Source organism: Barbus barbus (genome assembly GCF_936440315.1).
Source record: "Barbus barbus genome assembly, chromosome: 5".
Classification (NCBI taxonomy): Eukaryota; Metazoa; Chordata; class Actinopteri; order Cypriniformes; family Cyprinidae; genus Barbus; species Barbus barbus.
This window is the reverse complement of record NC_136733.1, coordinates 36,936,474-37,080,652: the sequence shown is the minus strand read 5'-3', so window position 1 is coordinate 37,080,652 and position 144,179 is coordinate 36,936,474. Positions and strand designations below refer to the sequence as shown.

The 144,179-nt window shown below is 38.7% G+C and overlaps 1 protein-coding gene across 1 annotated transcript; it reads left to right on the top strand.

Moving 5' to 3' along the window:
* Positions 1–33,638: 33,638 nt before the first annotated feature.
* LOC306869706 (fibrinogen C domain-containing protein 1-like) lies at positions 33,639–112,994 on the top strand. The gene is made up of 8 exons (XM_079416583.1): positions 33,639–33,755; positions 35,594–35,671; positions 42,825–43,304; positions 48,576–48,735; positions 50,533–50,669; positions 65,630–65,726; positions 100,700–100,879; positions 112,696–112,994. Exons 1-8 carry the CDS (start codon positions 33,672–33,674, stop codon positions 112,962–112,964), a joined length of 1,485 nt encoding a protein of 494 aa, XP_079272709.1. The 5' UTR covers positions 33,639–33,671; the 3' UTR covers positions 112,965–112,994.
* The last annotated feature ends 31,185 nt before the right edge of the window (positions 112,995–144,179 follow it).

Sequence of the window (144,179 nt, the reverse complement as noted above, 5' to 3'; positions counted from 1 at the left end):
AATGGCTAAAAATACAATTAAAATAGGCATGTAACAACCACAAACGGAGGAAAATAGCAGAGTAAAAGTACCAATACATCACTTAAAATGTACTCAAGTAAAAGTAAAAGTACACAATTTTTAAACTACTCAAAAAAGTACAATTACTGATAAAACCTACTTAATTACTGTAACGTGAGTATTTGTAATTTGTTACTTCACACCCCTGAAATTTTCTCTCTCACACACACACACACACACACACACTTTTTATGTAAGATTTTCAGTTCTTTAAAATAAATGTGTTTTAAGGAAGAAAATATGTCATAGAGGTTTGGAATTGCATGAGGGAGAGTAAATGATGACAGAATTGTCACATTTGGGTGAACTATTCCTCTAACATACTCACATAAAAGACCTTAAAACAACTATAAATGTGGTTAGCAATTCCTTTTTATTATATTGCATATAATTGTCAGACGCATTTTGATATTGATACTACATCATACATATTGACAGTACTAGACAATATTGAAAATAGTAGATTATATAGGCTATAGATGCTGAGTGTGTTGATAACAGAACCTTAAAAAAAGAAAAGAAAAAATCTGTTGTCTGACATCATTGACTCACTGACAAAACTTATAAAATTACATAGTGCAACACATAAGTGTGTCCTTTACATTTGACTTATTACAGCAAAACACTGCTGAACTGCAGCGGTATTTTTCATCGTTTTGAGAAGGCCATGTTCAAGGTTATCATTTCAGTCGGGGTCAGGGTTAAGTAGGACAGGAAGCCCATTTTTCTGCACAAAGTTATGCAGTACACATGCCACCAGTGCACTTCCTCATGGGGTTGTACAGCTCTGTGCTATTTGCTCAGACCTCTCCAAACAGACCTACACTACTCTCTCACGTTGTACAGTTTATCTTGCTCGGCCATCTCGCACATTACTCAGAGTCAAGACACATGCAGGCATGAATACATTTTTCAGAATTGTTGAAACTGCCTTTCAAATGGTTATTTGTTTTGAAGAGAGTGAGATGATTGCAAGATTGAACGAGGGATGATATGCCTACTAATAACAGGATTGCATAGGGCTTGTCTGAAAAAAAAGTTTTATTGGCTGTATCGAAACTGCATTATATTATATTGAATTCAGTTGTTTTTGTTGGCAATGAACATAAACTGTTTGAATTGGTAGATCTACAGTACAGAGAGATGCTTTGACTATCGGTTCTTGTAGGCATTGCAATAGAAAGTTATGATCCAAAATGTGAAATGCTTCTGTAAGATGACAACACCAAAGGGGAACCATGAGTCGATACTCGAGTTGGACAGCATTGTTGTTGTTGTTTTTTGATGATTGTTATTTCAAAAAATTGTTGTAATGGTTATGTGGTGATGAAACACAGGTGGATGACTGATCATGAAATTATTGCCTTTAGCTATAGTTACTCGTTGGAACTGAAATGCATTTATTGTGGGTTCTTTTACAGTCTACATAATTGGTCTGATATAGAGAAAGCAATCAAGAGACTTCATATTTCAGAATTGTATTTGCTTTGGGGCCGCAGTTGCTTTGGGCCTATGTTTGCATTTAAATCTTTGAAATCATCTAATTCTAACGTAAATTTTATTATAATATTTCATACATTTAACAATTTAAATTTAATATTTAATAAAGTTTAATACTTAATCATTTTAATTTAAAACACTAAAACTTGAAGAACACTGATAAATGTCATTTTTAGCTAATCTCAAAATGAACATACATTTTTCATACTGTACTTTATAATACTGTGATGCCTAAATGCACTTATTGTCACCCGCTGGTTGCAAATGAAGTTGAAACAGGTTCTAATCATAGCAATTTTCTAAATTTCTTAAACAAAACTCTGGATACACAGAACAGAATAACCACGTAGAAAGCAACAATAGCAGACAACTGAACTAAACCGAACACAGGGTTTAAATACACTGAACTATAATCCAATGAGTAAACTAGGAGAATAGGAGTAGGAACAGGAACAGAAAACAGTGCAAAACCAAACTTAAGCAGACATGAGACGTAACCCTGACACTTATAGCATTTAGTGTTTTATTTATTTAGGCAAATTATGGAATTTTAATATTGGTTATCCATCAGTTATTGGCTGTAACATAAATGTAAAATAATTATTGTCTTATCAGTACTGGACAGAATTTTTTATATGGGTGGATCTTTATTTTTTATTTTAAGAATTTAGGATAGTTAATGTCCAATTGCCATGAAGATGAGCTGGAAATAAGTTGCTAAAAGATCTAACCCATTCCTTTACCCAAAATCCGATGTTTAATTTGTATGGTTACAACTTAAGTAATTGGTAGACATGGCCAATGTAGTTTCAAGGCAAGGCATAACACAGTAGGAGGGCATGGAAGAGGCATGGATTGGTAGTGTTTTTGAAAAACACCATACGGTATAATTGTACACTACACATTGGCAGGGCATCTTTTCAAAGTGCTCATGTCCTGGGGGAGCTGTTCCGTTAACCTCTTAAGACCCTGCAGCCTCATATGAGGACATTATATTTTAGTGAATTTCTCTGAGACTACATGCCACAGTTAAGTCTGGATGTCCTGTACAGAGCACATTCAGGGCTTTTCAGAGATACCAAATGATTGGATGTTTCACCATGACCACTCCCTTTCATTAGTGTTCAAAAATGTCTGAAATTAATTTAGTGACACTCTTATGGAAATATGATAATATTTTGTAATTATCAATTAAACTTGTCTCATTTTTAAATTGTGTGTCCCAAATCAACATCTCAGGAAAATGTTATGGGTTTCAAATCAAAATATGACTTTCTGTTATGAAGGAGGACGTTGATTTCATACATGTCCTCATATGAGGACACCGGGACTAAATGCATGTTTATTACGCATTTTGGGAGACATAACAAATTAATAGGGAAAGAAATTATATTTCAATATTCTATGAAATATTATATATTATTATGAAAATCTTGTAAATTATTACTCCCATTATTACACTTCTTTTTCATTACAAAAACACATTAATGTGCAAATGAGATTTAGTTTATAGATACATTTGTATATAATGAGAAAACCCATTTATGGCCATTTTACACACATTTTGCAGCAAGAAAAAAGGTATCTCGAATCATTCTGTTATGACATAGTTGAGAATCATCTTTATACAAAGTTTGGTAAAAAAATAATAATAAATAAATAAAACAAATCTTAAACTAAAAATGTATTGGTGATTTAAAAAATCAATTGTTTTTGCCTATGCATGTTTATTCATGTCTTTTAATTTTTTTTTTAAAGAAATTGAGTTTACCGAGGACATAGCATAACTTTTGAATGAAATATCTTTTTTTTTTACATTATTCTAAATGCTCTAAAAAATGTAAAGACATGAAAAAAAAAGTTTTTTTTTTGCTAAAACTTTTTTCTCGGGTCTTAAGAGGTTAAGAATAGCGTAATCACTATAACAATACCATGCTGTGCATAATGGACTTGTTCAACATTGACTGAGTATTAAGGAGTAGCATTTTTACAGGAGGATTTGCAGATCCACATCACAGGAGATTTCTGAACATGGCCTAGTTTGAAGAGAATGCTTGGGATGGTGGCACACGAATGGTTGATGATTCTATGGAGTTTTTACCAGACGCTTTTAAGATACTGATGGACTGAAGTTTTATTAAGGTTTTTAAAGATAAGGTGTGGAGTACACAAGGTCAGTAGTTCTGTGAGAATGACAATAATTAGGCTTAAGATGGAAACTTCTGAACTCTTAAAATATTTGGTGGAAGATAAGTAAAGAGGAAAAGCTTCAATTTGGAGAAGGTTTAAATAGCAGTAATTGTCAGAGACACGTGGCATCCAAGTACATCCTCTAAACAAGTGTGCCCTTGTATTTAATGTTGTGCAGCTGGAAAGCATGGCTCAGTTGGCCAACTGCAGTATATTGGAGGTGTAACATCAATCATCGGTGAATTTGAGATGTGCAAGCAATTTGCAGTAGCGTAATGACTTTCACTATCCTTCATTTCCATTTGCTGCACAATTAACAGTGAGTGAGGACTTAAAAGTACAGACATTTAAGTACCAACTCTATTACAAAAGTGAAATGTAACAATTCCAGTGTTTCTGCAGTAGTACCAATTTAGTTTAGAGATGGCAAAATTAACAGTCTTACAAAGGTGAAGGTTTAGCTCATTAAAATGTACTAAGTCATGATGACGTTGCTTCATAACTTTGGAGTATCCAGACATGTAATTAATATTCATGAGTCACGCCTTCATCATTGGCTACAATTGTTTACTCAGCAGATGTCTGGGGCTTTACTAAATCAGGGTGAATGATAGTTGATTACATAATCAAGAATTCACAAAAGTGTCCATGAACGCTCTCAGGAACAAGAGAGAAACATGAGAAGTGATTGTTGTTAAAGAAAAGAGTGCATTTTTTCACAAATGGTCAGATTTCACAGATACAGTACACAAATTTAGTAACAAACCGTTTTTTTTATTTACTACATGCATAAGCAATTTTGTAAAGAGAAATATTTTTAATATTTTCTTTCATCCTTATAGATGATGAACAGGCTTCTTAAAAAATAATTTGCTGTAGAGTTTTCTTCTGAGCATGAAAAGGACAACTAAGTAATTATATTTAGACAGTTCTAAGATTCCTCTGATTTTTCAACAAGAAAGCTTAATTGTCCATTTACAAAATGCTGTCATGGTCCTAAGCACAATAGATAAACCTTTCACATCACATCACTGTCACAACCATGCAAGCACAACTTCATAGTTATGTGTTTGATACCTTTTCAACTTATTTTCAATAAGGGTTTAAAATGTAAACCCACAAACAAATGCCAGACTACATTCTCTAATGCTAGAATAATTTACTGGCTTTCATTGTATATTTGTGTAGATGACACGACACACATCAAATCTTGACAGTAATTCTCTGCTGGTTTGGAACGCTAGCTGCTTGGTTACAACAACAATCGCTCATACACATTTTGACTATGAACTATTAATCTTTGCAAACAATGTCAGTTGTGATTTAAAGAGCCCAGACCGCTGGAGCTGACGAAAACGGCAGCAAGGGAGCATCCATCACTCATAGACAGACGAGAGGATCTTAGTGTCACGGCATGCTGCGAGGGTGCCGTGGAAAAGACGGAGTCTGGGTCCAAATGCAGGTGAGGGTATTTAATAGAAACAAAAAGGCCAACACGGCACAAAAAAAACAAAACAGAAAAGGACTGGGATACAAAAACGGCAACGAGGTGCGTGTATCCCAGCCCAGAGCAAACACTCGAAACAAACAGTACAACCACAATTTCAAAAAACACTTAATGGAACCAAGCAGAGTGGTGGGAGAGTGGTGTATAAATAGTCCATGACAATGGGGAACAGCTGGGGGTGTAATGAGTGGGACAGGTGTGTGTGATGTGACAGGTGTATGTAATGTGACAGGTGTATGTGTTTACGGGAGATGAGTCCGGGAGGAAGGGAGACGGTGACCTCTGGTGGAGAAGGGAAGAACTGCCGGGCCCGGACTCATGACATGACCCCTCCCTTAAGGAACGGCTTCCAGACGTTCCAGCAAAACTCCCAAAAATCCGGAAGGAGGTGGAACAGGGGGAGGGATGGCGGGCCAGGCCCGTGTAGCGGCAGAGGGCCCGGAGACACCTCTGTGCCAGGACACTGCCTCGGAAGCCTTGTGAGCGTGCACCGCCGCCTCGGAAGCCTTGTGAGCGTGCACCGCCGCCTCGGAAGCCTTGTGAGCGGGCACAGCCGCCTCAGAAGCCTTGTGAGCGTGCACCGCCGCCTCGGAAGCCTTGTGAGCGTGCACCGCCGCCTCGGAAGCCTTGTGAGCGGGCACAGCCGCCTCGGAAGCCTTGTGAGCGGGCACCGCCCCTTCGGGAGGATCGTGAGCGTGCACACGATGTAACTACAGAAGACTCAAGCTTTAAATAGGAAAAATATTGGTCATTTTTGAGCGGATGGTCAAATGGTCTAATCCGATTCAATGATCTATGCTAAGCTAAACTAAAAATGCTACCGTCAGACCTGGAGATCGGCTGAATGGATTCGAAAACGGTAAAACTCAACTCTTTGACTCTAGGGGAGTTGGAAAATGAGCCTATTTCCAAAAAAAGTGTTCCTTTAATACTTTTCAAAGCCTGCCATCTCTCTTTTTTGGCTTTGGTATTTTAATTATATTCTCTTTTGCTCCTTGCCATGCATCTTATGCTTCTGCTCTCCTCCTCCACTCAATTAACCATTCTACACCTCCATTTCTCATTTGACAATTTGTTAGAATAGCTTGAAATGAAAGTATATATTAATTCAATGGAATGGACTCATACACACACACCTTCATTTGGGTTCTTCACCCAGGTTCATTTTTTCTCCCTTCGTGTCGAGAGATACATTGTTAGGCATAGAAATCCATCTGGACATTCAGAAAATGTTAAAGTTTCTCAGTTTACTTTCATTATAGTTTCAGAGGAATAGTGCAGCAGAAACTTTTTGATTAAGGAATTTAACAGCCCAGACAGGACAATCTTTTCCAAAGTAGCCTATATATAAAAGGTAAGAGAACCTTATTAGCATAATTTGCTTTGCTGTGAGTCCATATTGTCACGTTTCACCGGAGCAAGGAGTGAGGAGACACAGAGATTTCCAAACACAGAGTTTTATTGAACTTCCAAACACACGGAACATGGAGCTTGGGGGACGGACGAACAATACAGGACATGGGAGACAGGGAGACACAGGGCTAAAGAACACTGGGAAATCGGAACCAGGTGCAGGGCAATTAAACACAGGGCTAGGGACTAATCAACTAATGAACTATGGAACGAGGACAGGAACAGGAAGGCCAAATATGGACACGAGAGACGGGGAAACGGGAGACACAGACTGACACATATTTCAAATCTCTCCTAAATTTTAGTAGAGATGCCAAACACTCTGGTTAGTCCTTTCCACAAAAACACTCATCCAGAGAGAGAGAGAGAGAGAGAGAGAGAGAGCGAGAGAGAGAGAGCGAGAGAGAGCGAAACTACTCAGACAGCGGTTTCCTAGCAATAAAGCATTTGTTTTCAAACAAAGCTCTTTCAAACTTGTTTTTCTGCTACATTTAATTTGATGGTAATGTGCCATGCATCATCAAATCAGATGGATTTGGAAAAGAGTAAGTAGGAAAGAGTAGTGGGAGCAAATGCTAAAGATATGCTATTTCAGTGAAATACAAAAAGCTCTAAATTAATGATAGTTGTATTTATTGTCAGATGAGCACAGAAGTGCATGAGGAATCTCATTCCATAGCTTGTTATCGAGATTATTGATTTGGAGGTTTTTGAGAAGCGTTTTGGTACATTACACTAATGCTGACACTATTATGAAAAGCTGCTATTAAATGATTTATATATGTATGTATGTAAATATATGTGTGTACATTTTTTTTAAGAATGTCTTTTAAAGTCTTATAATACTTGATTACTGTTTCTGTACATTTTTATTTTCATTAGCTGATTGTTTTTCTAAAGGTTATTCTTCCATGAACATTTAGGGGACTTGTTTTTATACATATATTTTTATACATTTATACATAACAGTGCAAAAAATATAATCGGAAGCTTCCAAATAAAGCCTCCTGGTCTGTGAATTCACCTGATGATAAGCTTTTGATTCTGTTCATAAGGAAAGCTATTCATAATCTGTAGGTTTACAGACAGCAGCCAGGCTTCTGAAGTCTTTTCAAATTACAGGAGAAAGGTTGGAATAGGTGGAGAACATCACCTTCTGAAGTACTGAGCCCTTGCTATAAGAGCATCGAGCGGAATATGATTTTAGCTGGTATTTACGAATTATCTTGTTTTTATTGTAGTAGAGGTATATTTGTTTACACAATTTTCCCTTATAACAATCTCCAGAAAAGAAATGCACACATCCATTTCCAAACCTGGGTAGTTTGGATCAGCCGTTTGGCTTAAAATGCGGCTTAAAGGGGAGCTATTATGCTCCTTTTTACAAGATGTAAAATAAGTCTCTTATGTCCCCAGAGTGTATATGTGAAGTTTTAGCTCAAAATACCCAACACATATTTTTTTATAGCTTGTTAAAATAGTCACTTTTAGGGTATGAGCCAAAACGCACAGTAATTGAGTATGTTGCTTTAATGCAAAGGAGTTGGTGCTCCTGGAGAAGAGGGCTTCAAGAGCTCAAGCTCTAGCCTTTGCAAATAAACATTCCACGATTAGTACAAGCCTGTTACTTTAATAGAAAATGTACTCCGTTTCAATCATCTGATTGTACTGTGCATAATAAATTTGCGTTTATGAATTACACAGATAGGGAGCACAGAGCGATAAAAATAACATAGCTGGTCTCATGCTATCACAAACTTTATAAGTCTCACTCGTGATTATGAGCTCAACAAACTCAAGCGATCGACTCACATTGCTTTCAAATGCAACTTTTAACTACCACATTCCAATTCACGATCATTCATGAAGACAGCACCAGTGAAAACAGACAGAGACAATGGTAGCTTTAGCATCATTAGCCTTACAGAGTGCCAAGAAGCTCTTTCAGAAGGGCAATTTGGAAAACAAAAGCATGATACTTACTTTGTCTGGGGCTGCCGTTCGCGCACGAAGTGTTGGTTATTTTTAATAATATATTTTTAAACTTTGAATATTTCTAAACCTCTGGGAATACTTAAAGTGGTGTAAACTAAGTTTAATCGGTCAAATATTTAGCAGTTTTTGAATTATAACTTAAGGTAAGTTCACATTTACTATTGTTGAGTGATTTTATGGGTGTAAAATCCAATCATTTCAATTGGAAGCCCCTTGATCATTAGTTTTGTTGATTTTGCATCAGGCTCAGTCAGTCAGGAAAATTTTCTGCATTGTCCGACAGAAAGCTGCTTGGTTTAAAAGTGATTTCTGTTTGAGCTGTGTTTCATCCATCACTACAAAACTGAGAATAGACAATTTTGCCTTTGTGAAATTTTGTGAAGTTTCTACAGCTAGGGTAAGTTGAAACTTAAGCACAGCTGATACAACTGGCCTCAGAACTTCTGCAGCCCGAATTAAAAGTGAAATTGGTATGAAGAACATTGAACTAGACTAAAATAAGACAAGCATCTTAACTGGGTCTTCTGAGAATCATCCTGGCAGTAGTTCCAACTACAGGTCTGGGATCAGAATTACCTCTTCCCACATTGTCAGGTTTTTTTTTTTTATTTATAATTTTTTTTAAGATCAAAACTGAGCTAGCAGAAGAGCTGCTGAGATATTTTGCTATTACAGTCTCGAGATAAGTAATAGCTTGTTCTGTTGAGAGTCAGTTGAGGACAGCATTTTAACTTTGTGTTTCAGAGCACATGACTTTCCGTTCGAGTAAGACTGAAGGAGCAGTTGATCAAATCCTAGATCATTATCCTGCTCTCAGGTGTGTTGGTGATTCAGTTGTCTTCATTCACACTGGAGTGAATGTGATGATCTGAATTTGTCCAGACTGCATCTGCTCTTTAAATATCAAATAGTGCTTTTCAACATCCTTAAATGCTGTTTCCCGGTATGTGGCATTTAAACAAGAAGATTGATGAGAATGATGACTCATAAGGGTCACTTCTGATGCAGTAAAGATCTGCGTAGAGTAGAACGAGGTCTCCTGCCAAATATTGTTATAAGAAAGAGTAAAGTGATTATTTTATTTTTTAAGCAGCGGGGTTGGGATTAATGCCATTTTAATTTCGCTCTACTGCTATTCCTGCGGCTCCTCGATGTGCACCGATGAATTTTCTGCCGAATTTTAACCACTGAATTTGTGGCAGCGAATTTGGAAAGTGAAATAAAATGACCAAAATTTGCCTGTCGAATATTATACATCGTATTTTTAAACAGATTTAATATTTTGGAAGTGAATTCTGTAAGGTGAATATGAATTACTGAATTTTTAATTATGAAAATGTGTGTGAAATATTTTGAATTGAAATATTCACTGCTTAAATAAACAACTATGTTAAATTTCAGGACCTAAAAATGCAAGCCCTGGAAATACAAGGCATTAAAATGCAAGCACTGTTAATTGCAATGCATCTTTTTTTTTCAATTTGTGGAATTCAGCATGCTTTATGTTTCAAAAACTATTGTCATTATTCTGCTTCCATATTTGGGGAATGAGAAAAATGCCATGAATTTAAAATATAGTTGTTATGCTTTCAAAAGGTCAGCTTGTTATGTGTTTGAGTTACGGCCAGAGACAGTTGAATGATGAAAAGTGGGCCGAGAGGGTGAAAGGCTGTCATGAGAATTCAAATGTTACGATTCATTATGGTCAAACGTGTCCCTCCAAACTGATGATGTCTTGACTGTGTGAACTGTACATCCTCGTGCAACTATGAGGCACTGCATGAGCGAGCAAAATTTATGAGATGGAAAAATGGAATAGGAAAAAAGTAAAATGGAGATTAATGGTGGACAACAGTAAAAACACAAGTATGAAAGCACACACAAAGCCACTTAAGATACTAGCAGAAAGTCATTCTCTCTCCCTTATGGTTTGAAGCTTGGTAACAAATCCTGATTCAGCCTGTGGGGACACGTTTGGCTGTTATTTACAGTGGCTTCCAGTGTGGTTCTATTCCCCTGTTCCCTCTGGACTTTTGTGAATGCCAGCCATAGAGAACCACAACACTGGGAAGTTCCAGTGCAGAGCTCAAGGGAGCGTCGCAGATAATTACAAACCTCTCACTGATGTCCCGCACTGACAGACAGACAAGAATGGCAGAATCATAGTAGCAGAAACCATGAAGCTGAGAGACCCATGTGAGTAGCTGGAATGATGTAGCCTGACGTGAGCTTATTTCAACCTGTCCAGTCTTTCCTGCTGATCACAATTAATTTTTAAAGAACTGTTTTGCTTTTCTAACAGAGCTACTTAAGACTAAAAGCACTGGTTGTTTCAGGAAAAACTTGCATCTTTATTTAAAGAACAACTCATGAAATTATGCATTTCTGATTCAGTTCTAATACAAAAGCTTAAGGTCTCTGAAAACGTACATGGACAGTTCACACAAAAATGACAAGAGTCATAATTTATTCACCCTCTTGTTGTTACAACTTGTTTTTTTAACAATGAAAAGTGTATATCACTTGTTTTTTGTTTTTTTCTCTCCATACAATGAAAATTAAAGGGGCCAAATGCTGTATTTGGACTCCAATGACTTAAAATATATAACAAATTAAATGAATTATAAATATAGTTTGTTCCCATGATAGCAAAGCTGAGTTATAAACAGCCATTACTTCAGACTTCAGTGTCTTGTGATCCTTCAGAAATCGTTCTGATTTGGTGATTTGCTCAAGAAACATTATTATTATCAATCACATTATTATCTACATTTACATTTACATTTATGCATTTAGCAGACGCTTTTATCCAAAGCGACTTACACTGCATTCAAGTTACAGTTTTTACATTACCAGCTCTTGCTTTCCCTGGGAAAACATTGAAAACAATTACAGTATTCTTTAAAGGGCATCTATTATGCCCCTTTTTACAATATGTAATATAAGTCTCAAGTGTCCCCAGAATGTGTCTGTGAAGTTTCAGCTCAAAATACCCCACAGATCATTTATTATATCATTCTGAAAATGCCTATTTTGAGTGGAAGCAGAAACACGCTGATTTAGAGCATATCTCTTTAAATGCAAATGATCGGCTGCTTCCCACCCCCTTTTCCAGAATCGAGAAGTGACTTTACAGCTTGTAACTGCTAAAAAACCCCCAAAAAACATCTGTTTGGTTTTGATTATCATGTCCATCGCACTGAAATCACACGTTTTAAAGGCATATTAATTTAAACTTCTGATTTACAGTTTTCTGAGCGCAAACATCTGTTGCACGCGTATAGAAAGTGGCTGCACAAGGCATGTGAGTACTAAGCTCTGTTTCACATACAAGTTTATGTTAAAAACATGCATAAGTTACAAAAACACAGTCTGTTATGTTTGTGAAGGTTAACATCTGGGAAATAAATCGCATATTTATATTAGATCTGTATATTAAGTGTCATCAGAATACAGTATCTATACTGCTGTCTATGCTATTAATATGACCCAAATTAGCAGAGAATCACTTATTGCTCTGGACTGAATAAAGTCTATAGCCTTAATAAGAAAATGTTTCTTACTTGAATGCTGCTTTTAAAGGCTTTAGAGTGAAGATAAACATGGCTGATTGTGTGTGGCTCACTCAGGGCAGTGTCTCGCTAGATTACAGCAGTGTCAATCAACAATCGTGGGGAAATTATGACGTCACACTTTATGGATTCTGTGATCGGCTTACTCTGAGACGCTGCTAATGATATATAGAGATTTAAAAAAAGGAGGACGTGGATTTTTATCATTATAGGGTGGTTATGTATACACACTTCCAACACACATTTATGCCCAAACAACAGGTGAAAGTGAATTTTGCATAATAGGTGCCCTTTAATGAATAGAAAGTTATGGAAAACAGCATTTATGTGAAAAATAACTGTTCATTAATTAATTATTTGATTTAAAACCATAGCCTACTATTTGATGTTCAGTGGACCTATTGGTCTATTCTGTTATTTGATGATTATCATCATCACTACATGACCAGCATCACTGATCGCATGTGATTCACTATTGCTACTAATTACTCCATCAGTGAATGTCACCTTTTATGTGCCAAGTTCTCCTGCCTGTGTGTTTGTGTGTGTGTGCATGATGAGAGAGAGAGATGCTGAATTGCAGAGAAAAGGGAGAGCATGTGATGTGAGAGCGAATCAATAAAAGGATCCCTTCCTTCACTTTTCACTTTGCTGCTTCTCTCTTTACTGCAGCAGTTATAGCTTCATTCCCAACCAATCCTGGGAAACAGTGGGGGGAAATCACTGCTCGTCTTTCCCTGCTCCACTCTCTTCAGTTCCACAATATATTGTTGTCATCAAGGTTTACAATATACAAAGCTCATCCTCCTCTTTCCTCGCCCTTTTCTCCCCTCTCTCTCGGTTTCTCCCTCACACTATCATTATATATTAATAGGACTGCTTCCTTTGTCCACCTGGACCTTTTATTGATTTTTGGGCCACACTGTTTGAAGGTGAGTGTGGCACAGTCTGGTTTAATTACATTTTCAGTTTTTTTACATTTATCTCTTTGTGTGTGTGCATGACTTATTTCGTGTGCAACATTACAAAACACATACTATAATTTGAAGCTTTATTTAACTGTTTCTTTCTGAATTGGATGAATTGTGCGAGGAGAAACCAACATGAATACAAAGAGTGCATTTCTAAGAACTAGATTTCTTAAAAAAATAAATAAAAATTGAGCTGGCTTTTAATATCAGCTGTCCCTCGCCTTCTCCCCAAAATGTTTTGCAAAGTTTGACTCTGGCATTTGAGGGAGAGCATGCAGGCCACTGCCTCTTCACAGATCTCTGCTTCTGTCGTCATGCTCCACCATCCGTGAAAACACACACTTCTGCAAGCACACACAAAGACAGAGCACCATTTTTATGTTAAAAACAGAACATACTGTATTTACAGACAACTCAGACAAACATGCAAAGAATAAGATGTAAATACAGCTGGTGTCCACATTTATCATAGGAAGGTGCACTTGCCTGCATTTCAGTTTAAGTCTTTCCAGCATCGCTTGCCTAAGGCTTCTGGCTGAGATGCAGGTGTTACTGGACGCTCCAACTAACACACACACCTACACCTGCATCCAAAAGCTTTTCTATGTCCACTATCAAGTAGTCTCATTATGGGGCTGCGGTTTCCTGAGGCCCTGTAGAGGGTTTAGAATAGATGCTGCCTCTCTTCAATCCTGTTACATCAAAGTTTGCACACTCTCTCTGTACTGATATGTGTGCATTCCTATGAGATTAGAGTAAAAGTTAAACTGCATTGAAAACTCTTCAGTATAGTTTTTAATGATTCATAACACATGTGTCTTTGTTTGCAATTAAAGTGAAAGTGAGGCCATAAATTTTAAACTGAGTGGTCCATGGTTACATAGAGTGAACTCAGTGCCTATTTCAAAAATCCTTTTACAATAGCCTACAAAAGATAAAAATAGGGATGCAAATTTCAACAATTTTGTAATCTATTAACTATGCATAAAACCCATCTTTTTTACTTAAGTACAATGTGTCATTTCAAAAAATATTTTAGTTTGTTGTGATCAGAACAACTTTAAAGTCTGGTAGTGTGTGATCATCAGTTGTTTAGTGTATGATGTGCAGTTTTCCTCTGTGACTAATAAGTGATGCCTAGTGTTTTAAAATCTGGTCAGATTTTAAAAATAGTGTAATGTATTCCAGCCTTTCACAGATTTTAAAATGCTAGACATCATACACTTACTGACTTTGTAAACATCACAAAGGATAAACTGGGCATCATACACTAAACGACTGAGGATCAAACACTACCAGACTGTGACTATCATACACTATGCGATTTTCTATGGAATCTGTCAACTCAAATCTGCAGACTGCCTCTGACGTTTGGCAACTAGCGTTAACTTCTCCAGGCTGTAAATCGGGGGAAAATCAGGACAAAAGTTGTATAGTGTATTCCAGCCTTTAGAGTGACATTATATACTGCTTGGAACATCCAGAATATTGTGTCGCTATGATGATGATGATGATGATGATGATGATGATGATGCGGTGTTTTCCAGTGTCATTTAAAATCGTCAGGAAGTTCAACCTTGAGAAACTTTATCTCAGGTGTGATGGGTGGGATGATGAGTAAAGACAAATCGAGGACTGTTTTACAGCCGGACCACACTTGGGTTGGATTGATTGCTTTTATTAACAGCTTTGCATTCACCACAGACTAGAAGCGCAAAACTGGAAGATCAGTGCTCATCCACCAGGATCTTATTACTACGAACTTGTATATATATATATATATATATATATATATATATATATATATACAGTATATATATATACTGTATATATATATATATATATATTTTTTTTTTTTTTTTTCGTATATTCATGCATGTGAGCAATTAATGTAAAGTGATTTGTCTTAAATCTTTACTCATTTGATTGGGTGAACCAGCCGTAAATCTGAGTGGGCCAGTGGCACGCTGGCCGTTATGTAGCCTTGCCACAGATCTGTAGTGGATTTTCCAAAATTTAAAAACTATTATCTGTAATGTTTAATTTATTTTTTGTTTAGCTCAATATGCAGAGTGCACTGCAGTTATGTCATCTCACACTCTTTAAAGCAGATTGGTTGTCATTTTGTGGAATTCACTATTCTCATTGAATTTGAATGATTATTAAAAATGCATTGTTATAGTTATCATCCTTGGTGTGCACGGGACTTAAGCTATCATAAAATGTGTTACAGGCAGCATCCAGCGAGGACCATCAGGCAATACAGCTTTTGTTATATTTTGTTGATTGCTGGCCTTCAGTCAGTAAATTTGTAAACAGTTTAAATACTAATATGTTGTTGTAATAATAAAGGTTGTTCTCTTCTGAAACCTTAAGTTGTTGATGTCTAATAAAATTTTGATGGGGGCACCACAATCAGGGCTGTAGATATGCAGGGCCTTTGTTGAAATCTCCGGTCCCCTCTGGGGCCCATAGAATCATATCTTTCTTCCTGCTAATGACTCCCCTGACTACAATATGTTTCCAAATGGGGCTCCTGGGCCTAATCATCCCATTATTACATTGGGTGCAACTGATCCTTTTATCACATGGAATGCACCTGTATGTTTTCAGTAATTGTGGGGAAAATGTAATTGTTGCTAAACTGACATACACTGAGAGGATCGCCTGATTTATCTCTGTGCTGTCAGTAATCACCAGCAACTGGTAAGGGTAGAATATCTAATGGATAACATGACAAAAACATCTGTGCGCCGAATCATGACAGTTTCGGTTGGCTCAAACTGCGCGCTTCAAGTATCATTCTGATGAAGCTTATGCAATAAAATGAACTGCTCATTTAAAAACAACCTCAGTTATTGAATTGCGTCCTCGAATTCAATTTGACTTCCATCGCTCACCCAGTCTTTCGTGACGGGTCCTGTTACTGCATGTTGAGCTACTGAGAGCGGGGTGGGAGTTTCTTAGACGAGGGGTGTGGAAAAGTCGTATCAGTGCCGGCGGTGTCTGGGAGCGAAACTGAGCGCGCCAGCTTCTGGAGGAGAGCGAGGAGCTTGGCTGCCCTGCCCCGCTAGTCTTGTCAAAACGAGACATCCCTCGCCCTCTGTCCGGTAAACTAGGACACCCTGGGAAACGGATTGAATTCCCTCCTCAAATCACAGCATCTTTACCGCCACAATCTGTCCATCCCGCTTACGGCTCAGGAATACAAAGTTGTACCACTTTTAAGCGACTCTTCGGGACTGAACGCCCATTATTCGTTTTTGGAGAGAAAAATCTGAATATTTTTTTTGCAGTGGCTTGGATATACACGCGTGCGTCGACTTGATTTACTTAGTGTGGAATATCTGAGGACTTTATTCAATGCTTCAGAAGGAAAGAAAAATACTTTGAAGAACTGCTTATGGAAATTGAGGACTTTTATTTATTTATTATTATTTTCATTACCACGTTCGTTACGATGTGTGTGGTGCCGGAGTCTTCGCCGCCCCTTTTAGACCAGAATTAGTCAGTGCGGTCCCGGAGTAGAGGCTAGATCGGTGTCTTCTCGATCTCACGCACTCTCCTCGCTCTCCTTTTCTTCTTTTTCCCCAAAGGTTATTTGTCTATTTCCATGGAATAACTTATCAGGAAAACGACTGAACGACAAAGTGTCTTGTCCCCCACCCCTCTCCCCCCACCGCCTGTAACAGACAGGCGGGTTAAGGTTTGTTCTTCTCCGGAGAATGCTCAATGATCGATGGGGAATCATGAACAGCTCACCGGAACTCGAAGACGGACAGCGGGGAAAAAATCAGGTGCGTCCCCCACTCGCTTTTACGCTTCGTAAAATATACTGACTGTAGTTTTAGGATGAGACATGATAGCTACTCATCTGTGTGTGTATGGGGGTACAGAGAGAGCAGCGAATAGCACATTGAGTTGAGCGCGGCTTGTTCCTGTCACTCCGCATAAGCGCGCCCGTAGATCATGATCGCGGCAGAAAGTGGGTATTTTGTTTCGCGTTTATGCGGTAGCCAAAGAAAAGGGCGCCAGTCATGCGAAATGGAGCTGGTATGTGGATTTGGCACTAAGTGCTGGTGTTGGCATAGTGGAAAAGGAAGGGGTATTTTAATATGTGATTAATGAATTGATTTTTTGGTTGTGCCATTGTATGTGTAAGTGTGGATAAGCCACAGAGGCATTTTAGTGGGTTTCCCAAATCACAGCCAAGGTTAGAGAGAATGAGGCAAACGCATGTATGTGTTAAAGTGTGTAAACTGGTTTATGGTGAATGCATGTTTTAATGGACAGTAATGATTTATAATCTGGGTTCAGTTTTGTCTGTATTTGTCAATGTCGTGGGTAGAGAACCCTTAAAACGGGCACACTCGTTCAAATACAGTGAAAAACAAAAAAGCATCAAACGCTATCAAAAGCAATATCAAAACCAACACATAGCTCCATAAATACTCAAGGCTTGAGTACACACCCACACCATCACACAATTTACTACACAGACTGTAGGGGAGAGAGAGTAGACAGTGCAGTAAGTATTGAACTGTTGTTGTTTTTTTGTTTGTTTGTTTGTTTTTTAAATCCTGTTAGGCTTTAATATTGTGCAGAAGTAACAGAAGACCTCTAACAGTTTACATCAACTTAAATGCCAACAAAATTGGGATCTATTTTAAGCTTTTGACATTTGAGTTTGGCAACGATAGTTTTATTCAATAAGAAAGGATTTTCTCAGCACACACACACAAATGCAGTGGTGGAGTGGAATTGATTGAGTCAATTTTTGCTGACAACAGTCCACACCGAACTCTATACATGCATTTTAAACTATAGAATGTAAGTGACTGGTTCCTCTCGAAATCAGTGTGTTTTGTTTTCTTAGCTGGTAAAGTTATTTAGAAGAATGGTGTTGCAGTGAGCATTTGATGATTAATGTTTCCACTGCACATTCTGTCTTAAATTGGCAAACTTGATTTTATTTTATTTTTTTCCAGTGTAGGGAGTTTGAGAGAAAATACAAATTCTGTAAAATCTCTAAACAATCTACTCAAACACACACTAACAGTATGCCTCTCTGTTTTAAAAATCAGGACCATGGACAGCAACATCCACATGCCATGTGTCACATTCACAACCATGGATAGAACCTGTTGAATCTGCATTTGGAGGACAGAATTTATGAACTAACTTTTTGTGTTTAAAACCAGCATAACCACAAAACTACAGTTTATCTCAGGATAATCATATTGCTAATGAAATTGTTAGACTGATAGATTTCTTGGTGTCTGTTGTGGATCTCCTAAAATACTAAAAAATGAAATACTGAAATGAACTAGAGCAAGGGTTTTTAAACCATTCCTGCTGGTGAGGCTCTAGGAATGGTTCAAAAACCCCTGAGCTAATGATCAGTGCAAGACAACTGCACCTTGCAGACTAGACTGACCAATAATAAACCTCAAATGAATTAGTCAGTGGCCATTAACAGCATGTGCAGATTTACAAACGTTATAGGATGTACTGTACAACTGTAATGAAGAAGGCAGTTTACAATGGTAAGCTAATAATTCAGAAATAAAATGAAGAGCAGCCATGAACCCATTCACAAATTGAGCTATGAATGACTAATGCTCTCTCCCTGTATGGGAAGAAGGGAGGAGACGGAGACATCAAGAGACAAGTTGAGAGGGATGCCAAGTTGGACCAGAAGGGCGTTCTGGGGATTCCTGTTAGCTTTAGGATATGCTGTAAGGCAAACACACATACATTTGATTGTGTTTTGTTTTACATGAAATTAGCATTCTACAGCATGGGTTACTGTTGAAACAAATTCCCTGTTTATGCATGAACTGAAACAGTAACATCTCTTGAATTTGCCTAACATCCTTTATCTGTGTGTGTGTGTGGCAGAGTATTTTCTCTATATGTGTCCTTGTGAATATTTTTGGGGTTTTTTTTCTCCCCTGGCCCTCCTCACTTTCTTATTCTCCTCTTGTCTATCATTTTCTCCTCTGCTCTCTTTCTCCCTCTCTCTCACCATCTGTCTCTTACCCTGCTTCACCCTGTCAGACAGTCTCCTACTTCTTTTCCCTCCATCAGGTCAAACACTGACGTTTTTGTCAATAGAGGCCTAGGGGGGCATGATCGTTTTCTTTCTTTTATTTTCCCTTTCCTACCTTTCCCTTGAACCTCGTCTCACTTTCTCATCTATCCTTTCCCATGTTAATGCATTCTCACGAATATTGTATATATAGGGATCGTGAGCTACACACACATCACCCAAGAGCACTTCAGTGAAGAATAGAGATTTGCCTTGGTCATTCTGTGCAGAGTTTTGTGCCTTTGCACCCTGATGGAACTCAGTTAGTGCTGAGTTAGTACTGGTTTTCTCTTCTGCCTCCCATCACTTCCTGTTACACATTCAGCACCACATCTGACAATAGCCTCAAGCCGTTAGCCATTGTTCACTCGCTGAAAAGATTATAAAATGGCATTCCACGCTGTGCTTATATTAATCATAAACATCTGTAGTGAAATTTTCATAAATTTAGGCTGAGTCATAAATCATGTTTATGGGTTAAGCATGCTGAAGTGCACTTATTACGCAGATGAGAAACTATGTAAGAGGCTTATTTTTTGCTGTTTTTTCGGTGGGTGCACTCATTGTGTGGATTTCAACATGACTCACTACATTCAGGACTAGCTATTCTATTGTAGATCAAAATGATGTTCTTAATTTTTACCTCACCATGTGGTGCCCTTCAAAGTTTGGAAACATCCAGGGGAAGTGGGATTTTGAAGAATGTCAGCATGAATTCTTCATAATTTTGTGATGACTTTGAGTTGACTAGGTACAACATAAACTGTGCAAACAGAAAAAATACTAGAGCTATGCTTAGAGAATCTCCAAGCTGTGTTCTGATAGGACTGTTGTGTCCAAATTTAATTGGCAATCAGACAGTAGAGGTGTGTTTCCTCAATAATGATCCCTCCCCCCAAAAAAACAAACTTGGGCCAAATTGAATGCTGTAATCAAGCACCACAGCTGCAAAAGAGGCAAGATTGTGTATTAACAAATATGCTGATACATTTCCAAACTTTTAGAGGCCACTGTACAGTGTATACTTAAACATATTTTATTTTCGGTATGTACCCATCTAATTTATCTGTTTTAAGACGGTCCTTACTGGTAGGCCTACAGCTTTCATGTACGATTTGAAATATGTGCTTTGATACATTTGCTTCTGTGTCATATATTAAACTCATCAAAGAGTTTGTTCTTGCTAATGCATTAAGAATCCTCATCAACTGATGATTTTGATGCTTTATGTTTCAATGAACACATAAGCACACACACATAGGCATTCACTCACCCAGAGTACACTTTGGTGGCTAAGAACAGTAATGATAGGAAACTAATTAATACAACACAGTGACTGAATCATTCATTAACAACAAAAGTGCTAATCTTCTTAAAAAGATAGAGAAAGAGAAAGCAAAAAAGGATTGGGGGTGTGGGATTGTGGTTAAACTTCAGAGCTGGTCACCGGAGCTATAAGCTGTCAACGCTGTCATTTAACAACAGTTTTCATTTTAAAATGCATAACTTTTGCTACAGTTGCACCTGTCATTTACACTACTCCGGCGTTTTTGGACCCTCGAAAACTGAGACTTTTGAAAACACTGCAGTCTCCGTTTTAGTTTAAAAACTCCGGGGTTGTGTTTCAGTGTAAACGGACCAAAACGGAGACTTTTGAAAATGATGGCGTGCAGTGTTGCCAAATTGGAAATGTCCAAGTATCTTACCAGAAGCTCAAAATTATTGTATTTGGAAGAAAATTATTGTACACGAGTCAAACTGTCATAATACAGATATTTATCCTTTTCAGCACTCATTTTCTATACTTTATTGCAATGCTAAACTAATTATCGTACACGAGTCAAATGTTCAGAATACAGCTATTTATAGATGTTACAGATATTTATCCTTTTCAGCACTCATTTTCTATACTTTATTGCAATGCTAAACTAATTATCGTACACGAGTCAAATGTTCAGAATACAGCTATGTATCTAGATGTTACAGATATTTATCCTTTTCAGCACTCATTTTCTATACTTTATTGCTAAACTATCGACCTCAGCTCTGAAACAACTGACCTAAGTGCGGTAGGAACGTGAGAGAGAGTCAGTCTCCACAATGATTGGTCGAGAAGACGTGAGATGAGATGAAAGACATGCGTAACACCACGTTCAAGTCTCCTCACAATCATGAAGGTAGACGTATGGATCCACACAGCTAGATCAAAGAGTACAGAAGACCTATGATTACAAAGACTATCATTTGGTGTCACAAAATTCAGAAATTTTCGTACATTATGGTAGTATTGATCGTACAGAGGTCAAAATTATGGTACAAATACGATAATTATCATACCTCTGGCAACATTGATGGCGTGGCTGCCCACATTCACTCTGTGTATCTTTGACGACCGTGTAAACAATAACATCATGCTCATAGTTGTACCAATAGATATGTATAGGTAGATTCACCATTTGACCGCTTAAAGCACGTAGAAGCGTCCGCCATCTAAATAATAGGGCATCTACCTATACATGGTTGTACATGCATGAATGGTCATGTCATATGCGTTTTCAGTTGTGTAGTGTGGAAAGAGATAGTTTCTGATATGCAGTGAAAACGCCAATGTAGACGAGTATTGTTTTCATTTTAAAACAAAAACACACTAGTGTAAACAGGGCCTTAGAAGTTAATAGTGAATAAATCTAAATGTTTTGAATAATGTTGTTTTATATAAATACAGCACTTGTTGGCCACCAACTCAAGTGTTCAGTATTGTGCTGTTGTAAATTGTTGTGTGCTGGTCATTTTGGCTTCCTGCACTTAAGCCTAATTTCCTAACGAACCTGATCCTGTCAATTGATTAGGTGTTTTTAAGTCAGACATTTGGAATCAAGTGAATGTCCAGAGGGCAGAGAACTTGAGAAAATCGCTTAATTATTCCTGCCTATTAAGGTTTTATTTTCCTAAAATAAGTGTGTGTGTGTGTGTGTGTGTGTGTATGGGGCAATCAAGGCATCAAGCACCAAGGCAAGAGTGTGACATTCCTAGGTCTTGGTAAATTTCTGAAGTCATACGCTAAACTGGCTTTTGTGCATTAGGTTGTTGATTAATGACATTATTTAGCAGCATTTTGCCCTTCTGCTCTGTGTTTGGATATGTTTATGCTTATGTGTGCAGTATATTGGGATGTGGATGTGTGAGTTGATTTAACACTGAGTGGTAATAGCATCATTAAGGCGGAATGATGTGATCAGGAATGTCAAGGTTAATCACTGAACTAATTACAGCCAAGAGATAGAGATTAAAGGAGGGGAAAAAGAGCAAGAGACAGTTCACCTTCTCAAGATTTACCAGTCTGTAACCACATCTCTCATCTTGAGGACTTCAGCACGCAGACACACACAAACAGTCTGTCAGATGATGACTGTACGGGGGCGGCAGCTATTAGGGTTGCTAATGGCAATAGTTTCACACACCGTTTTTGAAAAACCAATAAACTGACGGATTGAGTGAAAGATTCGAAAAGCGAAGGAGGGAGAAAGAGACACACATTGCAGGTTCCACACTAAATATCCAGGCCCATTGTAACAGTAATCCAGCGCATGAATTATTTACACTGCATCTAAACTCAATCTAGCGAACACAGATCAATTCCTCTGCACAACATACAAGGGAGGGGAAAGAAGGGATGGAACGAAGGAGGGAGGCAGCGAGGGAAGGAGAGAGGGGGGAGATTAATAAATGAATTTAAGAAGTTATTATTTACGTCAAATCAATCTGAAGAGCTGAGAATGGATCGCTGCAAGATTGCCTCATTTTAAGGCAGGGCAGAGGGAATGGAGTGAGGTGAGAGAACTGGATATGAGGCGTTGGGAGAGAGGCCAGAGGATTAGATAAATAAAACATGTGAATTTATGACCGGTAACTGCTTACTGTATATGCAAAGAAACAAGAATTAAGAAAGGTGACTCTACCAGAAACCATGAAGCACTGTGTGTTTTTGCCACACTGAACTCTAGAACTAATCCCTGAATTTTTTTTTTTTTTTACTGTTTAAAAGGCCATTTTATATACACTCCCTCTTGATCTCCAGCTTGTATAAATCAATGAAAGCAGGACCAACATTAGTGGTGTTGAAACTACTGAGGGCAAGTGAGATCAGTTTAAGTGTAGCTACTGTAAGTGGACTGTAGAGATGCAGGTCCATTTACACTCTAAAGTATTTCCCGCCTGTGTATGTGCATTATCTGTAGTTTTCAGGCAACCTGTATTTTCATTGCTTTCTTTATGTTAGTTTGGTTATGTTTTTTTAGTTTTTATTTCTATTTTTGATACCATAACTGTTAGCAGATTTGACAAACCACAGTTGCAAATGTCCCCTATAATACAGTCATTTTTACCCATGGAACCTGAAAAAGCCATTTTACTTTGCTAAACTTTTATTACAAGACACTTCAGCACCATATTGGTTATCGGAAGATACTAGAGCTTTTTAATTCATTCTTATTTTGCCCTATTTTTTACATTAAGATGACCTCAGTCATTTAATAGCACTGTTAAATGTAATCTTTTGCAAATCTCACAAGAATTTCTAAAGGATCATGTGACACTAAAAACCGGAGGAATGACTCCTAAAAATCCAGCTTTACCTTCACTGGAATAAATGACATTATAATATATATATTTGAATAGAAAACCCAGTTTTACTATATTTTTGATCAAATATGCAGTTTTGGTGAGCATAAGAGACTTCTTTCAAAAACATTACAAAAATCGTATTATTACAATCTTTTAACATCTAATGTAATTGTTTGTTTATTTGTATCATCCAGCATTTTACAACTGATGCCTACAGACACAAAATTGCATTTATTATCCAACTGACCACATCAGTGCTTTGAAAAAAGAGAGATAAAGAACCAAAATAAATGGCTTCTATGAGATATATTTTTCATAGCACAAGGAAACTTTTCTCAGCGTTTGGGTAGAATAACTATCTCTGTTCCCGTTCGTGCTTTCACTATGCATAATAAAACCAATGTCACATGATACAATGGGAATCATATTTTAAACAGTGAGCACAAATCCATTCGTCTGCAGTATTCTTGCGCTGACTGAGCAAAAGTTTGGTGCAGACCTGAAGCAGTATTGGAGGAACATAATGACTTTCTCCATCTGAATGACTCTGGGCCACATGTGTACTTTATAATGAGTCTATGTGTCTCAGATATGGCTGAGTGCTACTGTGACTGATAGGTTTGGAGATCTTTCACTCAAAATTTAAAGCTACGATGTATAGAAAAATACACAAACAGATGATCAAAACCCTTATAGAGAGAGAGAAAAGATTTGTATTTTAGCCTACCTGTCAAAAACTGTCATCAAAGTAATGATTTAAAATGATTACTTCATTAGTATTATACAATGTTTTGTGTTTTAAAGGTATTTTAAAACCAGTGGCGCAATAATGAATGTAAGGAAAATTGAAATGCACAAGGCCTCAGCAATAGCAGCAAATTAAGTTTGCTTTAAAGGTGCTCCACATTAAAGCCACTGTGGAGATACTGTCAGGCTTTTAAATGAGCCCAATTAGAGGCAAGGAAAGCCGAATGGCAATTTTATCATTAGCTCTTCTGAGTAATTCACTAAATTAGAGCAGCTCTTGTTAAAGTTTAATTTTGAAACATTCTGAATAGATGGTGATAATTGCCACAAGGTAATAATGGGTTTTGGGCTAACTCGCTTTAAACAGGCTCAAAATGAGGTTTGCATAAATTGTAGATGATTGTTGTTAGATTTGTAAGACATTTAAGCATTTGTTTGATTTTTGCAAAGAGGAGGTTTCAGTTCATTAGTGAAACAAACTATGCAATAACAGCAACTGAAAACACTGTTGTATTTTTATAAGATTCAAAGCTCATCATTATTGTGGCAATTATCGGGCCAATAATGAAGAGGTCAAAAGTTCACCAAGAAATGTACATTTTTCATCATTTACTAACTCATGTTGTTCCAAATCTAAATTACGTTCTTTCTTATGTAAAACACAAAAGAGCTAATGTTTTGTATATTTACAGTATATTTAATTGTTTCCATAGTAACAGGCGAATGGTACAGGTGGCTTGTCAGCACTAAGCAGGCAACATGACAGGGTCATAGTTTAACATGCCAAGCACATCGCTTGAAACTATGATTTTAACCTATTCTGACATTGTGAGAGGAATGTCACCCTGCCAAGTCATACCAGATTTGTGGGCTTAAATTTAGCTCTAGCCTAAAAGACTACTGGGGCTTGTTTAAGTGTCAACAGCAATTTAAATCTAGTCATGTTGTCTAAACGTTTTCTTATTTGTAAGTCACTTTGGATAAAAGCATCTGCTAAATGACTAAAAGTAAAAAGTAAAGAGTGTGAAGACCATCGTGCGACTCCACCGGGCTGGGACACCAGCAAAGGATTTAAGTATCGCTTTTTATTTTATTTTCATTTATATGTTTACTATTGAAATGTTGTTGTATGCATTTGTCAATTTTATTTAATTTCTGTATTTTCTTAAATGTGTGTGTAGATAGTATTTACCTTTTAGAGTTAAACTTTTAGTTTTAGTTACTTTTTCTTATTTGTAAGTCGCTTTGGATAAAAGCATCTGCTAAATGACTAAAAGTAAAGTAAGTAAAGTAAACAAATACAAACTGGGTCAACTCCCAGAACCACATTGAGTATTAATTACCAACAGTATCTTTATGTTGGACATTTATTAAATAGACAAATTTGTTTCCCTAGATAAAAATAATTGTTTTAGCAAATATGTATCGCTTTGTAATTTCCTTAGCACAATGTTGAGCATTTATCGCTTCACTTGAGTCACTCAGTGGGAAGATGTCCTTTCCCCTGCATGTTCACACTGGACCCATGGGTAACTGTGAATTGAAGGTGCAAAAAGGTTTGAGTCACTATAGACATAGACATAAAGACAGCTAGGTGTATCTATCTATCTATCTATCTATCTATCTATCTATCTATCTATCTATCTATCTATCTATCTATCTATCCATCTATCCATCTATCCATCTATCCGTCTATCCGTCTGTCTGTCTGTCTGTCTGTCTGTCTGTTTGTCTGTCTATCTATCTATCTATCTATCTATCTATCTATCTATCTATCTATCTGTCTGTCTGTCTGTCTGTCTGTCTGTCTGTCTGTTTGTCTGTCTATCTATCTATCTATCTATCTATCTATCTATCTATCTATCTATCTATCTGTCTGTCTGTCTGTCTGTCTGTCTGTCTGTTTGTCTGTCTATCTATCTATGTCTAGCTGTCTGCCTATAAATCTTCCCATTTCATGGCTTTCTAAACCGTATTTAAAATGCAAAAAATAAATGCAACAATTTAAAGATTATATTCTACATTTTCTACTGCATCTCATGCTCTTTTAGAGATGAAAAATGTCATGCCAACATTCAGTGTTTGTCTTGACAAACTTTGCTTTTTTAATTTTTTATTTCAATTTAATGCTAATTGATATTGAAAAACAGTTGCATCATGCTTGCAACCCCTATTCAAATTAATTGAACTGAAATTTCTTAGTTCGACTCTGAATGATGCACATACTGTTCTGAAAAAGACACAAATGTTCAGAATGCAAGCAGGTTGATGAATGCAGGGTTTGCTATTTTACATCAAATTATTATTGTAAATGTGAATCAAGCCACTTCTTGCATGAAGGCAAATAAGAGGATTTTAATGATAAAGCTTATATTGTGTATTCACAAATGATTTGTTTTTTGATAATAAATGTGAATTCCAACAATAGATGAAAGTTGCAAACACCTGTGGAAAGGCCTGAGAGCAAATTACAGCAAAGATCCTAATTAAGCTCAAATACTGCTCAAACATCATAGGTTGTGTGCCATATATATTTCTTGTTTTTTCAAAAGCTGTTAAAACGCCCATCTCATTACAGCATTGTGCAACAAAGTGTCACCTGTACAGTGATGACACTTGAAAGCAAGAGGCATTCTGCTTAAGTAATCACATTTTCACAGACACAATTACCAACGTACAACTGTTCATTTTGTTTTATTGTCACTGAATTGTAGTTGAGTCATTCTATATTTAGGGGTACATTTCAGGTCAGCCAAAACGTTTTAATAAAATCATATTGGTTTTCTGCCAATGTAACAGATTATTTTTCACCATATCAGTCGATATTGGATATTTGGATAATTGTTCATAATCATTTCTTCAGTTTTTTAAAAAATATATATTTAGATTACCTTCGTCACACAAAAGTTGTTTGCACCAACATTCCTTTTACCCATCTTTTTGTACAGCTGATGGGTAACACATTTGACAGATAACACAGTTGATATTTCGGCCAATTTAGGGTATTGTGGAAACTGCTGACCTTGGACTAGTTAGTACATGACCTTGATTAACTTATGTTTTTATATTCATTCTCTACATATTTATAAATATAACATGTGATGCAAGTTCACCAGAACATGCTGATAACACAGTTGACGGTCAATTAATCTACTCTACGTGCAGACAATAATATTGATAAAATATTGAAGAGGAGAAGTTATGACTTTCCACACTGTCTCCAAACTTCCCTCCAAAAAAGGAAATACATCAAGTGATTTTGGACATGTGACTTTGTAACAAATCATTGCTGATTTATAGGGGGTTTTTATAGTGAGTAACAGAGTTGACACTGATTTCTCAGACGTACACAAAATGGATGATTTAATGTAGATGCATGAGCAAAATATTTTTTAAAACACCTTTCTCATAATTTAATGATTATTTTGCACAAATAATTAGAAGACATATATACAGAAAAATTTATTTTTCTTTGCAGTATGTGGTATACTGAATTGATAAAAAACTATTTGTGTCATTGGGATAAGAGTCTGTTGCAGGGATGTTTGAAAACAAAGTGTGAGCATGCATTCAATTACAGTTTTTGTTATGCCACAAATTGTCAATTGCATTGTTAAACAACTGAGAGGCTGAATTACTCACTGTTGCCAAATATGACACCCTCTTGAGAGAGAGAGAGAAATTTTAGATTATTTAGAAGCTTTCACCACAATCTCCATAATCACTACCTTGCAGCTGTTGAAAAAACCATTAAGGTCTGTTGTCCTGGTCCAGCTATTTTTCTTCAAGAGGCCTACATTTAATGGATGACGCAATGAGGTTATATTATTTTTAGTGATGTGATACTGTAATGTACTCCAAAATCCCTGCCTTCAAATTGGCTCTGGAGAGGCCTAGCCACCCGCATTGCCCTGAAAAGAGTTTCTGATGGCATGTGAGTCAATGCACAGCTTTGGAGGTTAGTAGCTACTCCAAAACACACACACACACACACAGAGTTCTCTTATCCACCCACTGTTAGGTAGGCGTCCTCTCTGATGCTCAGTGTTGGAGAGAGAGAGAAAGTAAGATGTGATGGATGGGTGAGTGTTAGAGACAGAGAGAAGAATGACAGATCGGTGAGAAAAACATACGTGAAAGCTACAATATTAAAATTTAAGGTGACAATTAAGCTTTGTTGTTCACTTGAAAGTGTGAAAGCCTCTTTTCTCACTCCACTTGCATTCAGAGAGCATGGCTTTGAGTGTTTTCCCTTGACTGTATTTTCTGTACCAAAGACTATGTGCTTTTGTGCTGAAAGTTGAGGATTATGTATTTGGTGTCAAGGGTTTTGAGCCATTTATTCTAGCAATTGTCTCCTTGGAAGCATTTTGGGGCTTTCTAGGTTTATTGCTGGAGTAATTGCATGTTAAGTGTTTTGTGTGGGTTAAACTCTTGAACTCTGTATTCGTATGCATTAGTCATCATGACACCGGAGATACTCTTTACTTACCATTTTGGCCTGATATTTCTCCTACAATTGATTTTAAACATGAAACCTAATATGAAACCTAAACATGAAAAATAATTGAAAATCTATTTTAGGTTTTAATTTGTCCAGACATTTTTGCCAAACATATCCAATGTACTTTTATTATCCCTGCAAGTCTGAAAATTAAAGGAAAAGTTTGCCCAAAAATGAAATGGATGTAATCATTTACTCACCCTCATTTTAATCATAACATAAAAACATAAAGAAGATACACCACCGGTCAAAAGTTTTTGAACAGTAAGATTTTTAACGTTTTTTTAAAGAATTCTCTTCTGCTCACCAAGCCTGCATTTATTTGATCCAAAATACAGCAAAAACAGTAATATTGGGAAATATTTTTACTATTTAAATTAACTGCTTTCTATTTTAATATATTTTAAAATGTTCTTTATTCCTGTGATTTCAAAGCTGAATTATTTTAGTATCATTACTCCAGTCTTCAGTGTCACACGATCCTTCAGAAATCAGTTATTTTAAATAGTAAACATATTTCAAATTTTTACTGTTTTTGCTGTACTTTGGTTCAAATAAATCCAGGCTTGGTGAGCAGAAGACAATTCTTTAAAAAACATTAAAACATTTGACTGGAAGTGTATTTCAAAGAATGTTGGTGACCAAACCACTCTTGAGGACCATTGACTTCAGTTGTACAGGTATAAACAAAAAAGAAAAGAAATGAAAAAAAGGAAAGAAAATAAAGAAAATCATACATAAACATGAAGTTGAGTCATAAACAAGCTGACTGCTTAAAGCAAATTGTTCTTATCATTATTATCTTCAGCTCAATGTTTTAATTTTGAAACAACATAATTCAGTCAAGTAGCTCAATCAGAAATCGTTACCTACATTTTTTTATTATATTCGACTGTCTGTTACATTATGTCTACGAGGGGACCAGTAGTCAAAAGCCAGTAGTTTGTTGTGAGCTTCGATCCAAATTGGGTTACTTTGTCATTTCAAATATTATGTCTGACCTTGTGAAACTATCATTAGCATTAACTGTCTGCTTTATAACCTTAAAGATGTGATTATATGATGAGCAGGAAATCATTGGTATCTCAAGTGGGCTGGAATGCACCGCTGCGGTCTAGCGAGTACTTTGTGAGGTCTGAGTCTCTCAGTTCAGCTCGGGGCCAGCTGTCATTCAGCAATTTCCACAGAAAACTCAGGCCATAGCTGTTTAAAGATCACAAAGCTAACCGCAATTTTGAAACCACATCAAGCGATCATTATTTGAAACATAACTTTAGACAGAAAATACATCTCACACACACACACACCTATAATTCTTTTTTGTCCCACTGTGTTCATGGTGTTTACAGTTTGTCAATAATTTCTTACATATTTCCAATAACAACGTCTTGTATGGACAAAACTATGCCTTGCATTGATCCAAAATCCACAGGCTTTTTAATAGAGTCCCATCGAATATGTCCCTATAATGGAGTGAAGTTTTCTCTTTTTCTTCCAAAGTAAATAAATCGTATTGAGCGCAAGAGAAAACCAGGACAATCCAGTTTAGCCATTTGTGCTTCAGGACACCCCTAGTTCTACCCCCTCAGACTGCATCAGTTCACATGTGCCTGTGGCCTCGATTGGCCCCCAGCGTCTCACTAGTAGATCTTCTTATGTGTGTTTGTGTATGCTGTCCTTGGCTCGCCCTTCTATCTCATATTTGTAATGGGCATCACTTCACACCCGATAGCATTTGGGGTGGATTGGAGTTGAAGGAAAGCACCCAGCCGTGCACATACACACGTTTGTTTTCCTATCGTGGTGGACACTTTCCGTCGAATTCTGTTGTTTTTATACTAAGCTAATGATATTTTCAATCCCTTAACCTTAAAGCTAACCCTCACACAAGCTTATTTGCATGTTTAGGGTTTAATTAAAACATTATTTAGTATGTTTAATAAGTTTTTTTCCATGCAGTTTAGGTGATTTCAGGTTTTACTATCCCTTTGGGGTGCATGTTGGCAAAACATTACAAAGGTACAGAGAGAGCATAGAGGAAGGAAGGGTGAGCTGGGGCAAATGAAATTGAGAGAAGAGATAGAAAGAGAATGCGAGTGAAAGAGAGTTCATCTTCGTGGTCAGATGCTATTGATTCTTATGTTATTACATGCATTATTCACAGGAAACTCTCCTATGTATGAGCAGAGATATATACAAAAGGAGCACTGGTTGAAAAATCCATTCGTCTTCCTCACTGTGGGATATCTGTGCAATGTACAATTTTGTTTCTTTGTCATGGCCCTAGTTGAGATTGTTGAAAGCATCAAGGTGTGTCTATGACAAATAAAACAACAATGATATTGAAGTAGTGAGATGGGTTAGTGTACAGCAGCATTGAGTTTTTGTTTGTGTGTGTGTGTGTGTGTGTGTGTCTGTGTGACATATGCAAAAGATGGATATTGGAAAGGTATGAAGATGTCAGGAGCTTTAGGTGAGATATAACAGGCAGTTAAGAAAAATGCTGACGTTTTCCTTCTAGTGTTACATTTGTTAAGACTGTGTGAACAGCAGGGTTGGGAATTCTTCTTCTATTCAGTTTGTGATTGTGAATTTGAGTTGAATTGGCCACAAGTTGAATTTAATTAGAATGGCGGTAAAGAATGTATTAATTCTTCAGCCCAGTCATAAAAATGGAATACGATATGCACTAGTGTCTGTGAATATTATACAGCAAAAGACTGCTATTTAAACATGCATGCATGTTCTGTGGATCTCTGTGTAAATGAATGGCGCAGTTTTGTCTACTACACATACTCAAGCATGTATGAATCTCATGGTGATTTCAGTGTCTGTCATCTCACTATATGAGGACAGTCCAGATGAACTTCATCTCCAGAGCTGTTCTGAGAGTCACTTCACCAGCATGTCACCATTTTATGATAAAACTATCCACACAGGAGCTGAAAGGATTTCACTACAAACCACCAAAATTTGGTTTAACTTCAAGACATATTCCATATGTGTTTTTGTTGCTCAGTAAGATTTCTTAATGTTTTTGAAAGAAGTGTCTTTAATGTTTTGAAAGAAGATGTTCACCAAGACAAAATGGTAATATTGTTATATATACATACATATAGTTATATATACATACTGTAACGGGGTGGAAGAATCACACAACAAGGAGAGCTCAGATTAAATTCCCCGGAGGGTGGATTTATTAAATAAACAGGCTTAATTGCCATGATTCGTGCTCCGGTGCAGGGGTGCTCTTTGAAAGGGTGGTTCCAGGTGCGGTGGGTCCGTGCGTTGCTCGGGGTGGCTGTTCGGTCACACACTGCTCTCTGGAATGGAATGAGAATAAGAATTAGTTCTCAGCTTCTTGGAGAAAAGTCTCACATTCGTCGGTGCTCACGCGGCTTATCTAGACCGATCAGAGTGAGATGAGCGGGTGCAGGTGCTCCGTGTATGTTTCCAGGGCAACGCTGATGAGAACTCGGGACGCTCGTCACAATACCTACACACACTGTATATATATATATGTATGATCTCTCTTATTTTGGTAAAATTATCCACATTTTCACAGATTCTGCAAGGGGTTCCCAAACTTTCGATCCCCACTGTATATATATGTGTGTGTGTGTGTGTTCCTGTTAAGGCAAAGCTAAATTTTAACATTATTTCTGTAATTTTTAGTGTTACTCAATATTATTATTATGTCAATACGTTAAAATAAATTGGATTTGGCTTACCATGTGGAATTTAATATGAGCCTACAGTATATGGAAAATGGATAAGAATTTTAAAAGCTGATCAATGAGGCTGTTTTTTGTATACAGTGTCAAAGCACAAATCTAATTTCTGCAATACAGGTGTCGATGTGTAATCATGTGCTTTTAAATTGTAACACTATAACACAGTGTACATGTTGTTTTAGTATTAGTGAACAAAATCCAAGCATTTGGCCACCTGTTCTTGCCAGATAAACTTGTTTGGTCAACAGATGATGTTGTTCCTAGACACACTCAAAAAATTATGTCCTATAATTTTTTTTTCATGAAAAGCCTGCCAAGACTAAGATTTTACAGATTTTTACTTATCCACTGGGTAAAAACTGCAGCAATATGAGCACCACAAACTCATAGTGTTTTTTTTTTTTTTTCTGTTTCACTCTCATTGTTTTCTCTTTATTTGTCTCTCTTATTATTAATACTTCTGTAACAGCAACGTTTTGGCTGTCAGAATACTCTGAAGTTAGTATGGGTGGTCTGATCTCCTCAGGCTCTCTGTTGTCCAGCTGCACCCTCTGTTTCATCACTTCCTCTGTCTCTTCCTCTCTTCCTCTCACAGCTCACTGGTCTAATTCAAGCTTATGATTTATCTGAAACGGAGGACAGAATGTGTGCAAAGCTAAATTAGCTTAACAAGTAGTCAGCTTATGCGCACCTTACATGCAGATCTGGAACACTCTTGCTCTCTCTCTCTCACTCTCACTCTGTCTTCATAACCAACGGTATCCATGCATGTATCACGTGAAAGTTACAGGGTGTTTCTGTACATGGTCATGACAGCAGCAGAAAGATTGGAAAACTGTGCAGACAAGGTTAGTAAGTGTTTTTATCACATTAGTCTTATGATAACAGCTATAATGTCTTGTGACTATACTTTTGAAAGTGTAAACAACATTCAATGTTTTGTTTTCACAAACTGGAGAATGAGATATTTTGAAATTTTGCGAAACCACATTTGCAGGCCATTTTACTTCGATTTTACTTTGATAATGTGATGTATTGTGCATTTTAGAGCCTCAGCAACCCCTTTTTTAGGAATAACATGCACCATTGTGTTGTTCGGTTGAACACAACAGATCCGTAAGAGTGACTGGAACAGAACCATCTTCTGCTCCTGAAAGCAGCCATAAAGAGAGCACCGATAGGCCTTCTTAATGTTTCAATGGTCTGATTCTGTTACCATATAGAGAAAAGCTAATGTAATATTGTCCACTGTTATTGCTGGAGACATTAAAAAGAAAATCTGATGAGATGGTTATGAAAGTGTATATGTGACCTTATGTGTTTGCAAGATAAGAGGAGCTATATTACTAAAAGGCCATTATTAGAGCAAAGGGATGATTCTCATGCCAGCTGAGTTTATACAAGCGCATGTTGGGTTTCCATGGTTTATGGGGTCATTCAGTCGGTGTAATGGTTTTTTACTGTACAAACTATTTTCTATCCCCTTATCCTAAACCTAAATCCACCCTCACACAAATAGAGTTTAACCCTGCGATTTATAAGCTTTGGAAGGTCAAAATTTACTGGTATTACTATCATTGTAATACCAGTGATACTGGTATCACTTCATTTCCAGCGATATCGTCGACCTGATTGCAAAGACACTATTTAAACTGAACTGAGCCGGATGATGACATCATTGAATTCAATAACGAAATGCCTTTAACTGAAAATCCTTTTTTTTCTTTTTTTTTTTTAATCTTTTCATTTTACATTATTGACACACTATTTTCCTTTTTTGATATTGTGCAGTTGCTTTGACACAATTTACATTGTAAAAAGAGCTATATAAATAAAGGTGAATTGTGGGGACATTTGGTCCCCACGATGTAAGGAATACCAGCACACACACACTCTAAAATAAATGGTACTATATAGCAATAAAAGTTGTTCTTTAGCTTGTAATCATAGGGGAATCACTTTTACTGCTGTTTAGCACCAAATCTTGGTGCTTCAGTGGTTCTTCAGCGGTTCTTCACAGGTTCTTTGGCATCACTGAATGGCTATATAGCACCGATACCATATACAGAACCTGTTAAGCTCCTGTATGGTTCTTCAGCGGTTCTTCGGTGGTTCTTTGGGGTGATTAAGGTGCTATATAGCACCACTGCCGTACAAAGAACCTGTTAAGACCCTTTAAAGGTTCTTTACAAGCCAAAGAACCACTGTTGGTGCTGTTTAGTACTATTTTTGTGGAAGAAATACAATGCAATATGGCACCTCTTTTGGTTCTACATAGCACCATTTGACAAAGGTGCTGTGCAGCACCTTTAAAGATATGGTGCTATATAGCACCAAAAGTGGTTTCCCTATGATTACGAGCCAGGAACCACTTTTAGTGCTATAAAGCACCAATTGTTTTAGAGTGCACACATACACAAACACACACACACACACACACACACACACACAAAGGTTTGTGTGATAAATTATATAATATAATGCAATATAATATACTATGAGTACATCTCAAGTGATTACAGTACTTTCATTGTTTTTACTGTATATATGTTTTAATTTTCTGTGTCCTAAACCTAACCTTCACAAAAACCTGTGTGCAAAGTATAGGCAAACCTGATTATACACACACCAAATGGCAAAGAAAAACAACATTTCATTTAGTTTTGTGTGTGTTTGTTTGATGCAGACATTCTGTGAGCCCAACTCCTCTCAGCTCAAACATCGCTGGTCAGACTCAGACACAGTCAGACAAACACCGCCCAAGGTAAGGGCTTAAATCTCTCACACCATTAAACTTAAAGCTTGACATATCATTAGTTCCTGGAACTACTGAAGCATAAAAAGTGGGCTCAAACATTTGAGACCACACTCAAAGTCTGAATTTAAAAATTAATTGAAAATAAACAAAACATTTTAAAATTTTGAAACAATTAAAACAAAGAAACAACGTGACACTAATAGCAGTCAATATAATATTATATTTGGCACACAAAATGAGATGACAAAAGGACTTTTTCATAGAGTTAATTAAATGTGTAAATTAGAAAGTAACTGATGCATCAATCTGCCTAACATCTTTTGTAAGTCATATGGATATAGAACAAAATAAAGGTAAGTGTTAAGACTTCATTTATTTTTGGATAAATTATTTTAATCACAAAATTAGCTCTCTTAAAATACCTTATATTATTATAATAATCAAAACAGTTCTGTGCTAGATCAAGGGTAAATCTATTCAAACCAAACTATTGCTTCTTATTCTTATTCTTTGCATTCATTGCATTCACTAATAAAAAAGATTCTGTCACTAGCTAGCTCCACCTAGGTCCACTCTGGAGAGCTGCTTCATAGCAGAATATCAAGATTTAATTCTAACTGAAAGTGACCCTGGCACTGTTTTTTCATGTTAAATACTATAAAATTGTGTGCTTTAAATCAATCTATTGTATAAAGTGCTATATAAATAAATGTGACATGACTGAAGTGCCGTATTGCAGAGCTGGTTCAAACATATCCACATCGATATGATCAGATGCTTTCTTAACTGCTGTTTTCTCACTGCTGTCACTTTTGTTCTGTGTTTAGTTTGTTATTGAGAGGAAAGTGCGCAGCATGTACAGTATTTACATATTCATCTAAACGCCCCTCTCACACACACACTTTTGGCTTATATTCTGCATTTCATCATATTCTTCCCTGTATGTCAAGCCTCTTATGGATTCATCTATCTCATATCCACTGAAGTGTCGTTGCTTTCTGAATATTTTATGCAAAACTATTTTTTTGCAGAAACACCCGTCATCTGTTTGGGCGTTAAATTAAAATTCAAGTGAATGCAACAGTGCGTGGAAGAAAACAGACCTTGCACATAGAAATGCTCAGTGTAGCCTATTTATGGTGTCGTTTGTGTTTAGAAGATTGTGTGTATGTGTCTGTGTGTGATAGAGGTTTGGAAAATGGACAAAGAGAGAGAAAGACATTCTGAGAGATACTCAGTTCTGAAGTTGTTGCAGTCTTCACTCAATAAAATACAACAAGCAAAAATAGCTATCAATCTACTGAGGCTCAGCTGGAGAGAATCAGCAACAGAACATGGAAAAGAAAGCAGTCACAATGACGGTTGATCTGCAGGGAAAATGGCTCATACTGTATAGTTCAACTATCAATACTGCCTTCAACCTTTTGAGAGTTTGCCGTATGAATCTGTTTTAGCAGTTTTTTATGTAGATGAAACAGCTGTTCAAAAGGAAACTGTCCAAGGGGCATTACTGGATTGAGCTCAACTGGATTACATGTAGAATTTAAGCGCATCAGTCATACCTGTTAAATAAAATAACATTTGTCCTTTAGTATGAACAGTTGGCTTGAATAAATTTGAAGCATCAGATATCAATGAATTACGAAGGACCTGGAAATCTATTTTAAATAATGCCCAGTGTCTTTTATCTTGTCATTCATGCTGGCAACATAGTTTATTATAAACAATTGTTGGAAACTATATTTAAATGCATTTAAATAATAATTTAAATAATGTAAATCCAAATAAACATATCAATAAAAAAAAATAATGTTATACATGTAAATACATGTCAATAATGATATTATAGTATATTATGAATATTCTTAAAAATGAACATAATTTAACAGTTGTTGTTCATTGTCAGTTAGCTCGTGATAATACATTCACTTATTAATGTATTATTTTGTAAACCCTATTTCTGTCCTTGGAAGATTTGGAAAAAACATACTTGCTTGAGAGAATACCAAAACCATACACCTGTGTCAGAATTAATTCTGTGAAGGATAGACTAGTGTAAATAACAAAATGTATGCACCAAATTCTGTGTGGTTTGATCCTATTTAAATCATATCAGGAGCTTATCATATCTGGCGCCTCGAAATGTTACACCATCCCTCAGAGATGGAGGAGGGAAGATCTCTAGTCTCTCTGAGTAAACTGTTCACTGAAGTGCTTCCCCAAAATCTTTATATTTTCCTAGAGTTGATCGTAAAAGCTAACTCGTAAAGCAAGCCATTAACCAGAGATGGAGGAGGGAAGTATGGGCCAAAGCCAGCGTGGCTGTTTAGCATATTTATGAACAGAAAGGCTTGGGAAAAAGAGAACATATGTGTACACACTTATTCAGGGAATTGCATACTTTACACAGAGAGCACACCTCCACTGCCAGTGCATCCTTGCATGCACACACACATGTCCAGACTTCACACACACATTTGTTTGGATGGTAAACTAAACGTGGTTTAATTTTTTTCCCCCATTAAAGGGAGAACCAGAGATGGAGAGCTGAGTTTATTAACTGCACAAAATTGGTAATGGAGTGACTGGATAATGCACATTGACAGCACACACTCACAAACATGCCTGTGTCTGGTTCTGAGTTTCAGATTTGTGAGATGCACTTCTCTGATGAAGAACCCATGATTTCCAAATAAAGCTTCACACAACACTTTTTGATCCATTGACTTCCATTCCATTCATACCAGTGTGAATGTGAAAATACACACACACAAAAAAAGTTTAAATCTGCAAGATCACAGTGAAGTGGAGTAGACTGCATAATTTTACTTCCTGATGTATTATACGCTAGATTGCTTACAAAATGAGGTCCGTTACTGATTCCAAATTACATGACAGAAATTGTAGTTAGTAATGTAATCCATTACATTACACATTGATTTAAATAGGGTAATATTGACCATTTTGATATAAAAACACTAAGATTAAGAACATATATTCCATTTGTTGTAATTAACAACATGAAGTGCATTAAGCATTATGTCAAGGTTTCCCAAACTAGAGGAACTGCAGGGGGTTTGTGAGTATAATGAAAAGCTAATAATTTATTAAATCATGAAAAATGTTCAATTGAAATAAATGATTTTAAAATAACATCAATCAAAATAAAACACTTATTAAAAAAAAATAATATTTTATTTGTTTACCTGCATGTCATGTGACCATTAACCAACATCAGAGAAAATATTTTATTCACAATAGAACATAGAGAACATAACAAATGTTTAAATGGAGAAATTTTACACGTTTATCCACTAAATGAGCTCATTTCAAATTTGATGCCTGCTACAGATCTCAAAAAAGTTGGCACGGGGGCAACAAAGGGATGAAATGCAATACATTTTGAAAAGATTCAGATGGGAGAACATCTAGCAACTAATTCAGTTAATTGACATCAGGTATGTAACATGATTAGCTATAAAAGGTATGTCTTAGAGAGGCAGAGTTTCTCAGAAGTAAATATGGGCAGAGACTCTCCAATCTGTGAAAGAGTGCATATAAAGCTTGTTGAATACTTTAAAAAAACAATGTCCCTCAACGTCAAATTGCAAAGTCTTTGCAAATCTCATCATCTACAGTGCATAACATCATCAAAAGATTCAGAGAACCTGGAGAAGGCCGAAGATCTTTGTTGAATATCCGTGGTCTTCTGGCCCTCAGACGACACTGCATCACTCATCGGCATGATTCTGTCATTGACATTACTAAATGGGCCCAGGAATACTTCCAGAAACCACAGTTGGTAAACACAATCCGCCATGCCATCTGCAGATGCCAACTTAAGTTCTATCATGCAAAAAGGAAGCCATATGTGAACATGGTCCAGAAGCACCGTGGTGTTCTGTGGGCTAAGGCTCATTTAAAATGGACTGTTTCAAAGTGGAAAAGTGTTCTATGGTCAGATGAGTCTAAATTTGACATTCTTGTTGGAAATCACGGACACCGTGTCATCCGGGCTAAAGAGGAGGGAGACCTTCCAGTGTGTTATCATCGTTCAGTTCAAACGCCAGCATCTCTGATGGTATCGGGGTGCATAAATGCATACAGTATGGGCAGGTTGCATGTTTTGGAAAGCAATATGAATGCTGAAAGCTATATAAAAGTTTTACAGCAACATATGCTCCCCTCCAGACAACGTCCATTTCAGGAAAGGCCTTGTGTCTTTCAGGAGGACAATGCAAAACCACATACTGCAGCTATTATAACAGCATAGCTTCGTAGTAGAAGAGTTCGGGTGCTGAATTGGCCTGCCTGCAGTTCAGATCTTTCACCTATAGAAAACATTTGGCGCATCATTAAACGAAAAATACGTCAAAGACAACCAAAAACTCTTCAGCAGCTGGGACCAAATTCCAACACCAAAACTCCAGAAACTCATAACCTCGATGCCCAGACGTCTTAAAACTGTTTTGAAAAGAAGAGGAGATGCTACACCATGGTAAGCATGCCCCCATCCTAACTATTTTGAGACCTGTAGCAGGCATCAAATTTGAAATGAGCTCATTTTGTGCATAAAATTGTAAAATTTCTCAGTTTAAACATTTGCTATGTACACCCCTAAGTGAAAATGTCCAAATTGGGCCCAAAGTGTCAATATTTTGTGTGGCCACCATTATTTTGCAGCACTGCCTTAACCCTAGTTCACCAGAGCTTCACAGGTTGCCACTGGAGTCCTCTTCCACTCCTCCATGACGACATCACAGAGCTGGTGGATGTTAGAGACCTTGCGCTCCTCCACCTTCCGTTTGAGGATGCTCAAACAGAGGCTCAATAGAATTTAGGTCTGGAGACATGCTTGGCCAGTCCATCACATTTACCCTCAGCTTCTTTAGCAAGGCAGTGGTCGCCTTGGAGGTGTGTTGGGGGTCGTTATCATGTTGGAATACTGCCCTGCGGCCCAGTCTCTGCTTCAGTATGTCACATTACATGTTGGCATTCATGGTTCCCTCAATGAACTGTAGCTTCCCAATGCCGGCAGCACTCATGCAGCCCCAGACCATGACACTCCCACCACCATGCTTGACTGTAGGCAAGACACACTTGTCTTTGTACTCCTCACTTGGTTGCTGCCACACACGCTTGACACCATCTGAACCAAATAAGTTTATCTTGGTCTCATCAGACCACAGGATATGGTCCCAGTAATGCATGTCCTTAGTCTGCTTGTCTTCAGCAAACTATTTGCGGGCTTTCTTGTGCATCATCTTTAGAAGATGCTTCCTTTTGGCGACGACAGCCATGCAGATCAATTTGATGCGGTGTGCGGCGTATGGTCTGAGCACTGACAGGCTGACCCCCCACCCTTCAACCTCTGCAGCAATGCTGGCAGCACTCCCAATCACAACCTCTGGATATGACACTGAGCACGTGCACTCAACTTCTTTGGTCGACCATGGTGAGGCCTGTTCTGAGTGGAACCTGTCCTGTTAAATCGCTCAGTTTCAGGGTCTTGGCAATCTTCTTATAGCTTACGCCATCTTTATGTAGAGCAACAATGATTTTTTTCAGATCCTCAGAGAGTTCTTTGCCATGAAGTGCTATGTTGAACTTCCAGTGACCAGTATGAGAGAGTGAGAGCGATAACACCAAATTTAACACACCTGCTCCCCATTCACTCCTGAGACCTTGTAACACTAACGAGTCACATGACACCGGGGAGAGAAAATGGCTAATTGGGCCTAATTTGGACATTTTCACTTAGGGATGTAATCACTTTTGTGGCCAGCGGTTTAGATATTAATATCTGTGTGTTGAGTTATTTTGAGGGGACAGCAAATTTATACAAGCTGTACACTCACTACTTTGCATTGTAGCAAAGTGTCATTTCTTCAGTGTTGTCACATGAAAAGGTATAATAAAATATTTACAAAAATGTGAGGGGTGTACTCACTTCTGTGAGATACTGTATTTATATTTAGTTATTTCACTTTAATTGCATAGAAAATGACCTATCCACTGCCATTAGAATAAATTTACTGAACCTAAACACAGGAGCCTGATAAAAATACTCATTTTAGATAAAAATTTCAGATGGCAGTTAGAGGCTTTTGCATCTGAACTCTTCAAATAATAATACTTTCTTAAATTTTTGTAGTATTTTCTCACACTTTAAGGGATAGTTCACCCAAAAAATTTAAATATTGTCATGTAGTTCCAAACCAGTAAGACCTTCGTTCATCTTTGAATAAATAATAAATAACAGACATAAATAAATAAACAATAACAACATAACTTGTTCAACAATTCTTCTCCCCAAGTTACTTGCTTCCGCCATTTTGGAGAGCACCCCAGAACGGAAACAACATAATTAGCATTGTTTACGTTCAGTAGACAGTGCGCGCATGCTGAACGTAAACAATGCTGATTACGTTGATCACGTTCTAGGGTGCTCTCCAAAATGGTGGAAGACGGTTACTCGGGGTGAAGAATTGTTGAATAAGTTATGTTATTATTGTTTTCTTTGCACACAATAAATATTCTCATAGCTTCGTGAAATTACGATTGAACCCTTGATGTCACATGGACTATTTTACCGATGTCCTTGCTACGTTTCTGTGCGTTAATCGTGATAATATTCTTGCTGTCTATGGAGGGCTAGAGAGCTCTCAGATTCCATCAAACATCTTAATTTGCGTTCCGAAGATGAACGAAGGTCTTACAGGTTTGGAACAACATGAGGGTGAATAATTAATGACAGAATTTTCATTTTTGGGTGAACTAACCCTTTAAATTGCTTTGCAGAGATTCTTCATCATATAATCTGATTCAAATATACAGAGAAGAGCTGAGAGGGGAAGAGAGGGTTGTTTGTGTGTTTGCAAGAAAAGAGGAACTATGTCACTAAGAAATGAGCATTATTAGAGCAAACAGATGATTCTCATGCTAAGTTGTGAAAGGAGAGGAGAGCAGGGTATGAAACACCTCCATCTCTCTTTCCTTGTCTTTCCTGCAGTTGTGTCAGACTGCAGTGTTATCCCCAACGGGCTTTAAAAAGCACTTTCTGTTCTGCAGAAATGGTAATGATGATTATGATGTTATTATGGTTTTAACTCTCTTTGTCTCTCTGTGTATTTTTTCCTCTGTCTCTGTCTGTCTGCAGAGGATGAGTTGTAGCTATCTGCTATGTACCATTCTTCTCTTCGTGGCCGTTCTGCTCGCAGTCACAGTGACGGGAACCATTCTTCTTATGAACCACTACCAGGCCCCCCCCATGTCGGACGGCCCGCCTCATATTAGCACCAATCAGGATGAAGCCAATGCATTGGTGACAGTCGAAAGGGGTGATGGATCACGCATCAATATCTTCATCGACCCCAACTGCCCTGATTATAACAGTAATTTCCTGCGGCTGGAAGGCGTGCAGACGTCTTTGCTGCATTCACTCACAGACCACGATACGGATCTCAAGTCCGTCAAAGGTCAGGATCGAGCGCTATTGGTCAACTTGGCAGAGGAAGTTACTAAGCTGTCTGCCCACGCGGGACAGCTGAAGATGGACTATGAGTCTCTCAGAAGAGGACAAAGCAACCTGGGACAGGACCTGAATACACTGCAGACTGAACAGAGCAGACTTATACAGGTAATGGCGTACAGATGCACACATATGCAGAACAGCTGCATCTGCAGAGGTACATATATGTGGGTAGTTGACATAGCATGGCCATAATTCTTCCTTTTTTAAAAGATTTTTGGTTAAAATTTACAACAAAACGTATATCTTTGGTTCAGAGGAGTTTTTCACAATTTTTAATCACCCTTTTGTCTTCAATAACTAATTTTTGTCATCATGCAGTGTGATGGATTAACTTTTAAATCGAATCAATTAATGTGTGGCCATAAAAGCTGCATGCATAATAATTATAATAACTAATAATAACTGCTAAATGCTATTCAGAATAGTTTTTGCTATGGTATAGCATGTCATAACTTTATACAAAAGTAACTACACATTTAATTTTGACATGTTAATACTAATAGTTCTTTAAAGTGGTTATTTTTAACAGTTCTTCAAATTGTGTTATAGGTGCAATAACTTAGATGGAAACATAGGTGCACCAGAAAAAAATGAAATCACTGTTACAACACAGTCTCTACATGAGCAGAACTGAGCAGGTGTGACTTCAGCTCAGCAGTAGCTTATGTCAAACCATTGAACTTCTGGGAAATGGACATAATCCATAATAAATGATGTTTCGGGGAGAATAATGCTGCGTTAACACTTGCTATGTTTCCCTGAGCCTGAACCTCAGTTCAATTGCCAACCCGCTGGTCTGTTCTCACACTTTATGCTGTCTCAAACCGTGGCTCATTTGCAAAATGCCTTTGTCATCAATGTGAGACCCATTGGAAGCTGTTTATCACCATCGCCAGCCAGTTTGAAATCTGGAAGTTAGTAATGGAGATAAATGTTAATTCAAATAGTCCTTGTGCATCAGAAGCGAAAGTTTCAATCGAAGTTACAAGGCAAGATGAATCGCTTTTTGTATTCCCCAATTGTAAGTCGCTTTGGATAAAAGCATCTGCCAAATGACTAAATGTAAATGTGGCACAGAAGCTGCGTATGAATCATGTATACCACGGAAAGGTTCATTTACATTTAATGCTGTACAGAGGTGACATTATCAGCAGAAATCGTGTAATGAAATTAGTGTTTTAAATATGAAATTATTTTAGAGTCAAATTAAAATATATTAAATTAAATTAGAGTTATTAGACAACAACAGCCTGTTGATAAAAATTATTTATTTTCTTTATGAATATTTGATTGGTTGGTTTGTTTATCAAGATTGAATTTAACTGTTTATGATATAATATGAACACTACCATTCAAATGCTTGGGGTTGGTAAGATTATTATTTTTTAATTAATGTATTTATTTATTTTTGAAAAACATAGCCTATGCTCCCCAAGGCTGCATTTATTTGATCAAAAATATAGTAAAACAAAAAGTAATATTGTGAAATATATTTATAATTTAAAATAACAGTTATATTTTAATATATGTGAGCCTGTACCACAAAACCAGTCATAAGGGTCCATTTTTCAATTTTCTTTTCTTTTCTTTTTTATTTTTTTTATGTAGCACAGTTTATTTATATAGCACATTTCATACACAGTGGTAATTCAAAGTGCTTTACATAAAAGGAAGTGAAATAGTCATAATAATAATAATAATCACAACAATAAAAACAAGGAATTAAAAAAAAAAAAATAATAATAATAATAATAATCATCACAAAAATAAAAACAATTATATACAAATTTATTTAAAACGAATTTAAAACAGTTAGGAATAGAAGATGATTATACATAGCGCAATAGTACAATCAGTTTGGAGATTGTATCTGTATAAATTGAGATTTATACAGCTGAACGCTGAATAGATAAGCTCTCCTTTGATGTATGGTTTGTTAGGATAGGATAAAAGCATAAAAGAAAAATCAATAATTTTGACCCATACTGTGTATTTTTGGCTATTGCTACAAATAAATCTGCGCTACTTACTTATGGTCCAGGGTCACATATGTTACAATTCATTCCAGTGGTAGCAAATTCTTTTTTTTTTTCTCTTTGAAAAAATCTTACTGACCCCATAATTGTATAAAATAGTGTATGTGGAATGATATGAAATGTTTAAATGTATACTCCATCCTGACAATTCCACTGTGTAAGGCTTTTTGAATTAATGTTTTACATAGAATTTGCTCAGCAGTATTTATATGGCTGTATAAGACATGTCGGGTCAAAGTTCCACTGATTTTTTTATTTGCAATATATTGTAATTTTCCTGCATGATTCTTTATAAGTAGAATTTTTTTGCTGCTCCAGGGCATTTTACGAATGTGTTGGCTTTCACATTGGCATCCTGTAACATATTGTACTCAGACGGCATTATACAAGTTTCTAGTGTTATAGTCACATACACGGTGTTATTGCCAGTTGAGGATGGAGGAGGCTGATATGAGGACATTGATACACTAGATGGCAACTGCTGTACCACTTTTTCCTCTATAGACTACAGTTTCAGGGCTGGGGAACAGCAGATGCCACCTGTTTTCTGTTAAGTGAATTACCACCAAGTTAAAGCCTGATTTTAATCTGAATTACGAAGATTAAGGTTTAGGATTAAAACCATCTCTCTCTAACCACGAGGTACTGACAAGATCCTACAAACCAAATCTGTTAAACAAACACACATACACACGCACAGATGCACACACGCCGACAAACACACACAGCGGGCAGGAGTGAAAGAGAGTTGTTTATCACTACCAAACACCTGTGCAACAGAGAAAAGCGTTAGCGAAATCCCTGCTGAATAGAAAATAATCCTCCGTTTTCTGATGACTTTTAGCCAGCAATGGTGACCTGTGTTTGTGTGTGAGCACGTGTGTGTATGTGTGTCTAATTGCGAGGGGTCTTTCTGTTTCGTACTTTTTTTTTTTTTTGGTTGAGCTTTGATACAGTTTGAATGAATAGATGGATTTGTGGAATCTGGAAAGGAGCACAGAAAGAAACACTCAGCACAGGCTTCAACCGCAACTGAAGAGTGAAGAAAAAAAAGAGGCAGAAGAGGGTGTGTGGTTACCCTAGAAACCATGTTAAAATGTGGCATCCCTAAATTTATCAAATCTCATTAATTAAGGGCACTTATACATGTAATTATCTCCATTTGCATGAAAAATGAAACACAGACAGCTCCCTTGTCACAGATTGTATTAAATTGTAATGCCAGTTTAATTGTCAATTTGTGGGGAAACCAGCTCTGATAGTGCACTGAGGTAAGGTTGCAGGTTACACATGATAGCATTTTAGCACATAAGCTCCATGAAGCAGCAGGATATGTGCACACAGACAGAATGTAACTCCACCTCCCCATCAGAGAGTAAATGGCAAATATTGGTGAGGAATGAAAGCACTGAGCTCTGTATGAATCTATTTTAGCTCTAGTGGCATTTTAGCTTCAGCGAATATTCTGTTTACACTCTGCCATTAAAAGGAAGGAATTTTGCTCTGTCAATAAACTCCGTATTGTAACGGTAGTGGTTGTAGTAGATAGGTGCACGACAAGGAGTGGACGAAAAGGAGTTTTTAATAGGCATCAACACACTATAACCATTGTAAACATTAAACAAAGACAAAGACTAAAAGAGAACTTAGGACTTATAAAGGGACTGGAACGAAGGCACAAACGAGATGATTAATACAAGACAGGTGAACTGAATGATAATTAACTAAACTAGGACAGGAAATGCCAAATAAGGACAAAACAGAACTAAATGGAAACCGACACGTGACACGTATTACTACCACCTCACCGATGTAACCCTGAAAAAGGCCTTTGTCTAAGGTTACCTCCTATGGGCTTTACACTGTTAGTGCACTAGCATGTGTGTGCGTGTTTGCGTCATGTGCAAGTGTTTTTTAAGTGTCAAACCAACCATGATCTATAGGGTTCAGTGCACTAATAGTCAAGGGTTCCAGAGAACATCATTTGGTGTGGTGCAGTGTATTAGTAATGGTCCTGTTTGTTTTCCTGTCCCATGAGAGGAATTTGATTCACTGGATCCAAAAGACACAAGGCAGAAGTGCTTGTTTGGTTGACTCCTGAATTCATAGAAAACGACATCAGGTCAAAAAAATATATATATATTGTTCATTTAGCAAGGTTGCATTAAGTTAATCAAAAGTAATAGTAAAGACATTTATAATGTTATAAAACATTACACAAATACTGTTCTTCTGAACTTTCTATTCCTGGAAAAATTACCATAGTTTCCACAAAAACTATAAGCAGTACAACTGTTTAAAACTGTTATAATTTATATTATATTAAGAAATTATAATATATATATATATATATATTGTACAGGACACATTGTTGAGCTGCAGGCGAGGACGGGACACTCATTCATTAGGTTGAATGTGCCTCACAAACAATGAAACAAGCACAAGCTCATACTCACAGGAACACAGAGGGTTTTCCATCTAAAATGGGTCAGATCTTTTAAGTTTATGGGGAAAGGCACACATACGTATGCCAGTGTGTGTTTCTTTCAAAAGTCTTATTTCTAGGTAGACAAGCAATACCAGATTCAGCTCACTGCCTCAAGCAGAAAATCACACCATAAATCTGGCACAAAGACCTTTACAGCTCTATTGCATGTCAAGCATTTGAGCTGAAATGACAGCTAGCCTTATGGAACCTGTCTCCAGACTGATTTTGCCTTCTCGTGGGCTAAAAGGGATTTTTATTTTCAGTGGACAATAATGAACCTAAAGAGTTCCCATAAGTTAAAGCCATCAAAAAAAGATCCACACTTGGCTAAATATTTGTTTTCTGTAGTGCTGCAGAGCTATAATTCAACATTTTGCTGTTCAAGTGACTAAACTAAATCTCAGTATAGAAGAGATTGCATATTATAGACAATGGCTGGTATGCTTTTGGGTACTGGAACCTTGTAGATGTATCTTGAGATAGTAAACACTAAATATAGATGCGGTCCAAAACATGATCACTGTCATTCCAGACCTGTACCAGACTTTTTTTTTTTTTTTTGTAGAGCACAAAATAAGTTATTGTGAAATTCTTCAATTCAGTAGGGTTTTTATTTTCTATATTCTTCATGTTATCTTCTTTTGTGGTCTGTAGAATAAAAAATCATAGGGGATTGAGTAAATGATGACAGAAATTTTATTTGCTCTAAAGATTCAAGAATGTCATAAGCTGAGATCCACCGCACTAATCTGATTTACTGCACATAACTGTTGCCTGCAGTCTTTTTCTGGCTAGTTGCCTTATTAGCTCATGCTGTCAGTGTAATAGTTCTTGTTTGTGCATGTTTTGCAGCTGCTGTCCGAGAGCCAGATTAACATGGTGAAGGTTGTCAACTCTGTGAGCGATGCTCTAAACGCCATGCAGAAGGAAACTGGAGGTCTAAAGGACAGAGTGAAGGCTGACCTGCAGAGGGCGCCAGTCAGAGGAGTCCGCCTTAAAGGCTGTGCTAATGGTAGGGGATCCAGCCTGCCTGACCATCTCTTTTAATTAGCATTTTTAATTTTACCTCTCTGTCTGTTGTCCATTTGCGCCACTATACACTATTTTAAAGTTTGGGGTTGTTACAGTAAAATAGTAATTTTGTAAAATATTATTACAATATCAAAAATAATTTTAAAATGCAATGCATTCCTTTGATGACAAAGCTGAATTTTCAGCAGCCATTACTCCAGTCTTTAGTGTCACATGATCCTTCAGAAATCATTCAAATGTGCTGATTTGGTGCTCAAGAAACATTTCTTAATATTATAAATGTTGAAAACAGTTTACTGCTTAATATATTTGTGAGAACCATGATATTAATCAAATAATAAGAACATAATTTATTTGAAATGTAATTGTTTGGAACAATGTAAACATATTTGCTGCCACTTTTAAAGGGGTCATCGGATGCAGAATTCACTTTTACATGTCGTTTGAACATAAACAGTCCGTTTATTAGCATTTAAAGGAACATGCAACAAAACAGGTTGCTGGTTGCAGAGCTGTTTTTGACAAGGTAAAAAGGGTGATGTTTTACACTACCATTGAGAAATTTTAACCAAAGCATGTTATAGACTTTTCATTAAAACCCTAAAGAATCATATCAACTTGTGGAAAATGGGCATCTGATGACCCCTTTAAGGCATCCTTGCAGAATAAAAGTATTTATTTCTTAAAAAAAACAACTGACCCCAAACTTTTTAACGGTTGTGTATGTTTCATTGTTAATTCACATGTACCTCATCCTTCCAAGCATCCATCCATCCCTCTCTTCCTCCCAAGGAGTCCAGCTTTTTGTTGAAATCGTTCTCTTCCGAGAACCATTCAATTTAATTTGCATGCAACATATATATTGCTATTATTTCATTGCATTATGGTAACTAGTGACAAGTTCTTTTTTGAAGGCTCTTAAAAGCATGAAATTGACTTTTTCCCTATCATGCTTTTGACATCACAGCTAATATTATTTGCCAGTGAGGAGTCAAATTCAGAAAAGCATAGTAGCATACTCTCTACTATTTACTCTCTTAATATTTTCTGTGGCTCAAGAGTGATTAGTCACATGGCATTTTTTGCTCAGGTGATTGGATTGAAAGTTCTATTATCTGGTGAGCAGCGATTCAGATGCAGCTCATGTACTCTGAGATCAACTCAGAATCACAAGCACTTTGGTCCCCTGAGCAGAGGCACTCTGATCCTCCTCTCACTTTTGACTCATTGATTCTCAATCCAAAGAACATCAGACAATTTCACAGAAAACTGTGTTTAAAAAGCGCACATGACTATTGTCTTCTTTTTGTGCCCCTGCTGATCTGAATTCTCATTAGACAAGTCTCTGGAAGCCAAAGGAAAGTGTCTGTACTTAAATTGTGCTCTCGGGAGGCCTAATGTGTCTGAAAGCATTTTACCACTTACATTTAAGGCCTTGATGTGTCTGCTGGAGCCACAGGTGTGGCTTGTAATGAACCTCAGTATGGAGCAGACACTTGTATGCAAGAGTGTGCCAGTGAAGGAGAGAGTGTTTTGTATAATCAGGGAAAAGGATCGCTCTTTTGGGAACAGAGACCAGTAAACTGAGAAGCACCAGCTGCCTCGTAAAAAAAAAAAATAATGTGCAAAATTATGTTGGCTAACCTATAGCAATATTCCTTTGGTCATTAAATTAGCCTCAGCCTGGGTTAGCTATTTGCCATCTTGTAACCATCTGGTTATCTAGTCTGTGTTTTTTTGTGATTGACTCTCTCTCTTTCTCTCTCTGTCTTTCAAGGCTCCCGTCCACGGGACTGTAGTGATATATATGCTAGCGGTCAGAGAGAAGATGGAATCTACTCTGTTTTTCCCACTCATTATCCCGCCGGCTTTCAGGTCTACTGTGATATGAGCACAGACGGAGGTGGCTGGACGGTGAGTCACATTACCAAACATGCATATTTGCTTGTGTGTGTGTATTGTGCACCTTCTGAAGAGTGATTCATTGGTATTGGTGGTATCACACCAAAGTGAGTTTTTTTCATTTTATTTTAAATGTGAATGAAATAGGGGGAAAAGAGAGAAGAGGAATGTGGTTCAGGGGTATTGATACATGGATTTACAGACATGGGGAAGAACACAAAGTAAAAAAGTGATGTTGGATTGTCAACTCTGTTGATTGACAACTAATTTGAATATTGAGGTGTGCATGTCCTACAAATTGTTTAAGGTGGTTAGGACTAGCACAAATAATCCGTTGCCTCATGTACACTTTCCAACACAAACTTTAGGGATTTACCCCATCATGAAAATGCTCTTATCATTTACTTCCTTCATGTAGTTCCAGAATTGTATGGTTTTCTTTCTTCTGTGTATAACAAAAATGTATCAGTGTTTTTTCTCTATACAATGAAAGTCAATGGGGACCAGTGTTGTTTGGACCCCAGTGACCTTCATCAGTCAGAATATCTTCATTTGTGTTCCTCAAAAGAAAGAAATGCATACAGATTTGGAACAACATTGAATATGTAAATGATGACAGAAGAAAGAAAATCAGAGGCATGGAACAACATGTGTGTGACTAAATGACAAGAGTTTCTTTTTTACGTGAACTATGTTTAACAATGTGTGATTTTTCAAAAAGATCATTAATTATTAAATCAATCACATTTAAAGCTGTCTGCGGTGATTTTCCTTTTATTTTAAATCTAACTTTAAAACCCAGATTGGGGTAGGCTAACGGTGCTTTCACACCTGCCTCATTTAGTTCGGTTGAATCGCACTAGAGTTCGTTTTCCCTCTTGGTGCGGTTCGTTTGGGCAGGTGAGAATGCAGCAATCGCACTCGGGAGTGCACCAAAAGCGGACCAAACAAGCATACCGAGACCTCCTTGAATAGGTGGTCTCTGCATGCTTTCAAACGAACCCTGGAGCGGTTCGTTTGTGGTGAGAACGCGATCCGACCTCAAACAGACCCAACTGCAAAAAGAACTGCGCATTTTTGGACTAAACCAGCTGCCGTATTCAGCTGCGCTGTGTATTATGGGATGAGGAAGTGTTTGTTGACAGTTTGCAGTTTAGCATGGCAGGTTGCGGACAAACTTGGGGTTGTGAGGAGGTGCGGATAGAAATTTGTAATAATAATGTAATAGCAATGTGTTGTCTGCTGCATTTTACTCCCGTCTTTATTTACTTCTAGAAGTAAAATTTTGCCGCATGCTCTTTCTGACCAATCGAAAAGCAGTTTAGGGAATGCGCTCAAAGACACATCTAGCCAACAAGTGAAGCGGATGTTGTCACGTGACTGCATTTTGGTTCGTTTCAGTTGGTTCGGACCAGAGCAAAGTGTGGTGTGAAAAGGAACCAAAACGGCTAAAAATAGCTACAATGTATAATTTTTTGCTTTTGGTCCGGACCAAATGAACCGAACTACAGATGTGAAAGCACCCTAAAAGCAGAAAAAAGTCAAATGTACTTTTGATATCATATAAAATTGTATGCATCTAATCTCTCCAAACAACCATGTACTGTAGCACTTAATCACTGTCTGGTTCAGTAATGACACGTAGATGTACTGCTATCTTTATTGAGGTTCTTTACAGAATGAGGCTCAAAGTTGCTGTTATATTTAGCTGCTTAAAACAATGAAGCGTATTGTGAAAGCACTTAGTGAGATTGATATGATGTTGACGATATGATCCTGATGATGAGGGTTGTGTTATTCTGATTACTCTGGGTTTTGAGATTGTGTATGCACTGAGGTCTCCCTGCGTAGGATAGAATCCTGCTGATGTCACAGTTGCCTTGGGAGGCATGAGGAGACGTAGGGTAAACTCAAAGCAGACTGTCTTTAATAACTCAAAAGGTAGGGCGTGTAGGCAGGAACAGACACGTAGGGACACAGAATGACATATAACAGCAAACACAAGACACTGGAAACACTGGGCTAATAAACACAGGATAACGAGGGACTAAACAAGGGAACTAAGGAGACACACCTGGAAACTAATAAAGAACTAATCAAACACAGCTAGGACTAATAAAACTGAATGGGGACAGGAGCAGGAAACACCAAATAAGGGCACGAGGAAATAAGAGGGAGGAAAAACACAGGACACAGGGACACAAGTCTTACAGCTGAATACAGAGGCTGATTTTTCCTGAACTTTTCTTTAGGGATCAATGACATCTGCATGCACATCTATCTGTCTGTATGCAGCATCACATTCTGAAGTCATTGGTCTATATGTAAATATGCACAGCTCACAGAACTGCAGAATATTGACACATTATAAGTGTTTTGAGGACCTGAGAACATGAGAGAGAAACCATAGGAAACACCGTTTCTTCAGTGGTGGCACAGATGGTTTCTCTCTACCCTGTTCCAGCAATCATTGAGTGTGCATAGGCATATTGGAGCGCACTGTATATTGTGGCGGGAGGAGCCAACGACAGACACAGTGGGCGTGGCGTCAAGCCTCGGAGAGGTTTTTATTAAACAAAATATTAAAATAAAGTGTCCAAAGGGGGAAAAGTGTCCAAAATAAACAGGGATCTGGTGTCCTCGTTGTGCTGCGGGGCTCGTGAAGGAGGGCAGTGTTCAGGAGGGAAGGGTCCAGGTAAGGGGCGGAGTCCGGCGGCCGCACGCGCTCCCGTCTGGAGGTCCCGGGGCGCGGGTGACGGCGGCTTCTGTGGCGGCTTCGTCCAACTCCTTAATCCCCGGGTGCTCGACGGGATTCCACGGGTCGGCGTCCTACCGGGCTGCGGGTCCGGCCGCTCGCGTCTCTGGCGGCGGCGGGTAGTTCCCTCTACGCTCCCTTTCCTGGACCCACGAGGACACCAGCGTGCATGCATGGGGAAGAGACCGGTCTCCCGAGGAGAGGCGCGTTCGGCATTTAACGGCGGCGGTGATGAGGCTCTATTCACGTCAGGTGCGCCTCATCACACGTCGCTAGCCCTGGCTGTTTCAGCGCCCCTCCTCTCTCACACACCCACTCCTGTCGGGAGCCTGGTGAAGGGCGGCGAATATGGGACGGGGTGGTGATGATGGACAGGGGGGAGGCAGCCGACTCGTCACATTCCCCCCCCCAAGCGACATCCCTGTCCTAGGATCGCCGCCCACGCAGGAGTGCTACCTTCCTCAACCAGGCTCCAGCGGTCGGAGTGGGTGGGGCAGGGATTCCTCTCCGGGCAACTCTCCCTCTCGCACCGCGCCGGAACCGGGACAGAGAAACCGGGTATTAGTTGTCAGCCTCAACCAGCCACAGGGTAAATGACCAATAGAAAGAACGTCACTTACCCCTTTGGTGGCTGGGAGGCTGTCCCCGTCGTTCCTCTGTCCCCGTGCGGGTTCCACGGCTTTTTTGCGAGCGAGAGGGGATGACGTCATCAGATGTTGCCCAACTGCGCTGTCTAGGCTCCGCCTGCCCGCATTCTCCACCACTGTGGCAGGAGGAGCCAACGACAGACACAGTGGGCGTGGCGTCAAGCCTCGGAGAGGTTTTTATTAAACAAAATATTAAAATAAAGTGTCCAAAGGGGGAAAAGTGTCCAAAATAAACAGGGATCTGGTGTCCTCGTTGTGCTGCGGGGCTCGTGAAGGAGGGCAGTGTTCAGGAGGGAAGGGTCCAGGTAAGGGGCGGAGTCCGGCGGCCGCACGCGCTCCCGTCTGGAGGTCCCGGGGCGCGGGTGACGGCGGCTTCTGTGGCGGCTTCGTCCAACTCCTTAATCCCCGGGTGCTCGACGGGATTCCACGGGTCGGCGTCCTACCGGGCTGCGGGTCCGGCCGCTCGCGTCTCTGGCGGCGGAGGGTAGTTCCCTCTACGCTCCCTTTCCTGGACCCACGAGGACACCAGCGTGCATGCACGGGGAAGAGACCGGTCTCCCGAGGAGAGGCGCGTTCGGCATTTAACGGCGGCGGTGATGAAGCTCTATTCACGTCAGGTGCGCCTCATCACACGCCGCCAGCCCTGGCTGTTTCAGCGCCCCTCCTCTCTCACACACCCACTCCTGTCGGGAGCCTGGTGAAGGGCGGCGAATATGGGACGGGGTGGTGATGATGGACAGGGGGGAGGCAGCCGACTCGTCACAATATGGAAGAGAGTAGAATCAGTGATATCATAGAATGATAGAGATACAGAGATAGAAAGAGAAAGATTTCCTTGAGAGGAAATGGCTTGAGGGCGATAGAGGGTGCATGCAGTCTGTCAGGCTATTAGTTCTTCATAACTGTCCCACTTTCTGTTTCTCAAGAGACTGTTGCAACCTCAGTCATAGTGTGTGTGTGGGATGGGGGGGTTGCATTGGTGTATATTGAGGGGAGACTAATGAAATGTAAAAATGAAATGAGCCAAAGAGGCAAAGAACAAGAAGAGAGAATTAAGAGATGTAGATTCACAACCTTCCAAAATGTTTTTTTTTTCTTTTCTTTTTTTTTGGTGAAAGACATTAATACTTATATTTAGCAAGGACATATTAAATTGATCAAAAGCAACAGTGAAGGCTTTTATAATATTACAAAAGATTTCTATCTATAAACTTCTTACTTATTGAACTTTCGATCACCAAAGAATGCTGAACAAACAAATTGTGGGCATGTGAAACTGTTATTAACTTTGATAATAAGACATATTTCACCACCAGATCAGCATTAGAATGATTCCAGAAGGTTCATGTGACACTGAATACTGCACTAATTGGTCAATGAAAATTCAGCTTTGAAATAACAGGAATAAATTACTTTTTAAAATATATTCAAATATAAAACAGTTATTTTAAATTCTAATAATATTTCACAATATGTTTGTTTTTAATCAAATAAATGCAGCCTTAATCTTTCAACGGTATTGTTAATGCAGAATAGGAGTATTTTCACTCATGCTATAACATTTTTGGAGATCAATTTTGAAAGCCAATTTATATATATAAAAAAATGCTTGTTAGAAAGTAAGGCATTAGTTTTGATATTGAAGATGGCTTTAAAATAATGGTCCAACCCAACTTAATTAATTTATTCAAATTGTCAACAACAGAAAAATATGTATGCAACAATGTGACTTGTGAAAATAAATCTTAATGTGCTCTCACAAAAACCTAGAAATTGAAATTAAATGAATTTATTTATGAACTAATATGGCTGTTTTGTTCCCCTGGTATAAAAAAAGACTAAGCAAAAATATATTTAAAACACATTTATTTCATACTAAGTATACTTCAAATCTATTGACATATCACTTAAGACTTACTGATTTAAAAATTATAATTGAAGTAGGTCTATTTATTTATTGCACAATCCACATTTCTTAATACTCTGCCTAAAATGTGTTTTAATATCATTATTAATAAGGATTGTATGGTCTCTCTGCAAGGTATTTAAAGTGTACCTGAAGTATACTTGCAATTGTTCCACTTTAGCACAATCAAATATACTTCAGTATATCTTTAGTTGGATCTCAGCACTACTTCCACACAATTAAAGTACAAAATTATTTGTTCCAGTGTAGCAGACTTTAAGTTTACCAGTTTAGAATACCAACACAATTGCAGGGTATTTTTATTAAGCACATAAATATGTAAAATATATATGTAGCATACTTAACACAAAATAAATGTGCATTTACATCAAATACATTTTAGTAGCTATTTTTCTTTTTCACTAGGGTCTCACAACTCATAATGACCTTTATTTCCGTTCCCGGCTTTCGTTAACTAGTTAACTGCATGTGTATGTGGACATGACCCATAATTGCGGGCTTGATCTGCCGGTTTTGTTCCAGTACTATCATATGTGATGTTCAGTACAAAAATGTGTCATCCTTTTTCACCGCTTTAAGCTTAAACAGCCCTCCAAAACACACAGCGCTTTCCTATTACAGACTGCACATCCACAGTCACTACACAGGGAGTTTAGGATGAATTCCACCCACTCACATCCATTTTTTTTGGACATCTAGTAATTGATTGCATCTGTTCGCGAAGTCATACACTGTCCAGATGACGTAGTTTACAGTCAAGCGTACCAACGCTACAACAAATTGAAATGGAAGAATTTATAGACCGAGCCACTTTGAGCCTGTGCAGTGACCTACAGCTTTATTTTAATATCAAAATGAGACCTCTCAATCTTCTCGTTCTATACTATACATTTCCTGCCCTTGTCCTTTTGTTGCCTCTTGTTTTCATTTCGGCAGGGAGCATGGCAGAAAAGAGAGAACACTTCTTTCTGCCAGACACCGTGATATCCTATAAATAGGAATGACACTTTTTTCCTCAGCATTAATGATAAACAGAGAGAGAAAAGGAGGAGAGATGCTGGTAAAAATGGACCCATTTATTTGGGTAAATCCAAGCTGAGTTTGTTTTTTAATTGGTAAGTCCAATTACTTAGCCATACACACACACACACACACCTAAGGTTTTGGCAAAGGAAAGAATATAAGTGTCAGTCAAGAAAGATGTTTCACATCTTCTCTTTTGATTTGATCATGCATTACAGGATCATTATGTGTGGCTGTTTCGTTCTCTCTCTGTTACCCTTTCTCTCATACACACATGCAAGCACACATCTATGCATTCATGCACAAAAACCACACAAGCTCACGCACATTATCACCTGTGGTGGCGATATTCTGTATTCTGTTCCTGACCCGCGCTCTGCCCCGAGATAATGTATTCCACTATTATTATTTTATCTGCTAAAAGGAGAGGACTAAAAATGAGCACTCTATAAATCATTTATGGGAGCAGATCTATTAGAGTGCTACGTGATCTGGCATTATCAAATGGTGCTTTTATCAAAAGTACCCACAACTCCTCTCTGAAATATTAAAAAAGCACTAAGACCTGAAATGTAAAAGTTTTATATTGAAACTAAATTTGTGGACTCACTGGGTGGGGAGGGGACAACTTGTTTTTCTTCTCTTTCTGGAAAAAAATAGTTTCCAATATCTGACTGTTTCTTATTGCTCATTCATGTTTCATAGCTCGGTTGTACATTTCCAAATGTGTGTTTTTAAATAACTGCACAGGGCGAAGGCTGTGGCACAGGTGTGTAGCTGTGTTTGGATAAAGTAAGCCTCTATTTTTGCAACACGCCCTACGCGGTGTAGGATTTATGTTATGCGATTAGGTTTTGAGATGAAATGATAGGTTAGAATTCTAGACGCAGAGAAATTGAGACATATGGACATAGAAAATAAAGCATAACAGGAGGGAAATGTCAGACCATTGATTTATTGTATTATTTTTAACTGAAAAAGATTGTGCAGACCTTTTGGAAATGACCAATTTTAATGGTAGATAAGCGTGTATGTGTGGTGTAAGCTGTTAAATGAAGCATTTTGTCCTGTTTGGGAGTACATGCATAAAAACACCCCTCCAAGAAATAGAATCAAGCATAACATTTTACAATAAAGTTTTTTATGTAAATATTAGGGAATGTATTAAGCACCATGAACAAACAATGAATAGTAGTGTTCTTACTTTTTTTTTTTTTTTGATGTGCAGCAAGTTTAAATGTTGTTTACATTGGACCACAAAACCAGTCATGAGTAGCATGGGTATATTTGTAGCATTAGCCAACAATATATTGTATGGGTCAAAATATATATATTTTTTTAAAGCCAAAAATCATTAGGATATTCAGTAAAGATTATGTTCCATGAAGATATTTTGTAAATTTCCTACCGTAAATATATCAAAACTTAATTTTTGATTTGTAATGTGCATTGCTAATAACTTCATTTGGACAACTTTAAATAGGGTGACCATACGGGCCATTTTTTAGAGTGTACCTCTCTCTCACACACACATTCTCTGCCTTGCTGTAAGATATCCTTGGTAATGATGGCCAATGACAGTCTCTAAATCTTCAGATTAAGCATCAAACATGATTCTGTCTCTCCCAATTGATCACTCCATACTAATCCAGTAATTCCCCTGTCCAGAGCAGGAAAAGAAAGATGGTTAAGTAGAACAGAGGGAGAGAGATAAACACAAGAATTGACGACAGAGGAAAAAGAGGCACACTCAAAGAAAGGAGGAGAATAATAGCAAGGAAAAAGCAGTAAGCAGGCTGAGAACAAAAGAGTGGCTTTTAAGACCCAGCTTCATAAGTGTGCTGAAACAGCATATGTTCCCATTCTTGCTCGCTGCGTTCTCACACCTCCCTGAGAATGTGATCATGTCAGAGAAACATTAAGCTGTATCTCTACAGCCATCATTTCCTTGCCGCATTCATTTTTTCTCCTTTTGTATCCGTCTGGATCGCTCTCTCTCTCTCGTCTTCATAGCATGAGTCGTTAGAGGTGATGACTACTGCCGCCCTGATTAAAACCAGACATCTGTTTTAAGTGTCTTGTAAGCACGGGATCTTGCCCTCGTGATGCAATCAGCTTTACTGCCAAGCACAGATTAAACACTGATCATGGCATGGTGTAGAAAACCGTAAAGCTGGTTTAAGCTTATCCGCTCATATTTTGGAGTGTTGAGGTCTGACACTTACAGTCAGGTGTGATCATCTGGAAATAAACCCCAGCAGGGATCAGGGGATTATTTTGCAATAATGGCCAACTAATTACAAGCCAGGGGCATCATGTACTTTTGTTTTTGGTCCTGGCTCACTAGGTGCCAATTGAAACCTGTCTTTTCATTTTAATTCTACCTCTTCACATTCAAATTTAAAGGGGTCATTTGATGCGATTTCAAGCTTTCCTTTCTCTTTGGCGTGTTACAAGCTGTTCGTTTATAGATGAGATCCCTAACATTGCAAAGACTAAAGTCTCTAACCCAAAGATATATTCTTTATAAAAGTTAAGACTCGTCCACGCGCTCCTAAAACGCCTCATTCAAACACGCCCCCACATGTCTACGTCACGATGTGGAAATATTTGCATAATGCCACCCAAATGTTCATGCAAAAAAAGAAGGCATGGTTTCAGTAACCGCAGTAATGTCAGGGAGACGCTGTGTGTTTCTCTACGAAAGCAAAAGCACTTTATTTGGCCTTCCGAAAGTAGATGGAATTAGAAATCAAAATTTGTTAACAACACAACAGCACAACCCAAATGTTCGAATTTGTGCAACGCATTTTATGGATGACAGTTTCGTGAACCTAGTTGAGTACAAGTCTGTCTATGCACGAAGGCTATTTCTTAAAAAAAAAAAAAAAAGGGTCAATTCCGACTTTGCTATGACAATCTAACGCTTCTGAATCAGCGACTGTAAGTATGTTTTGTTATTAGTTAAAGTATTTGCTATTGACTGTTCAAATGCGGACCTTTTTTGGTCTGATTGAATTTTTCAGTGTGCGGACAAATTCAGCTACCTATTGGACTAAAAACGTCCTTCTTTTTGTTCTACGCACCTGAGAACTTTTTGTTCGTTTTGAGCACACACAATTCCTGCTTCATTCTCTTTTTAGGTTGATATTGGCCATGTTGTATTAATTTGTGGAGTTGTATATGATTTGACATCATTATAATAAGACAAGGGAATGAATAAGTACAACATAGCTACAGTTTAAAAAATTAGGGAACAAATCGTGGCCTGAAATTAATACGTTGTGGGAAGAAATTCTTAATTTGTGGCCATGTTATCTATTTTATTACTTGTTTTTATTTTTTTATTTTTTACGTTGCTTGTTTCTTGTTCTCATTTCATGTGTAGGGCTTTGAACTTGACAGATCACTGTGAATATTAAATTTTGATGGGCATGACACATTTGCCACAAGCATAAATTTAAAAAGTATAGCATACTTTTTTTCCACCCAAATGCCACTTGGTGTGATATGTCTTTCTAATGCAATAAAATAAGTGTAGCAATGTAGGTCAGTTCCATGGCCACTTCTGTTGTAGTCAGTGTAGGATTAAACCAATCAAATGCAGTGAGAGCTTGCGCAACTGTCTGTTAAGTTCCTCCGGCTGACATTATCATGGCAGTTAAATGCACACTGTGTTTGGAGACACATGCATTGACTGTCTCATTGACAGATTGACAGACATATTGATCTCTTAATGACCACTAGTCATCCAAGACCTTAGAGAGGGACACTGCCTGCACTATTATACCTCCCCCAAGTGCATGCATCTTGCTCATTGTGCAAGTGTATGGTAATAGAGACGTCTTGTGTTTCTCTGCTGCCACCCAAGGGTTCTTGTCACTTGTTTAAGTGCTCTGCAGTGAAGCTTTGTAAGACTCCAGTTCCTAGGGAGAGAAGCAGCAGTGCTGTAATCTGTTATCTGTAATCTTGCTGGCAGTAGGCTGATGAAGGCGAAAGTCTGTAGAAATCAGTTTGTAATCCAGTGTTAGAGACATCGGTAAATCAAAATGTCTTTTGATTAGCCATTTTCTTTTGAACTTGAGGTAAAATCTACACACACATTTTCAAGAGGGCATTATGAAAATATTCACATTAACTTTAAAATTAATACATTTTTCAAAAAAAACAAACAAAAAAAAATACAGTGGCTCAAAAATACTGAAAGTCTGAATGTCACAGCATTAGATTAAATATGAAATCAAGTGGCATCTGCTAAACAAATTATGTCAGAATAATGTTTTTCTGAGCCATTTTTAAACACTTTTATTTAAACCAAGGGATTAATTTGAGAACCCAAGTTTTACTAATTTCAAGTCTTAGTTATAAATAATGTTTTTTTTTTTTATTGATTTTGTTATTTTGTTTTGAAATCATGTTGTATTAGGAATAAAAAGGATTTACAAGTGAATGCAATATGTAAGCGGGATTCTCACAATTCTGGAGACTGATTACTGGTCTACAATAACTGTGACAATAAGTAGCATAGACAGTTGGAAGTGTGAGGAATTCAAGATGAACAAATAGTTCCAACTGATAAAAAAAATGACTCTATTTCCCTCCCTCTTACTGACAGCCCAATAAGAACAGAGCCCATATTTCAGTTATTTTTATTAAAGGCGGGTGAATCTCTAGGCTAAATGTAAGACCAGGAAAATTCTCTAAAGTTCAGTTTTATTGGACACAGCTATTAATGAAAACTAAATAATAATTCACCTTACACAAATTATAATTTTAACCGTGAAGTTATGACTTGGGTCTTCTGAATATTTAATGAATTGAATAAACTCAGAACTTTAATAATGCAGGCTTAATTTTTCATTTTTATTCTCAGAGGAATGTAAAAACCATAACCCAAGTGACACATCAAATGTCAAGTAGCACTTGAGGAACTGAACTGCGATAAGAAAGCACAACAGTGCCCGCCTTGAGCGAGGACAAATCATTTTCATATTTTTTTTTTTTCATATGCAAGAAAATGATATTGATTTTAGAAAGGCTCTGTACTGAAGAACCACACAGAGTAGACGCCACTACAGTGATGCCCTCAGCTGCTATAATCCTTTGGTGGGGACTTTAATTAAAAGAGAATTTTTAATTAGTCTAGTCGGCAGCGACTGACATTTTGGGTGCATTTTGTCAATTTCGGTGAAATGGCACGGTCATGACACAAAGACCACAGGGTGAGATTCACAGATCACTGCACTGTAAGAGTTTCGGATCAATTACTGTAAACACCAGGGTGTCAGGAGGCTAATATTATATGAGGTGACATCAAGTCTTTTAATTGTATGAATGACATGAAGCAGCTCATTGAGCCTTCCTGTTACTTTTCCCCCCGCCTGAATAATAGATAGAGACTACAAACTAACATTTTCTAGAGTGAATTATTATTAATAGCTTTGTGCGAAATTACATTCTTATTTATGCTCCTATACATTTACAGGATCCACTCTTCTCTAAAAACATCATTTTAAATCATTTTCAGCTGTTTTGTGCATATTACTGTTAATACAAATCGTTCAAGCTCCAAAAAGGATAAAAAGTCATTCATATAACACAAGTGGTGCATTCTTCATGATGAACAGAATGAAATTTACATAGACTACATCAAATATGACAACACAAACCGCAAAGTATTGGCAAACATCTTTTCTCACATGATCAAGCATGGTGACATTTGAGGTTTATGTGGCCATATTTGATAAAGTTTAATTGTTTAATTTTAAATTGAGAGTGAATTACATTTTGACCTGTTCATATTCTTAGTGATTGTGTCGCTGTAGAAGATTTTATACCAGTACCACTCAAGCCTTTTGGAATTCATTTGAACTTTATATCTTTTTTTGGAGCTTGAAAGTTTGGATTTGGAAAGTAACCATAAACATTTTAGGTAAAAGTGTTACATTACAAATAAAAGCTGTTGTTCTTTTACCTGCATTTGTTGGAGAGATATTACTTAATTCCTGAAAGCTGTTAGGTGACAGGGATAGTGAGAAAGGGTCGACCGATTCTGATTTCACCTTTAGTACTCATACTCCCTCTCTCTCTCTCTCTCTCTCTCTCTCTCTCTCTGTCTGATTCTCTGCCTCTGCTGACACTGTTGTTAGACAGTGATGGCCAATGCCCCTTTGACCTTCACTACTTGCCTGCCTTAAATCTGTGGAAAAAGGCAAGATAACACCCAGGCATGATTGTATATGTGTGTAGATGCATGTGTAATTTCAACCTTGACAGTGGTGTCTGCCTCAGTTCTGTGCAGGCAGGTTTGATCTCCCAGGACCCTCTAGGGCAGCTACAGAGTGGGAGTGATGCGGGAGAGAGCGAAACCTTTAAGATGACTGACAGCTGACATCCTGTACTGGATCGACCTCTTTCCCTCCCCGTCTCACTTCTCTTCCAAATTTCAACAGAAAACAAAATCCACCTGCTTATGAATTCGACCGATCATACATTTTACTCTGATAGGAGAAATGAAATGCGTTAGACGCAGTGTGTTTTACAGATATTCAGTGATGTGGTTGCCATATGCATCCATATTTGACATCACTCCACAGAATCTGTTTTTCAGACTTCTACAAAGTAATTAATGCAGAGTACACTGCAAATTAGTTGGTAAAAGGCTTCAAACTTCTTCACACATCAATCAAATTAAAGTAATTATCAGTTTTGCAAACATGCCATTTACCCAGAGGGATTAAAGATAACGCAGAAGAACAAACACAGACCCCTGAGTGTTGTTTCTGATTACCATATTGCACTGAATGCCCTTCTGTGCCATAACAAAACACACATAAAATCTCACACAGCCACAATCAAAGCCAGTGTCAGCGATTTTAACAGACTCATTATGGGCTGGCACATTTGAACTCTTTTATTCTGTGCACGTCCTCTATTGCTCTTTCTTAAGACACATTGTCTTTATAGTCATTCTTGCTTAAAGTTTAACTTTAATTCAACTGACCTACTTCTATGCTTGTTGTATACTGGCAAAATGAACTTCACCGTAAACATGTTTTTATCCTTCAACAACCTTTAAACCAGATTCGTGGGTTTGTGTTAATGATTTTAGGGGTTTATTAGGGGATAGAGTTGTAAACTAGGATTGTTTAGTGGATTGCTTTGTTCCAATATAAGATGTCGATTGTTCAAGTTGCTGTTTTTAGTTTACTTCGTGATTTTTACACAAATTTGTGAGTTCATGCTCAAGTGCTGCTGTCATAAGGCAAAAGGGAGACAGGCGAATTACTGAGAAATTCTGACATTCCTGTTCTTTTTTTAAATTCACTTTTTATTCAAAGTGACACAAACTGGTTATATAGTTTAAAAAATAAAATAATAAATGCAGAATAGAAGTGAACTCAAATTTGTGCATGGCTCTGTACAAATAGATTATGAGCTCTGTAAGTTATACACTTTTGAGTAAGTCTTGTCTAGCTCAAGATATCATACTTCAGGAAATCATACTCCATTAAATTATATTATCCTTAAGACAACAATTCTGAGCTCTTCCATCATTATGTTTGTTCAGGTTACATATCAGTCTCTGCTGATAGAGTTACTCTGAGGAAGAGCCCTAAAATCATACATACATTCACCCTACTTTATTGAAAAGCACATGAGCTCACACACATACATCATAAGTCCTATTCAGACGGTAATCATTTCTCATGTGGACAAATGCAATTGCATGGCACCTCACTGATAAAACTCATGGATTCGAATGGTGATTTATTCACATTGGAGAAGCAAGTTATGAGATTCTTCGAACCTTAGAATGCACTGCTCATGTGACCAGTCGCATGGTTGTCTGCTGTAAATGAATGTCATATGCTTGGAATAATAAGAATAGATTCATATTTAATAATATCAGATTTATTATTTGATTATTTAAATCTCCTGTTTAAAATAGGAAAATATATGCATTATAGTTGAAATGGTTTTCTGTCTTGCATTTTATCTCTCAAAATGATGAATGTCATAAAAAATGTGGAGACTAGTAGAAATAAGTTAATGCAACTTATTTACATAAGGCAAATGTAAAGCTGCTTGGTTTATATTTTTATGTATGTAATTGTAAGCCTATATAATACATATTTTAAAATTGTGGTGGAGCAGTTCTGAAATATTGCTCTTGTAAATACTTTCCAGCATTTCAGTTTTTTTTTTTTTTTTTCTCTAATAAATATGCATTCAAATTACAGCGAAGTGCAACAGTTACCCTATCGTGTTCATAAGTGGTCAAAAAGCATTTATACACTGAATTTTGGATCGATGTCTTCTTGTAAATTCAGAGATGTGGATTCGGACGTTAAATTACCACATGACCTTGGTGTAAAAAAAAACAGACATTTTAAATTCGGACGGCAATAAAATCACAGACTAACCCCTTTAAAAATCTCTTATGTCTCGGTGAATCAAGCTATACAGCAGAACAAAACAGAACATTGTCCTGTTTTCAGACGTTAATTCATTTAACAAGAAAACAACAACAACTTAATATCTACTAACATGCAATCCACTAACAAGGTGTTGACACAAATTTGTGGTTAATCAATATTCTGTTTCTGCTTTTTGTCAGGTAATCCAGCGGAGGGAGGATGGGTCTGTGAACTTCTTCAGGGAGTGGGACTCCTACAGGGAAGGATTTGGCAAAATCAATGGAGAGTACTGGCTTGGTAAGTTGTGTGTTTGTGTTTTTGACTGAGAGGAAGCCTGTGAGCATAAATGGTGATTTTTAAAATGATCTGTGTGAAAACCTGCCAACACCTGTGCACCCTCCCAATCCCAGACACCCAGACAATTACACCCTTTCCTAGGTGTTTCTACACATCTGTCTACATTCTTGTCTTGACAGACTTTGATTTTATATTTTTTAGAAGTCCAGTTATAGGAATTTCTTTGAATTTTAAATTATTTTATTTTGACTTTTTTTGCATATTGCTAAATATTTATTCTGTTTACTAACTCATTTCAAAGTAATTTCCGTATGGTGCATCCTGCAGACCTTTTCGACCTACAGTTAACAGTACACATCACAGATCTGTCAGGGTTCATTTTGCTAAAACAGCTGATTGTGCATAATCTCTTAAATGCATTTATTTGTTGGTCCAACCTTGAAACCGAAAGGCACTGAACTAGAGTGCTAAACATTCATCTCCACATGATCAGTGGATGTGCAGCAGCAACTCATTCCCTCTGCTTTTCTTCCACTCCATGTAGCAAGTGGGAATCAAATCAACAAGAAAGTCCAAATTACCGCGTTTACCAGTTTTGCGAGCCAAAATGGTTTTTGACAGCCAAAGCGCTATAATCAAGCTCTTACCTCAGAGAGGTTTAAACTAGAATCGTTATTGTGTGTGTTGGTCTATGTGAGTGTTTTTGTTCCTCTGTTTGCTTAATGAGATGAGCAGTGGCGATTGGCTTGTTGTTCTCTGCTAAGATCCAGAGAGAGAGAGAGCGGATGTACAGGGAATTTAAAGGACGTAACTCTCTCTCTCTCACACACACACACACACACAGTGTGTGAAGTCATAAATTGGCGCAACGGATGCAGGATGACAGATGGATGTGGCACCAGTCAGACCCATGGGAACGTGGATGAAGATACAGTTGTTTCTAATGCTGCCACCCCTCCTCTGCTGGTGTGGCCAAGTGAGGCACTTGCGCTCCAGGGCATACTTATAAATGGAAATAGATTCTCATTGTGTTAAGTAGATTATCATCAAAGAGACATACAGTTTGGTTTAGTCAAGTGTGAACTTACAGATCCTGTTTCTCTGCACAACATCTTTGTTAGTTGCATTGCAGATGGCAGTCAATGCAGTTTCTATAGTGTCCTGTTCTGCTTATTCCCCACAGGCCAAGAGAGGGACAAGAGTAGCAAGCCATATAATAGTGTCCATAGTGGTCGTGTAAAGCTTCTCGCACTCGTGGACATTGTTTACCTTTGAGATTTAGATAAAGCTTACATCATGTTTCTTTTAACCAGTCAAATTCCCTCATGACTCAATTTTTCTTCCTTATCCTTGACCCTCCATGTCATTACATCCACTGAAGGTGATGGCAGAGACTGTTCTTGTTGGGTGAAATAGGGCTAGTTTTATGATATACAGTGGTTGAATTTTGAAAAAATAGAGTTTCCCCTTCCATTTTCGTCTTGGAGCTGCAATCTGTGCCAAAGTAGAAAACTGCTTGAGCTCAAAAGTACAGGTCTATCAATATTTTAGAAGTTGACATTTACTGTGTTAAATGTCTACCGCTTGTTTCTTAGCAGTACCTCCATTGCACTGATTTTATGCACTGATTAGAAGTAGGGGTCATAGACCTCCTTTCTTGTACCTGCATTATGTTATCAGACCATCATTAATTAGATTTACTTTAAAAGTCAGAATTTGTTTAAACCTGCACGTTAAAGATCTTCAAACGATAAGCACAAAGCCAGACAGCATCGTACTCAACAAAGGACAGGCGGCAAGGATTGTGAAGTCATTCTTTTCTCTATCATTTTTGTAGTTCATCTGATATGGTCAATAGAAATGTGTGAGAAAAAGATGCCATGAAAGTGGTCGTCAAATCAAAGAAAAATATGAGTTTTTCTTTGTTTTTGTTTTTTGTGTACCCAGTGAGTCGTAGAAAGAGCATAGAAAAACAATTTGCACATTGAGGAAGTATTTACTGGTGTAATGTACACATGCACAGAGTTTCACATATTCGTTCAAACAATGTCTGCCAGTTAATACGTACAGTTAAATGGCCAGTAGGAAGGTCATTTGTTGAAAAATCCCTTGATGTGGGAGATCAAGGCGAGATCTTATCACGGTTAAAGATGTACATTCCATAAATCAAGAAATATTCTCCTCTTAATGTTTTTTCGCAGCCAGAATTCAGCTGTGATAAGTCAATTATTACAGAAATGTCAATGTGTGTGTGTGTGTGTGTGTGTTTAACAGCATAAAGAAACCAATAAATAAATACACACCCCATTTTCAGGATACTGTATTTTAAAGGTAATTTTGTAAAATCCATATAAGCTTTACAGATCTTTATTGGATTAAAAAATGCATCTGTTGAACAGTCCTTAAGACACTTATGGTTTACAGTTGGTAGGCGATTAAATTCACAGTTAAAATAACTTAGGAAATTAAAAATGTTTTTATTGACTCTGAAAAACACCAGAAAATAGATGCCTAGGCATCCTGCTCACCTGTGTGTACAGTGTATGCCATAGTCCTACTAGAAGGAGTCACAAGGACTGCAGATGTGGCTAGACCAATAAAGTGCAATGTACATTTTTTTTTTCAATGTCTAAAATATAAGAGGCCTAACGCCGGTTTCACACTGCAAGCGTAAGCAGGGCGTAAGCAGCGCGCATTTTTTTCGGCGCCCATGTTAACGGATGAGAGCGTTCACACAGCACGCAGGGGCGGCGCGGCAGCGCGTAGCAGGAGCAGAGCAGGAGCGGCAGTGCCGCGATCGTTTCGGCGCCGAGTCTATTTTTGCTGTGCTGCTTACGCTCAATTAAAGTGACAAAGCATTGATTATGGACAAAATACAAACGATAAAGTGAAATTGTTCCCCAGAATGTAAATTAATGACATCTACTATGTTGTAAATAGAGTATAAACTTCAGTAAAAAAAATAATAATAATAATAATACTATAGGCCTATATTACAAAAAACTAAATAAAATAAAGTTTTTGCTCTAATCACTAACATTAGTTTAAATAATTTATACTGTTATTTCTGCTTAAGTCACTGGTTAATTGTATTAATTATGTTAGCCTATATGTGTTATAACTATATAGTAAGTTGCCGTAAGAACAGGTGTCATGTTGACATCATGATGACGGTACTAGTGCTAATGCAAAGAAGACAATCATGGACGACACTCGTCTAATCGTGGAGGTTGAGAAGCATACAGTTATTTATGATCCTCATAATTTACTAAAGACTTGCAGGCGAAGGAAAAAGCATGGAAGGAAGTTGCATCAGCACTCGGTGCAGAAAGTAATAACCTTTCTTACTTTTTTGTTTTCAATTTTTAGCATGCCCACATACGAACAAATTAATAGCTAATTAACTAAATACAATAGACAGAATAAGGTCACACATGCTACATACATCTACGCTGTAGACTACTGTATGTCTATTTTAGACTTAATTCTCGATAAATTGATCATTAAAAAACGTGTCTATTAAGAAGTTTAAGGTTACTTATTACAGACATTTTTTGGATTTTCTATGTTTTTGATGGGTAATGTATGTAAATTTTCTGTTTATAAGATAGATAAAAACTACAAATGATTTTCTTAAATTTTTTTTTTTGTAATGAAATAGGTAATTTATACCATAATTCATATATCAAAATATTAGCATTTAAATTATTCTACACACATATAAAATATGTAAAAGCAATTACTGTGCAAAGTTAATGACAACCTCAAAAGCACTGTCAATACTACAATGTAATGTTCAGGATAAAGCATTGTGTTGGCCTCAGCCATGCAAATCCAATCAGTACAGTTTCTGAAGTATTACAATCAGTTAAGAAACAACACTGATGAAATAAAACATTTATTTAAAAATGGATACTTTTCACACAATAATCACACATATATAAGAAATAAGAAATATGAGATATACATATAAAATTAAGTGTTTCAACTTTCAAGTTGAGGAGGAAGGTAGGCTATTCTTCCTTCATCTTACATTGTGTGTAAACTGCATAGAGTGTACCCAAAGTCTGCGTCTCATCCTTTTTCGTAGTCTTCTTAACAACATATATAGCGCGATTGCCTTCCTTCTGTCAACAACTCTCACTACACGCAAACAAAGCATAAAAGAAAATTGAAAACAAACTTATATTTCGTAATTTATTAAAAAAATAAGCTTCTTGACACGTTTTCCCGCTGTAATGTATTTTAAATAGAAATAAAACAAAGCTAACTTATTACCCATTATTGAGAAATCTGTACAAAATCCGCGGTTCAGGTGCGCGCTGCAAACGCTGCCGGTGTGAATGCAAAAGGGATACGCGCTGCTTCTGCTCTGCTTCCGTCCTGCTTGCGCGCTGCGTACGCCCTGCTTACGCTTGCAGTGTGAAACCGGCGTAAGACTGTGCTACAGCGAGACTGGAACGACAGCTGATCGTCCTCGCGGTATTAAACCATGTATACCTGTGCCCCCCCCAGATGTGTCCGGGAAGTTGCAACAAGTGCCTTAGTGGGAGAGGAAAGTGGCATCTCACAGCAAGAACTGTCAAATCTGGTTCAGTCTATGAGGATGACATGCACTGTATGTAAAGCAGCTGGTGGACAATGTTTGATATTGACCCAAGAGAGAGTTAAACAGCTGATAAAAACATCACAATTATCCACACACTTGTTTTTTACAAACACACAGCTTTTCGCTTCACAGTTTTGTTAAAAACCAAAAGTGTTGATTGATGGAATGGAGACTGGAGTAGATTATTGTAATGTTTTTTTTTGTTTGGTTTTTTTTATCAGTTGTTGGACTCTCAATATAATACTTGCCAGTGATGGCAAACTGTAGTAATCTCTACTAAACTGCTGCAGCTCCAGCAGCTTTGTATTGCAGTGTGTAGGTGGTTCACAGTGTGTGTGAGTGAGAGGGAGTTTCAAACCTTCAGTTCAGGAAAAATCAGGAATCTAATATTGTCTAAACTACACAACATTATAGCAATCTGAATCAGGGAATTTACACCTTTAAATGATTTAAACCATTCCAGCACAAGAAGAAGCAAAAGAGAACATGTACACATATAAGATCTACACATAAAATTATGTCAGAATATCCATCTCGACAATCATTTGGTTGTGTCTTAGGTGAACAAAAACAGTTGAGAAAGAAATCTCATGTGTATTATTATATTAGATCCATGCATCAGGTCTTAAAAGGGACAGCAGTTTTATAAATAACTGCTGCTGTCTGTGTCATTAATGTTAATCAAACAACAAAACTCAGCTTTAACAAAGATTAATCTACATTTCATTTATACAGTGAACACTACACAGTGTTATTTTACACTTAATTATTACATTTCTATACCTTAATATTATGTACAGTTTGACATTATTTTATTTTGTAACTATTTAGGCTGTCTCTGCTTGTAATTTGTGTATTTGTTTTTTGCTTTTAATCATGTTTGAACTTTCTTAGTTAGGCTAGTAGTTTTTGCTGTGGTATTGAAGAAGTACTTAAAGTGTGCTTTAGGTAATAAATGGAAAGCAAAGTCACATTAATATGATTTTTTTCTTGCTGATCTGAAAAGGATCCAATCCGTAACTCAAAAACCACTTGAACCATTAATATTATATATACAGAATTGTGACGACAAACAGAGAGAGGGTGCGACATTGGCCATGACACAGGCCTAATTCAGACTTGCGTCCCTGCAAACACAAATGCTTTTATGTGTGGGGAATATGTGCTCTACCCACTGTGTCCTGGTGCTGACAAATAGATCCTATTGGTTACAAGAATCAGCTTGAAACACTGTTTTGTGCACAGTTAAGGTGAGCTCTGTCATTGATAACATTATCTAGGGACATTGTCTTATTCAATCTAAAAATGGTTTCATGAGATAGAAAAAAAAAAACTGTTAAAGTGACTCCGATGTCACTGGGGAGCTCATTCGCGTTTCACATGAAAGATAAGACAGAGGAGATGAGAGATCATTATCATGTCCTATTTAGACACATTCGCTTCCTTTTTTCTATTTCACTCGGTGTTCTCTTTCTGTCTCTTTCAGCAGTTTCTCTTTTATTTCTTTCCTTCTTTCTGGTTGTAAATTCTCACACTCCCCAATCAATTATAGCACTATGAATTATGGCTCCCTAACAAAGAGCATCCATTTTCTGTGTGGAGTCACAAGTGCCCCCTCCATAATTCTTTCTCACACAGACACACACAAACCTGAGCACGCCAACGAGTGCACTTCCCATAATGCACCAACTCATGCTGACAATGGGTGTCACTGGGTTTTAATATTGCTAAGAAATATGATACGCATAAAAAGTAAGAAGAGAATGAAGGGAAGAGAGGGAGGATGTTGAGATGATAGATGTCTTAAGTGAGTGAGCGAGTGCATTAGTGTCGATCCAGTGTCACAGAGGTGAAAGTGAGCTGAAGCATACATGCGTGGTGTTTGTAAGTACTGTTGTGTTTGTAAGTACTGTACCTCATTGAGACCTCAGCATTATGAAAAGATTTATCTTAATCCACTCGACCCAAGCTGTGTGGACTCACAGATGACATTGCATTTGTAGTTACTTGTACATCATCTCTGTCCATTTTAAACACTTTTTTCCCCTTCAAATCCCCAACCCCTTCTCATTATGCTGCTCTCTCTCTCTTTCTCTCCTTAATAGCCTCCATTAGTGTACTAATCATCTCTGTTAATCATCTTGTTTTGCTCTTGGATCACTCTCGGTGGAAATCAGCACATTTTTGTCATGTTTTCAGCACTGATTGTGGGAGAAAATCAGCACAATTCTGCAAAAAAATATTTAAATATGCTAAAATATTTTAAATAGAGCTTAGAGTACTACAAGCTATCGGTAACTGAAAGCATTGTTAAATTAGTCTGAATGTTATTTAAACAATATCAATGATGGAAAAAATACACGTGAAACCGGCTAAAGCTGATTTACAGACCTTTTTTTTTTGCCTGGTTTTAGAGCTGTTTTGGGCACTTGTCAGACTAACTAAAGACCAGTGTAAAAAAGCCCATGTTCAGTTCATATTCTTTATATTAAAGGGGCTGTACAGCGTTCGGATTGGTCATTTATTTTAGTTGAGTAGGCGTGGTTTATTCAGAGATCGCGCGAGAGCATCGGAAGTGAAATGGCTGAAATGTCCCGCTGTCTCACATATGAAAAGTCGTGAATTAATACGAAATTAGATGTTGTCCTGCAGCGATTTCACGTTGTGAACTGTGGGGAGAATATTTGTGATCTTGATCGACGGCTGATGGTGCATTCCTGTTCATATAATAAATCGCTCGCCGAATTTGCTTTGTGAGGATTTTGAATGTGCGTCAATAAAGACCTAACACACTCAAGAATTATACACACCACACGAGCAATATCCATTTGTAGTAACAAACATTCATAGACATTTCATGGACCTCTGCATTTATTCTAATAAGATATTGTGCATCAGTGGACCTGAGACTACAGCTCAATGCCCAAGTTCACAGTTAACCAGACATCTGAAGGTTTCCTGCGACTATGAAAACCAACCAGGACTGTTGTAATCATTGTTTCTCCCTGCATAATTGCAAGATTGTGTATCCTTGAGGTCTAAATCTGTTGTAACTATTTGTTTTCAGTTATTATTTGCGTAGGCCAACGCCCCTTATAATTACATTTTATTTGCCCTTATGTGAACTCTTTAAATCATGAGTATGTGCGTAAATTGAGTTGATCTCTTGATACTCAACCTCTAAATTATGTTTTATTAACAAAGTTCGGGAGGAGCGTGTCAGATACTTAGCCTAATTAACACAGGAGGTTCGCACTCAAGTTAATCAATGCATGGCTATAAATACAGCTGACATACCTCTATTCATTTGATGGATAATCAGCATTCGGTTTGCACCTTTTACCATTACATCACAGACTCAACGCGTTCCGTCCAAACAATGAGACGTATACTGAGGATTTTTCAGATTCTCCGGCCAATCTGCCGGCCCCATGATCGGTCTTTCTCCGCCAGACGCGGCCGCTGCTCTCTGCTCGACGCCGAGGCTACCTCGCCTCCACTGGCATCGCTTCCATCCTCTTATCATTGGGACGCAAATATCATCTGTGCCAACAATCTCTCCGATCGGAAAGTGGTTCGTATTTAAGACTGAGGCAAACGCTGATTAATTCAGATGCAAAGTCCTCGCGCAGGGTAAACAAAGCGGATTTGCACGTTCTTGCATGTACTCCTAAATCCACTCCAGCCCCCAAGGCGGCCAATAGCTTGAGAAAGCTCCGAACTCGCCTCGCTCGACACCACCGTCGTCTCCGCGAGCGTCGGGTCCCAGCAGCAGGCCTTCATGAGCCTGGGCCGCGCCCCAGTTCTCATGCAGCAAAGCCTCACTCGCTTCCCGCTTCGACTCAGATGCTAGCGCGAGGCGGCTTCCGCTAGCGGCGCAGACCACCAATGTTGCCAAATAATTTTCAGGTAAAAACGCTAATGGCAGGTAATTCATTGCTAAATGTTGTTAAAGGGTATCGCGATATCACTGGATGTTAACGTCTTATGTGACCATAACGCAAAGTGCTAGAATACACACTGGAATTACTCAAACTTTCTGCATTTGTCACCAGCATTTTTAGCCGTATTTAATCTACACATTGCATTTCGATAAATGGATAGATAAGATGGATAAGATTAATTTGTTTTATGGATAAGATCAACAGTGGAAGAGGAAGTTTCGCTGTTGGTCACAGTGGACCAACAGATTAACAATCATAGGTACATACTTAAAAAATAAATAAAAATAAATAAATAAATAAGGCGCATCATAAATAAACAAATATTTAACAAGTGCAATTTAACATATATGTGAAGCGCGTACTGCTAGGCACCTCTACCAAAATGTCTAAATGCCAGCCGATGTGCGCTTAGCTGGCTAGCGGTTTCAATACTTTTCTTGCCTTTGCGTGGTTAAAAGAAAAATCCATGCCTTTCATCACTTACCAATATTTCAAGGTTGCCAAAAAAAAAAAAGGGCCGGTACGTTCATTGCTTGAAAAACAAGTTGCTAGGGTAGTCCGAGAAGTGGCTAATCTAGCAGCAAAATGGCTAAGTCGGCAACACTGCAGGCTACCTGGACGTTCCAGCATGTCCCGTTAAAAGTCACAAACCATTTTCCCATGGCCTACAGCAGCAGAAGCAAGCACGAGGCTGCCTCCGCTTGCAACACAGGCCCATACATCTCAGTCTTTTTTCTCCCGCTACTAATAACCCCCTTTTTTCTTTTTCAGTGGCCTCCAGCTCCCGTAGCAGACACTAGCGTGAGGCTGCCTCCGCTCGCAACAGACCCACACATCTTCCTTTACTCTCTTTTCTCTTTTGATGCCATCAGTTTCCCACCTCAAGCCCCAGAGGCCGATATAACACCAACAGCACTGCCCGTCCCACCAAATGCTGTTGCCTCGGAGCCACCGCTAGTGGCTTACAACATCCTAGCACGGATCCCGGCAGGTGCGGGCATAGACCCCTCATCCAAGGCCATCACTAACGAGTAATGGGGTAACCGATGCATTGCAGGCCACAATAGGCCATAATAATCGTTTCGAATGAAGTATCAAAAGTAAATAACTTATGGTTCCATTGAACAAACTTAATAAAATGTATCAAACAATATAACATGCATACGCATTACATCAAAGCCTACAGATTACTCCAATGACCCGACAATCGTCTACTTGTCACTGTGCGATCTAATCCCCATTCGGCTAAACAACTAAATTCAAATGTCCACTTAATCTTTAATATTTGGCCATTTCTTTATGATAGAAATGCTGCAACAATCATTAATCATTGAACGTGGACATCAAAAGTCATAATTTTTCTGAGTTTTTCATTATGTTCAGCTGTTTCACCGTTATAATCTGTTTAGCTTTTCCCCTATAGGCGGCGCAATTAAACGAGGGTTCATAGGAAAATTATGAACCCTAGGAAAATTTCTGGGGTAAGAAATGCATTCTAATCGATCTATCAGCTCTGCATAACTCCCCGTTTCAAGCATAAACAGCATAATTTCCTCTCGACGAATTCTCTCACAATAGTAGGACATCGATCAGGTAATCCATTTGATAAAATCATGGGTCTCAGCGCCTGGCTGTCAAAAGTAGACATCACCTCCGCTTCCAAAGCCATGCCTATCATCCAGATTCATGGCATTTATTTGGGCTATGCTAGCACAGGAAATCCTATTTTTTCGTATGCTTAACTTTCGAACTCAAGCAGCACCAAGATTTTTGATGTGTTATCAGAAGCAACTTATTGGATTTGTCTACATTTGCGCAAGTAATGCTCATAGCGTCTTCCCTTTTAGGTGACTCAAATTATCCTGAGTATTGAACTCTCCATCAGATGCTCCAAGAGTACTCCCGGTGGAGCAAATATGTTTCTCTGTCGACTACCGGCGAGGCTCACCCATCCGACGCTTTGATTATTGAATTCCTATCAAATGCTGGCGAGAGCCTCCCGGCCGAGCAAACCTTGTCCTTTCCCGCCCGACTACCAGCGACGCTTATCCATCCGATGCTGCGCGTATTGAACTATGTTTTTCTTTCAACAACCGGTGATGCCTACATGGAACTCCTGTAAAACGCTGCAAGAACCTTCCGGTCAAGCAATCTTGACCTTTCAGTCCGTCTACCAGCGAGGCCTACCAGTCCGACGCCGTGAGTATTGATCTCCCGTCGGATGCCAGCGAGAGCCTCCCGGCCGAGCAAACCTCACCTTTTCCACCTGACTACCAGCTAAGCTTATCCGTCCAATGCCACGAGTATTGAACTCCCATCGAATGTGGCAAGAACCTTCCGAATATGTTTTTCTTTCAACAACCGGTGATGCCTACCCGCTTGTGCCATGAGTATTGAACTCCCGTCAAACGCTACAACAGCCTCTCGGTCAAGCAACCTTGGCCCTTTAGTCGGTCTACCGGCGAGGCTCAACCATCCAACGTAGTGAGTATTGATCTCCCGTCGGATGCCGCAAGAACCTCCCGGCCAGACAACCCCAACCTTTTCCATCCCACGATCGGCAAGGCTTACCCGTCTGACGCCGTGAGTATTGACCTCCAGACGGACGTCGACGAGAGCCTGCCGACCACACAACTTTACCCTTCCGTCTTGTATTCGACGAGGCTTGCCCATCCAATGCCGCTAGTATTGATCTCCCGTCGAATGCCGGCGAGAGCCTCCCGGTCGAGCAAGCTTGCTTCTCCAGCCGACTACCAGATAAGTCCATCCAATGCCACGAGTATTGAACTCCTGTTGATCGCGTCAAGAACGTTCCGAAGATGGTTTTCTTTCAACTACCGGCGAGGCTTACCTGTTCGACGCCATGAGTACTGACCTCCCGTTGGATGCTGGCGAGAGCCTCCCGGTCGAGCAAACCTGTCTGGTGCCGTGAGTATCGAACCCCCGTCGAACGCTTCAACAGCCATCCGGTCAAGCAATCTTGGCTTTTCAGTCTGCCTACCGGCGAGGCTTAACCATCCGATGCAGCGAGTAGTGATCTCCCATCGGATGCTGCAAGAGCCTCCCGGCCACATAACTTTGCCCTTCCACTGTTCGCTCGGCGTTGCATTCCCGACCGATGCCACGAGTCTTGATCTCCAGTCAAATTCGACAAGAGCCTTCAGAATACGTTTCTCTTTCAACTACCTGTGAAGCTTACCTACTTGCGCCGTGAGTTTCGAACCACCGTCGAACGCCAAAGCAGCCTTGCGGCCAAGCAATCTTGGCTTTCAGTCTGCCACCGGCGAGGCTTACCCATTCCGATGCAGCGAGTATTGATCTCCCATAAGATGCCGCGAGAGCCTCCCGGTCAGACAACCTTACCTTTTCCATCCTATGGCTGGCGAGGCTTACCTGTCCGACACAGCGAGTCTTGATATCCCGTCGGATGTCGGCAAGAGCCTCCCGGCCACTCATCTTTACCTTTCTGTCTTATCTGTCCGATGCCGTGAGTCTTGATCTCCCATCGGATGCCGGCGAGAGCCTCCCGACCAGACAACCTTACCTTTTCAAGTCCCACACTCGGCGAGGCTTACCCGTCCGACACAGCAAGTCTTGATCTCCCGTCAGACGTCGGCGAGAGCCTCCCAGCCAGACTAAACTACCCTATCCATTTTACGGTCGGCGAGACTTACCCGTCCGACACAGCGAGTCTTGATCTCCCGTTGGACGTTGGCGAGAGTCTCCCGGCCACCCAACTTTACCTTCCGTCTGACGGTCAGCGAGGCCCAGCCGTTTGACGCCATAGGTCTCGTCCCACCCACCGAACACTGTCCGAAACCTCTCAGCCAAACCTAACATCTTTTTCCCCCGCCTGGCGAGGCTTATCCGTTCGATGTCTCGAGTCTTGATCTCCCATCAGATGCTGCGAGAGCCCTCCCAGTCCGGTTTTCCTTTTCTCCCTACCCGCCCGGCGAGACTTACCCGTCTGATGAAATGAGTCTTGATATCACGTCAGACGTCGGCGAGAGTTCTCCCGGCTGGGCTCCTATACTTGCCGCCCGCAAGCGAGGCTCATCCATCCGATGCTGTGAGTCTTGATCTCTCGTCAGATGTTGCGAGAGTCCTCCTTGTTGGACGTCCCAAACTCTTTTTACCTGTTAGGCCAATAGGACCCACTCGTCCGACGTCCGGAGTCTTGATCTCCAGCCGGAGGCTTCATGGGCTCTCTCGGTCAGCTACCCACCCTCTGTCCTCTGATTAGCAGGGACTATCGGCCAGCAGGGCCCGTACGCTGACTCCGTGAGCTACTCCACTCAAGGCAAAACAGACCCCCCTGGTCAGGGCCACAATTATGCTGCTCCTCCTCCATCGGCTGGTAGGGCTCACTCACTCCAACCCAGTGAGCACACTGTCGAGCATTGGTTCGAGCCCTCCCGACCGAGCGTCCAACCACGCAATCCACCAGCGGCTGGTCGGGCCTACCCATCCTATGCCAAGCCGCTCCCACGGAACACGCAAACTTCGGCCTATCATACAAGTGATTTCTCAAAACCAGCTCCCGCCAGATCTCAGTGCGTATTTGGGGGGTTCTTAGTCTGGCGGCTGTCCAACACAATTGCTTTTTTTGGGGGGGGGGGTACTCTGGGTTCGGGCCATTCCTGAGCCCGGAGCCCTTCCCCAGGACAGCACGCCAACTACGCATTACTATACTCGTCAAATACGCATTACCTTACTCGTGCTAAATATATGTAAGTGTGAACTCGTTAAAGGAGTAAATTGATAAAACTGAGATGCAACTGCCTGTTTCATTACTCTCTTGGTCACTGGACATCACTTGTAGTAACTGACACTATAAGGTGATTTAGTACCGGAAAAGTAACCAACGCATTCATACAGTCTCTAATACAACCAGCTTTTCCACACTGGGAGACCATCTTAGACCAACTTCACTTAATTTCATGTTGTTCCAAACCTGTATGACATTCTCTCTTCTGTGGAACACAAAAGAAGATATTTTGAGAAATGTCTCTGCGTTTTATTTATTTATTTATTTCAAACATTTGGTTACCAACATTTTTCCCCAAAGTATCTTATTTTATGTTCCACAGAAGAAAGAATGTCATACATGTTTGGATCAACATAAGGGGAGTAAATTTTGACTTTATTTATTTATTTTTATTTTTTTGTGAACTATCCCTTTAAAGCGGTGTGTTTTTGTCATCAGGAATGTATTCAAAACTCTTCCAAAATGCAATTATCTGTATATGGAGAAAAATCAAACCATTAATTTTATGAATGACTTGTGTTCATATGCGTAAAAGTGTTGCTTTTTGTTTGCTCATCTGTTGATATTGCTGGAGAGCATGCACTAAGAAACAGCCATCATGCTATGAGGGTTTTTTTTTTTTTTTTCTGGAACTCATAAAACTGTAGACTATATTATTTTTAATCTGTCCTCTGTAGTACTCCTTTAACTTGCTCTTCGGGTTTTCATCATGGCAGCTTCTTGAAACCACATTTTCAAGAAAAAGAAACATGTCATGTAAGAGTACATCTTATTTAGTTCAAGGGATTGCCATTGCTAGTCAGAAAAAAGGATAATTCCCTCGGTTGTTTTGAATAATGACTACTAGAGGTACATTGGCAATGTTTGGAAAGACAGATTATGTCTCAAATGGAACTCGTCTGTGACTCTGGCTAGATACTCTGGTTTTGCATACAGCTCTGCTGGTGAGTCACTTCTCTGGCTCTGCTCTCTGCTTTTGAACATCCACACACGTGTGACACGTACTATGTGTCAGGAAGTGAGTTAGAGACTATACAGCTGCTTTTCCCCCTCAGGTGTCACTTTTTCTGAGATGCTCTTCAAACTTAGGTTTTCCTTCTGTAACTGGATTCTAGAACACAGTGAAAGTAGGTGATGAAACCTCATCCACACTGATCCAGAGGTCTCTGGTGTAGCTCAGGGCATCCATCCCAATGTATTCATCTAGTTTTGTTCTTCAGGATACATCAGAAGCTACATTATTGATTTAGGTATATATAAAGTAAAAAAAGGAAAAAGATTTCAATAACTATGGAACATTAAAAATTGTTGCATGTTAAATTGACTTTTTTTATTTTTTATGCTACAATTATAAATGAATGTTCAGCTATGGTAATTATTTTCATTAAAGTTTTTAAATTACCCAAAAATAATACAGGCTTTTGCCACTATTTCTTTTTTTATTCTCAATTTTTTATTCTTTATTCTACAAACCAGAATATTGCTTTAATCTGCTTCTGGATATCAGGTTAAAAGCCGAAGAGTTGCCAGAAACATAACAATGGGTTAATATTTAGCTTTTATTTCCAAAAGTTCTTTACAGCGGTCACTAGGAAAAGAAAATGATACATTTGAAGATTTGTGAGTTTGCATGTGCATTTTTTTTTCACAAACCTTTGAATCTTGTCAATACTGTAGGATATCAGAGCGAATCAGACAAAAATCAAGCCTAACCAACAAGCCTCTTTCACAGAACAGCTTACAACATTGACACAAAGAACACTTATTGATAATTAATTCATAGAAAAACCTTTCTTTGAATGAACACACATATCTTTAGATCATTGTGCATATTATTACTGTTCTTGTATATGTTCTTATGTATTGTATCCTGTTTTATGCATGCTTATGATAGAACACTAGTTAATATTAACTCACTTATACTATGTTTGGTCTCTATCGATTCGTCTTTGGATGATCTAATTGAGAGTGTATATTATATTGATACCTATGCAACATACTGTATAAGTGTACTAAGAATCTTTAATAGTTTGTATATCAACTTCCAATCCAGGTCATATGCAAATTACCATGCATGGAGACAAAGAGTCGTAAACTTTCCCTCCAAAAGTTCAAGTCACCATAGGCTCTTTGACTCCCCAGAGGTGTGACCTCTATAGCAGATAAAGCTCTCACATCATGTGACGCCCCGGCAGTCTGCGGTTCTGTTAGATTCTGAGAAGATTATGATGTAGGACTGGTGTGATATGCTCAGATTTTCTGGTTCTAGTCAGAATCCTGGCAACGGCGTTCTGGATGAGTTGCAGCTGTCTAATGGTCTTCCTTGGAAGGCTGGTGAAGAGACCATTACAACCATTCCACCCTGCTGGTGATAAAGGCATGAACAAGTTTCTCCAAGTCTTGACTGGAAACAAAACATCTAATTCTTGCAATGTTTTTGAGATGATAATATGCTGATTTAGTTACTGCTTTGACATGACTACTGAAACTAAGTTCTGTCTCCAGAATCATCCCAAGATTTTTTACTTGATTTTTAGTTGTTTGACCCCTAGAGTCGAGGTATGCATTTATCTTGAGAACTTCATATTTTTATCCTAATGACTTCAGTTTTCTCCTTGTTTAACTAAAGAAAGTTGTGACACATCCAACTGTTAATTTCATCAATGCATTGGCAGAGGGAGTCAATGGGGCTATAGTCATTTGGAGATAAGGCTAGGTATAAGTAGACCAAGATTGATGGTCAAAGACACAGCACATCATGACCAAAATCATTAGTAGAGACTTTTTTGGGTGGGTTCCCCCACCCAGGACAAGAACCAGACTGAAATTTCTTATGAGACCTTTTAACCTCTTTGGTCTTCACAGAACATATTATCACGTCCACAGAATGACACAGAAACTCTTTCATGCACCAAAATCATCTTAAAAGGACTTATGAGCAACTAATGATTTCTATGCATAACTCCATATGTATGTAACCCACAGATTTTACTATCGTGTCCTAATCACTCATTAATCTAATCATTAATCACTAATCATGTCTTTTTAATAACTATTGAATAGCCTAAGGGTTTATATTCATGTTTGGTATGTATGAGTTCGCAAATTTTTGCTTGAAATGTTTCTTCCTATCAATTCTTTGTCAAATGTATCATATTCTGGTTATAGAAATCATGTCCAAAATTATACTCTGCAAGAGCGAGAAAATTCAGAGGGGGTTGGTAGCCTAGTATGCACTGGAAAGGGGTGAGGCCGGTGGTGGTTTGCTTGAGGGAATTTTGTGCATACTCGTCCCACGGGAGGAAGCAGTTCCAGCTGTGCTTGTTGTCATGACAGTAGGCCCGGAGATACCTCCCAATCTCCTGAATCTTCTGCTCAGTCTGGCCGTTAGTCTGGGGGTGATACCTTGAGGAGGGACTGACGGTGACATCGAGGAGTTTGAAGAATGCCAACCAGACACGGGAGAAAAACTATGGCCCACAGTCGGAGACGACATCTTCCGGGATGCCGAAGTTGCGGAAGAGATTATGGAAGAGGGCCTCTGCTGTTTCGAGGGCTGTGGGTAAACCCCGGAGGGGAATTAACTTGCAGGCTTGGGGAGAATCTGTCAATTGCAACGAGTATGCAGGTATAACCTTCTGACTTGGGGAGATCTGTGACGAAGTCGACTCCAACGTGGGACCAGGGGCGACGTGGAATGGGTAATGGGACAAATTTTCCGGCGGGTAAGTGATGTAGAGTCTTGGAGACGGCACAGACTGAGAGTGTATCCACGAACGTACTGGGAGACATCCCGGGCCATACTGGGCCACCAGTACCGAGCTTGGAGAAGCGAGAGAGTATTCTGGCTGCCTGGGTGTCCAGATCATGCAGGAAGCCCAGAAAGGAAGTCCTCAAGGAGGTGGGCATGTAGGTTTTGCCCTCTGGGCCTCCCAGCGGAGCAGGTTCGGTGATGGAGGCGATACGGATCTGTTCATCCAGGGCCCACCGGATGGGGCTCACAAGGACGGCTGGAGGGAGTATGGGTTCAGGTGTGGAGGGTTCGTCGGGAGCATGGATACGTGAGAGGGAATCTGCCTTGATATTCTTATCTCCGGGTCGATACGTGATGGAAAACTGCAACTGGCTAAAGAAGAGGACCCAGCGAGCCTGCCGGGGGTTTAACCTGTTAACCTTTGCCCCCCATTTTGGGCCTCACAGGTGAAAATAACCTACCTAAATTAAAACGGTAACAGTTCCTGACAAAGTATGCTACACAAACAAATTAGGTATCTTTGGAAAGAAGACACTCTAGGCTTTACTATCCATCATCCAGAGTTGATAATGCTCAAAAAGATAAAAAGTTATAGACACTGACGTGCCTTGAAAAATATTTTTCCACACTGAATGTTTTTTTTATTTCATATACAAATACATGAAATAAGTCCTGGAGCAATCCAGAAAAGTAATGGATTGAAAGCCAAATGTCTCATGAGTTTATATTTCAAATTTGAAGAAGATACCATGAAAAATGAGATTCCTGCAATATTTTTCCTGAAACTATTTGTAGTCCTCCCACCCCCGTTTGAGGAAAAATAACCACCAAATGGATTGCAGAATTATACAAACTATTTTAGTCATTATACATATTCCTGCATAGTTTTTCAATTATAAAATAATAGACAGAATTTTAGACATCATATAAGCGATTTATTTGAGCACTAAAAATACAAAAATAATTATTTGAGTAATAAAAAAGGAAACAAAAAAAAGAAAAAAAATGCTTTGTATATAGTATGCATGTATATATTCTGATTGCTAGACATAAACTGATATTGGCAGACATGGTCATACAGTCAGTAATCACACGCTGATTATCATTCAGATGATAGTCATACAGATGGGCCATATAATCAATAATAGCTGATCATTGAATCACAATGATAGCCGTCATAGAGTCAGTAATAAATACGATGATGTCCGTCCATACAGATGCTAATCATGCAGATACGGCCACATTCCCCATACACACATATAAAAAATGTAAATTTTTATGGAAAAGGCAGATCGCTAAGTTACGGCCCCCTCAGATGACAGCTGCGTCACAGCGTGCGTCACGCTTTCAGGAGAGAGCGCCAAATTCAAATAATCTATATTCCGCTTTTCTGAGACTTTTTTTTCCGTGGATGGTCTCATTCTGTTTGTAAAACTGTATGCTACAACACCGTGTTGTTTTTTTTACCACCAAGACTCTGTTTTTGAGCGTAATTTATTCCATAACGGACACAAACAATAACTCTCCCGAAGAAATGAAATGTAAACAAAGGAATTTACTGACTGAGGCTGGGGCCAGTCCCGGATGACTTCGACCTTCTCCTGGTCCATCTGGATCCCATCCGCACTGAGGATGTAGCTGAGGACCTGGATAATGGGGCGGTGGAACTCACACTTCACAAGCTTCAGGTAGAGGTGGTGTTTCCTGAGTTGGCGTAGGACCTGCGTCACGTGATGGCGATGTTTGGCCAGGTTCCGGGAGTAGATCAGGATATTGTCTATGTACACGATGACAAACCGGTGGAGGAACTCCCGGAACACCACGTTCATAAACCCCTGGACGACGGACAGAGAGTTGGAAAGGCCATACGGCATGACCTGATATTCATAGTGGCCTGAGGGGGTAATGAACGCCGTCTTCCACTCGTTGCCCTCCCGGATATGAACGAGGTTATAGGCGCTCCGCAGGTCCAGCTTCGAGAAGATGCGGGCCCCACGGAGTTCCTCAAGGGCAGCCGGGACCATGGAAAGGGGATAAAGGAGCTCGACAGTGTGATCGTTAAGGGTCCGGTAGTGACATTGGAGAGACAGTTTTGGATGCAGGTTTTACTCCATCGGAGGATCTCGCTGGTATCCCATCTGACTTCGGTGGAATGTTTAGGTAGCCAGGGGCATCCCAGCATGATATTGACGGTGGGTCCCTCCAGTACCAGAAAGGAAATCCTCTCCTGATGATGAAGACAGCCTACTTGCAGACTGATCGGCGGAGACCGGAACTTGATGTGCCCACGCCCGATCAGTTTTCCCTGTATGGTCTCGATCTTCAGCTCGGCCTGTCTCTGGCAGAGTAAATCAAGCTCTTTTAGGAGGGCTTGTGAGATTAAATTGCCTGAGGATCCCGAGTCCACGAGAGCGCGTACTGAAATGAAATGACATGGGGTGAGCAGTTGTACTGTTAGCAGTGGTAGGGTAGAGATAGCAGGATAGCACCTGTATGAAGTGCCCCGGTACTCCGTAGTAGAGGCACAGCCCCGTGGCTAGACATCAAGCACGCTCAGAATAGCTTATGCTGAAGCTAATGGGGATCCAAATAAAACAAACAAACAGTGCGTGAGAGGCGATTAGTACCCATTTGCATAGGTTCTGGTACCGGAGGACAGGCAGCTGGTGAGGACGGAGAATGAGCAGTTATGTCCGGCTGACAAGCCGTGAGACGTTGGGAGATCTTAACGGCCTTCTGCATAAAGCTCTCCAGACCGACAGTGTCATCATAGATCGCCATCTGGGCTCTGATCTGTGGATCCAAGCCCTGATGGTAAGCAGTGAGTAGCACTGCCTTGTTCTGTCCACACGAGGCCGCCAGAGTCCAGTACTGCAGAGTATAGTCACTGGCCGAAGAATCTCCCTGATGGAGGCGAATTAGTTTTTCGGCAATGGAGAGCGAGCCGGTGGATAGGCCGAAGACCTCCTTGAAGTGGGAAGAGAAAGCATCGAAAGAGTTAATTATAGTGGTCTGTGAGTTCCAGATGGCTCGTGCCCAGAGCAATGCCCTTCCGGTTAGTAGAGAGATCAGGAAGTCAACTTTGGCCTGTTCACTGGAAAATTTATGGGATTGCATTTATGGGAGTAAAAAGCCGCTACATTCAACTGCCTCACCCAAATAGTTTGCAGGGATGGACATGGGATTGGCAGAGGCAGACTGAGGATGTGTGACTGAGAGAGCTGTTTGAAGAGCACTCATCAGCTCTTCGATGGGATCCGCAGCGGCAGGGTTCAGGAACTCCATCTCCGGTCATCGGTTCTGGTCTGGTCTTCTGTCAACAGATAGACACAGGACACAGAGATAAGGGCAATAAAATCAACAGGTTTATTGAGTAGTAGAAGAGGGGAATGAGAAGAGCAGAATGTCCAGGTAAGCAGGCGGGGAATGGGAATGTTTCTAGGGCTTATCTGAGTGTGAATGTCATTTTTCCTTATCCAGGGGATTCGGAGGTAACAGTGGAGCGTGGAGACAGTGGAGAACTGGAGCAGTGGAGAGCAGGGATAGGAACACTGGAGCAACTGGTAAGTCGACAAAAGGTAAGTGGGTCAGGTTAGTCAACATGGAAAGTATAGGACCAGACAGTGAGTGAACGGGAGGAGTGCAGGGATATAGTGCTGCTGATAGGTGCTGACAGGTGGCGGTGATCAGAAATCAGGGGATTGGGATCTGGTGAGTGTTGTTGGTGGAGACTGCGGTGACTGTGGTGACTCTCTGACAAGCTGGTACATTTAATATAAATTTTAGCCTCATTGAGAAACTCGATACTAGGGTTAATAAAGTGATTGATGGTTGTTCAGGTTTATGCAATAGCACATATTGCTGTTAACTTGGGATTTTGCATTTTCATTCTCTTAACCCTCTGGGGTCTGAGGTGATTTTGGGGCCCTTGAGATGTTTTGACATGCCCTGATATTTGTGCTTATTTCAGCTACTTATAACATACTATTGACCAACGTGTATTTTTTTTTTATTCAGCACAAACTGTGCTACAATAATATGTGACCAAGATGAATGTACATGTTTGCATTTTTTAGAAAAAAAATATATGATGCGTGATTAGTAAGTTTTGGGGAAAAAAATGTAGCTGAAATAAGGCCATAAAAGCCACACTAAATCATCCTGAATAAGACTTTTGAGTAATCAGTCTTGTAGGCTAGAATATTTACTTCACAATTATGTGAAAATCATTCTGCTTAATCATTCACAGAAAACAATATATTAATTATAATTTTTAAAGACATGTTTTGTGATCGAAACAAATATGCGATGGAGTGTGGTAATGGCCTTGAATATTAAGTGATTTTCACCTGAGAGAAAATGGGCCCTACCCTAAAGGCTGCTAATGGGCCATCAGTGTGACTGTGACTGAGGCAGGTAAGACAGAGTGTGAGGAGACTGAAAAAAAAAATTGTTTTCAATTATTTGTATTTTATTTACAACAGTATAATCAAAACATACATAATGAAGGTCAAAGACACATTATTGTGCACATTGATCTAACCACAGAGATGTGAACAGACTTTGACTCATTCCTGCAACAGATTATGTTCAACAAGTGAAACAAGTACCTGATATTTACTTATGTCCATGGATTCAAGAAGAAGAAAAAAAAAACAATAAGTAGTCAAGGATCTTGTTTTACCATAGAATATCAGTGTAGTTGAACATCAAACTGTGTTCCTCTGAGAGCACTGTACCAACATCAGAAGAAAGTCATCAGGATTCATCTGTGGTTCAGGTAGCTGATTCAATTAAATACAAACAACCAAAAACATTTGTGAGCATGTTAACATCAGGAGCATCTATATATATATATAGGTTTTATAGACCTTTTATATCTGAGAAACTAATTATTATTGTTTAGCACGCTATTAAAATCTATTTTTGAACAGAGTAGGCTATTAATAATAAATATGTTCTAAACATACTTAGACTCGTAGCATTGATCATGTTACAATGTACTCTCATATTACTTTTATTGTTTTATATAGAGCATGAAAACATCATCGTACCATAAGAAATTTAAATACAAAGAATTGCCTATCATATTCAAACATTGTAGTCTGGAATTACAGTTTGGGAAAAAAACAACTATGATTTTGCAGTCTTATAGCTTAGTATTTATGATAGCAATGTATGCTATTCTGTAGCAATATAGACACACGTATGCTGTGAACTACAAAAGGATGTACTTTGTACTATAAAAAAGGATATTTTATATCTGAGAAACTAATTGTTATTGTTTAGCACGCTATTAAATCTCATTAACTCATTCTTTCCTCGCTTTCTCTTTTTCTGTAACGTGTATGAATGTGTGAGTTCATGTGATCATGTGTTAGATTAGTTTACATGTCTTAGATTTATCAAATAAAGTCTTATTTATATTGAAAAGAGAACTCTCTTGTGTTTAGTGCTTACAAGTTAATGTCTTAAACTGCCGATATTTTTACTGTGCTATTTAATAGTGTTTTCACTATATTTTGGATTTTAATATCCAGTGGAGAGTTGATGTTATACAGCTCGTTCAGTGAATCGCTGGCTTACTCAGAGATCAGCCGTAAAACAGTGATTCTGTTCAAATTCCCAATAAAATCATAAATGATTCTCTTTGAGCTAAATTGACCTGTTTCCCTTATACAGCACGTTGGTGTTTTTTGTGTGTGTCCTCTTCAGTCGCGCGCGCGGGTGTGTGTGTGTGTGTGTGTGTGTGTGTGTGTGTGTATGAGCTTTTCCCCCCGAGCTTCTCCCTTTGAAGTCTTTGGGAGATCCTTTCCGTTCTTCTCTCGTCTTGATGGGAGAGAGAGAATAGACAGGTATTCAAAGACACCCCTCCACTTTCTGCCCTCTCCGCTGCCCTCCATCTCTCCATCGCAATATTCATGCCTCCTGTTCATTCTTCTTCACCAAACACACACTTCACTTTGCTTCCTGTGAGTTCTCTTTCCCCTTCCCCTCTTCTTTCTTTCCTTTTCTTTTGCGCTCAGTCACATAGAGAGAAAAAGCATTATGAATATTTTAACTTGAAGAAATGTCACTGAAAGAGGGCAGAAACAGAAAAAGAGAGTGTAATGATTCTAGTGCTGTGTCTATTTCCTGGAGTAAAACCATGTGAATGAGGAAAAATGGCTTGAGGGATTTTTATAACCGATCAATGCGTTTCCTTCGCAAAATACTTTTCAAATCTAAGCAAATAAATCATTAATATTTGAACCTTTTACCGTGGCAAAAAGAGAAGTATAGCTGTGCACAGTCTGAATGAATTGTTAATGAGCCAGACAATTGTATCACTCAAATTATCTGCAAATTGAAGACATTAACACATTAATCAGAATCAAGATGTTGTCTTGTGTCTGTCTAGCTGGTAGAAGATGGAATATAGCACTATTATTTAAATGACTAACAATTTAACATGTGTTTATTATGCACATCTAGAATAAATGTTTTATGTTTCCTGTTTTAGAATGATATCTGTATTCGTTGAGAGTGGGTTTGTGTGTGTATAGAAACCTAGAGGAGCTTTGAAATTTTATGCATTGCTCTGACCCAATTTTTCCCTGCATAATTGCAGGAATATGTCATTTTTAGAGTGGTATTTATCACAGGTGTGCAGTGTAACTGTCAATGCCCATAGGCTTTTTATTGTGCTGCTCTCTTAAATTTGTGCTCAACACACAATCCGCTTTCTGCCTCAATATATCAGTGTCTATTTATGTTTACTGACAAATAGGAACTGCCCAGGCTTCATGGGTGTTGACTGCCCATATCTCAAAAAAAGGAAGACTTGCTTGTGTGAAAAGCACATTTGTGTAGTTCTGTAGTAATCTACATCGATGCCAGTTTTGTCGACAAATACAAATGAGACGAAAATGCCCAGTCAGAACTGACGTCCTGTGTGATAGATGTGTAGGCTACACCTGAATTGTAATGTTCTGATCTAACCACGGGAAAACTCTGCGCTGTTGTACGTTCTACCGGCTCGAACAACAGCACTTCAAACTGATTCAGAGCGGTTTGCAATAAATGAATAGCACACATTTATGCCAGGCAACTGCTTATGAACTACTGCTGATTAATTATAGCGATGTTTACTTTACAATGTTTATATGGTAATGTGTATTAGACAGTTGTAAGAATGCATATTTTATCTCCCTCATGAACTTGAATGAACAGCCTGCAAATAAGAATTCCGGTGTATTTCGGTCTTGTTTCAGGGATTCCAGTTACAGGAAGGAAAGACTAAGAACATTATTTGACATATTATTCAATAAATAGATTTTATTATCAGGATTATTATAGTTAACTAGAACCATAAAAAGTATGTGTTAGGCCCTGATGAGCACAGAATTAAGCTCTATTTTATGTATTTTCACACTTGTCAAAAAACACACAATTATGTCAAACTGTCAGTTTAGTCATGTATTCAAGTAACAGTTGTGTGATACTTAAATGCTTAATGCATTACAGTTTAACCAAACTCAGTAGATTTTAGTCGAATAAATCTACTGTATTTTTAGTAGGCTAAAACAATTAAAATGACTAAAATATGACTAAAACTATAAGGTATTTTAGTCTGTAACATATACTGACAGAACATGGAGGTAAGTGAATAACAGATGAGTATTTATTTAACAGGAGAGCTCTGGAGAAGTGACGAGAGACTCCGGGTGAGTAAGCCTACTCAGAGAAGTTCTGGAGGATGAATTCAGGGAATAACAAAACCTTCTTTGCCTCACAGGAACTCGTGGAGATGGAGACCAGGATGGCAGGATGACAGGGAGCAAACACCTCAGCGGGTGATTGGAGCTGGAGATGGAGGACACAACTGGAGAGAGAGATAGCAGGTAAGTACCACAGGTAAGTAACCTTAGATAGTTCAGGGTAATGATACTGAGGGTAGAGTCCACTTCGTATTTACGAGATCAGACAAAGGCCGTTTGTCAATATGCGTACTTGTCTGTACTTGTGTTCTTGTGGACTTGTGAAACGTCATCAGTCGCTGCCCAAGTACTGTTCCAATTCAAAGTTCACATCTAGCCAAGTCCAGTTCAAATCCCCGGATGTGTTCTTGATCCGCCCCTTTTACCGAGGATGCATCGAGAGGTGACTTGTGCGGACTTGATACGGGCCATAACCCAGAATTCAGTTCGTCCTCCCGTCCTCGAGAGTTCGTTCTTCTGAGTCGAACTTGGCAAGTCCAAACTCGAAATGACGGAAGTCCAGACTCTGCGAACTTGGTATTGAGAAACGGCCAAAGACTGCTGCTGAGGTGTGTGCTTTAGTACCAGACCTGATTAGTGTGATGATGAGGGGCAGGTGCTGGTGATCAGTATTCAGGAGAGGGAGTGCGCTGTGATTGTTGGGAAGCGAGCCTGGCCGATTCGTAACATAGTCAAAAGACTAAACCTAAATCAAAATGCTGTCAGAATTAGCACTGTGTGTAATGTCTGAGATGATGGGATATCAAGATGATGGGATGTACACTCAAAACTGTTTGCATAATTTGGAATATGATCAGCTGTTGCCAAACGTTTTAGATCAACACAATATTGGAAAATTTGAGGAAATGACATTATTAAAGTCCTTCAATTCAGAAAACTATTGCTCTGATAACAAGGATATAACTAGCTATAGTATATTATTTTTTCAGTATTCAGGAGAGGGAGTGCGCTGTGATTGGTTGGGAAGCGAGCCTGACCGATTCGTAACAGTATCCCCCTCTCCACGGCCCACTCCTGAGGGCCGACCCGGCGTCGTGGTGGTCTACCCCGCCCCCGGGGTGCTGGACAGTTAGCGTGTGCTGTATGGAACTCTTTGAGTAGTGCTGGATCAAGGATGTCATCTCTGGGAACCCATGAGCGTCCCTCAGGACCATAACCGTCCCAGTCGACCAAATACTCCAATTTACCACCACGGCGCCGGGATTCCAGGATCTCCTTTACCCTATAGACAGCACCTTCCTCCAAGATTAGCGGGAGAGGGGGTTCTTCTGTCAGGCCAGGCTCTAGGGAAACAGGAGGAGAGAAAGGTTTAAGCAGTGACACGTGGAATGTGGGGTAAATCTTATATTGCGGAGGTAACTGGAGTTTGTAGGTGACGGGATTTATTTGTTCCAGGATGGTGAAGGGGCCAACAAATCTGGTACTGAGTTTCCGGCAGGGCAGGCACAGTCTGATGTCTCAGGTAGACAGCCATACCTTTTGTCCCAGCTGATATATGGGTGTAGCTGATCTTCGGACGTCTGCCGTCATCCTCTGCCTGCGCACTGCCTGCTGCAGCTGATGGTGGGCTGCGTCCCAGACTCTCTCGTTCTCTCAGAACCAGTAATCGACCGTGGGGACATCTGATGGTTCCCCCAACCAAGGGAATAGAGGCGGCTGGAAACCGAGCACGCACTGGAAGGGAGCGAGTCCAGTGGAGGCCTGTCGTAGAGAATTCTGGGCGTACTTGGCCCAGCCTAGGAACTGGTTCCAAGAGTCCTGGTGGCCGTGGCAGAAGGTTCTCAGGAAGCGCACTACCTCCTGGATTTTGCACTCGGCTTGCCCATTTGACTGCGGGTGATAGCCCGAGGAGAGGCTTACGGTCACACCTAGGAGCGAAAAGGCCTCCCAAACCCTTGAAATAAACTGTGGACCTCTGTCTGACACAATGTCTTCTGGGATGCCATAATATTGGAAGACTCTGTTAAAAAGAAGTTCTGCTGTCTGGAGTGTTGTGGGAAGGCCTGTGAGGGGAACAAGACGGCAAAACTTTGAGAAGCGGTCAATAATGACAAGGATGCAAGTGTTACCATCAGAGGCCGGTAGATCTGTGATGAAGTCTACTTCTAGGTGTGACCATGGGCGGTTGGGTGTGGGTAATGGAAGGAGTTTACCAGCTGGAAGATGACGGGGACTCTTGGAGATGGTGCAGTCAGGGCAGCCCTGCACAAACCTTCTCACATCCCTGGCCATGTTGGGCCACCAGAAGCGGTCTCGTAGCAACGGGAGAGTGTTGTTGACCCCTGGGTGGCCAGTGCCCAGTGATGGAGTAAATGAGGGGCGTGCGTTGAGTCCTGGGTACATACTGGTGATCAGGTGGGCAGCCCGGTGGAGTAGCAGGTGGATCTGCGGAGGCGACTGGTGGAGAAGTCCATTGTATAGGGCTGGTGATGAGTTCTGCTGGGATGATCCCCTCTGTCTCCTCCTGTACTTCCTCAGGTGCGTAGACCTGAAGTGGTGAAAGTTGGCCAGTTCACCTCAAACTCCATCACTCTGAATGTAGGAGCCCCACAGGGCTGTGTCCTGAGTCCCCTGCTCTACTCTCTCTACACGTATGACTGCGTGTCCTCTCACAGCTCCACATCTATTATCAAATTCGCTGATGATACTGTGGTTCTGGGCCTCATTTCCAACTATGATGAGACCGCATACTTGGATGAGGTAGAGAGACTCTCATCATGGTGCCAGGACAACTGTTTCTCTCTGAATGTGAGGAAAACTAAAGAGCTGATCATGGACTTTAGGAAGAGACAGCAGCAGCCCTATACTACTCTTATGATCAGTGGGACCCCTGTGGAGAGGGTGAGTAGCTTCAAGTACCTCGGTGTAAACGTCGCCGAGAACCTGACTTGGACTGCACACATCCAAACACAGGCCAAGAAAGCCAGGTAAAGACTGTACCATCTGCGACAGCTGATGAAATTCAGGGCCTCACCAGCAATCCTGAAAACTTTCTATTCAGGGACCATAGAAAGTGTATTGACTCAGTGCATCTCAGTGTGGTATGGAAACAGCTCCAATCAGGACTGCAAAGCACTACAGAGAGTTGTGCGCTTAGCTGAGCGCATCTCAGGGTCTGCTCTCCCCTCTCTGCAGGACATCTACCTCAAACGCTGCAAAAGTAGAGCTGTCAAAATCATCAAGGACTCAAATCACCCTGGTAACCGTCTATTCACTCTGCTACCATCTGGTAAGCGCTTCCGTAGACTGATGGCAAAAACTGAGAGACTTAGGAGGAGCTTCTTCCCCAAGGCCATCAGGCTCCTTAACTCTAACTCTGTGTCATAACATCTCACGACTCCATGTAAATATCACTATTTCAATAAGTTATTCATATTTTTTTTTTACCTCGTATTGCTGCTATGTGAATACCCTGTGCAACTTTTTGCACATTCCTTCTTCCTTCTTATATTACTATTTAAGTCAACAAACATACCGACCTGCACATTTATATTTATATTTTTTTTATCTTTTATTTTATTTATTTATTTTTGCTACTTTTCTTTTTCTTAATATTTATGTACATTCAATGTTTTTGTATTCTATATAATTGCACTGTCCTTGAAGCGGACGTGACTTACATTTCACTGCTGGTTATACTCTGTATAATTGTGTATGTGACAAATCAAATCTTGAATCTTGACTCTTGAGATACGGGACAGAGCATCGGTTTTTACATTTCGTGGCCCTGGGCGATAGGAAATTTTGAAATGGAACCAGGTGAAGAACAAAGCCCATCTTGCCTGACGTGGATTGAGCCGCTTTGCATCATGGAGATATTGTAAGTTCTTATGGTCAGTAAGGACCAGAAAGGGATGTGCAGCTCCCTCCAACCAGTGCCTCCATTCCTCTAGAGCTAGTTTGATAGCTAGAAGTTCTCGGTTGCCGATGACTTAATTTCTTTCTGCCGGGCTGAGTTTCTGGGAGAAGGTGGCGCATGGATGGAGTTTGAGAGGAGTCCCCTGCTGCTGTGAAAGCACCGCTCCTACTCCCGTGGTCAAAGCATCGACCTCTACGATGAAAGGGAGCTCTGGATTGGGATGAACAAGGAGCGGTGTGCTGGTGAATGCCTTCTTGAGGATGTGGAAAGCTTCTGTGGCTGCGGGGTTCCAGGACAGAGGCTTGGCCTTTCCTCTAAGGAGATCGGTGAGTGGACTGGTGATGGTACTGTAATTCAGAATGAAACGGCGGTGGAAATCAGAGAATCCGAGGAACCGTTGTAACTCTTTGATGGTGGTGGGAATGGGCCAGGATGAGATGGCCTCCACCTTCCCTTGGTCCATGCGAATGCCATCACTGTCAATGATGTATCCGAGGAATTGAACAGTGAGTTGGTGGAATATACATTTCTCTGCTTTGAGATACAGGTGAAAATTCCGTAACCGTTTAAGGACCTCCACAACGTGGTGGCGATGTTCGGCCACGCTGTGGGAGTAAATGAGGATGTCGTCTATATACACAATAAACTGGTGGAGAAACTCCCGGGGGACCATACTGGATGATCGAGGGAGCATTGACTAGTCCATACAGCATAGCCCTGTACTCATAGTGGCCAGTTGGGGTCATGAAAGCTGTCTTCCACTCGTCTCCTTGACGAATGCGAATGAGGTTATACCTGCTGCGGAGGTCCAACTTAGTGAAGATGATAGTGATATCATTGAGTTTCCTGTAGTCTATGCACGGCCTCAAGCCTCTGTCCTTTTTAGCCACAAAAAAGAAGCTGGAAGCAGCAGGGGACGTTGAAGGAATGATATAGCCTTGCTTCAATGCCTCCTCGATGTACTCCTCCATGGCCTTCTGTTCGGGGAGTGATAATGGATAGATCTTCCCGCGGGGCACTGACTCACCCGGAATGAGGTTGATGGCACAGTCCCATGGCCAATGTGGTGGTAGCTGTGCAGCTCTCTTGGGACAGAAAACAGTCGCTAAAGGGGGTGTAACAGAATGGAATGTCAACAGACTGCTTCTCAACGGGGCTCTCGATAGAGGTGGAATTAATGGCCATCTCTGCCGCTCAGCCGAGGATAGACGATTGGAGTCTGTTTGCATTGGTTCTGGAGGGCTACTGATCTCTGACCAGCGATTGGGAGGAGTGGCAATGGCTGCGGGAAAGTCTGGTGTGCATGATTGTATGCGGTTTGAGCATCGAATGGCTAGTTGAATAAATCGCTCTAGTCCTAGGGAATCGTCATAGGCCGCTAGGTGCAGTCGAAGTTTCGGATCCAGTCCTTGACAATAGGCCGTAATGAGAGATTACTCATTCCAACCGCTAGCAGCCGCTAGAGTCCTGAACTTGAGCGAATACTGGTTAATGGACATAGAACCTTGTCTTAACTGATATCGTTGCTCACTAATAGACAAATCTCCTGTTACTCTGGCAAAAACTTCCCGAAAATGGGCAAGGAAATTAGTGAGTGATTGGGTAGCAGGACCAGCCTGGTTCCAAATTGTTTCAGCCCATTGAAGTGCAGGGCCTGTCAGAGAGGAAATAATAAAAAGCTATTTTAGATTGTTCAGTGGCGAACATTTGAGGCTGTAGTTCAATGGTCAGAGAGCATTGTAACAGGAAGCCATTGCACTCCTCCGCCGCGCCAGAGAAGGGCGCTGGTCGGGCCATGGGACTGGCGAACATGGTGTGTGAAGGAGAGCTGGTGGTGTTGACGGAAGGAGGTGGAACAGGAGCGGAGGTTCTGGCGGTTGTACCTTTCGAGACGGAGACCAGGATGACAGGATAACAGGGAGCGCACACCTCAGCGGGTGATTGTAGATGGAGGACACAACTGGAGAGAGAGATAGCAGGTAAGTACCACAGGTAAGTAACCTTAGATAGTTCAGGGTAATGATACTGAGGGTAGAGTCCACTTCGTATTTACGAGATCAGACAAAGACTGCTGCTGAGGTGTGTGCTTTAGTACCAGACTTGATTAGTGTGATGATGAGGGGCAGGTGCTGGTGATCAGTATTCAGGAGAGGGAGTGCGCTGTGATTGGTTGGGAAGCAAGCCTGACCGATTCGTAACATAGTCAAAAGACTAAACCTAAATCAAAATGCTGTCAGAATTAGCACTGTGTGTAATGTCTGAGATGATGGGATATCAAGATGATGGGATGTACACTCAAAACTGTTTGCATTATTTGGAATATGATCAGCTGTTGCCAAACGTTTTAGATCAACACAATATTGGAAAATTTGAGGAAATGACATTATTAAAGTCCTTCAATTCAGGAAACTATTGCTCTGATAACAAGGATATAACTAGCTACAGTATATTATTTTTTCATTAAATACTGTAAAATTTGCATTTTAATTTCAAACACTGGAAATTTTATTCTATATATTCAGACTTTCATTCCATATATTCAAACATTCATTCAATATATTCAAGTTGCATTCCATATATTCAAATTTCATTCCATATATTCAAACTTTAATTCCATATATTAGTTTCATTCCATATATTCAAACTTTCATTCCAGGTATTCAAGTTTCATTCCATACATTTAGACTTTCATTCAGTATATTCAAGCTTCATTCCAGAAATTTAAACTTTCGTTCCATATATTCAAGCCTCATTCCATATATTCAGACTTTCTTTCAGTATATATATATATTATGACTTTCATCATAAGTTCTGCTTTGGTTTGTAATTATCAAAGAAGAAACATTCACCTGAAAAAGCCATCTAACAGCACACCTTGACTCACATTCACTCTCTCTTGTTAATTGAGCAATCAGTATGATAATTCATGACAAAATGCAGCTTAGTGAAATGTCTTCACAATCATGTTTAATTGAAAATTCTGGCACACCTGAGTTTTATGCACACAGACTTGCCTGTTTGGACCCTTCTTTGGTAGAAAAGCAAGAAGGGTGTAAAACACTCCCAGTGTTTAATTATTCCAAACGAGCCTCAAGGAAAATCTCAAAGGTTTTAATTAAGCCTAAATAAAAGTTATGCAAATTACCTGTGAAAGTAACAGGTTTCTTTCCCCCTTTTCAAAAATAAATTATTTTATTTTTTATTTAACAATCTTTTTTGAATAAAGCAAAAAGAGACTCATGTATGCACTCATGGAAAGTTGCTGTTTCCCTCCTCAAATTTAATTCATTCTGCTTTACTTTATCAATTTTCTTGTGCAGATACTCATATACAGTATTTGTAGTTGCACTGCGCCCTACACGTCAAATGAATTTTGATAATTCAACTCAGTGTTTATATCTGAGGACGGTGCTGCAAGAATTTTTCTATCCGGTGTTTATGGGTCTGGTGCTGAAAATGTGAACAAAAACAACAAAATATGAAAAGTGTGAATCTCCCCTAAGACCTGGTTGTTTTCCATGCAGCTTTAATGCATAGCAGTCATGTATGAATTTTTTAAGTATGCATTTGCTCTGCATAATAATAGATGTTTGAGCATTTCAGTGTTTTATTGCATTATTTTATATGCAAGCCACAGAAAGTGAAAATGAACCACACATTCATACTAGAGATAGGAAAAATAATGTGTTTATGCGATTCATATTTGCTGTTTAACACATTACAAATAATTAACATAATTAATGCAGACTCCGTTTTTCTGCTCACGGAGGCTATGATTATGGATTTTTTTTTTCACCATTTCCTATGGTGTTTTATGCTCATGCTATTTGCCTGTTACATTCTGAGTTTGGCTACTTGGTTGATAAAAAATTAATCTCCAAGATTAAGACACAGATGTAAGTGTGGATAGATTAATCAATACTTATATTGCTAACAAGTGTAGAGAGGACAGTGGATCAATATAATTGTGTTTCGGAGATATAGCTTCATGTCCATTTTTGCACAAACTTCGTCAAATTCGTTCACACGCTTTACGGTTTGGTATTTCAAAAAGCTTTTGACAACTTTTTACCAGAATGCTATAAAGATGATCTGGATTTTGATGAATGTTGGACAAACCGTCTAGGACAAGTTCCAAAAAGTGGATTTTTAAGAAAATTGTAAAAAAATCTTGACCTGTAGAAATTTAAATTTTGATATGCATTTGACTCTGCATGAGTGAAGGAATCAGAGGAAAAACTAATTTTGCTTTTAAATATTACGGTTCAAATATTATTAATATAAATGTGCAAATTTGGCCTATTGATGGCGCTAGAGAGTTGTATTTTAAGTGACTATTTTAACTGGTTTATGCAATGATAATTGTAAGTCCATAAACATTATTATTTGAATATATTAATTAAATTGTTGTAAAGGATCAACAAGAACAATATCTGATAATTTGCAGTTTACTTACTAAATGTTAAAATTATTAAAATGTATTCTTAAACTGTTGGAATTAGTAATTTTATGCTCAATCTTAAAAAAAAAAAAAAAAAAAAAATCTATTTGTATTGGCAGTATAGACCTGATAATACTTACAGTTTTTTACAATCATTTTTGCACTAATAACAGAACCTTCATGTCATTTTTCAAAACTCTAGACACATAATTCACAACCGATGATCAAAATGCACATTTTTCAAAACACTCAACACTCTTTACGAATGCTTGGATAAAATACACATGAGCCAAAGATCTTTTGTTCATTGAACTAAAATCACAGGTTCAAATTGACACAACTTAACATCAAAGTGTTACTATTTCAAAATACAACTTGCACATTACATCTGAATTGAGTGTTTATTCATTTTATTGCAATGATCTAACTATCAGTTGATACAACAGCTCAAAGTGCTATGTAACTGTTGCATTACTCTTATGGAAAATTATGAACAACATTACGCAAGTGAAGCAACTGAGGACTGAGTATGTTCAGGTATGATCAGTTTCAAGATGCATATTGTTGGGAGAAAAGAAATCCCCAAAATTCTATATCATTGTTATCAGTATTTGTTTTTCCTACAGTCTTTTTAGAGGTTGATAGAGCTGAAAGCTGATGAAAACCATTCATATTTTTGGATGAGGCAGGCCATGATATGAATGAAAGGTTGAGAGCCCAGCGGTTGAGAGGGGCCCAGAACGATGTTCGCTGGGGGCCTTACCACCCCACTCTGAATGTGATTTTGAGGGGACCCATAGCAAAATCAGTGCAATGGGCCCAGAATTCCTAGCAACAGCACTGAGAGCAATCATGGTTTCAGGCCCATCCGCAGTTTATCACCTTGTATTTACCCCATATTCCCCTTTCCTTACTGTAACCCGACTGAGGAGTTTTTCTCCACATGGAGGTGGAAGGTTCACAATAGACCTACAAGCCAAAGATGATATGTGCAATGATATCAAAGGAGACTGATGTCAGGCCTGTATTTGCCATACCAGAAGATTTTTTCCAAGATGTTTAACTAATGAAAAGATCCATTATGATGTGGATGAGAACCTGTAGCCAAACCCACAAGACAGGGTTGATAAAAAAAAAGAAGTGCAGTGAGGGACACTCCAGTTTACATTTTACTGTAGGCCTAAAGTAGTTTTTTATTATCTTTTTTTTTTCTTGTTTAAAGTTTTTTGAAAAACCTGTTGTGTTGATTATTTCATCAATAATTTTCAAATTTTGTTTAATGATTCCAGTGTCTGTACTTTTCTCGATGATGTATGAATGCGCAGAACCATAATGAAAGCTGCATCATGTGTTTTGAACAACTATATTTAATGATTGTACTAACAATTAAACAGTGAAATTATGGTATCTTGTGTGTGGGTGATCTAAAGTAATGTTCCTATGATATTTCATAATAAATTAGGATTTTGAACCAATGCTTCTGCAAATGCAAGGCTTCTTTAAAGATATTAACGCAATATGCAAATATTGAACATTGGATAGCCTGTGTTACAAATAATGACAAATAATATCAAATTTTGAGTTTTGTGTTCAGAGTTTTGAAAAATGACATTAAGGTTCTATTATTAGTGCAAAAATTATTGTAAAAAACTGAAATAGTACTTAAAAAGTGCAATTAAACAAATATCTAAAAAAAATTGTATTGACTACATTTATGTGGGTTAAAATATTAGAAAATTCACAGCCCTAATTTATACTTTGCACTCATAAACCAATTATACTTCCTATGACTAAAAATAACCTTGAAATGTATTGTCTTTCTCTGGTTTTCTCATTAGGATTGAAACAAATCCATGCCCTCTCTATTCAAGGAAACTACGAACTGCGCATAGATCTTGAAGATTTTGAGAACAGCACAGCTTTTGCACAGTATGGTGTGTTTGGAGTTGGACTGTTCTCTGTTGACCCTGAGGATGACGGTTACCCCCTCACCATCGCTGATTACACTGGAACTGCAGGTACATGCACATATTTACAGACCATGGTTCAATATCTTCGATATTGTGTAATTAGTATGCCTTATTCAAATCACTTTGAAAGACCCCGTATGCAAATCAGTTAGCATGATTAAATCTTTAACAATAATAAGTGCTTATTCATTCAGATAAATGGTCCATTTCAGTGATTGGTGGCATAGACTGACTAATCAAGGCACTTAATTCACTCTTTAGTCACTTCTTAGCCGCAAACAAAATACAAAAGCTCTATCACACGTTCTCTGCTACCCTAGTGAAAAATAAATATACTTAATTGTATTTAAAATATATTTATTTCATGGTAAGTATACTAAAAATACTAACTGAAAATACATTCTAAATGTGTTTATTTCATGCTTTCATTAAGCACAAACTTCTTAAAACTTCTTTTTACAAATGCATTTGGTAAAATATTATATATATATATATATATATATATATATATATATATATATATATATATATATATATATATATATATATACAGTGCCCTCCAAAAGTATTGGAACAGTAAAGACAAAATTGCTCTGTTGGCTGTGGAGTCAAGACATTTACAAATATGATTAAAAGATGAATATGAGACAAACCTACAGAATGTCACATTTTATTATTAGGTGAGTCAACACATAGAAACAAGTGGGTCTGGTGCTGACAATGTGAACAAAAACAACAAAATATGAAAAGTGTGAATCTCCCCTAAGACCTGGTTGTTTTCCATGCAGCTTTAATGCATAGTATTTTAATAATGTGATTTTAACATTGGCCTAAATATAGGCTACATTTAGTAAAGGGGGCTTGATAAGTCAGTCTCTCCTCACCTTGTACTTTCATGAGCTCTGAAATTCACCAACAATCGGTTTTGCTGTACATTTGCTAAACATCTGAACTCGGTAGAGTGCACACTATTGGGAATCAGTGTTGCAGATTTGGCACATTTTTCAGAAGAAACCTTTGGAGTCTAAACTCATTGCAAGTAAAGACACAAGTCTCACCATGTATTTCAAATCTGAGAATGATGAAATTATTTTAAGATGATGCTGTGTAATTTTTTTTTTTTTTTTTTTTTTAAGATGAGACTTTCTTTTTGGGCAAACCAAAGAAAATGTGAGGTATGAATTGAAACATCCAGTAAGTTTCTGCTAACAGGTGCTGTAAGGGCAGAGGTTCCAAAACAAACAAAACTTCAGAATCAGAATGAGCTTTATTGGCCAGGTATATTTACACATACAAGGAATTTGTTATAGTGACAGAAGCTCCACAGTGCAACAGAAAGACAGCAACAGAACAGGACAGATAATAAAAAAAAATAATATACAAATAGGCAATGTACAAAACAGTAAAAACACAATATATAATATAGACAACTAGGTCTGATATGTGCAAATTTGAAATTAACAAATAACCATTATTTAAGACACCTGATGTTAACGAGCAGAATCACCAAAGACGAAAATCACAATTTCTGTGTCACCATTATAGTGGTCAGCATTTACTTTATTTGGGCTCTTGACCCTTATATTTTTTAAGTTCAGTTTTGTTTGGCTTCCGTAACTGAGTTACAACAGAGAGACAAACAAAAAGGGTAATGTGATGTTGGTAATGTTTTTACATAACGATCATTTGATCTATGTATATCGCCAAACTCATTTAGAACCTATAACAGTCAGATTTACCTTGTTGATTATAATAATCCTGTTATTCTACAGTATTCAATAATTAAAAGGGTTCCTTGAAAACTGTTCTGGTAATTAAAAGAAAAAATAATAATCATATATTAGACACATACAGATATCAAGAATCAGTGTATGAATCTCAACAACGGTGACAAACAGCATAAACAGATCAACTCTAAACATTAGAAAACAAGCTACTAAAAGTCACATAAAAATAAATCATTATAATAATAGTAAGAATAAAGGAAATTACTAAGAAAATTCAGCTAATAATTTATTCACACCGCAATGCATGGGAGCCATGGATGAAATTGATTGGTGGCACCCAGAATGCACTGCAACATGCTTTTTTGATTGTCACCGTTGTTGAGATTCACAGGTTGATTCTTGATGTTTGTGTGTCTAAATAATAAACTCTTTTCAAAGATTTTTGATCAAACAACTTTAAGAAATCCCTTGGCTTGTATTGAAAATGCTAGTAATCCTATGCTAATGAATCACAAGACTGCTATAATCAACAATGATCTAAATCAGAGATTTAGGGAAAACAACACACACACACTGTATATAGATATATATATTATATACTTTTTCTCTTTTCTTGTTTGTCTGTCTGTTATAATTCTGTTATAACAGCAAAGCAAAATCTAACTAAATCTAACTGTGTGTGTCTAAAATAAGAATTTTTTTTCTTTTAATTACCAGAACAACTTTCAAGGAACCCTTTTAATTATTGAATACTGTAGAATAACAGGATTTTTATAACCAACAAGGTAAATCTGACTGTTTTAGGTTCTAAATGAGTTTGGCGATATAGATCAAATGATTATGTAAAAACATTACCAACATCACATTACCCTTTTTTTCTTTTTGTTTGTCTCTCTGTTGTAACTCAGTTACGGAAGACAAACAACACTTAACTTCAAAAATATAAGGGTCAAGAGCCCAACTAAAGTAAACGCTGACCACTATAATGATGACACAGAAATTGTGATTTTCGTCTTTGGTGATTCTGCTCGTTAACATCAGGTGTCTTAAATAATGGTCAATCACCACTCAATGAATCTCTTAGTTACCTCATTAACTTTAACTCTGCTTCAGTGTTAATTTAACAATCTTATTTTAACACTTTCACACTCTTGAGTGTGGTCTCACATGTACTCCCAGGAGAGTTAATTTCACCCTGGATTTTTTGCTATGTACCTAAAGTTAATAAAATGTAAATAAAAATAATGTGATCCTACAGCTCCAACATTGGTCCTAGAGGGCCGGTGTCCTGCAGAGTTTAACTCCAACCCTAATCAAACACACTTGAACCAGCTAATCAAGCTCTTACTAGACACACTAGAAACTTCCAGATAGGTGTGTTAAACCAGTTGGAGCTAAAGTCTGCAGGGCATTGGCCCTCCAGGATCTAGTTTGAAGACCCCTGTCCTACAGAGTTGTTACTTTGCACATGCTTTTCGATCATTACAAATAATAATGCAAAATTATTTTCTTAGAATAGAAGATATGCTGTCTCTCGCATCACATACATTATCAGTAATTGAGTATGTGGTCTTGAAGAGGATCCTTTTTTTCTCTAATTTGGACTCGGTCTTAACTTGGACTCAAAATTTTTCGACTTGGACTTGACTTGGACTTGAGCCTCTTTGGACTCGGTCTTGACTTGATCTCGACTAGTCCTGGTCTTGGACTTGTCTTGGACTCGACAAAGCTGGACTTGACTCCAGCTCTACTAAAGTACATATGAATAAATAGTACTTAAGCATACTATTTTTTCACTAGGGAAATCACAACACAAAAACAAACACTAAGGCTGGGTATCAATACACATTCCCTAATTCAATTTGATTCTGATTCACAAGCTTTCAATTTGACTCAGATTTGATTCAATAATAAAAAAGTGCTCATTAATAAGTACCAGCTGATTTGAATGATTTCTATAGTCAGTATGATTCTGACTATACTTATCAAAATTGATCTTTTTTTGATCACTAAAATGAACCAGCTCATTTGTTCATAAATCGGACTACACTGGTCATGTGGAATGTTTTTGCATGCAGTCTGCAAGGGACCATACAATCGTAAGACGTTTATTATCATTATTGTGTGGTACACTATCTGTTTATTGCATCACATTAAAACATACTGCAAACTCATTCACATCTCAATAATTTTTTTTAATGCTGCCATTAAAGAAAAGTTCTTAGAATCTTAACAATCATTATCGGGATTATTTAGAAATCTGATATTATCACCCAGTCCTGGCAAACTCACACACACACACACAAAAAATGTCTCCCAGTCAATTACTACCATTGACTTAAGACAAATGTCAAGAACAGACACAAACTGTATTGGAAAGCTCCTCAGAGTCCTGTAAGAAACAAGTGAGCAGCGAGATAAACAGAAATAGAAAGAGCATTCTGAGTTTGAACTCAAGGGCAGGTGCAGAGGAAAACTCACAAATTCACCATGAAGAGAGTGTGAAGGAGAGAGGTGAGAGATCTCCTGTCTGTACAGCAGGTATATCCGGGCTTGAATTGGATCGTGTCTATAGCGCTGGTGTCAGGTGAGCAGGTGGTCTCTGCTGGGCAGCGTCTGCATGCCCTTGAGCTGCTGGGTTTCCTGTTTGCTGCCTGACAGGTCTCCCCTAATCACAGCTCTGAGAATATTATTGTGATCATTTGCATTGAATTTTGACAGGCAGTTGTGCTCTGTGCCGGCCTGGTGGGGCCTAATACATCTCAAAATACAGACAGCATCAAGGTGACTCCTTATTCACACCAGCATGTGAGCACAAATAAGCCCACGTATAAGTTTGTGCACATACGGTATGTTTTAAGCAGGTTACACATTTATACCGAGCATTTTTAGAGAGTCACATGTGATTTTACCACATCACCTGAAAGCTTTCTGAGACGATAGTGTCCCCTTGACAAATGAAAAGTGATTCCCAAGAGCATGTGACCGAATCTGAGAGTTTGCAAGGACATGTCTGGGTATAATGCAGAAATGTCAATGGCAGCAATACAAGTATTTTCTATGGGCTCTGTGCGACCCTAGTGTGACTAATGGCTTATTCCCATAGCTGCGGACAAAATCTGTCAAGCTTGAATGACACGCGTTTCCGCTGGGAAATTGAGCGCCGGTCTGGGATCCGTTTCTCTGCGTATTGTCTTTGACATTATTGAGTAAAACTGACTGCGGATCAGAAGATTGGAGATCTTCAAGGTCATGGGCTGTTAGAGAAGAGGAATGGAGGTTTAGAGCTTTCGTTCTGGAAGCGTTATCCTTTTCTGAGAAGCGTCCCTTGTATTTTAAGCTGGATGAAAGGTTAAACTCAAACTGGTTCTGAACAAATCCCATAGCGATTTGGAAATACCACCTGACATTTACCTCTATTGTACTCATCCTGGTACACTTTCTTTTTGTTCCTGTCCCTCTCCATCTTCATGGAACATTTTGTTCCAGCTCTTGTTTGGATTATATTCTCTGTTCATGTTGTGCTGACAGGAACAGTTTATAGGGCAACAGACACATCACCACCTGCCCTCCTGCCAAAAAAATCCAGTGAAGTGGACAGCAGGCAGAATGGCTTTCCAAATCCCCATTTCTGCCACAGAAATGGGGAAGGTTTGTTTCTGTTGACCCACAACACCCAATGTCTGTTGTCATCAGATAAGACTGATGCTACAAGAGACTTCTTGAGGGAAGAAGATTTGTCATTGACCCACAAGTTGACCCTTGCCCCACATAATTCTGAAATAATTTTGGATCTCAAAATATTTGCCTGACAGCATGGCTTTAATAAAAAGAAGCTGCAAGATACAAATCTTCTTTACTTCTCAAAATAACAGAAAGCTGCAGCACATCCAAGCCATTATCATTCAGAGATACACTCTTAAAAATAAAGGTGTTTCACGATGCCATAGAAGAATCTTTTTGTCTAAATGGTTCCATAAAGAACCTTTAATTCAGTTTCACAAATGGCTCTTTGTGGCGAAAGAAGGTTCTTCAGATTATAAAAAGGTAAGAAAGAGATGGTTCTTTAACACTAGAACCACTGGGGGTCGCTGTATACCTAAAACTGTCAGCGGGTAAATTTTACCCGCGCACATTACAACAGTTTTTATATGGCTAAAGAATATATTATTTCACTGTATTATGCCACTGTCTTCACAAATAAGTGTCTTGAGTCATGAAATGGTTGTCTACACTCTAAAAATACTGGGTTAAAAAATAACCCAGCCGCTTGGTAATTATGGGACAGAACATGCACTGGGTTGTTTTGACCCAAGTGCTGGGTTTAACCATTTGACCCAGAATGCTGGGTTGTTTATTTGACCCAACCAGTGGGTCAGGTTAACTGTGTTGCTGGGTTAAACATAACCTAAACATTGGGTTATTTGTTGTCTCATTGCCTAGCTACCTTTATATTTACCAATATTACCGATAATAATAAATAACAATCACAAAGGAATGTAAAATTATTATTTTTCTGTAATACAATTACACAACACAAAAAAATGCAACTGTAAATATCAATTTAATGAGTTTTCACATTTCTTTTTAAAACAATTTTTGAATGGGTGCTACTGTTACACATTACGTCCAACTCCTACAGACACAAATAAAACAACGATTTTTGTAGATCAGTTTCTTTAAAACACAAAACTTTGTAAACTAGGTACTGTTGAATCATATTCTTTGTCAACATTGCAGCATCATAACACTATGAAATGTATTATTGCCACATGAGAATCAGTCCAAACATTGTGTCATTGAAACTAAGCCAAACAAAGAGACCTACAACAGACAATACATGACAAAAAAATTAAAACGTTACAAAGTGGCTAGAAAAAAAATGTTGCCCTCAAATACTTCGGAATGAGAATGATCTTTATTGGCCAGGTATGTTTACACATACGAGGAATTTGTTATAGTGACAGAAGATCCACAGTGCAACAGAAAGACAGCAACAGGACAGGACACATAATAAAATAATAATATACAAATAGGCAATGTACAAAATAGCAAAAACACAACATATAATATAGACAACTATGTGTGTACAGGTCTGATATGTGCAAATTTTGAAATGAAAAAATAAGTATGTGTGGTGAAAAAATAATGTATTTTAGAGTTGTGTGTTCCACGTTTAGTGTCAAGTGTTCATGAGATGGATTGCCTGAGGGAAGAAACTGTTTCTGTGTCTGGTAGTTCTGGTTCTCAGAGCTCTGTAGCGTCGACCAGACGGTAACAGTTCAAAGAGGGAGTGTGCTGGATGTGAGGGGTCCAGAGTGATTTTGCCAGCCCTTTTGCTCACCCTGGATAAGTACAGTTCTTGGAGAGTGGGGAGGGTTGTACCAATGATTCGCTCAGCAGTCCGGACTACCCTCCGTAGTCTTCTAAGGTCAGATTTGGTAGCTGAGCTGAACCAGACAGTTATTGAAGTGCAGACGATGAATTCAATGATGACGGAGTAGAACTGTTTCAGCAAGTCCTGTGGCAGGTTGAACTTCCTCAGCTGGCAAAGGAAGTACAACCTCTGCTGGGCCTTTTTCACAATGGACTCAATGTGATTGTCCAACTTCAGGTCCTGAGAAATTGTGGTGCCCAGGAATCTGAATGACTCCACTGCAGGCACAGTGCTGTTCATGATGGTGAGTGGGGGAAGAGCAGGGGGGTTTCTCCTGATGTCCACGATCAACTCCACAGTTTTGAGCGTGTTAAGCTCCAGGTTGTTAAGACTTCCCCAGACAACCAGCTCCTTAACCTCCTGTCTGTAAGCAGACTCGTCACCGTCCTGGATGAGGCCGATCAGTGTGGTGTCATCTGCAAACTTAAGGAGCTTGACAGAGGGGTTTTTAGATGTGCAGTTGTTCGTGTAGTGGGAGAAGAGCAGTGGGGAGAGAACGCAGCCCTGAGGAACTCCAGTGCTGATGGTGCGGGTGCTGGATGAGAATTTTCCCAGCCTCACTAGCCTCAGGAAGCTGGTGATCCACTGACAGACGGAGGTGGGGACGGAGAGCTGTGTCAGTTTATTCTGAAGGGTGTCCGGGATGATGGTGTTAAAAGCGGAGCTGAAGTCTACGAACAGGATCCTCACATAAGTCCCTGGTCTGTCCAGATGCTGCAGGATGAAGTGCAGTCCCGTGTTGACTGCATCATCCACAGACCTGCTTGCTCTGTAGGCAAACTGCAGGGGGTCCAGTAAGAGTCCAGTGGAGGCCTTCAGATAAGCCCAAACCAGTTTTTAAAATGATTTCTTGGCCACAGACGTTAGAGCCACAGACGTTAGAGCCACAGGTCTGTAGTCATTAATCCAGTAATTTTGTGTTTCTTTGGGACGGGTGGAGCATTTGAAGCATGAGGGGACTTCACACAGCTCCAGTGATCTGTTGAAGATCTGTGTGAAGATGGGGGCCAGCTGGTCAGCACAGATGCTTTCCTTATTTTGTTCTTTCTGAAGACCTGGCGCACGTCATATTCACTGATTTGAATTGCAGGTGTGGGGGAGATGGGGGTTGCTGGAGGTTTGAATGGTTGTGTGGAGAGGTGTTCAGGGCGGGTGTGGCGTGTTTTTTCAAACCTGCAGTAGAACTCATTCAGGTCGTCTGCCAGTTGTTGATTCTCCAAAGTGCTGGGGGATGGTGTCTTGTAACTGGTGATATATTTCATACCTTTCCACACTGAAGCAGAATCGCTGGAAGATAATTTGTTCCTTAGCTAGCCAGAATAATTCCTCTTTGCCACTCTGATCTCTTTTTCCAGTGTGTATTTGGCCTGTTTATATAAGACTTTATCCCCCTTTATGTAAGCATCTTCTTTGGCCTGACGGAGCTGTCTGAGTTTTGCAGTGAACCATGGTTTGTCGTTGTTGTAAGTTAGACTTGGTTGTATGTTCTTGGTAGGAATGCACATATCCTCACAGAAACTGATATAAGATGTTACAGTCTCTGTGAGCTCGTCCAGATCAGTGGCAGCAGCTTCAAGAACAGTCCAATCAGGGAGAGAGAAACAAGCTTGTAAATCCCGCTCTGTTTCATTACTTCACACATGAAGACTCATGTCCATCAATATGATATACTGCATGCTGGATAAATCCCCAGGAAGGAATATGTTAGCTATGTAGCTAACATCAAGCACAAAAAAAGGACTTGAAAAAGATAAACAGCCTCAAGCAACAAGTCCGTTTCAACGGCATGACCCGAAACAATGGCGAAGGTGTGGGATGTTGTTGTATCATCAGCAAGGCGCAAAATGTGCAGGAATGCATCACCATGCTGGTCCCCACCTGTTAATTACACAACACTTAGTCTTGCAACATAAATTTTTACAAGTTGTAACATTTAAGTTTACTTAAATAACATTTAAGTGTATTTAATGGAAATCAGCCAAACCATTGGTTTTCCTGTGAACTGGGTCTGGTAAAGGTTGCTCAAACAAAATATTAATTTTGCTACTGATTTAGGTTTCTTTCTGTTTACTGGAACTTCTTGGTTGTCTACCTAAATTTCATCCAACCAAAATGGCATAAATTATTGGTTATTTAAAACCCCCAATATATACAGTATATATATATATATACAGTACTGTGCAAAAGTTTTAGGCCACTGGTATTTTAGCCAGCTAAAAAAATGGTTTTATGTCAGTTATTTCGATCTTTTGCTGTAATGTGTCTGTAGGAAATATCACTTTACATTTCTGAACATTCATTTTACCATTAATTGTAATAATAATAATTTGTTTGCACAAAGAGACTGAAAACAGCCAGTGCTCCACAGAGAGATCTGATCTGATCATCATCCAGTCTGTCTGGAAGAAACAGAACAAACTGAGACAGACTAAATCCAGAAGAACTGTGGCAACATCTCCAAAACGCTTCAAGAATCCTACCTGAATAGATGCTGAGCCGACCAGGATGCATTACTTATCTCATTACCATCAGACTCTTCATCACTCGTAGTATTTAGTGCTTTTTATACCTATTCAGCATCCATAAATTGCCTACTTTTACTAATTTTGTCTTTATTTATTTATTAAACTGAAAACTAGCAATGTACAATGTTAACACATAAGCGTCAAGAAAATTACCTGGTGATCTGGTTTTATCGAAACTAAAAAAAAATTAACAACAGGGGATTGTAAATCACACAATTTTAGTAAATGTCAATGACTGAGAGACTTGAATGTTTCATTGAAAATCTGTTATGTACATTTGAAAAACAGCCACGGGTAAAATTTTGACGGAACTGTTCTTTGTGGAAGCAAAAATGGTTCTTCTATGGCATCGCTGTGAAGAACCTTTTAAGCACCTTTATTTTTAAGAGTGTATGTGCATGATTATCTACTGATGTACCATTGTAGTTCAGTCAAACCCTTTAACTAAAATAGAAATTAATGCATGCATGGGTGATGTTTCAACCATTTGATGGCATGTTTTTACCCTGTGATTACAGAATAGGCAGTAATTATAGGTTGAATATTTTGGAAATTGATTGGAAAGACAATAATGCATAATGCCACTGTATGCCTTCAATGCATGCACTGAATGTCATCAGCCAATAAAAGTACTCGTTATGCTGCATGTTCCAGACAGTTGTTTCACAACTATTTAAGACCACTTTTAGGAGAATCTCTTATTAAGTGCAAACAACAACTTAACAAATTTCAGATAATTATGGAGTAGCACCGGTACACGTTTGTGCTTGAGTTCTTTAAAGAGGATCATCAAAAAGTCAATGGTGAGACAGATGAAATCATTCAATGTATTGCCCCCTCAGAAAGAACTTGTGCCCCCTCAGTTTTCTTAACGAACTTATTAATTTAGACCGTTAATGGATAATTAATTGGAGGAGCATGGGAGCACCGTCTGCAGAGCACATAAAGTTTTGTTTGATTTGAGCAGATCGATCAGCATCTAACTTGAAACAGTATAGCTTATCAAAGTAGGCTGCAGCAAAAGCGATTCACGAGCAGACGCGGGTTACGGTCATCGCAGTTTCTCCAGCGTGGCTGGCTGTACGAGTTCTGATGATGACAGCTAATTCACAATTTACCAGACTCACTCACTATATTTCATCCCGTGCTTTAATAGGGTTACAAACTCTTTCCATGATATATTAAAGCTATAGCGTATTGGTTATTTTGTTTATCAAAATGAAACCGATAAAAAGGGGGCATCCCTTTCCATCCTCTCCATTCCTTGCTGAACGTGTTCAAAAGTGAAAGTGAAATCTGAAAAAATAGTGCGCATACGAAAGTCATTGCACGCTTTCGCGAGCGTCAGCAACTACACGCGATCACAGATTGCATTGCAACCCCCTAGAAATTAAAATGCCCCCCCTCCTGACTGAGGTGCTGATGGAAGTGTGAGAGAAAGAGACAGGAACAAAGCAAAACATTCTGTATGCATAAATCACACCCAAACGAGATAAAATGCTGAAAATGCTTTTATCTGAGAGAGATGTGACGAGTTTGCTTGTGTATGCTAACTCGTCTCATGTATTTCTGGGCTTCTAGAGTTGTTTGTGTGAAATGGTTTTCTGTGATGATTTTCACAGCATTATTTCTAAAATCACACAGATCAGCTCTGTTGCAACTTAAACACAAATTAACATTTAAAAGTTTGAGGTCGGTAAGATTTTTTAAATGTTTCGTATGTGCACCAAGGCTGAATTTATTGTATCAAACATACAGTAAAAACAGCAATACTGTGAAATATTATTACAATTTAAAATAACAGTTTTTGTTTTAATATATTTTAAAATACAATGTATTCATGTGAAGGCAAAGCTGAATTTTTCAGCAGCCATTACTCCAGTCTTCAGTGTCACATGATCCGCCAGAAATCATTTTAATATGTTGATTTTCTTATTATTATCAATATTGAAAACAGTGCTGTTTAATGTTTTGTGGAAATCATCTTTTTTCAAGATTCTTTTATGAACAGAGAGTTCAAAAGAACAGCATTTTTATGTAAATCTTTTGTTCAATTTTAAATGTCTTTCCTGTTACTTTTGTATCTTTTATTAAAGTGTTCTTGCTGAAAAACAGTATTAATTTTAATTAATATTCTGCTGTTTTTCATTTATTTTTGTTTGCATTTGTACACAGGAGATTCATTGCTTAAGCACAATGGAATGAAGTTCACCACAAAAGACAGAGACAACGATCATTCGGAGAACAACTGTGCTTCGTTCTACCATGGTGCCTGGTGGTACCGCAACTGCCACACCTCCAACCTGAATGGCCAGTACCTGCGCGGACAGCACACCTCTTACGCTGACGGGATCGAATGGTCGTCCTGGACCGGGTGGCAGTACTCGCTAAAATTCACAGAAATGAAAATTCGGCCAACGCGCGAAGAGCGAGAAAGCAAGTAACCACACAAAAAGTAAAATTTAAATTTAAGGAAATTAAAAAAAAAAAAAGAAGTTAAAAAGACTTGAATATGGGACTTATAGGAAAATAACAAGGACAGTGGTTGTTGCTAATCTGAAAAAGAGCTTTCTGTTGTCCTGTTAATTAATTTGGCAGAAAAGTCACACTGTTGTGTGGCTGTGCTCTAAGTCCTGCCCTCCATATGACAATGTCTTTATCATCAGGCCTTGAAGTTCCTTTACACCCCAGCTGTCAGATCTCTGCTCACCCCTGCACTGACTCAATACTGTGAGTTACACTTCGGTTCTGACAAAAAAATTACACTGAAACAAGGATCCTATTATCTTGCCACCGGTTAGGGAATGAATTAATGGAGAACTATGTACGACAATGAAATGTTGGAATGGTTCCTTCTGTCAGCAAAGCCCGTTTCCATTCTCCCTCTTCATGTTTAACATGCAACTAATACGCCAAACATGCATGCCGAGGCCAAATCTCCACTAAGTCTTCATGTTTGAAGAAGGAGACTAGTACAAAAGAAGAAAGTGTGAAAGATGGGAGGGATATAAGAGAAAGAGGCAGTCAGGGAGGAGAGCAGTGCAAAGGTTTCTGTGGGAGTTTGTCTCTCATCTGTCTGACATGCCATTAGTAAGCATATTGGCCACTTTGTCTGATTGCATTGCCAAGTGATCATCAGACAGGCTCTTCATCTCGCACATACCGAGATGGAGGCTGTTGATGTGTGTCTGTGAACGAGATAAAACGAAAATGTGATATTGTCTCGTCCCCTTCCTGAGCGTACGTTTCTGACTCAGCACAAGTTTGAGTGTTCTCAAGGAATCTCTTTATTGGCACAACAAGCTCACTCAAGTGTGTTTACTTAGCACTCATACACACGTCATTTGTTCACGCACGCCTTTGGACGCTGTGTCGCAATGCTAATTTAAACGAGCCGCCCTGTCCTCTTTTATGTGCGAACGCTAACGTGTATATCAGCTCATTCACTGCCGTCTCTCTCTCCAGCTCACTTTCCAAAGGTCAGACATCTCGAACGTGAAAATTGTGCTTCTTTCCCCTCGTGCTCGAGCAGCTCCCTTAATCTCTCGCCCTTTCTTTCTTCCCTCCTGGTCTTCTTCTCATTTGTTCTCCCTCTGCTCTCCCTTCACTCCTTGGGTTTGTTTTATTTGGTCTCCTGTGGAAGTGGAAAAGGTCAACATGTCATTTAGTACAATTACCCTGCCCGTTGTTCTCTTCTTTGCTCTTTTCTGACTTTTTCCTTTTCTCTTGCTTCTGTTTTGTAATTCATCTCTCTCTCAACCTAATTATGTTTCTTTTTTTTGAATCCCCATTATCATAATGATGACAATGTATCTATACTTTGCTTAAATGATGTAATTTTGAATTTAAAAACGGAGATTTACATATTTGACATGATTAACTCACTAACAAAAGTTTTGTTCCCTCCCTTGTTTGTTTGTTTTTTATGTATAAAGACGAGCAGTTTTCATACTGACTTGTGAATGAACTTGTGCAAGTATAATCACTGATTCGTTCATCTTGGATTTTGCAGTTTTGAGTTTTACTTTATAAATGTACCAAGAGCTTTAAGATATGTGTAGATTTAATGTACAGTGTGTATGTTTTAGAGACTTTTAGCGCATGTGAAATGTTTTCTTTAGGGAAATTGGCAAAAGCACACAACGAAGCTATAGAAAAGATCCCTCGATGTGTCCTGATAATGCCTGCAGTCATGTAACTGGGATGGGATGGACTCTTGTTTTAAATTCCGGTCTGTCAGGAGGGGAGTTGAAATCCATTAAACGTACACCAACAAATAATGAGCACATTACTCAAGAAAATATGTGGGAAGACGACTGTAAAAGCAACATTACAGGATGTTGTCAAGACTCTTAAATGGACACAAGTGAGTGCTCATCCTTGTCTCTGGAGTCGCCTCTAAGTTTGCACCACTCTACCTACAAAGTAGCCTCTGTCAGTTTGTGTCTTTGTTGTGTATTTTCTATTGTACTTTTTTTCTTGTCCTCTCAACTCTGATTTTCCCCCTCCTCTCATTCGGTGGAATTACATCACAATCGGCCCCTTTTCTCTGGTACCATTTGCTTCAAAGTTAACCATGCTGCCTGTTCAGCTGTCAATAGCGTTTCTCTAGTGTGTTGCCATGGAAATGATCCCCTGAACAAAAGCTAACAGGCTGAACAAGGAATGAAGGAAAGAGATGTTAAATGATGTAACCATGTACAGAAAGGACAAAAAAGAGTGCACATTATAATGGGACAAATACAATTTGAAATCATTTGTAATTAAGGGTCTCTGTGAGAATGAGTGTGTGGAAATGTGTGTGCGCGTGACTGAATGAAACAGAAAATATACTTGTAAAGAAAAAAGTAAATTGTTATTTCTGTGTATGACATTGGCTCTTCATATTGTGTGCATATAAAAAAAAAGTTCAATAAATAACATATAAATAAATTGATTTCTGCAATGGCACTGCATGGATTTTGAGATAGATCTCCTGTGCATCTTTTCTGTGCATCCATACACACATCTCTCCATTTCCAGCAGGAAATCTTTTCATCACCCTCTCCAGCTGTTTTTAATACTCACAGAGCATTTGCTCTCAACACATTACACTTCTCACAGACTCAGGGATTGTTATTGCTCCCTATGGATGCCTTTCCTCAAACCTTTCTTCTATAAATAAGTATAAATTTGTTTCTGGCTGAATCTTTATGTGTGGTTTAAAGCAATTGGCAACTGCCAAAGAACGTCCTGTTCCCATTTCCCCGTTTTAACAGGCTGTGAGTTTCTCTGTCTGTCTGTCTGTCTGTGTGTGTGTGTGTGTGTGTGTGTGTGTGTTTATGTGGTTTATGAGGACAGAAATTTGTATAATGACATGGGTATGACAGAGGTATTACAATATGAAGGTGGTTTATGAGGACACTGCCTATGTCCCCATAATTCAAAAGGCTTAAAAAACATACTAAATGGTGTTTTTTTGAAAATCTAAAAATGCACAAAGTCTCCTGTGAGGGCTAAGTTTAGGTGTAGGGTTGGTGTAGGGCAATAGCACACACAGTTTGTTCAGTATAAAAACCATTACGCCTATGGAGAGTCCCCATAAACCACAAAAACCAACATGTGTGTGTGTGTGTGTGTGTGTGTGTGTGTGTGTGTGTTGCTGGATCTGTGTGTTTGTGTTTTGAGGGAGTTAAAGTGGATGAAAAAAGATGGAGAAAGAAGGCTGCATGGATGTGCGAGTGAGAATGATAGAGAGCAGCACATGGGATTGTGTGTGAGTTCACTGCTGAATGCGCTGGTCCCGTTTTTGCTGCAATAGTGGCAACTCCCCAAGTGAAGACACCAGCACGAGAGATGAGCAATAAAATGTAACCTAATGGCCATTCTTGCTCAAAAGTGAAAAAGAAAGTGACACAAACATTGGCAGCCTCGACCATCATTGCTATATTAGAAAATGTAAAATTTTGATGAAAAGTAAATATATAGAAATGCTTGAATTTTGCCTTTTTTATTTGTGTGTGTGTTTTATATATATATATATATATATATATATATATATATATATATATATATATAAAACACACACACAAATAAAAAAGGCAAAATTCAAATTTAATACTACAAAATTACGTAATTCTGAATTACGTAAACTACAAAATAAATTTAATTGTAATCAGTTACAGTTACTTATGAAAATCTTAAGGGGGGGTCACATCTGAATATTTTCACACACAGTGCATACACAGATTTAACTGATTCTTTTCCCAAATTGCACTGACTTCTTTGTTTTATTTCCCATTTGGGTTTATGTATATGTTTTTTTTTTTTTTTAGATTAACTGCATCATAGCTATTAAATTATCTTGTCATGATTTTAAATCTGTATTTAACCTCAGAATGATTTTAAATAAGTCTGATTCTGTGGTGGCTGTGATTTAAAATTTATATATATTTCAATCTTAAATTAAGAGAAGGATTCCGAAAGTCTGACAATAATAAGTGTTGAGTACTACTGTAAGGTTAACCTTGCCTGGTTTACATGTTTGAAAAATTATTAACAGTTGAAAACATTAGAAATTTAGAAAGTATTTACAAAATAATCAAATGTAATGTTACATTAATAATAATTGAAATAGTTACACTACTTTTTACATTTTAAATAGGGTAACTTGTAATCTGTAACTTATTACTTTTCAAAAGTAACCTTCCCAACACTGTTTATTTACAAAGACTTGTGATGAATGAATTGACAACTGAGAGTCTCCTTTTTATTATTTTGTCTTATGTTTCAGTATAAAGGATGGTTTTAAATGTCAATGCTGTTACCATTTTGTTGTTGTTGTTTTCCGCAGTGAACAGTTGGTAATTGAAAGTGCATTAATATTTGCATTAAATTCTCTTTCTAAGAGAATTTAAGAAGTACCTTGTAGTTTTGTGACCTTGACACAAGACTTGTAATGCCAAATTGAGTGTATGTTCAACTATATTTAGATATGAATGTTTATTTATTGATGAATGTTTAAAAATCTTACAGAAAAATTACTATCTACTTTATTAACTGAAGTGAGAGAGCGAATGGTTCTACATTGAAGTAGTGAGTGAAGTTTGTGTTGGATGACAGCGATATAGATGAGAAGGGGTGTGTTAACTTACGAGCCACATGTCAAAAACACATGAAAAGACAACAGTGTTCTTTGTTCTCTCAGGATATGCATGCTTTCTCCTTGACAGGCCAGAAAGTTTGTTTTGATACTGCATTCATAAAGGAATAGATGTATCATTCAAAAATGAAAAAAAACTTTAAACCTCTCACTCATGCACATCTATGCCCATATAAACTAAAGGTTACACATCAAAAGGTGTTTTAAGAATTAGTTATATTTAGTAGAGACAATGAATCATTATCCATCTCATTGTTTCACTATCATGACCTTTTCATGTTCACACTGAATACAGTTTTATTGTAGTATGACTCCAGTTTTCTAGGTTGGGGGTATGAAGGCTCTCGTCTGATTGCTGCCTTGCTCTGCTTGTGTAGCTGTGATTTTGCCGTTGGGATGATGAGAGGAAGGGAACTGTTAGAGAAAATTAAAGCGATTTTATTACCATGGCAGCTCCTTTTATGTCTTGCAGACCCGACGCCTGTGCAAGAGGGAACCTACATTAGCATAACAATCAATACTACCGTGTAGAGGGAGTGAGGAAGAGACAGATTTATTATAATTATTATTATTTTAGATTGAGAGTCGGGTTCCTCCGCTCCAAATTTACCTGCTGGCTGTCTCTGCTGCAGAAGTAAATGAAGTCAATCATGGCGAGCACATCAAAAATGATTTGTGTGTGAGTGTGTGTGTGTGTATGTGTATATTCTATGTATTAACCTCTCGCTCCTTTCCTTCTCAAACTCACTTTTCTCACACTTTCCAAAGAGAAGAAAACAGCAAGAGTAGTTAAGCATTAGTGAATCTCAAGATCCGTAAAACAGTCTCATTTGCAAGCGTATGACGCATTTGCCACAATCTTGAGAACCCTGAGAAGAAAGCTCAAAAATGATGCTGAATATTCATGATTTTAGTTATATTCATTCAATGGGAATTCACATGATAAATGCATAATTATGCTTCTAAAAACCCACTTTAAATACATTTTAATCCACTCCTGGTCTTTTATTTTACTCCCTGTGCACTTGTTTTTCCAGGTATTTCATAATTAATAGTTTGATTAAAGCCATTGTACAACCACAATAAATCTGCTGCATGTTTTTCGCCATTTCAAATATTTACAGCAGGTATTGCTTGGCTGGCTTTAATCATTTACATTTACATTTATGCATTTAGCAGACTACATTGCCTTCAAGTTACAGTTTTTACATTTTTTATCAGCTCTTGCTTTCCCTGGGAATCGAACCCATGACCTTGGCATTGCTAGCGCCATGCTCTACTATTTGAGCTACAGGAAAACCTCAAGAGGCTGTTTAATCAGTCTCAAGAGGTAAAAAGTAACAGTTTTTATAAGTCCACCTGGAAACAAAAGACATTTCTAAAATGTCTATTTCAAATGAATACTGATCTTTTAAACTTAATATCAATTAAAGAAACCGAAAAAAAATAATGTTTTACAGTTTTCACACAAATTTTATAATAAGAAGAAATGTTCTTTGAACAGTCAGCATATTAGAATGATTTCTGAAGGATCCCGTGACAGTAGCAATATTACTGTTTTTACTGTGTTTTTGATCAAATAAATGCAGCCTTGGTGAGCATAAGAGATGTCTTTTAAGAGATGCCATTTTAAAAAAATGTTACAGACCCTAAACTTTTGATAAATGTACAATGCATATTGTCTGTGAAATAATATATAGTAATAGTACTTATTACCTTTAGACAGGAATTATACAGTTCTATAATCTAATTCAAATAAGCTCACCCCTAAACACCACATAAACCATTGTTGGTCGCTATAGTGCATGTCAGTCAGCTGTTTTTTTCCTCTCTGAGGAGGGTTGTTGGCTAGAATAAGCTGCAGTGTGGTCAGACCTTTTGCTGTTTAGTTAAATGTCTGGCTATGCAAGACTGACATCTTAGTGCTGGCCCGGCTGTGTTGTACTGTATTCCTGCAGGACACTTGGGGCAAGAACAGAGAATGCAGATGAGGTGCAATCCGCTTTAGGTGTTTGTGCTGTTGTTTGTCACTTCGTGGAGGAGGATGTCATTAAGCAACAAGAAAAAACTAAAATGTCATTAGTTCCCGTATGTAAACTGTTGCCAGTAAGTTACTGTAATTAAGATCTACAGTAGCTAACTGTATTTGATTTACAGTTGCCAACTGTAATGTTTTACAGTAAATTACTGTAAATCTAATTAATCAGTATACTACTCTAATTCGTTCATTTTAATATAGATTTCATTAGATTTTATAATTTTTATAAATAATTTGTTTTATTTTTACCCCAGACTACTGGCATTCAATTACAGCAAACACAATAATCACAAAATATCAAATACTTTATTTAAAACATAGCATGTATAACACTTAAAAATACAGTCTTCCAACGCTGGAACTGTGCATCTTCACCATTTCTCCTGTCTTAGGACCTTTTGCAGTGCATTATGTTGTATCATTTGGATTTATCCTCTCAAAGAATCTTTATGCAACAGAAACATAATGGGGAAAATACACATAGCCATCTGCAAAACCCAGGTGCTGCTCCAAAACTTGGCCACCACCTTTGCTCACCATCCATTTTGTTAGTGACAGAAATATGTTCCCTAAAAAAACAAGAAGTAGAAATGACACACTTTTAAAAGGCAAACCCCAAATAGAATACACAAATCTCTCAAAACCATAGCTGTTCTCTTACCATCAATTATCAGTCTCAGGGTGGCTGGTATGCTCTGTCTTTCCTTGATGCTTCATAGCAGTTGCCTTTAAAACACAAATAGAAAATTAATAAATTAAAAAATGCAGTAAATCCATTGAAAACTATAACAAACTAATTCTAAAACTAGAAAGGCAGCTAGCCATAAAACTTGTTGTTAACACTTTATAATAACTGCACACTATGAATCATTATTTAAGCATTAGTAAATAGTCATCCTTTATAAAGCATTGTCCCAACATTAATAGTCATTAGTAAGCACTTCAAAAATGGATACAGACACAACAAAAATGGATACAGAACACAGAAATATTTTTTCAAGATGCAAAAAAAAAACTGTACAACTGTACACTTGCTAAAAAATGAAAAATAAACCTCTGCAATTTCATAGAAAAAAATAATAAAAATTCAAGTGTACAGTTGTAGAGTTTCTTTTTCTTTTTTTTTCATCTTGAAATAAATATTTCTGAGTTCTGTATCCCTCTGTTGTGTTTGTTTGGAAGATAAATGAGTCTTTAAATCTCCTTTATAAATGCTTTACAAGGTATAAATAGTCCTCACTTTAGATGAGCTCACAAAAATAGATGGCTGGCAACTACTAAATATTTTATAACTACCTGACTTCGTTAAAAACAATTTTAATTTGGTAATTCAATAATCTGACAAAAGTCGTTTTACCGTGGTAAAGTTTGTAACCGCCATGTTGACGAGTAAATGTTACTAGTTTAAACTGGTGTGCAAAAATCTGACACAAACACACAGAGAAACGTACATATATTTTTACTTTGCTTGCTGGTCTTATTCTCTCGTAAGGTGCATCATCGACACATAGCGCAGATGTTCTCCGGGTCTCTTCCATTCTTGCGGGTTCATCCCCGGGCAAAACCCGTGGCGCTACTCGACAAAAGACAATATAGAACCTATTATACAGTATATACCAGGGTTCCTCAAATCTGGACCATTCCTGCAGAGTTTAGCTCTAACCCTAATCAAACACACCTGAGCATGCTAATCAGAGTTTCAAGATCATTAGAAAATCACAGGTAGGTGAGTTTGATCAGGGTTGGAGCTAAACTCTGCAGATATTTACTGTATATCACCCAGTATAATACTGCAAATTCCCTTTACAGTAAGTAACTGTAATACCCTTTGTATCATGGGAATTTTCTGTGACATCAAACCCCACATACAGAGACTGTATTTTACAAATTTCAGTATACTACTGTATTTGCCGTAACAGACTCTTTGGCGCCATTCTATTGAGGTTGTTTTATTTTCCTCATTTCTTACATTTGGATTGACAGTAGTACTCCTAAGATGTTTATGGTATATGTTTGTTTCAGTGAATGACAAAACAACATGCATGGTGTTGTGTTATCTAAGGACTGATAAACAGAAGACTGCTGATTTCCTCCACAGTGAGTAGTCCATGAGCGATGTATGGTTGCTTCCAGGGGGACTGTCCTAGTAATAAGTGAACTGTAAGTCACTTTGAATAAATGTGTATTTTGCTAAATGACTCACTTCATAATAACTGAGACAAAACCCCTGCATGTGCAAAGGCAAAAGCACAATTTCAAAATTAGTCAATTTAATTTGTTACTTAGTCAATAATTTGTCCTGTGACATCAAAATAGCCTAGATTTCCTTTTTCTTTTTCTTTTTTTTTGGTCCATACCTAATTTTTGTTGTTACCAAAATCAAGTCACTTTTTCTATAATTTGTCCTGGGACAGCCAACCAAACAGTTCCCCTATAGACTTTCATTGTACTTTTTTTGTCTGTAGAAATGGAACCAAGGGTGTTTGGCTATCAAATTGTTTCAAAGTATCTTCTTGTATGTTTCACAGAAAAGAAGAAAGTTATGTAACAATAAGAGAGTAAATGATGACAGAATTGTCATTTTTGTGTGGATAGTTTATTTAAATAATCTCATATTTAGAAACAAATATAAATAAGCAGTATGAGGCATAGTTATTGCGTTTTACAATTGTAGGGCAGTTTATTACAGTTTATCATATTAGTTGTTCTAACTTTTTTATTAAAGCAGATGCCATTTTAAAGTAAAATTGGATAAAATGAATAATTAACATGACAAAATATTGACTAAATTAAAATATATTTAGTCAAGAACCATGACTAAAACACTGTAATAATAAATTATGTTCCACACAGATGAATTACAGTAACTGAAGTCAGTAAAGATTTATCTGCATGTGGCATCAAATGCTGTCATGTGATCATTTGGTGCAGCAGGTACCACTGTCAGAGTAAAACAGCTCACATAAAGATGTCTGAAACTTCACCTTCCTGGCACTTTTTAGAGGAAAAGAGAAGTGTATATGCATTTGTGTGTGTGCGTGTGACACGACTGCTATTTGAGTATCCGTCTCCAGCTGTCACGGCTGGGTTTGATGTTCCTGGGGTGACATCCCCCCTTCATCTCCCCTGTCACAATCCCATCTCTCTATCTTACCTGTACTCACTTCGTTTTTCTTTAACGAGAGGAATGTGTCCATCATGACTTATTCCTATCCTCTCTCCTCCTTTCGTTTCATCACCCCACTGATGTGCTTTCCTTGTCATTAGTTGAACATTTGCTGTGTGGCTCTTGGCTGTGAAAATATGCAGACCTATTAATAAGCAGATGTGTGACACGCAGACCAAATGAAGAATTGCATGCATTTGAACACCATATTTTTGCTAATAGCTCACACAATTATTAGTATTATTATTGGGCTGTGGTAGCCTATTAAACTGCACTGGTATTTGAAAGGTTGTAAGTTCGAACCCATCAAGAGGGATGAGCGGGATGCTTAAAACCAGATAAATTCAGAAAGGCTAAACCTGTATAATAAGCAGTGGCATTAAAAATGCATTGCATATTATTATCGATTTGAACAAATAATATCTGCAAACTACATATACTGTATGTTCTACCATTCATGTTTTTGAAAAAAGTCTCTAATGCTCACTAAGGCTGCATCAAAAATACAGTTAAAATTAATATTTTTTAAATATTACCCTTTAAAATCATTTATTTCAGTTTGAATGTTTTCAAATGGTATTTTTTCCTGAGATGGCAAATCTGTATTTTCAGCAGCCATTTCTGCCGTCTTCAGTGTCACATGATTCTTCTGATTCTTCGTATGGTGCTCACTAAATATTTATTTCATTTCTTATGGTATGTGTTACGGGGCTGACGAGACATGAGATGTGCGGATCCATGTGCAAAGCTTTATTATAAAACATGGTCATACAGGCAGGGTCAGACAGGGGCAAACAGGTATGGCAGAGGCAAGACAGAGCAATCCATGGAGCAAGCGTGGGTCGATGATCGGCGAACAGTATCCAAAGGGGCAAGGCAGAGAGATAATCCAGAGACGAGAGCAATAATCCAAACGGGGAGCGAACAGAGTCCAAACGGCAGAGGCTAAGGGTAAATCCAGGAAACACGGGCAGGGTCAGACACGGCAGGAAAACAAGGCAAGACTAAGGCTAAGAAAATGGCTCTGTAAAGTGCTATCGCTAGGTGAGTGATAAATGCAACAATACTCGGCCCCGAGCAAGAGCAAGTCCCAGGCTTATATGGTGTGTGTGATGGTGATTGTAATGATGATCAGGTGTGGGCGAGATAGTGAACAGCTGTGCGTGTCGTTAGTGCAATGTATTGTGGGAACTGTAGTCCAGTGTGCTGTACGAGTCCATGTGGTGAGTGAGTGACATCTGGTGGCGAGTTAACGGAAGAGCATGGCCCAGATTCGTGACATAGCCCCCCCCCCAAGAAGCGGCTTCCAGACGCTCCTAAATAATACAGGAGGGCGGTGGAGCGGCGGCGGAACAGGGGGAGGGACGGAGGGCCAGGTCCGTGAGGAAGTGGGAAGACCAGGGACTGAGGCAGAACCGGCAGAGCAGGACACCCCGGCGGAACCGGAGACCAGGACAGAGCAAGAGCCCACCAGGGTGGAGCAGACGGACCAGGAGCCCACCGGGGCGGAGTAGATGACCACCAGACCAGAGTAGAAGACCACCACGGTGGAGCAGACGACCACCCGACCCGAGCAGAAGACCACCATGGCGGGGCAGACGACCACCAGACCCGAGCAGAAGACCACCACGGCGGAGCAGAAGACCACCACACCTGAGCAGAAAACCATCGCCAGGAAGCAGACTGGGCAGGAAACCATGGTAGAGTCTGATATCTGGGGGAAACAGAGACAGACAACACAGGGAGAGCAGAGACAGACAATACAGGGAGAGCATTCATGATCTCAGGGGCCGCGGCAGGGCAGGACGAGGATTCATAGACGGCGTTTTTAGCCGTGACAGGACAGGGCGAGGGTTCACAGACGGACTCTTTAGCCGTGACAGGGCAGGGCGAGGATTCGCAGACGGCCTCTTTAGCCGTGACAGGACAGGGCGAGAGCTCACAGACGGCCTCTTTAGCCGTGACAGGACAGGGCGTGAGCTCACAGACGGCCTCTTTAGCCGTGACAGGACAGGGCGTGAGCTCAGGAACGGCCTCCATGGCCGTGACAGGGCAGACAGTGAGTTCAGGAACGGCCTCCATGGCCGTGACAGGGCAGACAGTGAGTTCAGGAACGGCCTCCATGGCCGTGACGGGGCAGACAGTGAGTTCAAGAACGGCCTCCGTGGCCGTGACAGGGCAGACCATGAGGTCAGGAACGGCCTCCGTGGCCGTGACAAGGCAGACAGTGAGTACAGGAACGGCCTCCGTGGCCGTGACAGGGCAAACAGCGAGTTCAGGGACGGCCTCCGTGGCCGTGACAGGGCAAACAGTGAGTTCATGAGTGGGCGCCACCACCTCGGGAGGTTCTGCAGCGGAAGCTGCCACCTCTGGTGGTTCTGCAGTGGACGCCGCCTCCTCTGGAGGTTCTGGGGCAGACTCGTGGACTGAAGAGGCCTCAGGAGCAGACTCGTGGACAGGAGAGGCCTCAGGAGCACAGTGTGCAGCCCACACACTCAAAATGGCGACCGCCATAACGGGAAGCACTGAGATCAGGGGAACAGTCTCTGTAACAGCCAGGGTTGAGGCCCTGGGAATGCCAGCTACTCGCACCGACATCAGTGGTGGGTCCATCATACTGGATATCAGAACTCGAAGGACTGACCTTGAATCTGTGGTAACAGCCTCTGGCAGTTCGGCTGAGGCGTGAAGAGACTCTGGCTGGGCAGGCATGACGTGAAGGGGTGTTGTTGTTACCGCCATTTCATGAGTGAGTGCGGTGTCGCGTTCCTCCGCGACACCCACAGTGAACGGAGAGCCCACACACAGTAAAGCATAATCTATGAACTGACTAAGAGATGAACGGGGACCCTCGCGGATTAACTGTGATTTGAGCGGCTGATTAATGCCCTCACAAAAAAAGTCTATGAGTGCGTAGTCCGGCAGATCAGAAAAATAGGCAAGGTCTAAGTACTCTTGTACATAGACTTTGAGTGGTCGCGAACCCTGCTCAAGGGTTAAAAGCATCCATGCAATGTCCATACCTGGCCAATGTTCCTCTGAATAGCTGCTGGATCCTTGTTTGGCCGAGTATTCTGTTACGGGGCTGACGAGACGTGAGACGTGCGGATCCATGTGCAAAGCTTTATTATAAAACATGGTCATACAGGCAGGGTCAGACAGGGGCAAACAGGTATGGCAGAGGCAAGACAGAGCAATCCGTGGAGCAAGCGTGGGTCGATGATCGGCGAACAGTATCCAAAGGGGCAAGGCAGAGAGATAATCCAGAGACGAGAGCAATAATCCAAACGGGGAGTGAACAGAGTCCAAACGGCAGAGGCTAAGGGTAAATCCAGGAAACACGGGCAGGGTCAGACACGGCAGGAAAACAAGGCAAGACTAAGGCTAAGAAAATGGCTCTGTAAAGTGCTATCGCTAGGTAAGTGATAAATGCAACAATACTCGGCCCCGAGCAAGAGCAAGTCCCAGGCTTATGGTGTGTGTGATGGTGATTGTAATGATGATCAGGTGTGGGCGAGATAGTGAACAGCTGTGCGTGTCGTTAGTGCAATGTATTGTGGGAACTGTAGTCCAGTGTGCTGTACGAGTCCATGTGGTGAGTGAGTGACATCTGGTGGCGAGTTAACGGAAGAGCATGGCCCAGATTCGTGACAGTATGAGAGCTTTTTTCACTCTTATTCTCATTCATGTCCTTACCAATCGCAGATCAGAATGAAGGTTGAATTGGAAAATCTAGGCCAGTAATCCTTTTTAGATATGAGACTGTTATATTGATTTAAGTAAATTTATTTTAATATTTGTAAAAGCAAAACTCCTTAAGTGTGTGTTTGACACTGATAAAATATGACCAAATTCAGCTTCATATTGTAATTGTCACGATCACAAAAGAGGATTCAGTAGCGATTGTGAAATATAACAATTTATTTGTGAGAGTCCAAGCAAGACATATAGCAAGAGTCAAATGAAGCATGTGCAGAATCAGTCACTCTTGGCAGCGCAGGGATGCAAATGGGCAGCTGTGTATCTCCCGGGAACATACGGAATCCTCCGTTTACTCGTAACAGAATCCAAAGAAGACGAAGAACAGGAACAGGGAACTCGAACACAACCTCGAACAGGACACCAAATGATCTGACAACACAGGACAGACTGAACAGGTCTGCTGGCGCTGATCAGCCCGTCAGCAGCAATCACAGACACGTCCACACACACACACACACACATACAGAGCGAGAATGAGTCAGTGAACCCATAAACCGTGACAGTAATAGTCTCGTGCATGTAAACATGTTCAAAGCTCTTCATAATTTTTCTTAAATGAAATATCATGGGCAAAGAGAGGTTCAATGCCCTCGCTTCAAATGAAAATGAATTAATGCATGAGCTGCCAGATCTCAATAGGAAAATCACTGCCAAGTTTGCACAAATGAACAATCAAGTGCAATTTCTCTTCATTTAAAGTCAACATTTCACAGGTGAGTCACTCTGATTTAATTCAAATGCATTTCAAGTTATTCCTTTTTAAGTGTTTTTAATGATTTGTCTTTTTCCAATGTTCAATATATTGATTTTGGTATACTTTTGTTCATCAGTTGTGAGATAATATAAACCACCTTAGGCCAATGTGGATATTTCCAATGCTTAATCCACATTCACTTTTTGCTTACTATGAAACAACTAATGCCATTTGTGAATAACTCATAGAGGGTTAGTCAGCTAATTGACTCTACCCTACCAGAAAAAAAAAGAAAAAGAAAAAAAGCCTGGAGACGCCACTGGTTATAAGTGCTGCTATGGTTAAAATCATCAGCTAAATGACTAAATAGTAGACTGATTACTATTTAATTCATTCTGCCCTGCTGGGTGCCGTCTATCAATCTGTATTACACTCTTTAATGCTCTAAATTTAATCCATTCTGTTACGAGCGTCAGTTTCTGAGGTCCTGAAGAACATGAGCTAAAATGCTGGAACAACGTAGGCTTTTCACAGCTGGTAGAGGAAGAACTGAAGAGTGAAGTGAATCTGCCACGTGAACAGCACAGCGGCAGTAGCTACAAATGGAAAGTGAGTGATAACAAAGGGGAAAGGTGAGTGTGCCTGTTCATCCATCTTTGTGTGCTTGTGAGTGGATCATGCCGACATGGGTGCTTGACTCCATGATTGATTGCTGTCAAAGTTTTGATCTTATAATTATGATACTCTCATTCAGTCATTTACATCTCCTTTCAGTAAATAAGTGGCACGCTGCGGAAAATATGCACCAATGATGCACAGGGGGCACTTGTAAGCACCTATAATGTTAAAGCGATAGTTCACTCAAAAAAATCATGCTGTTCCAAACCTGTATGACTTTCTTCTGTGGGTCACATAAGATCACATATTTTGAAAATGTCTGTATGGGCTATGACAGCTGAAACAAAATATCTGCCCTTAGGTCTCATCATTCTCATTAACTAAAAGGAAAAGATGGATTTAAAATAGTGGGCAGAAGAGATATATAAAGAGGAAATGTAAGAGGATAGTTGGAGGAAGGAAACTGAAGAAGTGAGTTAATAAAGAAATTCACCACAGGGACCAATGGTATCCCATCAACACAGGTTAAACCGACAGCATCTGACAGGACAGGCAACATTTCCCTTATCAGTAAAGGTGCTTTTGTACGTCAGAAGGACCAAGAGAAAGAGAAGAGAGGTGTTTGAGATTATAGGCCTTCAAAAACAGTCTCTATTTCCACAATCATTTCATTATTTATTAAGAAAATGACTATTGATGTAGACGCCTGTGACACTTTTTAGAGGTAAAATGAGTTCCTGGTCTCCGTGGACCCAGAGCTATTGACTGAACTGTGTGTTACAGAGGATGATATTTTGGTTAGTCTTAATGGTGTTTGCAAAGCTTTAGGCCCTCAAAAACACATGGGATTCGGTTTATTGAAGTTCTGACTTAAATCAACACAATTTCTCATATTGAGACAATGTGTGGGGTGCTTGTGTGTTTGTAAATTGCAGGATGTTGACTTTACAATGTCTACATAGGTTAGACAGGTTGCACAGGTTGGTTTTCACTTCAAGCAAAAGACCTAAAAATATCAAATAAATGATTTATATACCATTGTTATTTTTATTGTTTTGGGAAAAAGTCTCTTATACTCACGAAGGCTTCACTTATTTGATCAAAAGTGTACTAAAAACAGTATAATTCAGAAATATTATTACAAATTAAAATAAAAAAAAATCTGTTTTTTATATATTTAAAAATGTAATATATTCCTGTGATTGTAACGCTTAATTTTAAGCAGCCATTACTCCTGTCTTCAGTGTCACATGATCCTTTAGAAATCATTCCAATGTGCTTTTCTTATGATTATGAATCTTGAAAATACCCTAGTATGATTGTATGACCATTGTATGATCCCAGTATCAGTCTTTAAATGCAAGATATTTAAAGTGTACCTAGTTGCAATAGTTACACTTTAGCACAATCAAATTTAGTTGAACCTCAGCCCTACTTGCAAACTATTAAAGTGCATTAAGAAGACTTTAAGAATACCAGTTTAGTATACCAAAAGTACAATTGCAGGGTATTTTTATTATGCCCATAAATATTTAAAACTATTCGTAGTATGCTTAGCATGAAATAAATGTTTTTCAAATACATTTTAGTATATTTATTTTTCACTAGGGTAGCTACAGCAAATTTTAAGACTGCAGATTTATTACTAATATGAAATGTGTTATTGGAATAACTTATCTTTTAAGATTCATTCTTTCTCTATTCTCTATATAAGTAGATTGCAGCTGTATTAGTATGCAGCTGACCTGCTTTAAAAGGATTTTGCTGTTACTCCTGGACTCTCAGCATATGCAATAAGGCTTCTGCAGCTGATCCGGGCACCTGCTAACTGGCCAATATTCAACATTCATAGATACACGTATAGCACCTGAGCTCCACTCCCTACACTGGCTTGCATCCCTGCTTGGATCAAGTTCAAAACCACTGTCTTTGGCATACAAAGCATTTAACAGGCAAGAACCACTTTACATACAGCTAATGCTGAAATCATCTTCTTTGGCCCAATATGTTTATGTCATCCACTCTCAAATCTGTGCCTATGGATACTGCATAACAATGCATAATGCATTAATAATGTAGGGGTAATGATGAATTAACGATTAAACGGTACATAAGAAATACATTACTGTGTGGTTTTTATAAAATACTACAGAGAAAAAAGTTTTTAATACACACTCCCTTTAGACTTCTCATACTAACACACACATTTACAAACATCCCACATGGAGAACCACACTCTCATTAACATCTACAAACACTCCAATATAAGTGTACACACATTTTATGAGCTCCGCATTTTTAGGATTCACAGTTAAGTCAGTTTAATCAGATGTGCCATAAAATATGAAAATACAGTCCCACTGTGCATATGAAAAGACTGAGTGAGAGTTCACATGGATCACTATGAATGGAGATAACAGCATCTTCTCCATATGGATCACCCGCCTAAAAAGCTGACACGGAGCAGAACTTGTAGTTTAGCCTGTTCTTTCCCAACCCAGCAATTTGCAAACCATGTATGCATAATTTATGTACATATCCAGGGCTACTAGGAATGAAAGCAACAGTTGTGCATTTAAAACCAGTGCATTCAGTGCTACAGTATTTCAACAGTTTTGTAGAAAAAAAAACTTTAAATACACACCAAATCAACAGCTAATTTCCAGAATAATAATAGTTTTGGTGCTTTAATTAGCAGCTACAATGTCCGCATGATCTGGCATGAAATCAAGTGTACATCAATAAAAAAAAACTGCTATTTAGTCATCATTGGCAATGTACAAACCTTAAAAAGGAGCTTCTAGTAAGAATATGTGCCAGTGACAAGCACAAACACGTATACATACATATACTAAATGTAAGAAATACTGCACAAGTAAGACTGCGTTTGTTTTGAATATCTCAGGGCTGTGATTCGGCCGTAAGCACTAGGCCACAGGCCAAGTGCCGCAGGTAATTTTAAACAGTTAAACAGACAAAAAATGATGTTTATTCACTTACATTTTAGACATGATACAGCAGGTTATTTTGTCTCTTATTTTCCTCTGCCAATTAAACATATATATTCCAAACGAAAAACAAATACAGAAATATAGCTGTAAGCAGCGATTACCAGGGTTCAAGCACTTAAGGTGGTCTTGGCCAACCTGGATGTATGGCTGACAGTTAAACACGTCCAAAATGGAGAATAGGCTCACAGACACACAACACACCTACACACACACTGAAATTAAATGATTAAACTAGCATATTAATACTCTATAAGCACACACACACACACACACACACACATAGGCACACATACACAGACATACATGCACACACATTTTGTTGCAGATATAGATATTTGAAATAAGTGATAGGTAACACAAAACCTATTGCAAGTCTTCTCTCTTTAAGAGTTTAGATGTCATTTTCAGGTTTCACTGTTATCAGAATCTGGCAAAATTGTAAAAACTGATATGTTTGTATGAGCAAAATGGTAAACTTTGACTCAATGAGATTTCAAATGTTATAACAGTGATTTTATAATGTTTTAGCATGAATCCATAAGTAAAGTAGAGAGGCTTGTGAGCCCAATGCTGTTTAGTTTTGCTTTAATAAATTAATTTAATCTTGACGTTGTATTCTGTTTATAATGAATGCCACTATAACCTAATTTGTGTTTTACTTCATAATTTAATATAACATTTTATAGTTACTATTTTTTTTTTTTATTCTTGTTCTGTAATACAAATTTAAAGGGTTTGCTGTGGATTAAGGAGAACTAAATAATCTATATAGGCTAGTGTTTATAATGTTTATAAATGTTTTGTTATATTTAATTTATATGTAGGCCTATATTAAATATATTTAATATACATATAAATTAATGCCATTGTTTGTAATTATAAAGTTAAAGGCTGTTTTGGAATAAAATCAATTTCTCTTTCATGAAATTGCTTCCTCTTTTTGGCCGGGTTATGTTTCTTTGTGTCGTAAACTTTAGGGGCGAGGCTTCTAAACCGGGGTGTTGTAGGGGTGTAACATTCAAATGACAATTGTTTTCAGCCGCCACATTTATCAATGTGCGATCTTTCGTACGATGGGATTGGCGGCATACGAATGTTTCATAAATCACACGTGAGCTCTATCGTAAATTGATTTGTGCGCTCGGATCTGCACTTGTTTCTAAGTTAGACTGATAAATGAGACCCATTGTGTTTTTAAGGCCTTTTTAACTGTTATAGCACCAACTATAGTCCGATCTCCATGAAACTTTGTAGGCTTGTTAAGAGTCGTCTGACACATGTCTTCACCAAGTTTCATAAAGTTTTGAGTTTTCGTTTAGGTTTTATAGGCTTTTGGGTATATTTGGCCATGCCCCTTTACTAAATTACTTTGTTATAGGTAACTAAAGGACAGAATTCAACATTTTGTTTGATAATTATTGATCTAGAGAGTCCAGAGAATTGCACTGCAGTGGTTTGATCGAGATTGAGCGAAAAACCAGGGATTAGTTCGCAAAAGTAGATTTTTGACATTTGTGAATATTTAATGAACAATATGATTGACAGCAATGGTTCTTTAGGCAAAGTTTCTCAGCATGAGAAGGTCTTTCAAAGGATTATAAATATTGAGTGTATGTGTGAAACATTGTGCAATATACAATCATTTATGTACTTGAAAAATGAAATTTCGCCCCCTAATGGCCGATTTCTTTCAAAATTCTTACAGACCTTTAGAGCCTTGAGACGAACATACCCACCGAGTTTTGTTCCTATCGGCCTCTGATAACCTTGTCTAATAGGGGCTCAAATTTTATTAGCTGATGGCGGCCATATTTTTTTAGATACACCAATGTCCTCATAAACACTTGTGCCCCTTTGGACCAAGACATGGCATGACAATTTTCAAGTCGATCGGACCAATGGTTGCCTAATTATAGCTGTTTATATGTTTTTTTTCAGTCTTATAGCACCACCAAGTGGCAGAGCTGCGCCATGTTTTTGATTTGACCAAAAATTGAGCTCGTACAAATGTCTGCTGAGTTTGGCAAAGACATCTCATTCCATTCATGAGTTATATCCATTGTAGTAAAACTGGCCCCTCCCCTTATTAACATTTTGGTGTCCCTATGCGACAGTGAGTCGAAATTTCAACTTTTTTTGATAATTATTGATACTCACTGTCCAAAGAATATTTCTGCACTGGTTTGGTTCTGATCGGGTAAAAAACCTAGGACTACTTCGCAAAAGTAGGTTTTGGACAAATTTCAAAATTGTGGAAAGATTTGCACAAACAGTCTAGGGCAGGGGTCGGCAAGTAAGTTTGGCATCGGGCCAAAAAAAAAAATTCACCACTAGATGGCGGGCCAGAACATAGTCGAAAGATAATGTAAGATATTAATTGATGAAAAATTAAACTAGAATTGCCTGTGAGTGACTGTTACAGTGTATTTTGTAACTGGTAGTGAGCTGTTACTCTGTGTAAAATCCTGCGACAGTAATTAACAAAAAGTGTCCGATCAGAGTATGTGAATGGAGTGGAGTGTCAACAATTTCCCCTCCGCGCATTTAATAATCACTCCGCTCCCGCTCCACTCCGCACTCACTGATATCAGAAACACCGCTCCACGTCTAAAGTATTTCAGTATGTTTGAAATATCACAGTTCTATGGAAGCCCGTTTCCGCAACTGAATAAAAAATGTAAAAAGCCTATTGCGACTTTTTATCTCACCATTCTGACTTTTTTTCTTCTTTTTTTCACAGAATTGTGAGATATGAACTCGCAATTGCGAGTTATAAAGTCAGAATTGGGACTTAAAGTCCAGTTTTGAGGGGGGGGGGAAGACTGATATGTTCTCAGAATTGCGAGTTTATATCTCAGAATTATGACTTTTTAAGTCACAATTGCGAGTTTATATCACGCAATTCTGAGAAAAAAAAGTCAGCTGTCAGCTGAAAATATTCAGAAGGAACAAATTCCTTGAGAAATATAACTTCCCGCTCATGTCCACTGCAGTCATCATAGCCTTCACATTCTTTCTGATTTCAGTGATCCTTTTCTGTCTAGCTAGCTAAATATGTTTAACGTGAATTCTTGCTAAATATGCAGTTATATTACGGGTCGTTGGCATGAATTGTACTTGTGAAGGAGCGGTTATGGAGCGCTCTTGGAGCGAGTGAAAACCACGACACTCCGACTTTTAAAAAATCCACTCTTTGCTCCATTCTAATTCACACCGCTCCACTCGCGCTCCGCTCACATACTCTGATTGTGAGTAACTGTTGCTGTCATGACAGATCTATTTCAGAACCAGCCGCTATCAAAATAATCTGGCTACGGGCGCGGGCCAGATATTATTGTTATAATATATTATTGCCTGTTGCCGACCACTGGTCTAGGAGTTATGAGCGGTTTCTCGTTCTGTATCGCTATAGCGCCCCCAATAGGGCGATAGTGAGCAATACTACTACCATTTGACCAAGTTTCAGCTCGCTAGGCCTTACAGTTTGGGCTGCATGATCAGTTTTACCGGAGAAAAATAATAATAAAAAAAAATCCTTACAATTACAATAGGGTTTCAGCACTATGTGCTTGAACCCCTAATTAGTTGCTATGTATATCTGAGTAACATAGTAGTGGTGTTTTGTTCCGGAATGAACCAGTATTTTTGAACAAATCATGTGAGTAAATGATTCAGTGACTCACTCATAAAGGCAGTCACTCAGCACCACCTACTGGTATAACTATGTAGCATGAAGTAAAATGGCAGACAGACAGTATGTGTGGAACAAACCCAGACAGGTGGATTGAAACAAAAGGTGAAAAGTCCCAGTGCTGTCAGTCTTCTTAAAACACTGTTAACACAACCAATCAAATTAGATGACCGGAACTAACTGTAATACAGTATAGTAAAGGTCAATCCTACACACGCATACTGTGATGATAAGAATGTTGTCCTGCTATGTGACTCTAACCTTGTTGCAAAGTTTATTGGATGCCCATAACCTCATTTTGCCTCCAGTATACCAAAGTCAGCTATTTATTCTCTCTCTCTTTCTCTCTCTCTCTCTCACCCCCTCTTTCTGTGTGTGTGTGTGTGTGTTTATGTGTGGTGTTTTGGCAGATAGCGCTCTCTCATAAATTCAAATGAAACTTCACTTACTCCATGGCATAATGTATTCCTTCACAACTTGTACTATACTCATTTCCATATTTCTCACAATAATGTACGCTTGTCCTCACCAGAGCCCAAATGACAAACAACCCAAATGTTATTGTACGTGTTAGTGTCATTTACAGAAACAGAACAGAGAACGAGTGACACCCAAACCAAGCTGTTAAGAATGTCTCACACAGTCTTTGGCTCGTGTTTTACTCTGAGGTCCAAAATACTGAGATGAAGATCAATCTGGGATTCAAAATCTAATTTAAACCTGGAAAAAAAAATGCTCAAATTATGCTGCTCATCACATTTTATTAAAACCAGTGAAGTTTGAGTGCTGCAGCCATTAAAGCTTTAAAGGAAGATGAACCAAACATATTCTATAACTCGTGTTAATATTTCAGTTATGCTGAGAATATAAATTGAGAAATGTTTAAAAAATCTGAAAGAAAAAAAAAAGCAAAATATGAGGCTTTTTCACTAGAGGTCCCAGACTTTTGGACCCCATGTAATGCATTCAGCGCTTTTGCATTAAAATGGAAATAAAGTTGTTTCTACACCAAAGGAAGATTTTTTTTAAAAGAAAGAGAAAAAAAAACAGATGAATGGATAAGGACACCTTGAGAGAGATAGGGTAATTATGGACACATTTTCATGAAGCTCTTTATTCATGCTGAGTCAGTCAGTGCTGGAAATCATGACTGCTGTGTGTGTTGTTAGAGAGCTCGATTCACTGCCCGCAAACCACACTGGCCTTTCATACATCACAAAAAAAGGGCAACAAAAGCTTAGCCCTTCAGTTTAAACTTATGTATGTGCATGACTGTGTGCGTGTGTGTGTGTGTGTGTGTGTGTGTAGGTAAGATTATATACAGTATAGCTAAGATGTTTGAATGTTTTTGAAAATTTCTTATGCTCACCAAGGCTGTGGAAAATAAATATACTTAAATGTATGTGAAATATATTTATTTCAAGTCAAGTCAATATTATTTGTAGGGAAATAGTTTGTCAAAATAGTGTCATTCTCCTCTGTCCAGACAAAATCAGCAGTTTAAATCTAGGCTACAGCAGAATCAGATTGTGCACAGGACTCATCTGGTTCCTGTGGTCTTGTCCCAATGGCCGTTTTGGAGACAGGGTCTTCACTGGGGATCAGTCTCTGGGGCTCATCTAGGTGTCCTGGCTGTAGAAGTCATCTCTAGGTGTTGATCCACCATCTGATCTGGATACGGACTGGATCCGGGTGGCTGCAGTGACCATCTGATCTGGATACAGTCTGGATCTGGGTGGCTACAGTGACCTCGGAATAAGAAAGAAACAGACTAATATTAACGTAGATGCCATTCTTCTAACGATGTAACAAGTACATCAGGTGTTTTGGGAAGTGTTCCCGGTTCCGTTTGACCTAATTAATGCAGCCTAACAATCCTTTAACGGATTTGAATTATAGAAATGTGATAGTGTATTATGTGTAAGCCAGGTTAAAGAGATGGGTCTTTAAATGATACCAGGTATTACTTCCTTCAACTTGGACTGCTTTTGGAGTAGCCGTTACCACTTTATAGGGTCCCTCTCTCCTGGGTTCGTTCCACTTTCTCCTGAATACTCTCAGATACACTAAGTCCCCTGGAACAATTGGACAAGCTGCCTCTGCTTCCTCCTTAGGCTGCTGATTTCTTGTTTCCTGTAAATAGATAGCTTTATGTATTGCAGTTAGTTTCTTCATATAGGCTCTAAGTTCCATTTACAATTGTTCTAGTGGGGGTCCTTTATAGGGACCCCTATAGAATGGCGCAGGCATGGGTTGACCCGTAAGCAATTCATGTGGTGTTAAGTGCGTACTTCTGTTAATTTGCATACGATAACTCATTAATGCAAGAGGCAATGCATCAACCCAGTTAAGTTTAGTACATGCACATATTTTCTTAATTTTAGCTTTAAGTGTACCATTTAATTTCTCAACCATACCCTGCAATTGTGGATGGTAGACGCACCCTAATCTTTGTTTTATTCTTAATTGTTTCAGTACTAGCAATCTTTCATTTGAAAGCCACGTTTCTAGCATCTGTAAAACTGCGTTTTTCCATCTCAAAAACATATCTAAATTGCGACCTATGCTCTCAACGTCAAATGCAGAAATACTAATTTATGCGTTTATGACCTCAAGGTTAGACTATTGTAATGCTTTATTGGGTGGTTGTTCTGCACGCTTGATCAACAAATTACAGTTGGTACAAAATGCAGCAGCTAGAGTCCTTACTAGAACCAGGAAGTATGACCATATTAGCCAGGTTTTGTCAACACAGCATTAGCTCCCCATCAAACATCGTATAGGTATTAAAATCTTGTTAATTACTTATAAAGCCCTGAATGGCTTAGCTCCTCAGTACTTGAGCGAGCTCTTATCACATTATAGTCCTCCACGTCTGCTGTGTTCTCAAAACTCTGGCCATTTGATAATACCTAGAATATCAAAATCGACTGTGGGCGGCAGATCCTTTTCCTATTTAGCACCCAAACTCTGGAACAATCTACCTAATACTGTTCGGGAGGCAGACACACTCTGTCAGTTTAAATCTAGATTAAAGACACATTTCTTTAACCTGGTTTACACATAACACACTAAAACACTTCTATTCTTCAAATCCGTTAAAGGATTGTTAGGCTGCATTAATTAGATCAACCGGAACCAGGAACACACCCCATAACACATGATGTACTCGTTACATCATAAGAAGAATGTCATCTATGCTAATATTTGTCTGTTGTCAGTCCGTGTCCGGATCAGATGGTGGATTGGCCCTGGGAGATGATGTATGTGGCCCTGATCGTCGGCGGAGGCCGGACACCTGGATGAGCCCCGGGGATATATCCCCAGTTACCGTAGCCACCCGATCCGGACCATATCCAGCCCAGATGGTCACTGCAGTCACCAGATCCAGTCCGTATCCAGATCAGATGGTGGATCAGCACCCAGAGACGACCTCTGCAGCCCTAAATGTCAGCGGAGACCAGGACACCGAGATGAACGCCAGAGACAGATCCCCAGTGAGGACCCCGCCACTTAGACAGCCATCAGGAAAGACCACTGGAACCAGCTGAGCCCTTACAATCTGACTTTGCTGCATGCAGTTGGAATTCAACTGCTGGTTCGTTTAGCCAGAGGAGAACTGGCCCCCCGACTGAGCCTGGTTTCTCCCAAGGTTTTTTCTCCATCTGTCACCGATGGAGTTTTGGTTCCTTGCCGCTGTCGCCTCTGGCTTGCTTAGTTGTGGACACTTAATTTCCAGCGATATCGTCGACCTGATTGCAAAGACACTATTTAAACTGAACTGAGCTGGATGATGACATCACTGAATTCAATAATGAAATGCCTTTAACTGAAAATCTTTTTTTATATCTTTTCATTTTACATTATTGACACACTATTTTCCTTTTTTGATATTCTGCAGTTGCTTTGACACAATTTACATTGTTAAAAGCGCTATATAAATAAAGGTGACTTGACTCGACTTATACCTTTTCTAACATTATGTTTGGCGCAAATTTCACAGGAGGACAAAAATTCATCCACCACTGATGTTAAATATGGGGACCAATATCCTTGTTGTTTAAACCACTGCACCAGAGTACCCAAAGTAAAAGCGAAGAAAACAGGAAATTGAAACAGGAAATACAGAAGAGGAAAATGAAAGAGAGCACAGTACTAGAAACTCCGAAAAGGATCAACAAGGGGCTATACCAAGTGAAGATACTCCCACAAATGAGAAAAATATACATAACAGCATGGACAATGACCATCATATGCCTAGTGCATCTAATAATGCAAGTCCAAGCTCAACCAACGGAAAACAGCCCGACTTCCCTTCCATTAACTTTTCAGCCTTTGAACAAAACCAATAATGATACCAACTCAACAGAACAAAGGACATCCACATATCGTAGAAACACTGATTATGATATCCAAAATGATGATGAAATAAGTGAAGACAATTAATTATGGGAAATCGCACAAAATAATGAGTGGTATAGATGGGCAACCATTACTGCTAGAGAGACAGGAAAAGAAAATCGATTGCTGTGCTCCAAATCTCCTTTAAACAAAGTAATAGCAGTACCAAATCCTCATGATTATCTAAAATGTGCTAAATTTAATAGCAATTTTTGTTATTTAGAAGATTTTGCAAGGCCATATCACTCATCTGAATGCCTTGGATTTCTGGGAAATTCTAAATTAACAGACTATTTTAGTAGAGCATACTGGGGAAGTTGGTGTTTGTATTGTGATGAGAACTAAAATATGAAAATAGGAAGAAAAAAAAAAACAGTAGAAATTCCAAAATGGTATAGCATAGATTACAAACAAAAATATGAATGTTTTCATAAATCCAAAGGAACACATGATTTAGGCGAATTTAAAGGAAAATGTGCTATTATCTGGTATGTAGATATGTAGAGTATGATTACTTCAAGAAATTACCATGGCACAATGGGGAACAGAACAAAAAGCAAATAATGAAAACAACAGAACTAGAAGCGCTTATAAACCAGACCCTAATGTATATATAGATTCAATTGGACAACCTAGAGGAATTCCATATGAGTTTAAGGCAAGAGATGAAGTTAAATCAGGTTTTGAATCAATATTTATTTGGATTTCACAAAACAAAAATACAGAATGGATTAATCATATTTATTATAATCAACAAAGATTTATTAATTATACTGATGATGCATTAACGTTGTTAGGATAACAAATGCATGAAACAAGCAGAATGACGTGGCAAAATAGACAAGCTCTTAATTGGCTTTTGGCGAACAAAGGAGGAGTTTGTGTTTGGAGATCAATGTTGTACTTATATACCAAATAATACTGCATCTGGAGGAGCATTTAGTGAAGTTATGATTAAATAAAAAAATTTAAGAACTGAGGTTAGAGCAAATGTTGGAAGAGATGGTCAAACATGGGATTGGTTCAATTTGAGACTTGGAGCATATGGAGCATGGTTTGGGGGGTGCAGAAGATTTGTATTAATCTTGAATTAATATAATACATAGAATTATGCCTATTTATAAGAAGAATTATGCCTATTTATAAGATGAAACTATTATACTATTATCTACTATTATTAGTCTCTATTATTAGTCTGACTGTGTGAAACGGGTGTGTGTTAAGGATTGCAGTGAGCCGTAAACTGAGTGGACTATTTAAGGTTTGAAAAACCCATATATGGAAAAGACTTTGTTCAGGAGCTAGGAATACATGCATGACAAGCTATTGATCACCTTCATTGACACATGTGGTAAAAGATGGCGGTCCCAAAATACAATGGAGCATATATGGTATACTGTGGAACAGCTTCGGGCACATATATACGAGTGTAACACAGACAATCGGGAGTTACCTTTGCAAACCGTAACTCAACTTGGTTGTATGGTCCAAATCTACTGGCTCCAAAAACTTTGAAGATGTACATATTTCATTTTGCCAGCTTCAACCTCTTTTTTTTATTCGCCATCTTTCAGGCGAAGAATGACACACAAAGACATTAGTAACAGTAAAATTTTGATTGTGGCTACAGGATCATCCATTTCTTCCCCAGTCAGACTTACACCATCTACACTGGGCGTGAGCGGCACGACGCAACAAAATACAATGAGGTTCTATTTATTATAATCAGTGACGCTGTCTATCGCGACACTGTCGCATAGAGACATTTACTTTATTTAGACCATAATTAATCAGTTACAAAGGTATCTGGTATATGCATGTGTTGTTTGTGTGACCACTCGTTATTTGTATTAGTAAGCTCTAAAGACTCATATTCAGTTGTATGAATGTATCTCTGGTTTAATATCTTTTAGATGTCTCTTTCTTGATATCAAAATGGTCCGCTCTTATTTCTCAAACAATGAAGTACACTATGTGATCGTGAAATGCATCATACTATTTTTACTGTAATGTGGGAAGAATTACACCGATTGAGCAGAACAGTCATAAAACATGCAAATGAGCTGTCAAGTGGGACAATTAAACGCTTTCCCGTTGAAACTATGTGCCTTGTTATTTGTCAAACTAACCAAAATGGGTGTTACAGGGAAACCAGATACTTTTCCCACACCCAAAAATGCGAGCTCTTCTGTTTTTACTTTCGGTGCCCTGGAGAGGCACATATCACCTTGGAAATCTCATGACTCCCCTTTCGGGGGGAGTCCGAGCTTCTAGCAGTTTTAAGTCCAGTAACTTTGTCGATTCACTTCAGACCAATCAACCCATGGCAGGAATGACGAAGCTTTCAGTCCTAAAGGAATTCATCAGGAATCTACGCATTATACATGCAGCAGGACACTTTACTCACCATCAACAAAACCAGTGCAAGTAACCGCTTGTTAACTATTTAGATGCGCTTCTAGGCTTCGACCCCTCTTAATTAAGGTGATGTGATTCTCTGATGGTTCTAACAGGTTGTGTTTAAGTGATGGGTAAATCCTGCCATTACACTCTAATCTCTTGCGCGTGAGCACTCCCCCTCTCTCTCTCTCTCTCTCTCTCTCTCTATGCCTTCCTTGCGTTGGCATCTATGTTTACTGTGTGTATGTTTGTGTCTAGTTCGATGTTGCATGTTCCCCTGTAGTGTAGTTTAATAAACATCCATCTGTATTCACGCTTGGTTGTCTGTGTCTGCTGCTCACAGAACGAGGTCACTTTAACGTTCTGGTTTTGTTACGAGCAATGTACTAGTAAGGAAATTATTCTTCGTGGCCAGATAAATAATTTTCCTTAGAGTCAATAGACGATTAAAACTGTCCATACTGCAGACGAACAAATCATTTTATTGTACTATTAATGCTACAGGTAATTCCTGAAGATGAATATATAATTGATAACAACCCGTTATGATTTATTATTTTCATCTCACTTGAGCTAATTTGTTACACTTGCTTCAGTTTGTGCGCAGCTTGTTACCCTACCAAGTTCTGATTGGCCAATCGCTGTTATTTAGTTCGTAAATTAGACAATTTTAACACTTCAATTGCATAAGTTGGTTACACTTTATTTCGATAGTCCACTTTGGACATTCTACTAATTATAAGTAACTTTAACTACATTTTAACTACATGTCAACTAATTCTCATTAATTTGCAACTACATGTCTACTAACTCTCAATAGGGTAGGTTTAGGGTTAGTAGAATAAGTTGACATATACTTGCAAAGTTTCTCATAGTCAGTATGTTGTATGCAGTGTTGGGTAAGTTGCTTTCAAAAAGTAATTAATTACTATTACTAATTACATCATCAATATTGTATTTAAATTACTTTAAGTACTCTGTCTAAAAATTAACTTAGTTACTCAAATCGCTAATTAGGCTACATCTTAAAATCGGATTACATAATCAGATAATATTCGTTTTCGATTTGAATTCGTTCATTTAAAAGTAGACACTTCAAGCTTCACTTCAAGAAAGACTGTGCCTCGCTTTAGTTTCATACGGATTACATAATCAGAGAATGATCGTTTTCGATTTGAATTCGTTCCTTTAAAAGTAGACATTTCAAGCTTCATATACAGGCAAGACTGTACCTCGCTTTACTTTCAGACGGATTACATAATCAGAAATATTCATATTTTATTTTAATTTGTTCATTTAAAATGAGACACTTCAAGCTTTTTAATATATGTATCTGAGTATTTAAGGTTTCTCTGCGAATCAGGAAAATCTGAAAGTGAACGTGCCGGTGCGCAGAGGGTTAAAGCCGCTGCATTCAATTTTATCTTTAAATGTTAAATTTAGATTTCAAATTTAATATTAATTTTAAAACTGTTTAAATTATGTACTGTTTTTAAATTACCTAAAAATGAACAGTTATCCCTTACTTTATTTTTCAGTTGATAATTTAATTGCAGTAACGCATAACGCGTTACACCCAACACTGCATGTATGTTGTGGACCCATCAAAGTAAAGTGTTAGAAGGTATCAAGCAGACAGTCTACTAATATTATAATGACTGTTAGTTGACATGTAGTTGCAAAGTTACTTACTGTTAGTAGAATGTCTAAAGTGGACTATCGAAATAAAGTGTTACAATAAGTTTTAAATAATAATAGTATATTTAAATAATATACATCAGGCACGTGCAGAGGAGGGTGCGGTGGGTGCTTGAGCACCTGCCTCTTTTCCCCTTGATGCCCAAAGTGCCCTTTTCTCAAGGCAATTTATTTTTATTTTTTTGTAATTAAACGCCCTTTTGTGAAGGCCTGTCCAATCTAACTATTAGTAAAATTAATGAATATTAGTTTAGCCGTAAATTAAATTATCCACATGATGACCTTTCACCTGACGATCTCATCCAGGACGATCCCTCACGTTCAGACACCTTTAGGATGCCTTCAATAACGTCCGCGGCTGAGTTCTCAGCGGAGCGGTGTGCTTGTAAATTTATATTATTGAATTATTATTATTTTACGAGAACGGCTTGAAGAGATCATGCACAGCTGTTGTTTATATAGCTGTGTGTAGCCTGTGGAAGCACGGTTAGCTGCAGCAAGGGACAACAATATTTTTGTTCAAGGTTTTCCTAATGACAATTTTATGATTGTTTTATAAAGGCTACTACGAACACCCTTTTCCCATTTTTATCACATAATAATTCAGGAAATATATTTTATAGTTTCTATACTAAATAATATGTCAGTCAGTACTGCATTTTTCATATAGTTTATTTATTTATTTACCTGAAGATAATGTAGGATATCAGATACCAAATCAGACAATGTTAAGATTCGATCAGAACATCGAAACATGAGAAGCTGAAATTCCAGAGAGGCCCAACAGGACGTCCTAAATCAGATTCCTATCTCCAGCCATCTGAAGAAAGCCTAACCAAGCTTCTTTTACAAAACAGCTTGCAACATTAAGACAAAAGAACACTTATTGATAATTCCAATTCAGGAAGGAAATCATCAAATTTGGGAGCAAGTAATCAAAATTGATGGTCAAAGAGATGGCCGTCACATGTAAATCTGTGATAGAAATCACGAGCTACAGACTTTCTTGGGTAGGTCTCCACCCATACAAGACAAAGAC

Bases quoted from the DNA above. Each gene is read 5' to 3' on its own strand.
- LOC306869706 (XM_079416583.1), top strand. From the start codon at position 33,672: ATGCATGTATCACGTGAAAGTTACAGGGTGTTTCTGTACATGGTCATG. The intron at 65,727-100,699 runs GTAAGTTGTGTG...TTTTCTCATTAG, and splicing joins CAATGGAGAGTACTGGCTTG to GATTGAAACAAATCCATGCC. The intron at 100,880-112,695 runs GTACATGCACAT...ATTTGTACACAG, and splicing joins TGATTACACTGGAACTGCAG to GAGATTCATTGCTTAAGCAC.